Source organism: Narcine bancroftii, chromosome 7, assembly GCF_036971445.1.
Source record: "Narcine bancroftii isolate sNarBan1 chromosome 7, sNarBan1.hap1, whole genome shotgun sequence".
Taxonomy (NCBI): Eukaryota; Metazoa; Chordata; class Chondrichthyes; order Torpediniformes; family Narcinidae; genus Narcine; species Narcine bancroftii.
In genome coordinates this window covers 185433691-185577869 of record NC_091475.1, presented here as the reverse complement: position 1 = coordinate 185577869, position 144179 = coordinate 185433691, and the positions used below count along the sequence as shown (strand labels likewise).

Genomic DNA, 144179 nt, shown 5'->3' with positions numbered 1-144179 from the left:
TGTCTAAATCAATGAAAAAACGTATTATAATTATAGTAATTCTGACTTCTTATGCACTACCTAAGTTGTGATGAATGCTGTATTTTCTTCATGATTTTTGTTCTTATTTTATTTTCCATATTTTTACTTCAAGATCTAGAATTCTAGATCCTGCTGTGTTTTCCAGGGCCAGTTTAAAGCTAAAGGGTCCCTAAATTGTGCCAACTAGCTCATGGGTGGTCCAAAATAGTGCCAGCTGGCATATGCATGGTCCTACAGTGCGGACTGGCTCATGCACGGTTGGGGGGGGGGGGGGGGGGGAAGTGTGATGGCAACGCACAAAGTGCTGGCTGGTGGATGCGCAATGAGGGGAAGTTTAACTGCTGCGCCCCTCCACTCCACTGAGTGACTTTCTGACCCTGGCCCTGCATGTCCTCCATTTTGATACGTTTGAAATAGTCTTAATTATTCTTAACAAAACAATGCTATCTTACTCAATTCACTATATATTCAATGATTACATCCCAGATGAAAGGTTATAAAAATTTTTGCTACCACCCCTTTAAGCTTTCATATTTCTCACCATTCCCCCCTCCACCAAACCCAAACAGCCATTATATAACACTGATAGTATTAGTTATTTGCTGGTATCAGTTTCATATGTCAAAAGTATTCGCTGTAGAAGTGTGCCCCAATACTTTTGTTTAGTCTTTATTTCTTGGGAAATCGACAAATTGTGTAGTGGCTGTGAGATGCCACACTCCCATAGTTTGTGTTATAATAACTGCAATTAAAGGTGATAATTGGCTAAAATCGCTAACTTTGTGGCTATGAGATACCACACTCCCATGGTCTATGTTAATAACCCCACTTAGAGGTGATAATTGACTAAAATCAATTTTAGCCATTTATCACCTTTAATTGGGGTTATTAACACAGACTGTGGGAGTGTGGTATCTCATAGCCACAAAGTTAGCGATTTTAGCCATCTATCACCTTTAATTGGGGTTATTAACACAGACTGTGGGAGTGTGGTATCTCATAGCCACAAAGTTAGCGATTTTAGCCATTTATCACCTTTAATTGGGGTTATTAACACAGACTGTGGGAGTGTGGTATCTCATAGCCACAAAGTTAGCGATTTTAGCCATTTATCACCTGTAATCGGGGTTATTAACACAGACTGTGGGAGTGTGGTATCTCATAGCCACAAAGTTAGCGATTTTAGCCATTTATCACCTTTAATTGGGGTTATTAACACAGACTGTGGGAGTGTGGTATCTCATAGCCACAAAGTTAGCGATTTTAGCCATTTATCACCTGTAATCGGGGTTATTAACACAGACTGTGGGAATGTGGTATCTCATAGCCACAAAGTTAGCGATTTTAGCCATTTATCACCTTTAATTGGGGTTATTAACACAGACTGTGGGAGTGTGGTATCTCATAGCCACAAAGTTAGCGATTTTAGCCATTTATCACCTGTAATCGGGGTTATTAACACAGACTGTGGGAGTGTGGTATCATAGCCACAAAGTTAGAGATTTTAGCCATTTATCACCTTTAATTGGGGTTATTAACACAGACTGTGGGAGTGTGGTATCTCATAGCCACAAAGTTAGCGATTTTAGCCATTTATCACCTTTAATTGGGGTTATTAACACAGACTGTGGGAGTGTGGTATCTCATAGCCACAAAGTTAGCGATTTTAGCCATTTATCACCTGTAATCGGGGTTATTAACACAGTTAAGCACCCAGTCAGTCATTCATAGTACATAAAGTAATAGAGCAAGTCAGCAAGAATTTGGCACAGGGCCCTTGAAAATGTGGGCCCCATAGCAAATGCTACTTTTGCTACTATGTTAATCCAGCACTGGTGTTTACTATGCCATTAAATAAGATCATGGGAGAAACAATCTGATCAATACTATCTCAGCAAATAACTCTCAATTTCCACATAGAATATGGCTCACTGGAATTCCAAAGATTCATGGCCCAATGAAAGAAGTTTTATCTTATCTCAATTCTAAGTGGGCAAACTTTTATTCTGGTATGAAAATGTACCCCAAAATTGGTTCATCCCTTTGAAGGAAGCATCCACCCTGTCACCCTCTCAGTTCTTGTCATTTCAAAAAGCGCATCTTTCATTTTTATACATCTAGTGAACCTTCTCTGCACTGCTTCCAATGCAAGTTTATGCTTACTTACATTTAGAGATGAAAACTGTCAATACATTTCTATCTGGTGTTACCTGCACATAAAAGCTATTTTTGCATTTCCTTTTCTATTCCACTCACCTTGCAATAAAGGCCAAAATTACATTAGCCTTTCAAATTATTGGTTTTACCTGCTTACCAATCATTTATGTTTCAAGTGCCAGACCCCAACATCCCTTTGTAGAGAATCACTTTATATTCTAAATCATTTAAATAATCATTGAAATTGAAATAATCATTAAATTAAAATTTGACCTTTGAATAATTTTTTTTCCCCTACTTTTTCCTTCTAAGGTAAGGGGGATGGAAATCAATTCAGAAAGACAGTTGGAAGTAATGCGGAACAGAGTAAAAGTTGGAAGAGAGAAAGATTAAATAAAAATTGGAGGACAGAAAAGTGCAACTTGCAAAAGGTTACAAGACTAAAAGGACAATGAGTGTACGGCCACTTTATCTGAATGTTCATAGCATTTGGAATGAGGGCAATGAGCTTATGGCACAAATCAGTACAAAGGAGTGTAATTTAGTGGCCATTATAGAAATGTAGTTGCAGGATGAGATGATTGAAAATAAAATATCCTGGTCTATCTAGTAATTGGGCCGCACAGATATAATAGCGGTAAGCACAATGCTGTTACTGCGCCAGCAATTGGGGTTGGGGTTCAAATCCCATGCTGTCTGTAAGGAGTTTGTACATACTTCTTGTGTCTGCACTGGGTTTTCCCTGGGGGCTTCAGTTTCCTCTCACCCTTCAAAAAATGTACCGGGGTGTAGGTTAATTGTGTGTAATTGGGTAGCACAGGCCTGTTACTGTGCTATATGGGTTTTTTTTTTAATTGGAAGGATAGCAGGCAGGTAAGGAAGGTGAGGTAGCACTCTCAACTAAAGATGAGATCAAGGCAATAGTGAGATATGACATAGGCTCTCAGGAACAGTATATCTGAATTGAGATGAGGAATGGGTAAGTCAAATAATAACATTACATTACAGTGGGACATGCAATTAAACCAAGAAATATTTGATGCATTGAAGAATGAAATGCCAGTTGTCATGGGAACTTTAAATTCCCCATTGATTGGGCAAATCTATTTGGTAGAGTAGTCTTGGGGAGGCGTTCATAGAATGCATCTGGGTCAGCTTTCTTGAACAGCATCTTATGAATCCTACAAGTCAATGTACCATTTTTGATCCTGTCCTGTGAATGAAAAAAATAAAATTAATGATCTCATGTTTGGGATCCTCGCAAAAAGAATGAAAATAGTATAATTGAATTTCTCATACAGACATTGACTACAGCTCATCTTTCAACACCATCATACCCTCAGTAATGGTCAGCAAGCTCCAGCACCTGGTCATCTGCAGCCCCTGCAACTGGATCCTTGGTTCCCTCTTTGGAAGACCACAGTAAGTGTGGATCAGTAACAACGTCTCCTCCTCACTGAGAATCAACACAAGTGCATCTCAAAGATGTGTGCTTAGCCCACTGCTCTATTCCCTCTACATCCATGACTGAATGGCTAGGCAAAATTACAAATTTGTGATGACATCACATTTGTTGTCAGAAACACAGATGGCAATGAGGAAACGTACAGGAGTGAGATAGATCAGCTTGTTGAGTGCCGTCAGAACAACAACCTTGCACACTCACATTGCCAAAACTAAGAAACTGGATTTAGTAGGGGAAAGCAAGAAAACATGATCCATCCCTCATTGGAGAAGGTAAAGAACTTTAAATTCCTGCATGTCAACATCTCTAAAGATCTATCCTGGGGCTGCCATGCAATCATGAAGAAGACATGCCAGTAGCTATACATCATGAGGAATTTGAGGAGATTTGGTATGTCATCAAAGACTTGCAAATTTCTACAGGTGTATCATGCGGAGTGTTCTGATCGAATGTATCACTGGTATGGAGTTGCCAATGCATAGGATACAGAGAGTTGTGAACTCAGCCAATGCCATCATGGGCATCAGTCTTCACTCCATCAAAGACATCTAGAAGGAGCAGTGTCATAAGAAAGGAGCTTCTATACTCAGAGACCCCCCCCCCCCACCACCACCCAGCCCATGCCCTCTTCACACTGCTACCATCAGGAAGGAGGTACAGGAACCTGAAGACTAACACCCAAAAATACAAAAACAGATTCTTCCCCTTGCCATCAGATTTCTGAATGGACAATGAACCACAGACACATTTTCTATTCTTTTACACAAATTTATTTAATTTTGTAAAATGTAATTTATAGCAATATTTGCACTTGTAATGCTGCAATAAAACAATGAATTTCACAATATGTTTATGACAATAAATTCTGATTCAGATTCTGAAAAGATGGTGAAAAAGTAAGATCTAAAACAAGTGCCTTATGTCTGAAAAGGGAGCCTACAATAGGATAAAGGAAGTGTTGGCTAATGTAGACTGGGAGCATAGGCAATATAATGGGTCAGTAAAGGAACAGAGGAGGTTTTCCAAATCAATTTTTCACAGTGGTCAACTAAAGTACATTCCAGTTAAAAGCCAATGTGGACCATGGACTGACCTTTTGGACTGTGGACTGTCTCATAAAGTTTGGAATTCTGTTGGGAACTCTGTGTGACTTGTGATGCAGCTGGGTCGAGCTGTACAGACAGAGAGAATAGAACGATTAGAATGGAACATTCAGAACATCAATTGGAGCAGCAGAACTGCAGCTGGAGCAGCAGAGACCGACCTGCAGAGATGTGCAAAAGGAACATGTCTCATAAGTTAATGAAGGGTTGAAAACCACAATTTGAGAACCGAGGGAAGTCATCTAAGGAAGCTTTGATAAAGGATTCATAAGCTTACGGCAATGCAATATCAGTCATTTCTCTCTGCAACGTTCGATACGACGCTCCTTTGTTATTCTGTTAAATAACTGAAATTGGACAATGAGCTTGGAGATTGAATTCTGTGGACTGTGTTTTTGGCCTGACTTACTTGACTGACCTGGGCTTTTTGGGGGAACTTTTCTCTTTTTGAATATTGGGCACAGACTAATCTGGGGTTTTTATATACACGCTGTTTATAAAGATATTATATCTGTATATTTGTTATAGATATTTATAGTGGGGTTAATTGTGTTAAGACATTATATTGTTAATAGTCATTAAAAAATTTAAGTTAATCCTTTTGAATTGTGTATTCTGTTGTTGCTAGTTTCAGGTGTTATCCAGCCTTGGATAACTAAGGAAATAATGGAGGGCAACAAATTAAAAGTTCATGCATACAAAGTCACCAAGAGTTAGTTGGAAACTGGAAACACTAAAAACTTCTAAATCAGCAAAAAAGAAATTAAAGATAAATTTTGAAAGTAAACTATCACAGTATATAAAAATAGATTGGAAAAGCTTTTATAAATATATAAACGATGACTAAAGTAGAAGATGAGAAGGGCAAATTAATAAACTAATGTGGAAAAGTTGCGCCAGTGCACGTATTTTGTGTCAGTTTTCACAGACGAAGACATGGATATATGCTGAAGAGTGATGTTAAGGATTTGATGGGAGGTAAGGACCTCAATAGAATTGCTATCGGTAAAGTAGTAGGTAAGTCCTCGAGTCCTAATAGAAAGCAACCCAGGGTACAGAAACAAATTGGGATAGTTATAGTAAATTTACCATCATCCTATGAAAGCTGGGCAGGTGCCAGGGGATGGGAAGACAGCAAATGTTACACCACTATTTAATAAAAGGATGTAGATCCTGGGCAGGTTACTATAGCCCTGTTACTAGGGGTTTACAAATTGGATTATAACATGAGTTTAACCTGCTGATTTGGTAGGTTATCTATCACTGTACAGGCTAATTGGTGGGTAGAATTTTTAAAAACCTCCACGGGTAGGCAAACCATCTCGGAGGTGGATTGCCAATCCATGTAGCCTGCTGCTGTTCAATTTGTAAGTGATCATGGATGTCTGGGTAGAAAATAACATCAGTGTTTGCATGCAATGGCTGTCTTCCTTACCCATAATCCCCCACACCACTGGAACACCAGAGTGGTTCCAGCAGCGTGTGGGATTATGGGTAAAGAAGGATAGTCATTACTCCTGCCCCAACTCCACTCCCCTGATAGCCCACTCCGCTCCCTACCGGCCCTGACAACGTTCCTCTCCTGGCCCCAACAGCATTCCAAATCTGCGTTTGCCCCGTCCCCAGTGATGCCCTGTCCCCAACAGTGCCTCCCCACCCCAATTCCGTGCCCACCCCAGCTGCTTACATTTTAGAGGCCAACACAGGGAAATGGGGAATCCCTGCAGGGCCTCCAGTGATGTGATGAGTGAGAGACACGTCACTCGCTGTGTCACCAAAGGGGCGGGAGTGCCCTTAAGTTGCCCAGTTGCCGTTCGACCAGGCAATTTAGGGAGGAGTGTGTAAGGCCTGCTACTCAGGTAGGATACATAGGTCCCGAGCATTCCTCCCCTGGCCCCAACAGCATTCCAAATCCATGCTCCCCCCAGTTATATTTATAGTCAGGAAAATGTTTGAAGCTACCACAAAGGAAGAAATTGCAAGATAGGAACTTTTGTAAGGACATACTTTTGGAGAGCTAGAATGAGACATAACAAGGTCTTGGCAAATAGGAATAAAGAAAACCTAAGATATTCTACATGTGATGAATGGAAGGATGACTAGAGTGAGGGTAGATCTGATTAAAAGTAAAGGGGAATGTGCTTGGAGGCAGTAGAGGTAGAGGAGGTTTGAAATGAATATTTTGCTGAAGTGTACCAGGGAGAAGGACTGTGGTGCATGTGAAGTCAGTGCAGAACAGGCTAATGTGCTGGAGCATGTTGAGGTGAAGAGAGAGAAAGTGCCGGATCTTCTTAAAAATATTCTGATTGATAAATCCCCAAGACCAGATACTATACAAATCAGATTACAATAGGAAGTGAGGGAAGAAATTGTTGGAGTGTTAGTGATGATCTTTCCATCCTCCTTAGCCACAGGAGGAGGTATTATAGGTTTGAAGAACAGCAAATGAACTCCCCTTGTTTAAGAAAGGTATCAGGGATAAATCTGGGAATTAAAGACCAGTGAGTCTTATGTCAGTGGTGGACAAAGTATTATGAAGGATTCTTGGGCCCAGAATTTATGAGTATTTATAGAAGCATAGTCTTTTGAAGGATCATTAACATGGCTTTGTGAGAGACAGGTCATGCATCATGAGCCTTGAAATTTTCATGGAGGTGAAAAAAATTAATTGAGGAAGGTAAAGTAGTAGATTTGGTGTTTATGGATTTTAATAAAGCATTTGACAAGGTCCTATATGATAAGCTCATTTAGAAGGTCATGAGACATGGGGGGTCCATGGAACTTTGAGTGTTGGGATTCTAAACTGGCTTGCCTGTGGAAGGCAGAGGACAAATGTAATGTATCCTGCAATGGAGAACGGCCAGTGGAGTTCTGCGAAGAACTGTCCTAGATGATTTTTGTGAATGACGTGGGCAAAGAAATGGACCGGTGGGCAAGAAAGGATGCAGATGATAGAGAGGTTGGCAATGTGGATAGTGTAGAAAGTTGTTCCAGATTACAACAGGGTTAAAGAGGAGGCAGAGTTGGGCAGAGAAGTGGCTACTGATGTTCAATCTGGATAAATCTGAAATGATGCACTTTGGAAGGTCGAACTTGAAGTCAGAGTATATGGTTAATGCAGGATTCTTAACAGTGTGACAGATCAGAGGGATCTTGGGGTCCAGGTCCATAAATCCCTCACAGTTGCTGTGCAAGCTGATAGGATGATTAAGGAGAAATATGATGTGTTGCCATAGTTGGGAAGCAGATTTAAAGAGCCCTGAGGTAATGTTACAGAACTATAAAACTTTGGTTGAATCACATTAGAGTATTGTGTTCAGTTCTGGTCACCTCATTACAGGATGGATATAGATGCTTTAGAGAGGTTACAAAGGAGGTTAACCAGGATGTGTCCTGGATTGAAGAACATGTCTATGAAGCAAGGTTGACAGAGCTAGGGTTTTCCCCTTTAGAACAACAACGGATGAGAAGTGACTTAATAGAGGTCAGTAAGATTATGAAGGGCATAAATAGGGTGGACACCCATTAGCATTTTCCCAGTGTGGCAATAGCATATACCAATAGATCTGTTTAAAGTGAGTGGAGGAATGTTTAGGGAGATGTCAGAGGAAAGTTTATTTAAGACAACATACTGAAAGACCTATCTCTTCCCAGACATACTCTCTTCTCTCTCCTTTCATGAGAGAGAAGACTTAAGAGTGAGAAAGTATGTTCCAGGTTTCAAGGTAGTTTCTTTCCTGTGGTTATCAGGCTCCTGAATGAATCCCAAAAGAGTGCTCTCATGCTGCCCTCGCTTGGTAATAATTGACCTTCCTTTTATTGAAATACTTATTCTTTAAATTGTGCTCTTAATATAGTTATATGAATGTTAGAGATGGCCTGTAGAGCAAGGAGCTTTTTCACTGTGTTAGGTATTTTATGACAAATAAACATGAAAATATTTGATGCATTTATGTAAAATGTAATAAACTGAAATATAAATGTCCATGCATTAATGAATGTAGCATCTAATAAACTGGATAGAATTTATGTATAAAATACAATCTATTCAAGGATGACATGGCTTTGTGAGGGAAAAGTCATTCCTCACGAGTCTAATTGAGTTTTTTGAGGAGGTAACAAAAGAATTTGAAGAGTAAGGGTGGTAGATATGATGTATATGGATTTTAGTAAGGCATTTAATAAGGTTCCCCAATGAGAGACTTGTTGAGAAAGTAATGAGGAATGGGATCCATGGAACCTTGGCTGTGTGGATGAAAAATTGGCTTGCATGGAGAAAGCAGAGAAAGTCGTAGTGGATGGAAAGTATTCTGCCTGGAGGTCAGTGACTAGTGGAATTCCACAGAGATCTGTTCTGGGACCCTTGCTCTTTGTGATTTTTATAAATTACCTAATTGAATAAGCAGAAGGATGGGTCAGCAAGTATGCAAATTATGCGAAGATTGGAGGAGTTGCAGATGGTGCTGAAGCTTGTTGTAGGTAACAAAAGGACATAGACAGGATGCAGAGTTGGGTGGAAGACTGGCAGATGGAGTTCAATCCAGACAAGTGTGAGGTAATGCATTTTGGAAGTCCAAACCAGAAGGCTGTGTACAGGATTAATGGTCAGATAATGTTATGGGCCCAGAGGACCCCAAAACCCAGCAGCAATAGAAATTCACCAAGGCAAATGGCTACTTAAACAAAGTCATTTTTAATTTTCTTTAAACATAAAAACAGGATCAAACTTTAACTTATTACTATTATTTTAACTTAATCTAACTTAACCCCCCCCCCCTTTCTGGTTCTAAGCACACATGTATGTAATCTGTATAAGTTCAGAAAAGTTATTTGTTTCACAGTCCAATCTCACTTCTCGCTCCTCCAAATTCACCACTATCAGGCAATTCTTATACTGTGCATAGAATTTAACATTTATGAATTTTCACCAAGCGCAAGTGTTTAAAAGCAGTTGGTTACTGCTCAGGAAGGTTCTTGTTGGTTTCAGAGAGAGATTTGTTGCTCATTGGACACACACAAGCTGATTCCTTCCTATCAACCACTTCAGTGTATTGCCAAAAAAATTTACCCCATCAGGGTTTTCCAAATGATAACCTCTTCTTCTGCCGATCACCACAGAGTTCCTTTTTGTTTCCCTTATTTCAGGTGAAACACTCTAGCCAATCATTTCCTCTTGTATGGACCACATCAGGCTGAACCCAGAACTCACAACCTGTCTACAAAATGGGGTTTTAAACAAGCTGCCAGCTTCCCATGTTGCAGAAACCAGTTCTCTCTCTCTCTCTCTCTCTCTCTTTCCCTCTATCTCTCTCTCTCTCTTTTCCTTCGCCGCCCCCCCCCCCTGTTGTTAGAGAAAGCCTATCTCTGCTTGCAAAACCACATGACCTTCTTAGAACAGCAAACTGCATACAGCCAGATAGCAACACTAGAACCAATCTTTTGAGTCCATTCATCTTTTGCTTTCAAAACAATAATCCATTACTCCACAGCATGTCCAAATTAACACCTACTTGTGAAGTTTCTATAGGAATTCTTCAAAGTTTTTGCAAAGACACCCGGAGCCTGAACCATGTGGCTTGAGCAGAGCTCTGGCATTTTAAATTAGATCTGTTTTGTGAAGTGTTTATATTTGTATGTAATCTACACTACTCCCACAATCCACCTCCTTTAAAAACATCAGGATATACAATATAAAATATGATTAAAATCCATCATAATACTTAATAGTGTGGGGAAATAAAGAGATCTTGATGTTCCATTTCATACATCTCTCAAGGTTGTTGAACAGGTTGATAGGATAGTTAAGAGGCCTCTCAGATGCTGGGCTTCATTAATTGGGAGAATGAGTTGAAGAGTTGAGAGGTCATGTTGCAATCCTACAAATATATGGTGAGACCACTCAGCGTATAATGTTCAGTTCTGGTCACCTCATTATAGAAAGGATGTGAAAGCTATGGAGAGGGTGCAGAGGAGATTTACCAAGACGTTAACTGGAATGGAAAATAAGTCTTATGAGGCAAGGTTAGTAGAGCTGGGACTTTTCTCTTTGGAGCATAGATGGATGAGAGAAGGCTTATTAGAGGTGTACAAGATTATGAGAGGCATAGATAGAGTGGACAGCCAGTGCCTGTTTCCCAGGAAAAGAATAGCAAACACCAGAGGACATATGTACAGGTACACGATCCTTTATCCAGACATCTAAAATCCGGAAAGCTCCAAAATCCGGCAAGTGGGGAGAGAGGCGGCAGCGCAAGTCAGGCGGCTGAGCGACCAGCAGGAAGAGACTAGCAGCACGAGTTGGGTGGGTGAGTGGGGGAGACCAGCAGGTGAGTCAGGCAGCCGAAAGACCGGCAGCGCGAGTTGGGCAGGCGAGAGACCGGCAGCGCGAGTCGGGCAGGCGAGGGGGGGTGGTTGGGGAGACGGTAGGGAGACTGGAAGGGGGTAGGGGTGGATGAACAGCACAATTTGGGTGGGCTTTCCGAAATTTGGAATGCACTGTCCCCCAAGGGTTCTGGATAAAGGATTGTGTATCTGTACAAAGTGAATGGAGGAAAATTTTGGGGAGGCATCAGGGGGAATTTTTTTTTTACAGAGTTGTGGGTGCCTGGAATGCCTTAACAGGGATGGTGGTGGAGGCTGAAACATTAGGGGCATTTAAGAGAACAGGCACATGGATAAAAGGAAAATAGAGGGTTACGAGGTACAAAGAATTTAGTTTTTTTTGTAGGAATATATAGGTTAGCACAACATCGAGAGCTGAGGGCCTGCATTGTGCTGTAATGTTCTATATTCTATATATAAATGAGGTACAGGAGCCTAAAGACGAGCACTCAGCATCACAAGGACAGCTTCTTCCCCGTTGTCATCAGATTCCTGAATGATCAATGAACCAAAGACACTGCCTTACTTTTCGTTCACTATGCTTTTTATTTTTTTATTTTGTAAATTATTGTTGTAAGACGGTTCATAACATGAACGTTTTCACTCCTGATTCTGATGCAACCCATCGAATTTCGAGACTTGTTCATGACTAGATTCTGATTCTGAAAATATCCTGAGTCAGAGTGCAATGAATGTAAATAAACACTGGATGGCAGTAAAGTAACATTACAATGAAAAGTAGGCTCCATGATATATTTTAAAACATGCAAATTTATAAGGATGTACAATGTCCTTTGTGGTGCAATTGTGCAGCCTCTGTGACAGGATTTCTGGTAGTTGTACAGGAATATAAAATCCTGCATTAAGAGCTTATCACTTTATTAAATTAAATGAATGAGAAGCACCAATGTAGTCTTTCTCTATAGGAAAACAAAAGATCTACAGATTCAGGTGTCTAGTGCTTCCAGGACTCCCTCATCACTCATCCCTCCCCACCAAACGCACATTTGATGCCTACCCCTGTGACTTTAAGAAGTGCTAGACTTGCACCTACACCTCCTCCCTTGCCAACATTGGAGCCCCAAACACTTCACCTGTGATTCTGTAAGCGTCACCTACTGCATCCGGTGCTCCCGATGCAGCCTCTGTACATTGAAGAGACTAGATGCTGTTTGAGGGATCACTTTGTAGAATACCTTTACTCTGTCCACTACAACATCAAGGAGGTTCCAGTAGCCAAAGACTTCAATTCCACACCCCATTCCCGCAGGTACATGTCTGCCATGACCTCACGTACTGCCAAACCGAGAGTACTCATAATTTGGAGGAGTAACACCTTATATTCCATCTCAGCAATCTCCAAACAGATAGCATCAATATCAACTTTTCCAACTTCCATTATTCCCCTCCTCTGTCTCTCTGCCTCCAGCTCCTCAGCCCCTTTCCTTCTATCACAGAGTTAACTGCCTCTTCCCCTTCTACTACCACCTCCTAGTTTTGTTCTCTTTCCCCCCCTCCCATGTAATCACCTTAGCCTTTGCACTACTTCAACCTTCTTACTTGAGCCTAATTTTTGGCACTCTTGAAGAAAGGCCCATGTTAACAGCGTCAACCACCTTTTACTTTATATGGATGCTGCATGACCTGCTGAGTTACTCCAGAACTTTTGTGCGCTACAATCTTCTTCTGTTTACTCTTTTATCAAAATGTTAACAATAGAAACCATTGAAATAGAAGAGCCAAGCATGTTTTATATTTAACCGAGTAACTCAAAATTATGGATACATCGTTATGAATTTCTAAATGGAAGTAATTATTAATAATAATGCATTTTGAATAACATGGTTTTATTTTTCAGTTAGAGCTTTGAGTTTCATTTTTCTTAAATAAAATGTGAGATTGTTTTATCTTTATAATCAGCAACTAATATTATTTAGCATTGAAAAGTTATTGTGGTGAACCACATTTTCTTAAAGTAAAAACTGAAAAGTTTAATTGTCATTTGGAAGTGCTATTAAAAAAAACATTATCCCAACCTCAATCTGCCTTGAGGCCTTGTGAAATCCATCAGTCTATGTGGTACCAGAATATCTTTGACTCGCTGTACCTGACAGAAGTAAAAGTTTGTTTTCCTTTGTACTTTTTCTTATCTTTGGATACAGACTATAAAGCAAGAAAAATATCAATTCTAGAATATGTATCAAACCTGCTAGAATGAAAAGAATAATCCCTATCTTTAGGATGCATCCTTCCCCATATATCAATTAAATTAAAATCTTTCATTAAGGATAACAATATTTTAGCCACTCTTGATTTAATTATGGTTCTCCATGATTTAACTAACAAAGGTTCCAAGCAAAAATTTAAATTGCCACTTAATAAAATATTTTCATGTACAGCTACTAAATTCAAAAAAGTATCTTGTATAACTTTCTGATCATTTGTAGTAGGTGCATATATGTTTAACAAAGTCCACTCCTCAGAAAATATCTGACAATTTACCATTATGTATCTTCTTGCTGATCTGTAATTACATTTTGAATTTTAAGTGATAACTTTTTCTTAAATAAAATTGTTACTAATCGAGTTTTAGAATTAAGTGTAGAAAGAACTACCTGACCTACCCAATCTCTTTTCAATTTAAAATGTTCATTTTGTTAAAAGAATCTCTTGTAAAAAGGCAATATCTACTCCCAATTTCTTAATATAAGATAAAATATTCTTTCTTTTTATGGTCTCATTAATATTAAAACTCAAAATATTAACTGCTTTATTCATTATCTTTATCTATACATTTTTTTAAATTTCTATCGATCTTTCCTATCCAAGAAGGATTCACACAAATTCATTTGGACCTAACTGTCAATGTCTGCAATCCAAAAACATGAAAAATATTCAAAATAAACACATTATAAAAAGTAACTATTAAAAAATGAAAGAAAAAAAGATCCCCCCCCCCCCCCCCCACCGCCATGCTAAAGATCCAACTAGCTTTACCACCTTCCATTTCAAGGGTTGTGGTCAAACCATGAAAACACATGTAGCCATTAGAAATCAACAGACTCATCCCCAACCCCCAGGGGAAAAAACTTTCTTGTGAAACACCAATACTTCCCCTTACAAAGTCACTTCATCCATCTATAGAAAGAAAAAAAAGAGTGAATACACCCCCCTTTTTACACATCAGCAATTTATTTCTGTTGTTACTTGAGTTTTAGGCAAACCATTCACATATTCTTCAGCTTGAACATGATTTGTAGAAAACACATTCTGCTGATCAGGAAAAATATTTTCACCATAACTGTATAACGAAGAACAAATCTATATCTGTTATCATATAAAACCTTCTTAACCGGGTTAAACTCTTATATTCAAAAAGGTTTGACTCAGATATAGATAAAAAAATCTTATCTAGATAAAAAAAATTCAAAGGTTCATTATCTTTAGCTCTTTTCATCACTAAACCAAACATCTTCTCTCTATGTTGATAGTTTAAAAATCTGATCAAAATAGTATGAGGTCTCTGATTAGGACTTGGATTTGGTCTAAGAGCTCTATGAGTTCTCTTAATTAGAATTTTATCTTCAAAATTATCTTCTCCAAACATTTACAGAATCCATTGAAAAAATAAGCTCACATCTTGACCTTCTTTACCTCCAAACATCCCCACAATTTTAAGATTATTCCTTCTACTGTAGTTTTCCAAGATGTCAATTTTCTAAGACAATTTTTCATTCATAGAAATCAAAGCAGTCATTGAATCTTCATTAACATTTGTCCTTTCTTCAATACATTGTACTTCTCCACACACATCTTGAATTTTCTCTTCCACTTTATCAACTCTTTGTGAAACATTATTTATCAATTTAGTCATCAGTTCTAACTTGCTTTAAATCTGCAGTTAAAAATTTTAAAATACTTTTCAATGCATAAGAAAGTTTATCAATTTTAGTTTCAATTTTATCCATTTTCTTATTAAATGTCTTTTCCTTGCCTTTAGATCTTCCTTCTTCTGAACTCGCCTCTTCTCCACTTCAAGAGTTATCAGAATCTTCTTCCACATTAGAAGTGTACCCCTCTTGCTCAGAGGTAGAGACACCAGAGTGGCCCTTTAAAAGTTGTGAAGATTTTTTCAGAACTTTTTTCTTCTGCAGAGTGCAAGCGTGACTCCTCATGCATGCTCAATGCAGTTTTCATTTTTCCATTGGCGCCATCTTTGCAGGGAGCCGCCGAGAAGGTGGATGTTCCTTCACCAGGGCCCTCTCCAGGTGATCCGGATCCAACTTCAGCAGCCTGCTTGGATGACAAAGTAGGCTCGAGTTCTCTCTCCTTTCTCTCTTCCTGTTTTTCTTTTGGCGTAGTCTTTGCAGCTTTTCTTCTTCAGTGACATCCTTTTTCTTTCTGATAAACACTTTAAAGTAACTTTAAAATAATTTTAACATTTTAATTTTTCCTAAATGTACACTTTTTTTTAGTAAATTCTTTGGGATTTGGTAGGGTGCATGGTGTTCCTCATGACATCAAGTGACGTGTTTCCCCCCCCCCCCCCCCCCACCGATTAGCATGGTTGACGTCACCACCAGAAATCATACAACTATATGGGTCCATTGTATGGTGGAAAGCTTGGTCATGGATGCTTTGAAAATCATTCAGTCTCAAAGTGCCTATTCAGGATAGCCTTGTGCTGCTATGGGGAAAATGACAGAAGGACTCAAAGTTCCTGGAGGAAGTGGTTTCCATTCAAGATAATAGTTCCCATTTGGTTAGGAGTTAAAGTATGGTCTATCTGAAGAGGCGGATGATGACCATATATTTAAGTCTGTAATATTGATTCAGGAAGGAACAATCAGTATAATAACTTTAAACTAAAACATAGTCCTAAAATCATAGTCTCGCAGACAGAAACAGGCCTGAAGGCCCAACTTGTCCATACAGAGCTACATCCCCTCCTGCTTTAGTTCCTCTTGCCCACATTAGGCTCATACTCCTCCAATCCCCTTCCATCCATGTAGTTATCCAAGTGTTTCTTAAAAGAAGCTAATATACTTGCCTTACCACGTTGTTCAGCAGCTTGTTGCACATACCAGCCACACTATCAGTAAATAACTATGCTCTCACATCCTTCTACTTCCTACCTCTTTCATTTTATAGTTATGTCCTCTCATCCTTGGTTCTCCAACTCAAGAAAATAGACTGTTTTGATTCACTTTATCTATGCTTCTCATGATTTTATAGTCCTCAATCTTCCCCTCTCAGCCTCTGACATTTCAGGTAAACAGGCCTAGATAACTAAGCTTCTCTAATCTTGGCAACAACTTTGTAAACCTCTCCTATGCCTTTTCCAGTCTTATAATATTCTTCTTTCAGCTAAGTGACCAGGTAAAGGTTCCATTATTGTCACATAAATACTACATTTACAATGTAACAATACAAAATATTCCAAGTGTGGCCTCATCAACATCTTGTGTAACTTTAAGATGACATCCTGACACATATATTCAATGCTCCAATTAATGAAGACCAACATCCTAAAAGCTCTCATTTCTGTTCTGTCATTGGTACCAACATGGATCGTGACAGTTAGCTGCTCACCTTCCTGCTTGAGAATGTTGTGGATTTGATCAGAGACATACCTGACCCTGGCACCTGGGAGGCAACATACCCTCCAGAAGCCTTGATCTTGTTTGCAGAACCTCCAATCTGTTCATCTAACTAGCGAATCCCTAATCTTCTCCCCTCTTCCCTTCTGAGATGAAAACCCAGAATCTGTGCCAAAGATATAATCACTGCAACTTGTCCCTTGTAGATCTTCCCCTCCCCCAACAGTATCCCTCCTCACCCACTTGCTCGAGAGCCCTCCTTTCCTTATCCACCTATGTTGTGATCCTGTGGGTGAGCTAAATATTCAACTAATTTCTTTCTAAAGTAATCCATCATGAATTTGATGTTGATCGCAACTTTGAATTGTTTTTTGTAACATTCATATTCTTCTTCAATTTTGATGTCTCAATATCAAATGTTTTTTTTTGACAAAAATGAATAATCTCCAATTCAGCATTCGCCAACTCATCAACTGTCAGGAAACGGCTCTTTCGAGACTTTAGATTTTCTTTCTGATACAATTTAAAAGCCTAGTTTTTCATCTAAGTATCCATGCTTCAGTTTTTCTCAAACAAAACGATGAAGAATTATAGCAAATTAATTGATGATTGGATCATTCCCATTAGGTACTTGAATAGTATTCACATTAGTGTTTTGGATTCCAGGATCCTCCATTGAAAATTATTTTATATATTCTAGATTTTGAGGCCATTCTTCTTGAGATTGTGAAAGGAATTTAGGTCTGGACACCGAAGTGTTGGCTCTTTTCAGAAATGATTGTGAAGCCATATCACCTGGATTATCCACTGTTTTAACATATCCCCATTGATTAGTATGTAAAACCTTCTCAATTTCATTAATTCTGTTAGTCACAAGGGTACGAAACCTCATGGTTTTGTTATTAATGTATTTAAGTACTGATGGTACTATCAGTCCAAAGCTTACAGTCGATTAACTGCATCTGTTGTTCTCTTCTTAACACAGTGCCTATTTTGCTCGCCAGAGTAGCAACAGTCAATTCCATTTGAGGTATGGTGACTGGCTTTAATGGAGCCACTCTGGCTTTTCCCATTAGAAATCCACAATGTACATCCTCTTGGTTATTTTGCAGTCCAGTACTAAATAACTGACAATACCAAAACCACATCAAAGTGGTGTAACTGAGCAAATGTGGCAATTCCAAAGTCTGAAGGTTTAAAACATCTGTTGACTTCAAAACTTTCTAATATTTTAAGACCCTCAATCCAATTCATCCAATCTGTGTGACAGAATCTGGTTTAGTTTCATCCCATCTACATTTTCTTCTGGATTCTTGCAGAATTTTCTTCACTATTAATACAACTGGTGCCAATATTCCAAAAGGACCATATATTGAGCTTATGATCGAAATAATTCATCTTCTTGTCAAAGGCCATTCTTTTGAAACAATTTTGAATTTGCAAACATCAGATTGAACACTCTTTTGCACCCCTAGAATTCATTCAACAGGTAGAATGTCAAAATCCAAATCAAGATGTTTTATCTCCTTTGCTCTTTCTGCCTCAGGAATAACAGCCAATACATCTCGCCTGTTGCTAATCCATTTTGTAAGGCAGAAACCTCCTTTATTACAGATCTCTTTTAATTTGTGATAAAGATCTATTGCTTCTTTTTCTGAAACCACTGAAATAAGTCAATGATCAACATAGAAATTATTTTCTGATGATGCTTATAGCTTGAGAACTAAATTACTCTTCATTATCTTCAGCACATTTTCTGAGAGCAAAATTTGCACAACTTGGTGCCAAAGTTGCTCCAAATAAATGAACTGTCATTCTGTATTCAATCATATCTTTACTATAATTGCCATTAGGCCACTATAACAATTGTAGAAAATCACAATCTTCTGATGGTACTTTGATGAAATATCACTTCAGTATCTGCAGTCATTACAATAGGCTCTTAACAAAATCTTGTCAAAACACCTATAAAAGTACTGGTTAGTCTGGACCTTGTAAAAGTTGAGAATTCAATGAAACTCCTTGAAATAATCTTCTTAATCCAATACTACATGTAATTTCTTCTTTTGTGGATGTATAACTCCATGATGAGGTAAATAACATTTTCTACCATCTTTACATTCCAAGATATCTTCTGATACCTTTTCTACATAACCCTTGGTTATCATGTCCAACATGACGTTGGTATTTTCCAAATGAAAGGAAGAATTTTTCTTCAATTTTTTCTTCCAATTTAGCATACACTATTCTGCAATTATTTTATTATCTGGCCTACAAATTTCTCTTTTCTTCGAAGGTAATGCTATACTGTAAAGACCATCAACATGTTTCACAGAATTTGAAACTAAATCCAGAAAATGCTTGTCTTCCTTTGAAGGTTCTTGAATATCTGTGAGACACTCAGGGAAATCAATTTTAAACTGTTGTTCCCACAGATCATTAAGTTTGACATTTGAGATTCAGTTGACATTTACATTCGATGACTCCTGGTCATTATTAATTTTTCCTCCTAATGGTCCATTAATCATCCATCCAAGGAATGATCTCACAGGATAAGGCCTGTCATTTTGACTCCTTATTACTTCTAGAGGTTCGAGAGCCTTTGGTACATCTAATCCAATTAACATCTCAATTTTGGCATTAATCTTGGGTAACAAAATGTATTTTAGATGATCCCACTGTTTGATATCATCCTGATAGGGAATATTCTCCTTGTTCACAACCGTAGTCTTCTGAATATATACACTTTGAAGATCACAAAATTCACTGCTATTCAATCCAGCAATCTGTAAACCTGAAACTATATTAGTTTGAATGTTCTTTTCATCATTCATTGACTTCAACAAGATCTGTGATCTTTTACCATGAAGATTAAATTTATTCATTAATTCAACAGTACAAAATGATGTGGTATTTTCTGGATCAAGAAATGCGTAAGTCTTCAGTATGAAGCTCCCCTTTTTAGCTTTAACCAGGAACTATTGAGAGACCTTTGTCACTGGCCCCAGTAAGACTATTTGTCTGAACCAAACGTGAAGCATTCTCTTTGACTGTCATTTTAGTCTTGGATTCAGATTGTTTGACATCCTTTTCAACTTTACTTTGTTGAGTATGCAGTAACTTGAAATGTTTTAAACTGCATATATCACAACTGAGTTGTTTATTACAAGTTTTGCTGATGTGTCCTTTACACAAGCAGCCAAAACATATTCCATTCCCCTTTAAAAAGGTTAATTTCTCATCATGCAACTTTTTCTCCAATCATGAACATCTTTCTAAAGCATGTTTATCTTTGCAATATAAACAGCTTTCTTGAACAGTTTGATCTTCCTCTTCCTTTGATTCCTTGTTTTTTTCCTGTGGTTGTATCTGATAAAGCAGTAACCAAAGTACTTCCCTTTGGTTTCTGTTGAAACGATGATTCAGACTTCTTTAGATCTTTAGGAACTTTTGAAGTATCCTTAATATTTCCAAATACTAGTATGGTGTAAACATGTACATGCCATTCCAAAAATTGTACAATGTCCTTTCCAGGAAGCATCTTAATCTCTGCAATTTTGGTTCTCCATAAATCCTTCAGCTTATAAGGTAATTTATTTACAATAATCGACAAATAAGCAAGCAAAATCAGCTCTTGCAAATGTACACTACTTCCCATTGCGTTCAAACATCCTCTCAAAAAGAGTGTATATGCTTGTAAAGCCTTTGCATCCTCTGATTTTATTGCTGACCAAGAAAGAATCTTGTCTTTATGGGCCTTTGCGATTTGATGTTCATCTCCATAATGATGAAGCAATAATTATGTTGACCTCCTGTCTTAGAGCAAATCTAGATTAAAAGCGGACCCTTCTATCGACCCCAAAAGCTTCTTTTGCCTTCAAACATGCAGACCATAAAATAGATGCTCAAGTGATCAGAGCAGTCAGAAAGTGTCCTGATCTGGATAGTGGCTGAAGAATGGTTACAGGACGCTTCAACTCAATGGACTGAGCTGAGTTCCAGACCTCAGCTAAGGATCTGATTAATTACACTAGGATCATTAGAGTCTTTATCAAAACAGCTGTGGACAAGTGTGTCCCCAGAAAATTGTTCAATGTTTTCCCTAACCAGAAGCCCTGGTTGAACAATTAAATCTGGAACCTCCTAAGAGCCAAATCATAGGCATCTAAGTTCACAGATTCAGATCACTACATGAAGAGGCAGGGGCAGAAAGCCATCTTCTGGTCAAAGTGGAGATTCTGGACGAGAATTGAAACCATGAAGGATGCACAACATCCTGCTACAAAACCAAATCCGGTGCAGAAGCAGACAGCAAAAATGAACTCAGTGCCTCCTATGCCTGATTTAACCACCAGAACAAGGAAGAGACACTGTGCACCTCCGCATCCCCTGATGATCCTCTACTGTGAGTATCCAAGTATGACATGGAAGCTGGCTTCAGAAGAATGAATCCAAGGAAAGCATCCAGTCCAGAAGGAGTACCTGGCTGAGTACTGAAAACTGTTGCTGACCAACTTGCCAATAAATTCACGGATAGCTTCAACAACTGTCAAATAGGTCTCAATTGTACCTGTACCCAGAAAGAGTGTGGTAACCTGCATAAATGACTACTGACCAGTGGCACTCATATCCAGAGTGATGAAGTGCTTTGAGAAGCTGGTGTAATAGCGTATCTGTCCTATCTGACTGGTGATATGGATTCCTTCCAATTTGAGTACTGCAGCAAAAGGTCTATAGCCGATGCCATCTCACTAGCTCTACACAAAGCTCTGGAACACCCAAGTCATCAAAGACACGTATATCAGGATGTTCTATATCAACTATTCTTCTTTTCTTTGGCTTGGCTTCGCGGACGAAGATTTATGGAGGGGGTAAAAGTCCACATCAGCTGCAGGCTCGTTTGTGGCTGACAAGTCCGATGCGGGACAGGCAGACACGGTTGCAGCGGCTGCAGGGGAAAATTGGTTGGTTGGGGTTGAGTGTTGGGTTTTTCCTCCTTTGCCTTTTGTCAGTGAGGTGGGCTCTGCGGTCTTCTTCAAAGGAGGTTGCTGTCCGCCAAACTGTGAGGTGCCAAGATGCACGGTTTGAGGCGATATCAGCCCACTGGCGGTGGTCAATGTGGCAAGCACCAAGAGATTTCTTTAGGCAGTCCTTGTACCTTTTCTTTGGTGCACCTCTGTCACGGTGGCCAGTGGAGAGCTCGCCATATAACACGATCTTGGGAAGGCAATGGTCCTCCATTCTGGAGACGTGACCCACCCAGCGCAGCTGGATCTTCAGCAGCGTGGACTCGATGCTGTCGACCTCTGCCATCTCGAGTACTTCAACGTTAGGGATGAAAGCGCTCCAATGGATGTTGAGGATGGAGCGGAGACAACGCTGGTGGAAGCGTTCTAGGAGCCGTAGGTGATGCCGGTAAAGGACCCATGATACGGAGCCGAACAGGAGTGTGGGTATGACAACGGCTCTGTATACGCTTATCTTTGTGAGATTTTTCAGTTGGTTGTTTTTCCAGACTCTTTTGTGAAGTCTTCCAAAGGCGCTATTTGCCTTGGCGAGTCTGTTGTCTATCTCATTGTCGATCCTTGCATCTGATGAAATGGTGCAGCCGAGATAGGTAAACTGGTTGACCGTTTTGAGTTTTGTGTGCCCGATGGAGATGTGGGGGGCTGGCTGATGGAGGACCTCAGTTTTCTTCAGGCTGACTTCCAGGCCAAACATTTTGGCAGTTTCCGCAAAGCAGGACGTCAAGCGCTGAAGAGCTGGCTCTGAATGGGCAACTAAAGTGGCATCAGCATTAAACACTATCATCCCCTCAAAACTGATAAGCAAATTCCAAGACCTGGGCTTTAACATCCCACTGTGTAAATGGATCTTGGATTTCCTCATCTCCAGACCACAATCAGTGAGGATTGTTAAGAACATCTCCTCCACAATCTCCATCAGTACCAAGCATCTAAGGGCGATCTTCTTAGCCCCCTGCTCTCCTCACTTTACACCCATGACTGTGTGGCTCAGTAGAACAATAACACCATATACAAATTTTCTAATTGTACCGCAGTAGTGCATTGAATAAAAAGGGAGTGATGAGTCATCACACAGGAAGGAGATTAAAAACTTTCCTGAATGGTGCACCACCAACAACTGTTACCAAGATCAAGGAGCTTATTGTGGACTTTAGGAAGGGAAATCCATAGGTGTAAGAATCAGAAGTGGAGACAGTGAGCTATTAAATTCCTAGAAGTCACCATCTGAGAGGACCTTTCCTGAACCCAATGCATGAATGTAATAATGAAGAAAGCATGTCAGTGCCTCTACTTTCATAAGACTTTGCGGAGGTTTGGATCACAATCTGATATTGGGACACCTATACCTCTCAGCAGAAAAGGTAATGGGCACATTTCAGTACATCATAACCAAAACTCTCCCCACCATTGAGAAAATCTACATAGAACACTGCTGTTAGAGCAGCAGCAGCAATCATCATGGATCCATGCCACCCAGGTCATGCTCTGTTATCTCTGTTGGCCATCAGGAAAGAGGTATAGGTGCCATAAGACTTGTACCACCAGGTTCAGGAGTAGTTGTTACCCCTCCACCATCAGACTCCCAAATGATAAACTCAATCAGAGACTCATTTAAGACCTCTTACTTTGAACTTTGATTATTATTAATATTTATTTTCTGGATTGCACAGTCAGTTGGTTTGCACTCTTCTTTGATTACATTTCTCTCTTTTGTATGATTATGTTTTCTTGTGTTCAGTTTTGGCAGTACCGCCAAGTAGAAATTCTGCCTGGCCCACAGGAAAAAGAATCTCAGGGTTGCATATGATGTCATGTATGTACTCTGACAATAAATCTGATCTTTGAACCCAGTTCTCCATTCAACCTAGATCCTGTTCTAAACACAGGTAATCTTCATTATCCATCATAGCACATATTTTCATGTCAAGGCATTACTTTGCCACAAATATCTTTGTCCAAGTAATTTCAGTACATTACAAAGAGAGTCTCAGTACTGAACCCTAAAGCACTTCACTGGTCATGGTCCTCCAGAGTGAAAAACTGTCCTCAATAACCACTCTCTGACTTCTATCATTGAGTTTATTTATATATATATATATATATATATATATCCTTTCATGGCCAAAAATGTGTCTTTAGAACTCCACAACCATTTTGTATTGTGCACACATGAAGAAAGATCATGATGGAGGCAACATATTGGGTTGCCAATAGGGACAAATGGGTATTGTTACTGATGATAGTTATGGGAATAGATGAATTGAGTTCATTAAGATTGACGTACAGAACTTTAAAAGAGATCCAGGAGCAACTCGCATTTCAGACTGTACTCAAATGGGCCGGATGCCTCTCAGCAGCTCTTTCCCTGACCACAGCTGTAGTGATCAAGGAACCAGTTACAGTGCTCAGGAACTTTTGCAGATAGAATTTGATGGCAGACAATCTGACAAGAAACTTGAAGCTGAGCTGAACATTAAACATGAGGCCTCCCTGCAAAGCAAGCAGATTTGCCTAGTGTGAAGATATCATATCATAAAGTCATATGGTGTGGAAACAGGCCCTTCCACTCAACTCGCCCACACCAACCAAACTGGCCCACCCACACTAGACACACCTGCCTGCATCCAGCCCATATCTCTTTAAACCTATCCTATCCATGTATCCATTCTTTTTTTTTCTTAAACCTTGCAGTAGCACCTGCCACAATCACCTCCTCCAGCACCCATTTCTGTACACTCACCACCCGCTGTGTTAAAATGTTATTCCTCAATTCCTGTTAAATCTCTCCCCACTCACTTTAAAGCTATATTCTCTGATTGCTGATTACCTGCTCTGGGCAAAAGACTACCTTTTTTACCCAATGTATTCCTGTCATGATTTTGTATATCTCTATGATATTACCCCCTCAATTCGATTGCACTCCATGGAATAAAGCTCTAGCCTGCTCATCCTCTCCATATAAGCTCAGGTCCCTAGATCCTGGCCACAATAGAAAGCAATGATTAATTTCATCATTGATATTTGCCTTCACTGAAGGCCATAAAAAGCCTCACAAGAAAAGAGGGAAAGCGCAAGCAGAGCAGCCCTGTAAAGTAGTGGGACTTTGAGGATTTGGCTCACGAGGCTTTGGCAAGCAGAAGCTGAGAAGGTGCAGGAGTTGAAACAGGTGAGAGAAGGTTTTTCTAACATTTTTTTCTATTTCCTAGATAGTGAGAATGGCAGCCAGGGAAGGTACATGCACCTCTTGCAGGATATGGATTGTTAAGTAAGCTAACAGCATCCTTGCCAACTTCATGGAGAAGTATACTGATATATTCTATGCAGCTGAGCAGAATATGGCTTCTTTGGAACTACCCTGATTAGATGACATTAGTTCAAATTTGAACTTTTCTAGGCTTGGTCATTATTTTACATCAATAATGGGCTTACGGACACTTTATTTAAATGCTCGTAGCATCAGAAACAAAGTAGATTCAACTAAAAAGGTATGACAGTGTGGCCATTTCCTGAAATATGACTCAATGAAGCGTGTGATTGGGAGCTCAATATCCAAGGATACACAGGAAAGATATGCAGGAGGGTAGAGGTGGAGGGGAGGCTCTGATTATAAATAATGACATTAAATCAATAGAAAGAAGGGACATAGGATCTAAAGTGGTAGAATCAGTATGGGTTAAATTATTAAATACCAAGGATAAAAAGATTATACTGGCAAGCCCCCAAACATCAGCCAGGAAGTGGACTACGAGATACAGACAGAAATACAAAGGGCATGTTGCAAAGATAATATCAAAATAGTTGTGGGAGATTTTAACATTACAGGGGATTGGGAAGGACAGGAATTTACTGGATCACAGGAGAGTGAGTTTTTTGAAAACTTAAGAGATTAATTTTTGAACAGTTTGTTGAGAAGCCCACCAGGGGATCTGAAGTTCTGGATTGGGTCATATGTGGTTAGGGAGTTAAAGGTCTTAGAAACTCTCAGAAGCAGTGACTCAATTTCAAATTTGAAAAGGAAAAATTGCTATTGGATGTATGAATTTTTCAGTGGAATAAAGGAAACGATGGTGGTATGAGGAAAGAATTGCCTCAGGCTGACTGAAAAAGCAAACTAGTCGGAGGAACAGAGCCTGATTGGAAGATATTTTTGCAAATAATGGAAGGCATGAGGATAGATATATTCCAAGGAAAAGGAAATTAGTCAAATGAAAGATGGTACCAATTTGGCTAACAAAAGAAGTGAAGACCAAGATAAAAGCAAAGGGGAGGGCATACAAGGAAGCTAAAACTAGTGGGAAATCAGAGGACTGGGATTCCTTTAGGAGGTACACCTGTGGGTTTTGAAAGAAGTGGCTTCAGAGATTGTAGATCCATTGGTGACAATCTTCCAGAAATCAATAGTCTCTGCCATGGTTCCAGGTAATTGGAAGGTTGCAAATGTGGTACCATTGTACAAGAAAGGTTGGAAACAGAAAAAAGAAAACTATAGACCTATAAGTCTAACCTTGGTGGTTGGGAAGATATTAGAGTCAATCCTCAAGGATGAAGTTATGAAATACCTGGAAATGCATGACAGGATAGGTCCTAGTCAGCATGGTTTTTTAAAGGGTAGATCATGCCTGACTACCCTATTAAAGTTTTTTAAAGAAATCTCAGTTAGGATAGACAAAGGGGAGGCTGCGGATGTAATATATTTGGATTTACAAAAGGCTTTTGATAAGGTGCCGCATGTTAGGCTGCTAAATAAGATGAAGGTCCATGGAATTACAGGGACACTATTAGACTGGATAGAAAATTGGCTGATAGGCAGAAAGCAAAGGGTTAAAATTAAGGGATCCCATTCAGGTTGGCTGTCTGTAATAAGCAGTGCTCCACAGGGGTTGGTCTTGTAGCCGCTGCTGTTTACAATTTATATTAACTATTTGGATTGCAGAATGAATGGCTTTGTGGCCAAATTTGTAGATGATCCATGATAGGTGGTGGAGCAGGAAATGTTGAAGAAACTGTAAAATTGAAGAAGGATATAGACAGATTAGGAGACTGGGCAAAAATAAGGCAGATAAAGTACAATGTGGAGAAGTATTCGGTTATACATTTTGACAGTGGAAATAAACAGGCAGAGAACTATCTGGATGGGGAGAATATACAATCCTTGGAGGTGCAAAGAGACCTGGGCATCCTTGTGCAGAGTAATCTACGTTAATGCCCAGGTGGGATTGGTAGTGAAGAAGGCTAATGCTATGCTAACATTCATTTCAGGAGGAATAGTGTATAAGAGTACAGAGGTGTTGATGAGGCTCTATGGGGCAATGGTGAGACCCCATTTAGAGTATTGTGTAAAGTTAGAAAAGATATGACGTTGCTGGAGAGGCTGCAGAGGAGATTTACTAGTATGATTCCTGAAATGCAGGGCTTGGCATATGGGGAGCGTTTGACAGCTCTTGGGTTGTATTCGTTGGAGTATAGGAGAGCGGTGGTGGGGGGGGGGGGGGGGGAGGTACCTCATAGAGACATTCTTAATATTGAAAGGTTTTGACAGAGTGAATGTGGATAAGATGTTTCCTTTGCTGGATGAATCAAGGACAAGGGGGGGTCATAGTCTTAACATTAGAAGTTATCCAATTAAAACAGAGATGAGGAAGAACTTCTTTTGTCAGAAGGTTGCAGATCTGTGGAACTTACCGCTGCACAAAAAAGTGGAGGCCAGATCACTGGGATTATTTAAACAGGAAATAGATAAGCATCTCATTAGTAAGAATATCAAGAGATATGGGGAAAAGGCTGGAAATTGGAACTAGGTGTGAGAATAGTTCAGCTTAGTGTAGTCACAGAACAAACTTGATGGGCCTAGTGGCCTGCTTCTGTTCCTTTATCTTTTGATCTGTAATGAATTATTTATGTGTAACTCATGAGCCTGAGAGTGTTTATTTAAGAGTCAGCCAAGAAAATTGATGAGGACAGGGCTTTTGCAAGGCATTTGAAAAGTCACCACATGGCAGGCTAGCCTGGAAAGTTAGAATACATGGGATCCAAAGTGAGCTGGCCATTCAAATTCAAAACAGGCTTGGAAGAAATCAAAGGAATGGTGGAGGGTTGCTTTCTGATTGGAGGCCTGTAACTCGTGGTGTGCTGCAGGAGTAAGTGTGGGGTCCACTGTTGTTTGTGATCCAAATGGACAATTTGGATGACAATGTAGTTAACATGAAAAGTAAATTTGCAAGTCAAATCAAAATTGCTGGTATAGTGGAAAGTGACAAAGGATACCCAAGTTTACAACTATATCAAGATCAGTTAGGTAGGTGGGCCAAGGAGTGGCAAATAGAATTTACCTGACTAGTGTGAGATGTTGCTCTTTGGTTACTCAATCTAGGGCAGACTAGCACAGTAAAAGGTAGAGTGCTGAGAGTATTGTACCAGAGGGAGGACCAGGAATATAGATGTAGAATTCCCTGAATACAGGATACAAGATCAGGAATAAACTATTTGGCATGCTTGACTTTTTTGCATGCAGTACTGAGTACAGACAGGGACAGTATATACTGGTATACAAGGCATTGGTGAGATCAAATTTGAAGTATTGGGTGCATTTCTATTCACTAGCTATGCCAGTGGTTTTCAAACCATCCCCCTAAACTCACATTCCACCTAAAGCAATCCCTATGCCATAGGTGCTCTGTGATTAGAAAGGGATTGCTAATGGTGGTATGTGGGTGGAATGAAAAAGTTTGAAAACCACTGTTTTAATTATATCTAATTGACTTGTATGTGCTTCGTTTCAGAACTCCAAAGGAAATGGACCAATGCCAATTTTTCTCAACCAAATTATTTCAGTAACAGTTGGGTCTAGAGCAGTGGTTCACAACCTTCCCTTCCCACTCACATACCACCTTAAGCAATCCTTTACTAATAATAGAGCACTTATGGTATAGGGATTGCTTATGGTGGAATGTGAGTTTAGGGGGGTAGTTTGAAAGCCACTGAGCTATAGGAAGGATATCAATAAGCTGGAAAGGGTGCAGAAGAGAATCACCAGCTTGAGTAAAAGGGAGAGGCTGGCTAGGCTGGGTCTTTATAAAGTCAACCTCAGCCATGTACGCTCCAGTAAGTAAAGGCCCAAGTTTATAAAATCCAGTGAGTAAAGACCCAAGTTTGTTAAAATCATGACGTGCATGGATAAAGTGAATGCTCGAAATATTTTTTGCAGGATAGACAACTCTAAAGTTAGAAGGCATAGATTTAAGGTAAGAGATTTAAGAAGACCTGAAGGGAAACATTTTCACTTAAATGGTACTTCATGTCTGGAATGAACTGCCAGAAGAAGCTATTTAAGTGCAGAAAATTATTATATTCAAAAGCCATTTGGATGAATATATGGATAGAAAGGGTTTAGAAGATATGGATCAAATGCAGGAAAATGGGATTAGCCCATAAACGAGTCTTGACCTTGAATGGCCTGGTATTTGCTGTTTGACTCCATGGCCTTTTTTTTTCCTTTTTCTTCTCTTCACGCACTTTTGCAATGTACAATTACAAAAGCAAGCTGGGAAGGCAGAATGTCAAGGATTAGGTTATGGAGTACCTGAAGGTGCATGAAATTCAGCAGCATTTCCGGAAGAGAAAATATTCCCTGACAAAACTACTGCAATTTATTGATGCTAGACAAAGGGGATGCAATGGATATTGTATATTTGGACTGTCAAAAGGCCTTTGACAAGGGGCAGCGCACGAGGCTGCTTCACAAAATGAGAGCCCATGGAATTACAGGAAATAAACTAGCTTGGGTAGAGCATTGGCTGATGGGCAGGAAACAGAAAGTGGGAATGAAAGGATCCTATTCTGGTTGGTTACCAGTTATCAGTGGTGTACTGCAGGGGTCATTGGTTGAGGCCTCTGTTTTCTGGGTTGTATGTTAATGATTTGGATTGCAGAAAAAATAGCTTTGTGGCTAAGATTTCAGATGATATAAATATAGGTGGAGGGGCAGATAGTGAGGAGGAGATGGAGAGTCTGCAGAGAGACAGATAGATTAGAAGAATGGTCAAAGAGGTGGCAAATGAAATACAAAGTTGGATAGGACCATGCACTTTGGTAGAAGAAATAAAAGGGCATATGGGGAGGAAATTTCAAAATATGGAGGGGCAAAAGGACTTGGGAGACCTCATGCTGAATGCCCAAAAGGTTAAGTCAACCAAAAGGTTGAGTCGGTGATGAAGAAAATGAATGCAATGTTGGCATTTATATCTAGAGGAATTGGATGCACGAACACAGATGTGATGTTGAGGCTTAGTAAGGCACTGGTGAGGCCTTGCTTAGAGTACAGGGTACAGAGTTGGGCTCCTTATTTTAGAAAGGATGTGCTAGCTTTGGAGAGGGTACAGAGAAGATTCACAAGAATAATTCCTGGAATGAAGGGTTTAGCATATGAAGAATGTTTGACAGCTCTTGGACTGTAGTCCTTGGAGTTCAGAAGAATGAGGGGGGACCTCATAGAAACATTTTGAATGTTGAAAATCCTGGACAAAGTAGATGTAGCAAAGTTGTTCCCCATGGATGGGAAGTCAAGGACAAGATCAGGATTGAAGAGTGTCCATTTAAAACAGAGATGCAGAAGAATTTCTTTAGCCAGAAAGTTGAGAATCCGTGGAATTTGCTGCCATGAGTGACTGCAGAGGCCAGGTCATTGGGTGTATTTAAGGCAGAGATTAATAGCTCCCTGAATAGTCAAAGGTTATGTGGAGAAGGCAATGGAGTGAGACTGAGTGGGAGAATGGATCAGTTCATGATGGAATAGCATAGCGGACTTGATGGGCCAGATGGCTCCTATATCTTATGGTCTTATAACAATTTTCCTTTTTAATATTTCTATTGATTTCACTCAAATAAACATATATGTACAAAACAATAATAATGACAAATTGCATAACTCAATAAAATATAAAAGAACATATAGTGTATCAAAAGTACTAAAGTACATAAAAAATAAAATTGGTCCCTTAGAAAATCAGAGCGGAAAACTGTGTGTGGAGCCTAGAGAAATGGGGGAGATATTGAACAGTTTCTTTTCTTCGGTATTCACTAAGGAGAAGGATATTGGGAGATGTGAGATAAAAAAAGCAAATTGGGTAAATATGGGGAATATAGAGATTACAAAAGATGTAGTTTTAGGGCTTTTGAAGAATATAAAGGTGGATAAGTCTCCGGGACCAGACAGGATCTTCCCCAGGACATTGAGAGAAGTGAAGGAGGAAATAGCAGAGGCTCTGGCGGTAATTTTCCAAATGTCATTAGATATGGGGATAGTGCCAGAGGATTGGCGCATTGCGCATGTGGTTCCGTTATTTAAAAAGGGTTCAAGGTGGAAGCCTGGCAACTATCGGCCTGTAAGTTTGACATCTGTGGTAGGTAAATTAATGGAGAAAATTCTTAGAGATAGTACTTATAAACATCTGGATAGACAGGGTCTGATCAGGAGCACTCAACATGGATTTGTGGGAGGAAGGTCATGTTTGACCAATCTGATTGAATTTTTTGAAGAGGTGACTAGGAATGTGGATGAGGGTAGCGCAGTGGATGTTGTCTATATGGACTTCAGTAAGGCCTTCGATAAGGTACCACATGGAAGGTTAGTTAGGAAGGTGCAGTCTTTAGGTATAAATTTTGAGATAGTCAAATGGATTGAACATTGGCTGAAAGGGAGAGGCCAGAGAGTGGTAGTGGATAATTGTCTGTCAGGTTGGAGGCCGGTGACCAGTGGTGTGCCTCAAGGATCTGTATTGGGCCCATTGTTGTTCGTTATATACATTTATGATCTAGATGATGGGGTGGTGAATTGGATTAGTAAATATGCAGACGATACTAAGATAGGTGGAATAGTGGATAATGAAGAAGGTTTTCAAGAATTGCAGAGGGATTTGGGCTGCTTAAAAAAGTGGGCTGAAAAATGGCAGATGGAATTTAATGCTGATAAGTGTGAGGTGCTTCATTTTGGTAAGAAGAATCAGAACAGGACATATGTGGTAAATGGGAGAGCATTGATGAATACAGAAGAGCAGAAAGATTTAGGAGTAACGGTACATCGTTCCCTGAAGGTAGAAACTCACGTGAATAGGGTGGTGAAGAAGGTTTTTAGTATGCTGGCCTTTAACAATCATTGCATGGAATATAGGAGTTGGGAGGTGATGTTGAGATTGTATAAGACATTGGTGCGGCCTAATTTGGAGTTCTGTGTGCAGTTCTGGTCGCCTAATTATAGGAAGGATATAAACAGAGTGGAGAGAGTGCAGAGAAGGTTTACCAGAATGTTACCTGGGTTTAAGCATCTAGAGTATAGGGAGAGATTGGACAGATTAGGTCTTTATTCTTTGGAGCGTAGAAGGTTGAGAGGGGATTTGATAGAAGTATTTAAGATTATGAAAGGGATAGGCAGAGTGGATGTGGATAGACTATTTCCGTTAAGAGGAGGAAAGATTAAAACAAGAGGACATGAGTTAAGAATTAAGGGGCAGAGGTTTAGAGGTAACATGAGGGGGAACTTCTTTACTCAGAGAGTGGTAGCCATGTGGAATGAGCTTCCGGGAGAAATAGTGGTGGCGGAGTCAATGGTATTATTTAAGAAAAGGTTGGACAGGTATATGGATGAGAAGAAGATGGAGGGTTATGGGCATTGTGCAGGGAGGTGGGACTAGAGAGGGGTGTTTGGTTCGGTGCAGACTAGAAGGGCCTAATGGCCTGTTTCCGTGCTGTAATTGTTATGTTATGTTATTATGTTATGTTATCATGTATAGTCATGCCTCTAAACCTCATCCCTAAACCAATGATGTATGACTAAAGAAAAAATATACTTTTCTCCTCAAATAAAATGGCAAAGTACTGAAATTTGGGATAATATTATGCCTAGAGGTTATGGAAATAATTCAAGAATGGTCCCCACAACATTTGAAACCTTATATTTGAGTTATTAATTGAGTAATGGATCTTTTCTAAATTTAAACAAGACATAAAGTCCCTCAACCACTGAGCATGAGTGGGCAGGGCTGCATCCTTCCATCTAAGCAGTATCGCATGTCTGGCCAAAAGAGAAGCAATAAACAGAGAGTACGACATCTCCATCTCCTCCTCACTATCTCCCCCTCCAGTTGTACCAAAAAGAGCAACTACAGGCTCTAGATTTACATTAAGGATTAAAGATAACATTTGAAACACATCCCTTCAGTATTTTTGAAGGCTCGGACATGTCCAGAACATATGAATTAAAGAAGCTTCTCCTCTTACATTAATTACAACAGTTTACATCTGAATAGATACAATTTTAAATTTGTTTTCTTTCTTAATGAATCTAAGTTATGGAGCACAGAGTAACCCAGATTATAAATTATACTGAAATCACACCTTTCCCCCACATTGTATATATCATATGGTTTACCCAAAAAGATTTACATAACTATTAATGAAAGAGAATAAACACAAAACCCCATAAAAAGAGAGGAAATCCGGGTGAATGAAAATTCACCCTCCACTATTAAAAACATATGCAATTTTGCAATCACTGCTGGAAATATTTTCCAAAGAATGTGTGAACATGCATTTTATTTTTGGTGTAAAACAGAAGGAAATGAAGAAATTTCTCATAAAACACTTTTATGCAACCATTAAAGAAACTAAGACGCCTATTATGCTTTCCTTTAATGTTAGATTGTGTGATTGTTGACTAGACTACATATTTCTAATATCAAAGGTCAGGAATGGAGTATTTCTCTACATTTATTTCAATAAAAGCATTGTCATCACTCAAAAAATGGATTTAAATATTATTATGTGGCAGACTGCCACTGTGGCGATTGAGCCGGCTCTCCGGACGACAAGCTCATCCAAAGGCCCATGCAGTGACATTGGCCCCAACAAGTGAACCAGTAAGGGCAGCTTAAAGGTCAGTGACCCCAAAATTGTGCTGGCCTTGCTGCGCAGCCAACAGACAGGGACAGCGCACGGGGAAGAAGGGCATTGTTATGTAGGAAAGTACCCGGGCATGGGAAACCCGCTTTTGTTCTGCATGTTGTGATGTCAGCCGGTGGGGGGGGGGGTGGCATGACGGGAACAGTATAAATGTCGGGCCTGAGCCTTAATAAAGCTCGGAGCTTAACCTGACTACCCAACCTTTGTGTGTTTGTGTGTGTGTGTGTGTGTGTGTGTGTGTGTGTGTGTGTGTGTGTGTGTGTGTGTGTGTGTGTGTGTGTGTGTGTGTGTGTGTGTGTGCGTGCATGCACACGGCTACAATTAAAATATTTACAACCAGTTATTAAATGATAACATCATTAATATTGTTAATTGAAACATGTTGAAATCTGAAATAAATTTAGAAAATGGTGGACATTCTCCACTGATCTAACAGCATTTATGAAGATGAAAACAGACTTACTGTTTACAAGCCCAAAGGACCCCAAAACCCAGCAGCACTAGAAATTCACCAAGACAAATGGTTACTTCAACAAAAGTTGCTTTTAATTATCTTTAAAAGTTGCTTTTAACTTATTACTATTAACTTAACCTAGCTTAACCCTCTTTTAATTCTAAGCACATGTGTATATAATGTGTGTGTTTAAGTTCAGAAAAATCCTTTGTTTCACAGTCCAATCTCACTTCTCTCTCCTTCAAGTTCATCAGGCAATTCTTATGCTGTGCACAGAATTTAACATTTATTAATCTTCACCAGGCTTTGGTGCTTGAAAGGTTCTTGTTGGTTTTCAAAGAGAGATTTGTTGCTCATTGGACACAAACTGATTCCTTCTGATCAGCCACTTCAGTGCTGAGGAAATTTTCCCCATCAGGGTTTTCCAGATGATAAACTCTTTCTTTCAGGTCACCACAGAGTTCCTTTTATGTTTCTCCTATTTCAAGTGAAACATTATACAGCCAGTGCTCTCCTCTTGTATGGACCACAAGGGCTTTGAACAGCTGAATTAAGCACTCACAACCCATCTTCAAAATGGGGTTTTTCCACAAGCTTGCCAGCTTGTCGTGTTCCAGTCCCAGCTACTGCTGCTTAACTGTAGAACTGAATTCTCTCTCTCTCTCTCTCTCACTCACAGAGAAAACTATATTACCCTCTTAGAACAGCACTCTGCACTCAGACAGACTGCAGCACCAGAACTAATCTTCTGAGTTCGTTCATCTGTTGGTTTCCAAAACAATAATCCATTACTCCACAGCATGTCCAATTAACACGTACTTGTGAAGTCCTTATAAGCATTCTTCAAAGTTTTTTCAAAGGCACTCGGAGCCAGGACTGTCTGGCTTGAGCAGAGCTCTGGCATTTTAAATGAGATCTGTGTTGAAGTGTTTGTATCTGTGTGTAACCTAACTAAAAACCTCACAATATATCATCCAAAAGCATATCTATATACAATATAAAATATAATATAATCTGTCACATGATGATGTTGAGTTTATTGGCAATGTATATATGCACCAAAATTCTTATTTACTGCAGCTGAACATGTCAGGAAAAGTTATAATAGTAAACTAATTTAATTAAATTAATTCTCATTTTAATCCTAGTGCAATAAGTGTCATACAATAGTGCAAAAAGCCCTTACGTGATGTCTGGGCAGCCTATGATTAGTGAACCAATCTGATAGCTGTTAGAAAGAAACTGTTCTTGAACCTAAAGGTTTTGGTTTTCAGGCTTTGTACTTTATGCCTGAAGGTAATAATGAGACAAGGTTATGACCAGGGTGAAGGAAGGCCTTCATGATGTTGACTGCCTTCTTGAGGTAGCACCTCACATAGATGTCTGCAATGTCAGAGCTTGTGATGGACCTGCCTATGTTCATTATCTTCAGGAGTGCTGTGCATTCCTCGGTAGTCGAATTTCCAAACCAGGCTGTTATGCAACACGTATCTATAGAAGCTTAGTAGTGTATCCCAATGATATGCCAAATCTTTTCAGACTCATGAGGAAGCATTGGTATGCCTTTTCTCATGATTGTCTTGATATGCTGGTGTCAGGAAAGCCTTCAGAACTATGGACTCCCAGGGACTTGAAGATTCTGACTCTCTCCTCCTCCTTCGCATCAATGCAGACATGTGTGCGATCCCTCGACCTCTCCTTCCTGGGATCAACAATCAGCTCCTTGGTCTTAGTGAAAGGAAGTTTGAAATTATTTACCTGAAATTTTTAAATTCTGACTAGTTGCATCAGTGTCTGGTATGGAGGCACCAAATCTCAGTACAAGAAAAAAACTTCAGAGGGTTGTTAACTCAACCTATGACATCACAGGCACCAGGCTCCACTCCATCGATGACATCAACATGAGGCTGGGTCTTAAAAAAGTAGCCTTTATCCTCAAAGACCCACACTACCCAGGTCATGCCCTCTTCTCTCTGCTACCATAGGGGAAAAGGTGCAGGAGCCTAAAGACAAGCACTCAGCGGCACAAGTGCTTTCCCCCACTGCCATCAGATTCCTGAATAATCAATGAACCAAAGGCACTGCCTTATTTTTCATGTATTATTTTTATATTTTTTACATATAATATATATCAAAAATAATATGAATGCACTGTGATGTTGCTGGAAAACACCGAATTTCATGACTTGTTCATGACAATAAATTCTGATTTGGGTTCTTATTCCTTTTCTCTCCAGAGATGCTATCTGGATTGTACTTCCAACATTTCCTGCTTTTATTTAACTTCATATATTCCAACTGGACTTTAGATACATTATAATCCATAGAAGTATTTAATCTGAAATCTTTGAAGAATTGTCTGTAAAATGAGTCACTTAAAATAGGTGCAAAGTAAAGCAACAAAGTAGCCTATTTGGTTTGCTTTTTTTAATTGATGGCTGCATTTTGAAGTTTATTAGTATTTTCCATTCTTATATACTTGGCAGTGATGGACCTCTTCCACTGTGATTAATAAGTGTAACATTTGAGCCAATGTGCTGGAAGGCCAGTACAGAAATACCAGATATAAGAAACACTACTAGAAATGTGATGCTCATTTATTTAAAAAAAAACTTGGGTGTGGAACATCACCATTCAGATGGCTTCTCAATGTTGTTAAAGATTTGAATAATTTAGGTTAGATTCTGCTTATATTTTTCAGTAAGCTTGCAGGAAAAAGCTGTTTGGCAGAGAGAAGACCAGAAAACCACACACCACTACATGTTGTGAAATTATAACCTATTTTATTTTGCCATATGTCCACCCTGAGAATTTTTTTTATTTAAACTAAGATCAGAGATAAGTGTCTCACAAATTTTAGTTGGAGACAAATGTAGTTTTTTTTTGAGCAAACTAGATTTATAATCACAAAATGTATTGCTACCTAGGAGATAGTTTTGGCTGTGACTTCAGCCAGCAGAGGGTGGAAGATTCTAGCTTTTGAAGATGGAGCAGAAGGGTCCGAGAGTTGTAAACAAAATTTTGACTAAAAGAAAGCAAAAATGTACCTGTAACCCACTTAAATAATTATTGTAATAATATTTGAAGACACGATTTTAATATTGCATTGAAATAAAGCTCCCATTGTGTTTGCAGATCTGATTCTTTGAAAAATGCATTTCAAAAATGTTAGACATATTGTAATATTTGTACATTGAACAAAAGGGCATAAATCATACTTATCACACTATATCTGTTATTTCTATATTCCTAAATATCGTTATCTCGACAACAAGATAGACAACAGACTCGCCAAGGCAAATAGCGCCTTTGGAAGACTACACAAAAGAGTCTGGAAAAACAACCACCTGAAGAAACACACAAAGATCAGCATGTACAGAACCGTTGTCATACCCACACTCCTGTTCGGCTCCGAATCATGGGTCCTCTACCGGCATCACCTACGGCTCCTAGAACGCTTCCATCAGCGCTGTCTCCGCTTCATCCTCAACATTCATTGGAATGACTTCATCACCAACATCAAAGTACTCGAGATGGCAGAGTCCGCAAGCATCGAATCCATGCTGCTGAAGATCCAACTGCGCTGGGTGGGTCACGTCTCCAGAATGGAGGACCATCGCCTTCCCAAGATCGTGTTATATGGCGAGCTCTCCACTGACCACCAAGACAGAGGTGCACCAAAGAAGAGGTACAAGGACTGCTTAAAGAAATCTCTTGGTGCCTGTCACATTGACCAGTGGGCTAATATCACCTCCAACCGTGCATCTTGGCGCCTCACAGTTCGGCGAGCAGCAACCTCCTTTGAAGAAGACCGCAGAGCCCACCTCACTGACAAAAGACAAAGGAGGAAAAACCCAACAGCCAACCCCAACCCACCAAATTTCCCTTGCAACCGCTGCAACCGTGCCTGCCTGTCCCGCAACAGACTTGTCAGTCACCAACGAGCCTGCAGCAGACGTGGACATACCCCTCCATAAATCTTCGTCCGCGAAGCCAAGCCAAAGAATATTCCTAAAGTAAAAAAGTGGCACTTATTGAAAAATGTTTCGAACATTCTTTGCATCATCTGTGTCACTGTTAACTTTCATTTACATTCACCATTTGTTTCACATTGAATTGGTTTGGTCAGAAAAGAAGCAGTGAAATAAATAAATCAACTTTTCAATGAATTGTAAATAGCTCGAAAATGGTTTCCAATTCAAGAAGAAGGCGGAGGGCTCAAGCCCTAAACGTTGGGTAATGTATCCTTTGCTACATAAAGTTCTCCAGCTTTGTGTTCTTACTTCAACCACAGTGTCTGCAGACTTTCGTGTTTTACACAAGAAGGTGTGCCTATTGAGGAAAAATGCAAGCACACAATGGTACATAAATAAATCGGGGGTGGGGTCTATTTTATGCTACCGTTACTACACATCAATATTCTTGTGGGAGTGGACCAACTGATAGTTCAGCAGACGGACTGAGGTTAATTGGGGGCAGTGGATTTAGAGGCTCAGAAGTGAAGGACAATCTGGCTGCACTTTGACTGGGTGTTGGGTTGTGTCTGTCAAGGCTGGTCCTCCTCCGAGCTCAGCTGTTCCATAAAAGCTCCTCGCTTCGTCCAACTTCAGTGTTGCGAAGGTGCCACCGCAGTCAGCGATGAAGGTTTTGTTTTTTGGCTTCTTCGGCCTCATTGCTTTCACAGCTTTTGACCAAACTGACTCATCGTACTATGACAAAATAGTGACACACAGTCGCATCAGGGCAAAGGATAAGGGGTAAGAAACAATGACATTTCCTTTGCAAACTATGTTGGAAAAGCAGAACTCGTCTAGTTTACTCGGCTCCTTGTAGCAAAAAGTTAAACAGTGTGAAATAAAGTTTCGGAGGTCTTCTGCACATTTTTGAGTGATTTTTTTAAAAATCCCATTCATTCTCTGTTGCTCTGAATCATTCCTTCGCTTATCTTTTCCAATGTTCTCTTTGCAGACCTAATGTGTGTGCCCTTCAGCAAGTGGTCGGGACAAAAAAGAAATACTTCAGTACTTGTAGAAACTGGTATCGAAAGTCCATTTGCGGCAAGAAGGCGTAAGTGTACTGCAAATAATTCACAGCCAGAAGGGTGTCTCACTACAACCTTCATAAAATAGAGCGGCAGTTCGAACTAAACCAGCCAGATGGGGGTCTTGTCAGAACTGAACCCATTCTGCCAAAACTTAGCCCCATAAACGATTTACAAAAAAAACCACTTTATTTTCTTAATTGCAGAACTGCCCCCTCTCATCTTTCAGAGAGAGCGCCGAGTTCTATGTGAAATTTCAAGATTTGGTTAACCATTTAAAGTGCAAACAACAATTTGGGAAAGGGTATGAGCGAGTTACTGGGACAAATATGAATTGAAAGGTTTGAATTTTACTGTTCTTCAAGAGTTAGTCATTATTCAACCATCAACTCGTTTTAGACGTGGGTACAAAGCTTTCCTTCTTAGTTGTGTTACAAGAGTCCCGCTGGGACGAGGTGAATGATTGGGAAAACGAGGAGAGTTCGACGGATCTCACGCCTGAAGCGAAGCAGATCAGTGCTTGCCATTAAGATTTAATATAGCTTTAATTCAGACGAGTTTGAGCAGTGTTGGTGCCACCCCCCCAAAAAATATATGGGTGCAAGCAAATTAAAGTTTGGAAGAGTCACTGGGGACTTGGTCAACGAGAAAAAGTCTGAAAAAGATGAAACTGCCCCCAACACTGGGATAGAAGTCGTTCATCTTACTTTCTCACTTTGAGATAGATAATCAAATTCAATGGAAATGAAAGAACTACTGGCAGATTAGCTTTGTTCGATTGCTCTACCTCAGGTAGAGGCATGGATCCCAAATCAAAATAATTGCACAAGAGCAAATGGGAAAGATTATATAACTGTCACCTTTTGAGAATCTTAGGTATCCAGTGAAAAATCAGTCAGTGACCTAATGGTGGCAGATGTGAAAAGAAATGTAATGGACACACATTTGATACATTTGTTATGTAATCACGTGTTTGAACCATAGGGAATGGATTCCATTCAAGATTGCATCTTTAAAAATTTATAGCTAACAAGTATAATTTAAGTCAACTATAATTTTCTGTGGAACAGTGGTTTTAATTTTTTTTATTTCCACTCACGTTTTCTTTCTTTCTTTGGCTTGGCTTCGCGGACGAAGATTTATGGAGGGGGTAAAAAGTCCACGTCAGCTGCAGGCTCGTTTGTGGCTGACAAGTCCGATGCGGGACAGGCAGACATGGTTGCAGCGGTTGCAGGGGAAAATTGGTTGGTTGGGGTTGGGTGTTGGGTTTTTCCTCCTTTGCCTTTTGTCAGTGAGGTGGGCTCTGCGGACTTCTTCAAAGGAGGTTGCTGCCCGCCAAACTGTGAGGCGCCAAGATGCACGGTTTGAGGCGTTATCAGCCCACTGGCGGTGGTCAATGTGGCAGGCACCAAGAGATTTCTTTAGGCAGTCCTTGTACCTTTTCTTTGGTGCACCTCTGTCACGGTGGCCAGTGGAGAGCTCGCCATATAACACGATCTTGGGAAGGCGATGGTCCTCCATTCTGGAGACGTGACCCATCCAGCGCAGCTGGATCTTCAGCAGCGTGGACTCGATGCTGTCGACCTCTGCCATCTCGAGTACTTCGACGTTAGGGATGAAAGCGCTCCAATGGATGTTGAGGATGGAGCGGAGACAACGCTGGTGGAAGCGTTCTAGGAGCCGTACTACTTTAAGTAATCCCTATACCATAGGTGCTCTGTGATTAGCAAGGGATTACTTAAAATGGTATGCGAGGGTGAAGGGAAGATTGCGAACCACTGCTCTAGACCCAATTGTTACTGAAATATTTTGCTTGAGAAAAATTGTCATTCATGGTTTTTAGACTGCAATGTCGGGAAAATCACGGGAAAAAAAATTAACATAATTACTGAACGTGTGGCCGTTCAGACTGGGCGCGTTTTTAGACTGTGAGTACCTGAGTGTAATAGTCCCAGTGGTTGGACTTGCAGTAGAGTAGATTACCGTCAATGAATTTTTCTGGTACCATTTACACTGCAAGCTTCCTCCAAAAAGTGGTCGGCATTCTGCAGGATAAATCGCTGTGCAGGAGTTGACTCAAATTTCTGCACATTCCTTTTTAGTCTGCTGATGTAGTGGCAAAATTCCTTGATTGTGTCATTTACATGCCTGCAGTCTAAAGACCATAATTGGCCCATTTACTTTGGAGTTATGAAACTGTGCACATAACGAGTCAATGAGGTACAATTAAAACAGTGGTTTTCAAACTTTTTCTTTCCACTCATATACCACCCTAAGTAATTCCTTACTAATTACAGAGCACCTATGGGAAAACACTGTTTTAAATGATTTGGAATTTATTGAAAGAGGAAGGTAGTATCCTTTAATACCAGAAGGGTATTAAAATCGTGAGTCTGGAAGAAATAATGGTATGGATGGTCTTTATGTTACTGATGTCAGATAAAAGGAGAGCTTCAGCTCTCTGGGTTCAATCCTGGTCTGAGTGGAGTTTATACATCTTACTATGGAGTACTATGGTACTCCAGTTATATAGGAACATAGGAAGTAGGAACAGGAGTAGGGCAAAAATGGCCCATCGAGCCTGCTCCGCCATTCAATACAATCATGGCTGATCTAATTTATGACCTAACTCCACCTACCTGCCTTCTCCCCAAATCCCCTAATTCCTCTATCATGTATAAATTTATCTAACCGAATTTTAAATATGTTTAATGAAGCAGCCTCAACCACTTCCCTGGTTAGAGAATTCCAAAGATTCACTACTCTCTGGGAAAAACTTTTTCCTCATCTCTGTCCTAAATCTACTCCCCCAAATCTTGAGACTGTGTCCTCTCATTTTAGTTTCCCCAGCCAGCTCAAAAAACCTTCCTACATCTATCCTTCCATACCCTTCATAATCCTATATGTTTCTATAAGATCTCCTCTCATTCTTCTGAACTCGAGCGAATTCAATCCTAGACGATTTAATCTTTCATCATAAGTCAACCCCTTCATCCCAGGGATCAACCTAGTAAACCTCCTCTGGACTGTCTCCAAAGCCAGAATATCCTTCCTCAAATATGGAGACCAGAACTGGACACAGTACTCCAGGTACGGTCTCACCAGTACCTTATACAGTTGCAACATTACCTCCCTACTCCTGAATTCAATTCCTCTAGCGATGAAGGCCAACATTCCATTTGCCTTCTTAATGACCTGCAGCACCTGCAACCTAACGGTTTGCGATTCATGCACAAGCACTCCCAAATCCCTCTGCACAACAGCATGCTGTAGTTTTTCACCCTTTAAATAATATTCAGCTCTTTTATTTTTCTTGCCAAAGTGGATAACCTCACACTTACTAACATTGTACTCCATCTGCCAGACCTTTGCCCACTCATCCAGCTTAACTATATCCCTCTGCAGACTCTCCACATTCTCATTACAATTTGCTCTTCCACTCAATTTGGTGTCATCCGCAAACTTGGCTACACCACATTTTGTCCCCTCCTCCAAGTCATCAATGTAAATGATGAACAGTTGTGGGCCTAACACTGACCCCTGCGGCACCCCATTTACCACTCTCTGCCAACCTGAAAAACTCCCATTTATCCCGACTCTCTGCCTCCTGTCAGACAACCAATTTTCAATCCAGGCCAATATACTTCCCCAGACTCCACTTTCCTGTAACTTACTGATAAGTCTCTTGTGCGGCACCTTATCAAACGCTTTCTGGAAATCCAAATATACATTAACCTGTTCCCTCTATCCACCGCACCCATTATATCCTCAAAGAATCCTAACAAGTTTGTCAAACAAGATCTTCCCTTTCTAAAACCATGCTGCGTCTGCCTGATTGAACCCTTATGTTCCAAAAGTTTCACTATTTCATCTTTAATGACGGCTTCAAGCAATTTTCCAACTACAGACGTCAAGCTAATTGGCCAATAATTTCCAGTCTTCTGCCTACATCCCTTCTTAAAAAGTGGCGTGACATTTGCTGCCTTGCAGTCTGCCGGGACCTGCCCAGAATCCAAGGAATTTTGGTCTATGACCACCAATGCATCAACTATAACTTCTTCCATTTCCTTCAGAACCCTTGGATGCATATCATCAGGACCAGGTGATTTGTCTGGCTTTAGTCCCATTCGTTTCTCCATCACTACTTCCTTTGTAACAACTATTTTATCAAGGCCCTCCCCAACATTCGCAACCTTAACTCCACACTTGGGCATGCTGGACATGTCTTCCACCATGAAGACTGACACAAAATATTTGTTTAATGCCTCGGCCATTTCCTCATTTTTGCTACCAGTTTTCCTTTCTCATCCTCCAAGGGTCCTATGTTAACTCTGGCTACCCTCTTCCGTTTTATATATTTATAAAATTTTTTGCTTTCTGTTTTTATATTTTGTGCCAATTTACTTTCATAATCCTTTTTCCCATTTCTTATTACCCGCTTTGTAACCCCTTGTTCTCTCAAAGTTTTCCCAATCTTCCAGTTTCCCACTGCTCTTTGCAGCTTTGTACACCCACGCCTTCAATTTTATACTCTCCTTTATTTCCTTTGTTAAACACGGTTGATTTTTCCCTCTCTTGCTACCCTTTTTCCTGACCGGAATATATTTTTGTTGAGCATTACAAAATATTTCTTTGAAAATCTTCCACTGTTCCTCAACTGTTTCATCAATTAGCCTGTGCTCCCAGTCCACTCTGCCCAATTCCTCCCTCAACCTATGGTAGTCACCCCTGTTTAAGCATAATCTATTAGTTTTAGATCTAACTATTTCCCCTTCCATCTGAATGAGAAACTATGATCGCTATTTCCCAGATGGTCTCTGACTATTACATCATTTACTCTACCTATCTCATTGCACAACACTAGATCCAGGAGAGCATTTTCTCTTGTGGGATCCTTAACATGCTGCTCAAGAAAGCTATCGCGGATGCATTCTATGAAGTCCTCTTCCAGACTCCCACGACCAACTTGATTTTCCCAATCTATGTGGAAGTTAAAGTCCCCCATGACTACTGCCGTATCATTATTACATGACTCACTTATCTCTCTATTTATTTCCTGTGCCATTAAACTATTGTTATTTGATGGGTGATAGATAACACCAACCAATAATTTTTTCCCTTTGTTATTCTTTATCTCTACCCAAATGGACTCAACATTATGCTCTTTAGATCTTGTATCATTCCTCACTACTGCCTGGAGCTCATCTTTGATTAAGAGTGCAACTCCACCTCCCTTACCATCCTGTCTATCTCTTTGCACCACCTGATACCCTTCAAAGTTTAATTCCCATTTAGGGTCACCTTGTAGCCATGTTTCCGTGGTGGCTACCAAATCATAGGCATGGGTACCGATTTGCACCTCAAGTTCACTAACCTTATTTCTAATACTGAGGGCATTCAGATAAAGTGCCCTTATGCTCTTTGTCCTTTTAATATCTAGTGACTTCTGTAACCTTTTGATTTTTCTGCCCACTATTTTTCTTTGTAATTTTCTTAAGACTATCATTGACCCGAAAACTCACTGCACTATCTGATTTTTTACTTTCTCCTCCCAACATTACTTTTCCTATTTTACTTTTCCTGGCCATTATTTTACCTTCCCTACCCTTTTCCCTATCATTCTGGTTCCCATACCACTGCCAAATTAATTTAAACCTTGCCCCACTGCTGTACCACACATACTTGCCAAAATGTTGACACCTTTTGGATTTAGGTGCAACCCGTCCCTCTTGTAAAGATCATGCCTTCCCCAAAAGAGATCCCAATGATCCAAGAAGCCAAATCCTTGCCTTGTACACCAGCACCTCAGCCACACGTTCATTTTCCTTATCCTTACATTCTTTTCATCACTTGCATTTGGAACAGGTAGTAATCCCGAGATCACCACCCTAGCGTTCCTGTCTTTCAGCTTTCGTCCCAGCTCACTGTAATCCCTTTTCATTACCTTCTCCCTTTTCTTGTCAATGTCGTTTGTACCCACATGTACCAAGACATCAGGCTGCTCTCCCTCTCCTCTCAGAATATTTTGGACCCGATTTGTGATATCTCGTACCCTTGCACCAGGGAGGCAGCACACCATGCGGGTATACTTATCTGGCTCACAGAACCTCCTGTCTGTACCCCTGACAATGGAGTCCCCAATAACCACTCAGCTAGGCTCATTGCCATTGACCTGGTGCCTGTGGTCATCTTCTGTCTGGTCATCTCCCTCAACAGAATCCAACACAACATAACTGTTGCTGAGTGGGATAGTTACTGGTGTGTTCTCCATTTTTCTCACTTTTTTCTTTCCCCCCCCCCCCCCCCTGACGGTTTCCCACAGACCTGACATGGGTTCTGGAGTATTTATCGGCCTGAAAGTTGAGTTGATTAACTCCTCACTCTCCCTTACAAGCCGCAGGTCATCAATCTGCAACTCCATATCCATAATTCGCTCCCTTAGTAACTGCATCTCGGTACACCTGGTGCAGATGTGGCCATTTGGGAGGGTGGAGGTCACCCATTGTTCCCACATCTGACACCCAGTACAGAGCACTAACCCTACTGGCATGACTCTGAATACGAAGGCAAATAACTCAGCTTATCTTGTCTCCTTGCCTGCTTTCGCCGAAGCCTGATAAGCCAAAGCCAGGAAGTCTCACTCCTTCACTGCTTCACTCACTCGCTGGCTGCTCCCTCCCCTTTCACAACTTTTATTGGCCCCTTGACCAATTAACCCTGTCACTTTCAGCAAGCTCCTCCTCCTCTGACTCACAGCCCGACTCTCTCCAAGCTCCTCCTCCGACTCCCAGCCGAATCAAGTAGGCCCAAGCCCCAGTAAGCCCCCGACTTTAATAGCCTACCTTCTCTTCACTTTCAGCAAGCTCCTCCTCCTCTGACTCACAGCCCGACTCTCTTCAAGCTCCTCCTCCGACTCACAGCCGAACTAAGTAGGCCTAAGCCCCGGTAAGTTCCCGACTTTAATAGCTTATCTTCTCCTCACTTTCAGCAAGCTGCTCCTCCTCTGATGCACAGCCTGACTCTCTCCAAGCTCCTCCTCTGACTCCCGGCCGAACCATATTCAAAGGACATAGGTGTTGGCAGATAATTGGCTATTAAAAATTACTTAATATAGAACACTACAGCACAGTATAGGCCCTTTGTCCCTCGATGTTGTGCCAACCCTTTATTTTTCTTTTATCTATATGTTTGTATAAGAGTCTCTTAAATGCCCACAACGTTTCAGCTTCCCTACCAAGGTATTCCAGGCACCCACAATTCTCTGTGTGTATAAAAAAAACTTATCCCTGATATCTTCCCTAAACTTCCCTCCCTTAACTTTTTACACATGTCCTCTGTTGTTTGCTGATCCTGTCCTGGGAAACAGGTGCTGGCTGTTCACCCTCTCTATGCCTCTCATAATTTTGTAGACCTCTATCAAGTCTCCAAAGAGAAAATTCCCAGCTCTGCTAACCTTGTCTCATAAGATTTGTTTTCCAATCCAGGCAATATCCCGGTAAGTTTCCTCTGCACCCTCTCCATAGCTTCCACATCCTTCCTATAATGAGGTGACCAGAACTGAACACAATATTCTAAGTGTGGTCTTAACTAAGATTTGTGGAGTTGTAATAATGCCCTCTCTACTCCTGAATTCAGTCCCCCTATTAATGAATCCCAGCAACCATAGACCTTTTTAACTATCCTATCAACCTGTGCAGCAACCTTGAGGGATGTATGGATTTGTACTCCAAGGGAGGTCCTTCTGTTCATCCACACTGTGTGTGGTAGAATCTGGGGGAAGTGATAGAAATGTGGAGAGATGATACAATGGAGGAAGTTAATGGATTATGGACTGGTACGAGAGCCAGCAAAGACTAAATCAGCCAAAATGGCCTCCTTCAAAGTCACACGAAAATATTAAATGTGAAAAAATGAGGAACGTGAATGACAACTGTAGAAAATCTACGTAAAATCAAAAATTCAAAAAGTTGAAATTAGACCCTTAAAGTGGTCAAGTGTTTGGAAGTCCAAATAATAGCAATTATGATATAAATGGGTCTAGAATAAATTTAGAAAGGAATTAAGAAAAATCAGTGATGATAAATCCTACGAAAATCAGTGATGATAAATCTTCCCTATGAAAGAGAGCTAAATTTAGCATTTTAATTTTGGACTGGATCTAACATCGGTGGACTGGAAACAAAGACTGGTCACAAAAAAGTTCAAACGAGCAATGGCAAAGTTTCAAGGTGAAACCAGCCATATTTTCATAAGGTAGAAAAATTGAGCGCAAACCCAGTGCTTTCATGCAACAAAGATAATGAAAATTTATGATAAAATGAGATTTCTGAGAAATATCAGCTACAGAATATAGTGGGAAATCAGCCTGATTAAAGAGTAAAGAGAAAGCAGAGAAGAAAATATATGAAAGGCTGTGGAAATGAGAGAAAAAAAATTAGGAACTATAATGGATAGGAAATTGTGATCATGTTTTTATAAACATTAATTTTATAAGATGCCCTGAATGCTAGCCTCCCCTCCCATCCCTTACCTTAATTCTCTGGCCAGGGAATTAGGGAAATTGTATTAACAATCTAACATAAGCTATACTGGACAATGAACATTTGGGTGTATTTTATGGATTTTCGACTGCTGATTACAAAAATCAGCTTAAAAAATGGTTCCTATGATGTACTTTTTTAGATATAAAATATTATGTGATTTCCTGTCATATTTTAAGTCAACTAGTATATTGCCCACAAAGCAAGCTGTTTTGATCAGTCGAAGCAGATTTGCCATGCAAATGTTGTCTTAGGCTGGACATGCTTAGTCAGGATAGTTAGTCAGGCTATAAAAGCAGCTCACATATACAGATGCTGTGTATTACATGATGTAGATTGAACACATGTTGATGCATATGTTCGCTGGGCAATACCATAGTGAGTGTACTTAACAATAGCATTTATGGTATGAAACGTATGTGGGTTTGTCATGGCACAGTGGCCAATTGACTTTACCTGGTTAGGATAGGACAGAACCCCCTCACCCTCCCCCAACCAATTGAGGAGTAAACAGGGAAGGTAGAGTGGTGAGGCATGACGAATCACACTATAGTCATGCTCCTATGAAATTTCAGTATGGTTGCCAAATATTTTTTAAAGTGTCATACTTTTTTCTTAAGTTGTAAGTAATGTCATCCAGATGAACACAACTTTACATTTCCGTGTTCCAACGCGCAATGCTCAGGCAGGACTAAGACTTCCAGGTAACCGCTATGCACTTCCTGGTCATTGCCAGTGCAATAGTTATGAATTATATTTTGAATTTGGACAACTCGGGATCCGGAGGGAATTCTTTGCCTATAATTTTTCTAAGGTTTTATCTAGTTCCAACCAAAAGGACCTCACCTTGGTACATGTCCAGATTCCTGTCTCAATGCTACATCTGAAGCATTGATCTGATAATTCTGGTTTAGATCTTTTCAATTGTTGTGGCGTCAGGTGCAGCTGGTGCAGAAAATTGTATTGCTCCAGTTTGTACCACTCATTAACGAATGAAGTCATGCTAGTCCAGTACAGGTCGGACCAGCACCACTCATCAATCGCTATTCCCAAGTCTGGCTCCCATCTCTGCCTTGATTTGTGAAGGCCTGGTTTGGGTCCTTCCACTTGGAGAAAGAAATACATTGCTGAGATGTGTTCCCCCTTTGAATCATGGCCTCTGTCACTGTATTCTGGTAGGGCCATAGTTGGACCTTTGTTGTCCTGGAGAAAAGAGCTTATTTGGAGGTAGCAATGGAATGTCTTATTTCATAAATTATACTTATGCCTGAGTTGTTCAAATGACATTAGTTTCCTCTGCTCATAATGGTCCTCTATGTGCCTGATGCCATTACAATGCCAGGCATCTGGAACCTTGTTACCTACCATCAATGGTATTATTCTATTTGGAGTCAGGTTGGTTTTGTGGTCAGCCCTACTTTGATACCTAAATAGTGGTTGATTTTATTCCAAATAAGAATAATTTATTTTAGTATAGGGCTGCCTGGTTTCCCAGATAACAATTTGACATCCCATTTATAAATAAAGTACTCTGCTACCTTTTCACCACCACATGCAGGTCAATTTGTGCCCAAGATGGTACACCTCCTCCTTCAAAGAGTGAGGCGATGTACTTTGACTGGCTGACCAATAGTATTTTTTTGAAGTCCAGCATTTGTAATCTGCCCAGACTGTAATCCCAGGTCAATTTTTCCATAGAGACCTTGGCTACCTTTCCATTCCATAGAAATGTTCTTACTCGTGAGAACAAATTTTTGAAGAATCCCCAGGGGAATGCAACAGGCAGTGTCTGGAAGAGGTACTGGTGTCTCGATAACACATTCATTTTAATAAAGTTGACCCTTCCCACTAAGGTTATGAATAGGGACATCCACCTATTTAAATCCTCGTCATTTCTCTCAAGCAAGGGGGCATAATTTAGTTTCCATAAATTATTCAAGTTATTGTCTTTTCTAACTCCCAGATATTTGATCCCACTTTGTGGCCACTGTAAATAACTGTTTTCTTGGCATTGACTGTAATTCCCTCTTAGTGAGTGGCTCTTGGTCAATTAACCTTGTAGCCGGAGATCTCCCTATAGTCCTCCAGAGTAGAGCACAGTTTGGACAACGAGTTTGCTGGGTCTGACAGATATATCAGTATGTCATCAGCTTATAATTTAATTTTATGTTCTTCCTGGCCTGCTCTAAAACCCTTAATGTCAGGGTCCTGGTGAATGGCTTTGACCAGTGGCTCCATGGCGAGTATGAACAGCACTGGAGATAGCAGGCACTCTTGTCTGCTTGATCTTGCCAGTAGGAAAGCTGGAGAAATTTGTCCGTTGGTCACAACTTTGGCCTTGGGTGCATGATACAGTGTCCTTATCCAATTTATAAAAGTTGGCCCTAACCCCAATTTTTCCAGCATTTTAAATAGAAAATTCCACTCCAATCTGTCAAATGTTTTTTCTGCATCCAGGGCCACAGCTAAACCTCTCTCATTTCTGGTTTGTGCCAGATGCTTTACACTCAACAGTCTGCCAATGTTAGCCACTGCTTGTCTTTTTTGCATAAAGTCTGCTTGATCTTTATTTATTAGTTTTGCTGGGTCTTTGGTGAGTGTCTTATAATCTGTATTTAACAGTGTAATGTATCTATAGGAAGACAGTATTGGCAGATATTTGTCTTGTTTATGTATTGTCATAATGATTCCTATTTAAAAAGATTTTGGGATGGTTTGGGTCTCCATTTCCTAGTCCACCACCTCAATTTAAAAAGGCATCAATAAATCATTAAATTCCTTATAAAATTCAGGTGGAAATCCATCCTTCCCTGGAGATTTGTTAGCCTGTAGTGAGTTCAATACTTTCCCTATGTCTTTCTCCATAAAGGGAAGATCTATACCTTCCTGTTCTTCTGGGTCTAAATTTGGTAACTCTAATTTAGACACGATCCTGCTGGCCATATTCTGGTAGGGCCATAGTTGAACCTTTGTTGTCCTGGAGAAAAGAGCGTATTTGGAGGTAGCAATGGAATGTCTTATTTGATAAATCATACTTGTGTCTGAGTTGTTCAAATGAAATTAGTTTCCTCTGCTCATAATAGTCCTCTACACCCACCCACCCACCCCTGTTTGCTCTAATTTATATTAACCCTCATAGAATTCACTGAAGGTCTCTTTTAGTTTATTTGTGATCCTGCCATTCCCAGTTTGTATCGCATTGATCATCTTCAACTGTGAAGATAGATCTTTATGGGATCACTCTCTCCCAGTTCATAGTATTTTTATTTAGACTGCATTATGGCCTTTTCCATACTCTATGTTTGTTGCATATTGTATTTCAGTTATTTGTTAGAGCCCTATATTGGTCCTCTGAACCTGATTTTTGGAAATGCTTTTCTAGACGAGTAATTTCCTGCATCAATTTCTTTTTTAACTGTTTTGGTATATACAATTATTTGACCTCTCAAACATGCTTTAAGGGGGTCCCATAGGAGGAATTTATCTGGAATAGAGATAAAGTTGGCCTCACAGAACATGTCTATTTGCGTTCTTATAAAAGTAAAAAAACTCCAGCTTATTAAGACGCCATCTGTATGCCGTAACTTGTTTACCTGGCGTTCCTACTGTTAATGTCAGGGGTGAATGAACTTAGAGAAGTCTCGCTGTTTACTCAGTCTCCATGATCCTACCCTCGGTATGTGCTGAAGCCAAGTAAAAGTCTATTCTAGAGTAGGAGTCATGTTGTTTTGAGTAGAGGAAATAATCCCTCTCCCTCAGATGTTTCTGCCTCCACACGTCTATCAAATATAGTTTCTTCATACAGTCAGTTGTAGCCCTTCCTGCCTTTGTTTTAGTTCTTTTCTTTGTTGACTTATCTAAGACAGGATCCAGACAAAAAATAAAATCTCTCCAAATCAGGATGTTCTCTTTTCCCTTTGTTAAACTTAGGAAAATGTCCTGTATTAACTTTTTGTAATCAAAGTTAGGGCCGTACACATTTTCTAAGGTGCAGGACTCTGAATATATCTGACAGTGCACCATTACAAATTTTCCTGTTCTGTCTATGGTCACATTCTGCACTCTCACTGCAGCACTTCCCTATCAGAATTGCCAGCCCCCTTGCATTTGTGCTAAACAAGGAGGCTATTACCTGGCCCACCCATCCCTAAACTCTCAGGCCTCTTTGACCTTCAACAGGAACTTTCTCTTTCCCCCTGGCATTACGAATTTTAGAATTGCTGGATATTAAAGGACACTTTTGTATTCTTTCTGCTTGGCCATTCTTTTTATTGGCTTGAATTATTCTCTTTGTTTTAGAAGGGTCACACATATCTGGGTAAAAAAAGACCTTATTTCCCTCCAGCTCCATCACACCCCCACTCCCCCCCCCCCACCCCACTTTCCCCCTGACAGCTGCTGCCCTGACAATTTTCTTTCAGTCCTGGTAACACAGGAGCTTCACCAGCACCGAGCTTGGCATTTGACTGGGACTCAGGCACAGGAAGGGGGACTGATGGGCCCACTCTACTTCCTCTAATTTTTTTCCCCCAGTTTCTCCCTTCCCAAGACCCCTGGCAGCCTATGGGATCCCTCCCTTCTTTACCTTCTGGCAGTCCCACAATTATTTTGGTATTCCTCCAGCCATAGTTCTCCAGACTGTCTATTCTCTGCCAGTGGCGTTCCCTTTCTGTCTCCCATGTGGTGGCCTCCCTTTCCAATCTACTTACTCTATCTTCATTGTCTCCAGTCTTTTCTTCCACTTCAGACACCCATCCTGTTAGTCCAATTAGGACATTTTCCCACCTATCCATTTTTATTGTACAATTCATCTGTTTTTTCCTTTAATTCTCTGGCCAGTCTCCCCTCCATTATTTCCATGGCCTTTAAAATATCTTGTAGTGAGGGCTCCATGCCCCCTCTCCCTCTTCCTGATGTCATCCTGCTCCCTTTGTGGGTCCCGAGTCTTCCCTGTAGTTTTCTCCCAATGCTGCCTCCAGCCTCGCTGAGATTGTCATTGGAGCCATTTGCCAATGCAGGGCTGACATTTACCATGCCTTACCATAAGTCGCTCTTGTCATCTGTCATGTTCTGCTCCCGGGCAGTCTTCTCTTGTTGTCCTCGGGAGGGAGGGACACAGGGCATTCCCTTCCCGAAGGCTCGGACCACTCCGCAGGCCCCTTGCCAATTGATCAAGGACCATGTCGCCTCTCCTCCCTGGGTCAGTCTCTCTTCCCGCTGCCCTCCCAGGCGAGCTTCAACCATGCTCGGCAAGTCATGCCTCCATTGACGGGAACTCCCGGGCTTCAGGCCTGGACTCGGCGTCACCATCTTGGGTTCCACTAGATGGGTTGGATCGGGTGTCGACCATTCCTTCAACCTCGCTAGCTGCCTTTACCTGGATGACGCTTTTCTTCCCCATGATTTCCAGGTTGGAATCCTTGTTTGATCGTTTTTATTATTTTTGACATTTATTTTTTTCTTTTTAAACTGTTTTTGAATCTCCTGGTCCAGGAGCTCTAGGGGTCAGTGACCTGCTACTCGCTCCTCATCGCATGACCCTTTATATGTTAAACTTGATAAAAATATTTAAAATAGAAAAGGTGCACTATTTCCACTAATGATACATCAATGTTTTGCATAAATTAATTTATTTAACTGGTATGAATCATGAAAAAAAATGGGTAAACCAGTTGTGGATAATGATTGGCCAAAAAAAAAAACAGGACAACTGAATAGAACCAATGTACAGGTATAGAAGGAAATTGTGGGATATTGAAAAGAACCTTTACAAAGACAACACAGACATGATGTGTGAACTGGGGCAGAGTTCTGTTGAAGGATCTTCAACCTGACCCGCTGTGTGTTTCTGGTATTTTCTAATTTAATTTCATGTTTCCAGTAGTTTTTTTTTTAGTTTGTATCAACCTACTGGATAGAGGAAAGAATGACACGTGTCCCTTTTGACTACAAAAACATTGGCATCACATTGTTGATGGGTTCCGTTAAATGCCACAAATATGTGATATAGCACGGCTCAAAGGATGAAATGATCAGTAGCCAATTTTCCTGCAGAGGGTTTATTCTATCCTCAGTTTTCAGTAGTAAAACTTAACCCTTTATTAGTAATAAAGCACCTGTCAAGAGATAAGAAAATTAGTGAATATAATCTCCATAAAATGGATATGGGAACAAGAAGAGACTGCAATCCCAGTTCACTGTCCATATTTATTAAGACATAAATTATGGTGCTTTGCGGAGGTTTAATTGCTTCACACTGTGAAGATGGTGTGCTGGCTGCTGTGCATTGGTCATCTGAGGTTAACCAAATTCAACATGACATCTTCTACTCTTGAGGACTCGAGCAGAATCCAGTCATCCTCAATCCCAAGAAACTATCTAGGCAGAAGAATATCTTCAGTACCATTGAAGAAATGGATTCATGTGAAAGACGGACTTTTTTGAACTTTTGATCATTGAATATTACTATAAAAAGACATTATCTTCCACACAGATCCTGTTTTTGTACACAATACATCTAGTTAAATGTAAATTGCAACAGATAATAGAAATGTGAATAAATAAAAATGGAGATTGGGGGAATATGTCAACAGATGAGCTTTATCATTTGAAGTGTAAATTTCAACAGCTTTTGCCACCTCGCTGTATATTTTTTTAAACTGTAAAATATGTTTTCCTGTGAGCTAATCAGGAAGATAAGCAGCCCTGAAAATAATCTTGGATAGTTTATTCTTTTTAAATAGGCTCTTGGTAACTTTCACTCTTGGTTTGATTAGCCAACTCCTGTCCCAAAAGATGCAAGATATCTGCATTGCAACAAATCATATAATCCAATTGAATGCATTACTTCACATACTTTTCTCCAACCATTGACTTTGGTTTTGTCCAATGTTTTCTTCAGAATTTGGTGCAGACACAAAGTCTGTATTGATATCTACTGAGATAATTATCTGGTTGCAGCCATTTAGTCAGATATTTGGATCTAGTCTTACAGACCATAATCCTGTGATTCTTTCTCTGTTTTTACTAAATGGAAATGTGGAACTCATTGAATGGATTATCATATCCCAAGTGTCCTGCTATCTTGTAAAACTGGTTGGAAACTCTGCTTGCTATCTTGAGAGCTTCTTTCCAAAAGAGCAAAGGCAGCTTTCAAATGTTTCAAAGCAGCAAAGGGCCATACCTGCTGGAAAGAGGTGGCTTACAAAGTTCTTAACTGCATTTTTAGTTGTAACCTGATTATTACAGTTATTGCAAAGGCCTATTAATCAAAACATGTCATCTATATTATGCACCAAGATACTAATGTTCCACTTTCTTCATAAATTCAAGGTCCCACATTAAGTGCATATCATGCATATGTTTTATGAACATTCATCAATTTTATATTTATAAAACAAGCTGTCATTTCTGCCAGTATTCGTGTTGTTCCTTTTAACTTGTATATGGCAAGAACACTACTGCTTTGTCCTAAGTGCGCAGTGATGTTGCAATTTAGTGACAGATTCATGCATTACATAATGAACTATCTTCCCAATGAACTGATTCTAATAGCCTCATGGAACCTGCAATTTAAAATCATTAATTATGAATAATGGAACTCTGTATTTTAATAATTTTCTGTTTAATTATCATAAAAGTCTATTTTGGGAAAGGGAATCAGCACCCTGGTGTGTTTGCAGATGGCTTTATTTCCACAATGCCATTTTTTAATCATATAAGTTCCCAATAGTAATTCTCTTGAGGATAGCATATTATGGAATAAGTGGGCATGTCTGATGTGGAATTATATTACCCCACTCAAAGTTGAAGAAATAAAATAAATTATTTTGCTTATTCTTGGATGTTGCTCTTGTGATCAAGTGTGTTTTCCCCCAGTGTTCTGGTGTCCTCCCACATCTGGAAGTGTGCAGCGTGGCCATTAATAAATTGCCTATTATGTAGATGGTGGACAGGAGAATTTGGCTGGTGGTGGTGCTGATGGGGGAGGGGAGGTGCTAATGAACTTGTAGGAGAACATTTGTTGCAGGGAAATTGACTGAGAAAATGGGGATGCTCGAGAGCCAGCATAGACTTCTTGACCTTCCAATATGCCTTAAGCATTATTCTTAATGCTTTTAGAGCTTGCGAGTTAAGGGAGTATATTTAGATTACATGTGGAACTGAACAAAAAAAACTATTCATCTTGATACAATTTCGATTTCATAATATAATTATCTACAGGTATTTTGCACCTGTACCTGTTCGTTTCAAACTACTGGATTGGATGCATTTGATTATTTTGAGCTGGAAATTGGTGGGGGTGTTTCCACAGATCAGGATGATTGCCCAGAAAGGGCTTTGGATGTTTTTCCAGATGCAAGTGAGATTTTGTATAAGTTTAATATCCTTTGCAAAATCAAGTTGAACTTTGCAGTGTGTGCCTACATGCAGTGGTTAACTTATTCCAGAGGGTATAGTATTCAGCAGTCCTTAAAGGATGATTGTAGGCTGTTACTGAAAGGGTAAGTTTGAATTCAGGACATCAACCTGTGAATTCAGACTCATCCCTTTGCAGCCACTGAGTTCCTCCAGTGATTTGTTTTTTTCTCTCTCGAAGATTGAGTTCTGACCCTTTTTATGGAAATGAAAGAATGCCTCCTCCATCTTGTATTGAATCCAGTGATTCTGCTCACTGCAGTTTCCACCAAATGTCTGAACTGCCCCTCTACTTTCCAGTACCCTCTTCCTGACCTCACTTGACATTTTAACGCAGCCTTACTCCTTATCCATGAGTCTTCAGGGCTCATTGGTACTTATAAACCTGCTGCACTAATGACATATAGCCAGAATGAAAGAGGAGAATGTTATTTTTATGGCCTCCACTAACTGGAACACGCAATGTTTCCTACCTCAATCCCTGTGTTCTAATGTTCTTCACACAAAGGTCAGATGCGTCCTATTTACTTCCAGAACTTTTCAAAGTACCAGGTGAAAAATGAAGTTTGGAAAGCAGCATATTACCTCCACTTTCTCCTAATAGCATTGAGTTGTCTGGAGAGTAACGTGTCAGTGAACTTGATCAATGTTTAGCATTTTTTTAAAAGTTCAAAAGAAAATCATTTATTTGCACATCTTAGCACTGGTATTTTTTCATGTTTCTTGACTTCATAGTAATGTATTTGTTTCCCAGCCTAGTTATTTTGCAGCTGCCCTTTTCCCATCAGGTACCATAGGCAGCTGTTCTGAATTAGGTGTGTCATGAATAATTGGAATTTGTTGTGCAAAGCAAGCTCCCACCTGCAGGATACGAGTTTAAGTTGCTTTGTCGCAACGTAATATGATTCATGGACATATGCAAACAGCCCCATGTGCAATTAAAATTGACCTGTGAACCCTGTGCTTGACTTAAATTTCCCATTGTTGTAACCAGACATGTATGATCTATAGATGAGTTATCTAATGAAATCCTGTCTGGCATTTTGCTGTAGACATAACACACAATATTTGCTATATGACTTAAGGGGTTTAATAGAATGACTTTGGAATTGCTAATGCAGTGTTGGTTTTAGTACTTGTACGAAAAACAGTCTGAAAGCAGTTGTGCTGAATATTATCTCGATATTGATGGATTAGATCCCATTTGTTTTTAGAATTCTTTTCCTTGGTGGGAGCATAAACCGGATATACTGTTATATTTATGATTTGGATAACATTTAACATCTAGTTAAATCATCCTGTTTTCAGATTATTTCTACTGTTAATCTCAGGCAAAGTCTTTTGAAGATAACTTTAGTAATATTTCAAGGCAAGGCAGCCAAGATGACGGAAACTGATATGTTACACTTTAATTCCAAGTTTCAAATGAGCTATACTGAGTGGCTTTACAGAAGATCCACTGTTATTAAGTTCTATTGTGCAATATGAATAATTGAGAGTAAGCCTGGGATTGTAACTTCAAAGATCTAAATTAAAGATTTGGAAACAAGCAATTAGATCTCAACACATCACCTGGGGAATTTTAATTCAAGTAATCAATAGATCAGGACTAAAAAGAAAATATCAGTAAATTTTTATTAAAAAAATTATTTAGACATACAGCACAGTAACAGTCCCTTTCGGCCAATGCTGCCAAATTAACCGCAACCCCTGGTATATTTTTGAAGGATGGGAGGAAACCAGAGCATCTGGAGGAAACCCACGCAGACATGGGGAAGAACCCTGGTCCCAATCGCTGTCACTGTAACAGCATTACGCTAACCACTACACTAAATGTACAGCACTAAATATCACCACATACAGCACAGAACAGGCCAGTTTGGCCCTACGAGTCCATGCCAGAACAAATCCCATCCTCCTTGTGCCACTGACCAGCACCTGGTCCAATCCTAGCCCCTCCGTGTAATTATCCAGTCCTTCCTTAAATGTAAATAACATCCTTGCTTCAACCATCTCTGCTGGAAGCTTATTCCACATCCCAACCACCCTTTGCGTGAAGAAATTTCCCCTCATAATTTTCCCCCTGCAATCTCAAACCATGGCCTCTGGTTTGAATATCCCCACTCTTAATTAAAAAAGCCTATCCACATTGGCTCTCTCAGTCCCTTTTAAAATCTTGAATAATATTTATTTCAGTGTCCAACACTTCGGCATTCATCAATCAATATTAATAATTAAATCAATCAGAACTTAATCCCAAGCAAATTGTTCAATTTCAGTGATGCTTTTTTAATAGTATCTGTAGCCAATTTCTAGAAATTTTGGAGGTTGTTTACATTCATGTTTTGATTTACTTTTAACTGCAGGATTGTCTTGTATGAATGTTGCCCAGGTTACATGAAGCTCGATGGAGGGCGTGGATGTCCAGCAGGTAATAAAAATGTCACAATGCTAAATATTTAATTCATTTTGGATGAGACTGGAGCTAGCCACCTGCGCAATGAGTTGATATCTTGCACGAGGATATTTTTCTACAAAGTTCTTCTGCATTATTAGGAAGACTCACCATTTGAGATAGTAGAAGGTAATGCATTTCTATTGACAGAATCAGGAGTACTGTAGAATAGAACATAATAACAAAATACAGGCCCTTTGGCTCACAATGACAACTTGTATAAACCTACTCAATAAACCAAGCCTTCCTTACATCACACCCATAACCCTCTATTTCTCTTGCATCCATGTGCCTGTCTAAGAGTCTTTTCAATTACCCTATTGTACCAGAACCCACCAGCACCCTTGGCAATGCATTCCAGGCACCCATAACTCTGTGTTTTTTAAAAAAACCTCATGTCTTCCCTAAACTTTCCTCCCCTCACCTTGTACAGATGTCCTCTGATGTTTGCTAATCTCACCCTGGGGAAAAAGGTGCTGGCTGTCTATCCTATCTATGCCTCTCATAATCTTGTAGACCTTTATTAAGTCACCTCTCATTCGTCTTCACTCCAAAGAGAAAACCCCAGTACAGTTAACTTATGTGCCTCATAAGACACATTCTCCAATCCAGGCAATAAACAGAGTTATATAGAGTTGCAACATTACCTCATTTCTTTTGAATGCCATCCCCTAACTAATGAAAGGCATTATATCATAAACCATCCATCTATCATCCTGCACAGCCATCTAGAAAGATCTAGGGATTTGGACCCCAAGGTCCCTCTGTTCGTCCACACTGTTAAGAATCCTGCCATTAACTTCAGGTTTGACCCTCCAAAATGGATCAGTTTACACTTATTCAACATTGAACTCTGCTGCTACTTTTCCATATAGCTTTGCATCCTGTCTATATCCTGTTGTAACATAGGCCAACATTCTACTATTCACAATCCTATCATCCTTCATTCATCTGCAAACTTACTGAACCATCCCAGTCCTTCTTTGACAAGGCCTTTTCTAAAAATCACAAAGAGCATGGATCCTAGAACAGATCGTGAGAATCTCCTCTAGTCACTGACCTTCAGGCAGAAGACATGCCATCTACTACTACCCTTGCTTTCTGTAGGGAAACCAATTCTGATTCCACACAGACAAATTCCACAGATCCAATGACTCATGACTTTCTAAATGAGTCTACCATGGGGGACCTTGTCAAATGCCTTTGTAAAATCCATATACCCCACATCTACCACCCTACCTTCATCAATTTGTTTTGTTATTTTCACAAAAAACTCAATTAGACTCACAAGGAATAAGCCATGCTGACTACCCCCAAGAAGATTATACTTCTCTAAATGCTTATAAATTCTGTCCTTAAGAATCCGCTCCAATAGTTTTCCCACCACTGAAATATGGCTCACTGATCCATAGTTTCAGCTGTTCTAACTCCTGTTCCCTCACACAATCTGCAAGGACTGCAGCTGAATGCACCTTCTTGCAGGTGTAATCCTCAGTGACAATTGTGCTGTCCATATTGCCCACCTCCTGCTAGTGGAGCGTATCACTGCCCAAACTGCTATCTCCATTGCCTACTCTGGATTACTCCAGAGTAGGCAATGATCTTGTCTGATCTAACCTGTAGTATGACCTCACCCTTTGCTCACTGAAGCTTCTTGAGTCAAAGTCCCAATCTTAGACTGGTCACTCCACTTAAGCTCTCTTTCCCTTTACTTATTACAGCTTAATTAAACAATGGAGAGATTTTAACAATCCCAGAGCTTATTAAATGATTCTCTTCTCATTCCAACTCCTGCTTTCACAGCTCCCAAAGAGAAGCTAACAAGCACCTCCACCATTCAAGATTACTTTGAATTGCATACTTCAGAAACCCTATGCAAATTGGAGCAATTCAAAACTACATTATAGACTCCCAAATTTTGCTATCACATGAAAATTATAATATTAATATAACTTCACAAATATTCTGGTTCTTTACGTCCTAATATTTTACCATTAATAGCTAGAAAATGTGTAGCAGTATCTTGGAAATCAGATGTGTATTTGGGAATAGGTAAACAGCATACTGAAATAGGTAGTTGTATACCACTTGAAAAAAATTACATATATTTTACATAACAAATGTGAAATTTTTGAAAAAAATTAGGAGTCATATTTACAAATTGTAGGGTCATATTTACAAATTAAGTTGTAATCGCCCAGCTTGAATCTTCTGACTTATAAAAATCAAGAAAATTAAGATATGTAAGGTTTTATTTGATAGTTTTAGTAAGTTTCTATAAATACTAGACAGATGTTTTCTTTTCTCTTTTACTTTCTTTTATTTTTGTTCTTTTCTATTGGGTGGTTGGGGGCAGGGGGAGGATGGGAGGGGGAACATTTTTTAAAAATCACTATGTATTACATTTTTTATTATTTTCAAATAAGAAATTTATGTAAAAGTTTTTTAATGCATATGTGAAATTAAATTAAATTTTCAAAAAAATTACCATTCAATTGACCTTTGACTACAATTTCCTGAGAACATTATCAAATTCATAAAATAAACAGCAAACTTTAAGTTTCAGAAACAGATAAAAGTAGATTTGAGCTTTATTCTCCTGCATAAATGTTTGTAACCAGTTCACATGTTAACTAAAAACATCTTGAAACTTAATGCAATTCAAGATAAAGGAGTGATTCATGTTAATTTTTTTACAGTTCTAAAGATTTTTAACTTTAAAAGTTCTTACAGTAGATGGAGGAAGCTTAGTCTCTCGCATTCAAACAAGTTGTTTCCCCAATGGGTACCCTTGATCCAATATAAATGGAGCAATGTAAATTAATTGCAGTACTTACTTTTCATATATTAGTGACTAAATGTAGAACATTTCAATCAATTTTTTTTAAAAGCATCATTTGACAAGATTTAAATAAAGCAGTTCACATTTAACCAAGCTTGTAAAAAGGCCAGAATGCTAAATATAATCACTTAAATGCAAGCTAACTGTCTGTTACTAAGGTTGAATATTAATTTCTATTAAGTTTTAAAAAGCCAAAGTTAAACCAAGAAATCCTAAGTCCACAGCCTTGGAAAATATAACTTCAAATTCTGGTAACCTACCCCCTAGCTTTCTCCATCAACCCCACCGTTTGTTTTCCCCTATCTCTGTGGCCCCTTTCCTGTTTTCTTTCTTTTTCCATTCTCCTGTCCTCTCTACCTGCCCATCACCCATACCCTTCCTATAGCTCCCCACCCTTTCCCTTCCTTCCTCAGCTCTCTAACCCATTCTTACTATCACCTACCTTCCTACTTATTTCCATTTCTTCCCCTCCTACCTATATTTACCTATCGCCAGCCACCCTGTGCTCCTTCCCCTCCCACCCCACCCTTTTATTTGAGCATCTGGCCATTTCTCACTAATGCTGATGAAGGGTTTGGACCCAAAACCTTGACTATCTATTGCCTTCCATGGATGCTGCCTGACTCGTTGAGTTACTCCAGCTTTTGTGTGTTTCACAAGATCCACGGGGCATGATTAACTTGTGGAACTGATGATAGTCTACTTTCACATTGCCAGCTCCTTTTAATGCTAACCACACAGTTTATTGAGCTTTAGTAGGAAGATATTATGACCAATTAGCACTTGTTTAGGTAAGCCTACACCATGTAATAGAAAGTGGCATTACAGCTGGAACAAGGGGCGCCAAGTATTTTATACAGGAGTTTGATGTGCAGTTAAAGCCACTTCAAATTGTGTTTTCTGGATCCTATTCTTAAAATAATTAGTTTGGTTAAAAATGTTTATTTTTCATTTATTTTTATAGTTGCCCCTATTGATCATGTCTATGGTACTTTGGGCATTGTCGGTGCCAGGAACACACAGAATTATGCAGATAGATGTAACCTAAGGCAAGAAATTGAAGGAGTTGGTACTTACACATTCTTTGCACCAAGTGACGAAGCCTGGATGTTGCTGGACTATGTAAGTTTTGTGCAAATTATATTGAACAGGCAGCAGCTTCAAAAGACAATCATATTAGTGTTCTTGTGTAAAGATGGCAAAACAGGAGTGCCAATTTGAACAGTTGGAGGGTATGGTTTGAAATCCACTACTGACTGATAGAACTAACTGGGGGTGCACAGCCTCGAGAAATCTCTCCCGATATTAAAAGTGCATTTTTTAATCTTTCATTAAAAATCTGCTAGGCTAACAAAATTAAAATAGCTTGATCAGATTGTGCATCATTTAGCTGCTAGTTCAGTTTGGGAAATGAAGAAAGATGACGGTGTCCGCTGGGGTGTGGAATAAAAATAATCAAAGGTGGACGGAACTCCGAGAATGGAGATGATGCTAAACAAAAACTGAAATCTTGCACAAAAACTTGACTGTGGAGTGGCCTGTGGCCCACTCCGTGGGCTGACACAGGAACCAGCTGTCAAACGCAGTGATCGAGCAAGCAGCATGCGGGATGAGAGACCTGCTCCGATATGCCACAGTAATAGTGTTTGAATCGGCCAATCACCGTCAGTGGATCACAGGGGGTCTGATCCAGGCCTGCGGGTCTGAGATAGCCCCAGTTAAGTCCAGAGCCAATGGTCAAGCCAGCACCTTTGTTCCAAAGAACTTTGCAGACTGTCACTATGTATTTGTCTGACACAGGGCTCACTGGACCTCACTGAAGGGCCTCAGATACAACGGCTCCACCTACATTTTGGACATTGGCGGCAGGGAAGAGACCTTCACGGTTGACTGGCTGAAACTGGCCCACTTGGACTTTAACCAACCGGTCACTCACCTGACCCACAGCACAGAGGCCAGCCTCCAAAAGACAACATTCCACTTGCCGGTCTGGGGGTGGGGGTGTTGTGCAGCAGCCAACATGGAAAATGGCCATTGAACATGGCGATTGAGCAAGCAACACGTGGGATGAAACACCCACTCCCATAGACCGCAATAACCCCATTATACCTCAAGCTATAACCATACTGACCTGTTACAACTGAAACATAAGATTGTCCATGATTGCCTCCTATGTCAAAGTTATGTGATGTTGTCAATAGCAATTTATAGAATCTTTTGAATATTTTTATGGCAGTCTTGGATATTAATTCAATAATTTCAGCAAAAATAATATTATTTAAGATGATATAAAATTAGATTTGAAAAGGAAATAAAGATTCTAGATACAAAGGTTTAGTTGAGTAACTTCCATTTATATTTGCTCACTTACAGGAGATTCGCGAGGCACTGCTAAGCAATGTGAATATTGAACTCCTCAATTCTTTACATTACCACATGGTAAATTTCCGCTTACTAACAAAGGATATGAAGGATGGAATGACTGTTCCTTCAATGTACAATGACCTCCATATTCTCATCAATCATTATCCAAATGGGGTAAGTTTGTGGTCATTACTGTTTCATACCCTTTTAGTTGCATGCAAGTATGCAGTAGATGGTTAGAATAGAGTAAAACCTCTGGTATCCGGCACCTATGGGGATTAGTAGATGCCAGATAACCAAATTTTACAGTTGCTTGATAATGCATGTTGCATGACTGATGGAACTAACAGCGAGGCACTCAAATTTTAAACTTCTGTATTTTTAATCGACTATATACGATGTCATATAGGACAACTCGTGTAAAGGCCGACTGCTAGAATTTCCACCTAAAATGTATGTTTTGAGCAATACCCTTTGTATGAGACCACCCCAAATCTGGCACTTACCACTGGACAGTGGATGCTGTTAAAAGCAACTCACAATATTTTAATAAGAAATTGCCATGTAAAGGTTTCAATTGTGTATGGATATTTTAAAATAAACCACTGTCAGCTCCTATAAAGTCAGACTGGACGGGTGGACCCTGTGGAGGATCGCTGAGACTTTGCAAATAACCAACAGGGCATGTGTGGGAGTGAGTCAGAGCCAGCAGGAAGATGGCAGTGGTGTTGAGACTTCGTCAAGGTATGGATTTTAGACCCTTTGTATCTGAGGACCCTGATTTTAAGGTGAAATTTTTAAGTTTTGGATCATCCTATACATCGGCATCTATGGTATTTATGTTCTGCATTTTTTTGCCAGTTGCCTGAGGTTACCAGTGGTTGAATTCCAGATAACAGGGGTTTTGCTGTATCTTCTTTCCTGAAGTTACTGATTCTGTTTAATAGGTTTTTACAAACCGAGTTGGCAACTGTCAGCCTGGGAATACTACCTTCTGCTTCAATTAATGTTCACGTATCTCTGAAACTGAGATGCTTATCTTGTCAAATCTGAATGTCATGACCAATCGGGACATTCTCTCTCATTTCCATCATGAATCAAAGAAGTCAATGAAAGTTCTGGGCTGCTTATGGAATCTTGATTGCTTAGTTTCATTTCGATCAAAATTCAAGTATCTCTTCTTTGTCTTTGGCTTGGCTTCGCGGACGAAGATTTATGGAGGGGTAATGTCCACGTCAGCTGCAGGCTCGTTTGTGGCTGACAAGTCCGATGCGGGACAGGCAGACACGGTTGCAGCGGTTGCAGGGGAAAATTGGTTGGTTGGGGTTGCGTGTTGGGTTTTTCCTCCTTTGCCTTTTGTCAGTGAGGTGGGCTCTGCGGTCTTCTTCAAAGGAGGTTGCTGCCCGCCAAACTGTGAGGCGCCAAGATGCACGGTTTGAGGCGTTATCAGCCCACTGGCGGTGGTCAATGTGGCAGGCACCAAGAGATTTCTTTAGGCAGTCCTTGTACCTCTTCTTTGGTGCACCTCTGTCATACTGCATATATAAAAGCTAGATTTTTATTTTGAAGGTACAGTAATATTTGGTTTTGAATTTTTCTATTTTCAGTTCCATGAAGTTCTTGTGGAAGTTTTTTTTGCCTAGAAATTCATCCTTTGTTTATAGTACTAAATGTGCTATTCTTGTGCAGTCTTCCTGACTGCAAATATTTACTAAATATGACTGGGATGTATATCAAGGAACCTTAATTTTCCATGAATTATAAACATGGCTATAAAGAGAAGGTTAATGACATAATTGAAGGAAACTGATACTCTTTCAACTTAATACTGGTTACATTGGCATGCCTACTGCACATCAGATGCATAGATAGATTTTACCATTCAGCAAACCTGGTGCCAACCTTTGAATACTGTGAGTTCATATCAAAAAAAACAGTTCGAGATGGCAGAGTGGTCCATACAATTTTTCCCTGCATTAGGATTAATGTGCTTTAAACCCTGAGTCTTTGTTATGCTGTCTTGCCACAAAAGATGTGTAAAATAGCCCTTCTGATATATACTATAGCACAAACTGCTACTTTTCAATTATTTTTGAAGAAATTTTTAAGTTATACACTATAATAGAGGCTAAGTGTTCAGAATAGGATGAATGTGGTGATGTATGCTTAGAAGTTGACGTTGCTTCAAGAAATAACATACCAAAAAATCCAGAGATCTTTCTTCTAAGTAATATAAGAAGTAAAGAACTTGGCCTCGATTTGGATGAAGCACAAAAAAGATTTATTATGATAGCCCTAGCTGTAGCAAAAAAATGTATAATGTCAACCTGGAAATCAGAAGATAGCCTGAGAATACAGCAATGGTACGTAGAAATGGATAAATGTATTCCATTGGAAAAAATAACATATAATTTAAGAAATAACATCACAGTATTCGAACAAATTTGGGAACCGTATATGGAACACAACAGAGAAGTCCTACCACGGACCTCCACCACCTAAAATGATAGAATGAGAAGACGACGAAATGAACTGACCCAGTGTGTAAAAGTAGATGACACCATTTTCTTGTTTATTTTCATTGTTTAATGTATCGTATATGTTGAACGTTTAGTGGGTGGGGAGGGGAGTGGGAAGGAGGAAGGGAAGGGAGGGGGGAGAAAATGACACTGTGTATATTCAAGAGGGAAATGTTTGTGTATTTTGGTTAATATGGTTCATAGTGTGAAAAATAAAAAAATTTTTAAAAAGGAGTAGGAGCCGGTAGGAAATAATGAGGCCACAGAGGAGAGCCATGAAAGATGACTAAAGTTTTATCTGGGGAATTGTTTTGCATTTGTATATAATCATAAATGAAAATACAAAAAAACTGCAGATCCTGGAAACCTGAAATGAAAACCTAAACTGCTGGAAACTCTCAACGGTTCAGGCATTATCAGTAGAAAGATGAACAGGTTAACATTTTTTGTTTAATAGTCTTCTGATGAAAGGTTAAGGTTAAAAAAAGAATCTTGGACCTGAAACATTAGTGTTTTTCTTTCCATAAAAATTGCCTAACCGGTGAGTGTTTTCTGTTTTTGTACATCCTGAGAAATATGGAAGTATCTGAATACTGTAAGTAAAAAAAAAAACTATCAATAATATTATTTTCATTTTCAGATTGTTACAGTAAACTGTGCAAGAGTAATTTATGCCAATCAAATTGCCACTAATGGTATCGTACATGTAATTGATCGAGTCATTACAGCAGTTGGTAATACGATAGAGGAATTCATTGAAGGTACTGATGAACTTTCATCTTTCAGGGTAAGTTGATGTATGGCAGATGATCCATATTAAATATGACCATAATACTTCAAAATCATAGATCAATGATCTTTGATAGTCAGCATTTTAAATAATGACGTGAATTATATTAACTATATCAAATTAAAGAGATGTTTGCAAAAGTGCATAGGTATTTCATGCAAATGAATTTGAATGTTTCTACAATAAGTGAACACTTTCCTACATAAAATCCTCATGGATTATTTGGATAAAATGCTTAAAGTTTGAGAAATGTAAAAATGTAAATGAATGTATTGGAGATAAAAATCTCACAATAATCAGATTCCTTCAAGAGTAAAGATACATTTGATGCTTGTGTTTACTGGGAGCATAATTAACATAATTAGAGCAAAGCAGGAAAGCTCTAAACTTGGCTTAGCCTTAAGCATGCAGGTCAGCAAGTCCTCAGTGAAACCTTCAAAGACAAGATATGAAGAGGACTGGTTGTCACGAGATGATTTGTTTTCATTTGGCCTTTTAATTGTACAGTTTGATGCTTTCATCTAGCACCACTTTCATGAACTTTTTTCTCCAACAGAGAAAATTAGACATACAACATAGTATGACGCAGCTTATTTTTTTCTGTTTTTAAGGCCATTAAGCAGTGTTTGAACTGGTATTTTGAGAAGCAGCCAGTAGAAGAATGCCATGTAAGATAACATAACAAGTAGAACAAGGTTCCACTATTTTGCAGAGTGTCATATGTTGTTGTTGACCTACCATTCAGTCGATCCAGCAAACCCTTCTGGTGATAGTGTAATAAGATGAGCCTCCTATAAAACTCAACATCAAAAAATTATTTGAAAGCCTCTCAGTCATGAATTACGTAGTATTTTTGTGAATGCAGCCAGACCAGAGTTATCCATAATTGGCAGAAACTGTCATGACATCAAATGCTCAAGTTCAACAGTGATTCTGCAGGACTCCTACAATTATTCAACAGGGAATGTTGAAGAATTGTGATGTTGGATCCCCGCTCTTCTCAGTGAATATTGTAAATGCCTCTTAATGCATGAAATATCTGCCTGATCCTTAATAAAGAAATAAATAGAGAGCTTCGATTGCAAAAACTGGAAGTTTTTTTGTTGGAAACCTTCAGTTAAAATAGTTTATTGTTGCTGCAGCCATTGTAGTTCACTGCAATTAAGTACCAGGAGGTACTCTTGTCCATATAACCAATGGTTTTAGTTGCACATGGGATAAACAGCATGCAACATGATGTACAGACATGCAACACCCATATCTCCTCATTGAGCAAGAACATTTAATTGAAAATTAGAGCTAACATATTTGAGGTGATATTTTGAAAATGTGATTGAATAATTACTTATTTTTAGAACATAGACTTGTACAATACAGTATTGGCATTTCAGCCCACGATGTTGTGCAGACCTATTCCACAACAATCACACACTCAAAACATCTTTTTTCCATCGATGTGTTGATGTAAGAGTCCTTTGAATGCCCCTATGGTACAACACTCCACCACCCCCCCAACAATGCCCCAAACTTGCCTCTAACATCTCCCCTGAACTTTACTCCATTCACCAAAGACAGATGTCTTCTAGTGTTCACTATTGTCAGCACAGGAGAAAGATTTTGGATTCCACCCTATCTGAGCCTCTCATAATCTTGTCTACCTCTAAGTCACCTCTTTGAGTTGTATTTTTCAATAGGTTTTAACATTTATGGGAACTAGACACCTCATTTTTTTGTGTTTTTAACATCTCTAATTGTCTTAAATATGAAAGTTAATGACCCTTGTTTTTGGATTCACTTAATTTTGCATTTGTTTTGCATAATTGATCAGATAAAATCAATTAGAAAAAGTAGATGATATAAAGAAATTAAAGAGATCAACTAATGTTAAATTGATAAACTTCAATGATTCTTTTGTGATTTTTCTCAACCAATTGATGGTCTGTTCTTGTCAAAAATGGAGATTTAGGGTTGTGGTGCACATCTCTATTTGCATTTAGATAACTGAAGCATAGATACATGTTGATACATAAGATGGAAGAAGACTGATGCAAGTTATTCTAAATTGCAATGTACAGTATCCAATTTATTCCTTCTCCTATAGGCTGCTATTGCTGCCGCGGGGTTATTTGAAATCCTGGGCAAAGGGGGCCACTACACGGTCTTTGCTCCAAGCAATGAAGCTTTTGATAAGCTTCCACAAGAGGTTCTGGAACGGATCCTGAGTGACCCTGTGGCACTAAAAGGTAATTTTACAATTGTTGTGCAGAGTATTAAGTGATGGAGCATATCAACCTGTGCTCAAAACAAATCTTTGGATTACCCCATGTATATCTGACATTATGCCTGCATTACAGTTAGCCTCAAGTTGTCTTAGTGTTTGCATTTCAGGCATGTCAAAATAGTTTGCTGATCTAAGTAACACATGATCACAGATCGGGATATGCTATAAAATGGCTGACGGGTATTAATTGAAGTTAATGGGCAAAAAAGATTGTTATTATCTGGATGGTAAGGTTAGAGCAATACCATTACAATGCCAGCGACCCAGGTCTGGAAGGAATTAGTGCATTCTCCCTGTATTTGAGTCAGTTTCTTCCGGCTGCTCTGGTTTTCTCCCACCCTTCAAAATATACAAGGGTTGTAGGTTTGTTAGGGTGATTGGGCAGCAAGGGCTTGTGGGGAGAAAGGCCTGTTACTATGTTGTATGTCTAATTTTTAAAAAAAATTTAACCTCTCCTGTTATACTTAACCCCATGTGTTCTTTAGCAGTCATTGTTCAACTTGATGATTAACTCTCCAATGCAAAGTAGGAATGAATTTGGTTGCAGTAATAGAAAATGTAGCAATCAATGCAACTACCTAAATATACATCTTACCTGATTTCATCAATTGATTTTACCTTTCAATTCACTTTCTACATTTTTTGGCTTTCAAACATTTTTTTTTTGGCCTTATTCTGCTTGATATCACACATTTGTTGCCAGATTTTAGTAAAATTAAAAATAGAATCTATCATAAACATGTTTCAGAAGTCACATTCATGATTGATTTGTATAAATTATTTTAATTGACACGAGTTGAAGTATTGCGTCCACTAAAGTGACAAATTTCCTGGCCCTTTTATTCCAAATGAGATGTGTGCCAGTGTTTGAATATGATCCATTCAGCCTATGTTCTGTCATTTTCTTGCAGCCCTGCTGAATTACCACATTCTTAACTCTGTCCAGTGTTCTGAAGCCATCATGTCTGGTTCAAAATACTCTACCTTGGAAGGAACAAATATAGAGATTGGATGTGACGGTGATAGTCTCACCGTGAATGGGCAGAAGATGGTAAATCGTAAAGACATTGTAGCGAGCAATGGTGTGATACACCTAATTAATGAAGTTCTGATCCCGGATGCAGGTAATTGATTATAGCCTACAGAAATATTTATTGATGTGTACCTCTTCCCTTTAACTTATGCTTTCCAATTTAACTGTGGATTTTCTAGTTTTGGCAAATAAAATGGAAGCACAATACTGTTTTTTTTTTTCATTTAGTTTAAAATGAAATCAAGTTTTGAGTTTTATCTTTACAGAAGTTCATGAACCATATAACCATTTACAGAGCGGAAACAGGCCATGTTGGCCTTTCGCGTCCGCACCGGTTCACTGATTGTTATATAAACTTGTATATTAATGGAAAATAAAATTGTAGGCACTCACAGGACAAATTTGCAGGAAGGGATCTTTTTGAAGAGTTCTATCCGGCAGACATTGACTACCTTTCTGTCCTTGATGAGTTCATCCCCATACCTGACTTTCAGCAGGTTGAGTCTTGTATGCTTGGACTATACAATGGATTTTTAATAGAGATTCAAGATTCAATTTATTATCATGGTAATAAAATAGTGTCCTATTGCATAAAATTCCCTTTGCCTGCTGCAAGACAGACAGATTCACTACCAGCAGTAGTGTTGTCATCTCTTTCATTTCTTAGTTAGAGAAAGAGAAACAAAAGAGTCACTGAGTGTCTGTGGATTTGCCTCCAGTGGACCTGCAGCCTCCTAGAGTCCAGGCCAGACCATTGATAACCCAAGCTCCAGATCTGAACCTCTGACACAGTCAGGGACCCTTCAGCGCCCTCGGCATCTCCTTGCATCCCAGTTCCAAATACCTGGTACCCCTCCGGCTAGTTCGAGTGAGTCTCCAGCAGTCCACAGCCCAACATGAGTGTCTCGACCTCAGTCTTCAGCTTCCATGAGTTCCTCGCCTCGAGACACCAGCAGGCTACCGCAGAGCCCCTTCACTTGATCCAAATCTGTGGTCACAGTCCCATGGGTCGCCTCTCTTCTCCTTCTCAGATGGTGCGTGATCTTCCTGTCCTCTGGTGCCTGCTCCAGTACTCCGCTTCCCCCCGAGTCTGCAGCCCCTCGTGGCTCCTGTTGATTAATAGGCATCACCATCTTGGGTGCAGACCCCAAGATCGCAGGATCTCAAATAAAAATCACTGTCAGCTCCCTCGACAGGCCGTTCAAAGCCTGTGCAGAGCCAACGGCAGTCAACTGGGTGTCTGGACCCCGCAGGAGCACTGCATCTCTGCTCCTTCACTCCTCGCTGGTCCACACCAGTGGATAAAAGTCCAGCTGAAACAATGCAAGGGCAACATTTTTTTTCCATGAAAGGTTATTCTGAGTTTGATTACAACAGGAAAGGATCTGGAGCTTTGTGTTTTCAAGCACTTGTTTCTTTTACCTGATGTAAGTGTGGAAAATGAGATTGTCCAGGATGTGTTAGGTCCTTTATTATGTTGGCAACTTTCCCAGGACATCAAGAGGAATGGCTGAGTAGGTGGAAGGGAGGCTGACTTGTGTGATGTCCTGATCTGCATTCACAACTCTCTGCAGTGCTCATACCAATCTGGCTGCCACTGAATTTAAGCCTGGAGTGTTTGTCTCTCTCAACTGGCTGTTCTTGGGGACCTCTGCCTTCAGTCACCTGTCAAGTTGTTTATTTTTCAATGAGTAAAGGTGGTTCTTCCAATATAGAAACTTCTTAAATATATGGCTGATTAGTTCATTGAACTCATTGTTATTATCAGCAAACCATTCTTCGTGGTCCTTGGTAGAAGAACAGAATCTTTTCACAGTCTGAAATTTTTGTCAGACTATTTGGCAGACTTGAGATGGCCCATTCACTCCTCCTGTAGGTTAAGAGCTGACAGGCCTTCTGTAAGGGGGGCTGTCTGAGATGAGCAGCCTTTGTTGTATCTTTGAGTGCTCCAACATTGATCTTGTTGACACTAATGTATCCAAGTTAGGGTGATGGACATAATAGATCAGATTAAGCAACAGTCAGCCCTGTGGTCATTAATGCCTATTATGGCAGGGTTACCATGTATACCTTGATGAACCATTGCTCAGTTGAAGATGTACTGGACTGGAAAATTGGATAAGTAAATGTGCCAATAACACTAATATTGGGGGTGTAGTAGACATCCTTGCAACAGGATCTGGACCAGTTGGAAAAATGGGATGCAAAATGACAGATGGAATTTAATGCAGACAAGTATGAGGAGTTCATTTTGGGAGGATAAAGCAGGGTAAGTCTTGCACGGTAATGGAAGGATACTGCAGTGTGCAGTAAACCAAGGGATCTGGGAATACAGGGACATACATGGCTTCACAAGTAGATAGAGTCATAAACAGAGTTTGGACACATTGGCCTTCATAAATCAAGGAAGTGAGTTCAGGAGCTCAGATGTAATGTTGAAGTTGTATTACAAATTGTGGCCAAATTTGGAGTGTTGTGTGCAGTGTTGTCACTGAGCTACAGGTAAGATCTCAATAAGATTGAAAGTGTGCATAAAAATGTTTTAAAGGATGTTGCTGGGACTAGAGGAGTTAGAGAGAAAGGTTGAATAGGTTAGGACTTTATTCTCTGGAATATCAGAGAATAAGGGAAGATTTGATAGAAGTATACAAAATTGTGAGGGGCATATGTAGAGTAAATGCAAGCAGGAATTTTCACTCAGAGGGCGGTGAGAGCGTGGAATGAGTTTCCAGCAGAGGTGGTGGATGCAAGTTTGATTTCAAAATTAATTCATGTTGCCATTGAGTGTTTAGAATCCCTGGTATCCAACACCTATGAGGATTGGTAGATGCCGAATAAGTGTATTTTCTGGTTTCTGTAGACTTCCTCTTATAAAGTCTAATTAATACACCTGCATTAAGAATAAGCAGATTAAAGAGAAAAAATACTATACTGTACTTGCACGGAACAAATTTCACTCACATGAATATAAAAACCTTAAAGCATTTTATTTTATTTTCATTTGCATTCTTTGAAAACATTCGACTATCGCTGCATCTTCAGTTTCCTGCCCTTCCACGGATCTACCCAGAAGACAAACAATAACATTATAGATAATAAACAGAATCAGAATTTATTGTCATGAACATATCACAAAATTTGTTGCTTTGTGGCAGCATCACAGTGTAAACATTCGTATAAACCACCTTACAAAATATTTTTTTAAATAGTGCACAAAAAGTTAAAGTCAGGCAGTGTCTTTGGTTCATTGATCATTCAGGAATCTGATGGCAGTGGGGAAAAAGCTGTCCTTGTGTCGCAGAGTGCTCGACATCAGGCTCCTATATCTTTTTCCTGATGGTAGGAGAGTGAAAAGGGCATGGGGCCCAAGTGGTGGGTGTCCTTGAGGATAGAGGATGATTTCTTAAGACATCGCCTCTTGCAGATGTCTTTGATGGAGTGAAGTCTGGTGCACATGATGTCACAGGCCAAATTAACAAAGCTATGGAGTTTTTTCTTGTTCTGAGTGTTGGCACCTCTGTAGCAGTCAGTGATGCAAGTAGCCAGAATGCTCTCCACAGTACACCTGTAGAAGTTTATGAGATTCTTCGGTGACATACCAAATCTCCTCAAACACCTCACCAAGTATAGCTACAGGAGAGCCTTCTTCGTGATTGCATCAACATGGAAGCTCCAGGACAGATCCTCGGAGATGTTAACATCCAGGAATTTGAAGTTCTTGACCCTCTCTACTCTTTATCCCTTGATGAGGACTGGGTCATGTTCCCCTGACTTACTCCTGAAATTCACAATCATCTCCTTGGCTTTGCTTACATTGAGTGCAGGGTTGTTGGTGTGATACCACTCAACAAGCTGATCTATCCAGTATGCTTCATCATTGCCGTTTTGTGATTCTGCCGACAACCGTGGTGTCATTGGCAAATTTGTAGATAACATTGAAATTGTTCCTGTCCACACAGTCAACTCTGCACGCGTCCTTGAGATGCACGTGTGTTGATAGTCAGTGAGGAGGAGACATTGTTTCCAATTTATACTGACTGTGGTCTTCCAATGAGGAAGTCAATTATCCAGTTGCAAAGGGGGTTGCAGAGGCCCAGGATTTGGAGCTTTTTGACTAGCAGAGAGGGAAAGCTGTAATCTATGAAGAGCAGCCGTATATTTGAGTTGTTGTTTTTAAGATGATCCAGAGCTGAGTGGAGAGCCAGTGATATTGTGTCCGCTGTGGAGAGATTGTGGTGATAGACACAATTATAGTGAGTCCAGAGGTCTGCTTAGGTACATGTTGATTCCGGCCGTGACCAAGCTCTCAAAGTATTTCATCACAGTTTTGGGTGATAGTCATTGAGGCAGCTCCCACTACTCTTCTTTGGCACCCGGATGATTGATGCCTTTTTAAAGTAGGTGGGAACCTCTGACGGCAACAATGAAATGTTGAAAATGTCTGTGAACACTCTGGCGATTTGGTTGGCACAGATTTTTAGTACCCTGCCAGTAAATCCCCCTTCCCCAAGTTTACAGATAAAACCTTTGACAGGGGTGACTCTTACTAAGCAGGGATAAGGAGACCCTTTGAGAGAGTCACCCCAATGGTGAGCAGCATCAACCAGCTCTTCAACCTGGGTGATACCATTGCTGTTTCACACAACTTTATTTAAATAGCTACTACAAGCAAAGCATGACCAAGGCCCTCCACTAACAGAATATTTGCTCCAATTTTCACCAAGCGTTTGTGTTAATTCAGAGAACACTTACAATTTTAAACATACATATTTTACCTATTATTTTAATTTTTAATTTTTTTTTTTGCCAGTTGCTTGAGGCTGCTGGTTGCTTGAATTACAGATCCTATGCCATAAGTGCTCTGTGATTAGTAAGGGATTACTTAAGGTGGTATGTGAGTGGAAAAAAAGTTGAGAACCACTGGACTAGACCATACCTGAGCTATCACTCTCAACAACTAATATTTAAATTGGAGCAATTGTGTGGACTAATTTGTCTTTTATTGCAACATTTTTCATTAGAATAATATTAATGTGATATTTACAGAAGGATCAAATGAAATGCAGAATTTAATCTTGATGTGGTGCCAAGGTTTTGTGAATTCAGAAATACATAACATTTTATCTTTGAACATGTGGCTTATATCTAGAAAAAAACCATGCTGATTAGGACAGAGATGAAAGATGGAAACAGCTTCCAAAGATAAAATATTAGTACTGAACTTGTATTAATGGCAATTAGATGTCTTGCAGTGATCTGAATTTTGAAGATGAATTACAGTTGTTTAAAAAGATGTATTGTACAATTCAAGATGATCTTTACACTTCTGATAAATCCTTTTTGATAACTTTTTTTTCTTATTGTATTTAAAGCCATGCAGATCTTGGATTTGACAGGTACCAAGCAATCGGTATTTTCTGATTTAGTGAAGGAAACAGGATTGTCTGCAGCTTTTACTGATGAAGATTACACCATACTAGCTCCTATAAATGATGCCTTCAATGGTAAACCATTACATCAAATCTATTATATAGTTTGGTGCATAATTTTCTTCCATGAATTTGTTGAAAATTATCTGATATATTATGTGCAAGTATTTAACATGTAATCTCTGACCTTGAAAGTAAAACCGATTGAACTGGTTATTTCAAACTATCTAAAGTCCTATTTAAAGTAGCAAACAAGACTTTTTAATGGTAGCACATTAATTATCTATGTATTAGTACTGCAACATTTTATTTTCTGGTGATAGTCATGTCACTAACTTTAATGCTTGGTTAGAATGGATTACAAATGAAACTTTTAGGATAATTCTTGTTTTCAATCTGATAAAATTAATTACCTTTGAATTTTAGATAAAGTAACATTCTGAATATAGTAATTTTATCATTTTCCATAGACAGAAAGTAGTAGCAACTATTCTTGCTACTAATTACTTTTGAATTGGCATAGCAGTACTCTCTTGCAGCTTCTTATCTCGCAACATGCAATGAAATGACATAATGTTTGTGAGTTCAGTCTATGTTGTTTGCTGCTTGTTAATCTCAGTGGATCTACATTAATCATCTTTTCTTGTAAACCTTGTCATAAAATTGTAGGAAAGAGTGATTATTAGAACATGTATAGCAATATAATGTATATACTGTACATGCAACATTACAATCGATACCAATCTCTTCATTGCTAGTCAGGCTTTTCAGATTAACATTTGGTATCATTTTCCTTTTCTTTCCAGAGGACATTTTGCAATTTGATCGGCGAATTTTGAAACTAATCCTCCAAAATCATATCCTAAAATTGAAGGTGGTCCTGAATGAGTTGTACAATGGGCAAAAGCTGAAGACACTAGCAGGAGATTTCCTCAGAGTTTTTATCTACCGCACGGTAAGTATGGAAGAACAACATTTTCAATGTAATTTCCTAGGGATTACTCATTATAATGATAACTCAGCCTTGATTTCTTAATTTTAAAGTAGACACATTTCTGTGAAAGCATCAAACAATTGATAGGTGTTAATGAATTGGCTGTTGTGTACGGGGAATTTCTGATGATAAAAGTGGTAGTAGATGGAACACATGGTACTCTGTCTGTGACATTTCACAGGGATCTCTTCTAGATCCCTGATCTTTGTAATTTTTATTATCAATTTGGACAAAGAATTAGAAGGGTTGGTCAATAAATTTTCAGATGACATGAAGTTTGGAGGTGTTGTGGATAGTGTAGAAGGTTGTCATAGGACACATTAGGATAGAGGTAGGATGCAGAGTTGGGCAGAGAGATGGCAGATGGAGTTCAATCCAGATAAGTGTAAAGTGATGCACTTTGGAAGGTCAAACTTCGGGACAAAGAAAGTTGTTCATAGCAGGATGGTTATCAGTGTAGAGGGACAAAGGGATCTTGGGTTCAAGTCCATAGATCCTTCAAGGTTGCTGCAAAAGTTGATAGGGTTTTTAAGAAGGCATATGGTGTGCTGGCCTTCATTCAACAGGGGATTGACTTCAGGTGCCATGACATAATGTGGCAGATCCATACAACTGTTAGTCCACATTCAAAGTATTTCATGTGGTTCTGGTTGTCTCATTATTGGAATTATATAGAAGTTTTCGAGATGCTGCGGAGGAGATTTATTAGGATATTGTCGGGAATGGAGAACTTGTTTTCTAAAGTAAGATTGGCAAGCTAGGGCTTTTCTCTTTGGAGTGACGGAGGATGAGAGGTGTCCTGATAGAGTTATGTAAGGTTATGGGAGCCATGGGTGGGGATGAATAGCCAGAATATTTTTCTCATGGTGAAAATAGCAAGTATCAGAGGACATCCATTTAAGACGGGCAACCTTTTACTATGTGTGGGTCAGATGATGTGGGATGGATGATGCCAGTTGAACAGCAGGGCACCCTGACGCTACCATAAATGAAATAAATACTGAAACACAGACATTATGTAATTAAGTTTTCGACTGTCCTTGCTTGAAGTACGTAATGTACAATGTATGAACAGAACTGACGATAACTTATCAAAAAACAATCCACAGAAAAAGTTCAAGCAACAAGATCAACCATATTCCTTCCAAAAAAATTACAATTATGTATTTCAGGTCAGGGAAGGCATCTTCATATCTGGAAATGCACCAAAAATCACGTTAGTCATTACAATTACACAATAAAAATCAAAAAGTATAAAAATTAGTCACTTTAAAAACAAAATAACTAACCCAAAAACAGACAGCATCTCAATCAGTGGGAAACTTGGTTTTGTTTGTTGTTTGAAAGCATTTTGATATTGGGTGACATAGTTGTTGATGCTAGTTACATCATCTCAAGGAATTGTACTATCAATCTTAGCACCCCTTGCTGCATATAAATACTTCAGAAAAGTGGAGTGTTGAAAATTGTCATTTAAACTTGGTTGCTTTTAAATAATTCTTCAAATAATTCAGGAGTTTTAAAAATGATCAGTAACAATTATTTTTGTTGCAAAATTGCAGACATGAATACATTTGCTAAATACAGTACCTTGAATTTATCTCAGCAGAAGCTATTGTGTATTCCTCTCAACTTCTGCCTTTGATCCAGATCTCTCGCTTTTATTTAATTTCTCTGCACTCTCAGGTGCATTTTGAACTACGAGTATGTGAGGTGATTCCTATTTCTGAGTGAAAGAAATTTGCTTTGTGCTAAATGAGGTTTGGTTGCAGCTGGAGTCGGATGAAGGAACATTGCAGTGTCTCACACACAGAAATCTGGCTTTGAGTCTTTTTTCAGGGGAGTGGGTATAGGGGGAAGTGGGGGGAGCGGGGAGAGGTGCACTCAGGGGAGCAGGGGGAGGGGCAGCTGGGAAAAGGGGGTGACTCGGAAGCGGGGAAATGGGGGAGAAAAGATGGCTTGGGGAAGCATAGATCGGGAGTTGCTCAGGGGAGCAGGGAGAGAGAGCAGAAAGAGGGGCAACCCAAGGGATCAGGGAGAGGGGGCGGCTCAGGGGAGCAGGCAGAGAGTGCGGCTCGGGAATGGAGAGAGAGAGCTGGGTGGGGGCACGAGTGAGGGGAGTGGATGCTTTGGGGTGACTCTGAAAGGTTGTAGAGCGCGTCAAAAGAATCAAAGGCTTGTTGATCCAAACTAAGGCTTTGATTAACTAGAAGACTGGAGCATATCACATGTAGGTCGACCAGTCCAGAATGACCTGGTCTGGCTAGGAGCAACCCTTTAAGACCTGCCAGTAGGTGTGGCTACGTTCTCAGCCAATCACAGTCATCCTACACTACTGTACACATTGGTGATAGAATCTGTACTATCACAAAGGTTCTCCCCATTGTTCGCCTGCCTCCACATTTACCAGTGAGTGGTCTGGGACCAAAAGCAGGACAGCTGGCCACTAATGCACACTTTGTCTCAGGCCCATCTTGAGGGCGAAGTATGCTCCTGGGAGCACCAGAGTAAGTTATTTTTCCAGTGGCAGAAAGTGATGTAGTTGATGATCAATTCCTGGTTATAACAATGTGAAGAGACTTCAGTGAACACTCTGTGTGAATGCAGTCATTTCACTGCCTGGTTCACAACCTCAAAGGAACAGGCATCATTTATATATCCACAAAGTATTTCCTTTGCTGAGGGATGTTTAATCCTTGCGCACACTTCCCGGGGCCACTGATGTCAAAGGCTGACAGTTTATTGCAGTGAATGGTGTATGTTGGAGCAGCTGAGGGTGATTGGACAAATGCATTGTGTTGTGGGCTGAATAAATTTGGATCTAGCCCACGGGCCGTATGTTTCCCACTCAAGGTTTAAGGTGAGTGAAGGAAAGTTTAGGGAAGTTATCAGAGGTAAGTCTTTTTTACACAGATTGTGGTAGGTCCCTGGAATGCATTGCCAGGAGTGGTGGTAAAGGTAGTACAATTAGGAGATTCAAAATACTCTTAGATAGGATAGACACATGGATGTAAAAAAAAAACAGGGAATGGGTTGTGGTTGGGAAGGGTTAGATTCTGGTGCAGTAGATCAGCACAACACCATGGGCTGAAGGGCCTGTGCTGTAATGTTCTATGTTTTATTCAACATCTTTAAATGATAGAAATTAACTAAAAAAAACCTCTTAAGTTAAGATCGGTGACTCCATTCAAATGCCTTGGCTCATGTTACAAATGCTAGCCATCTCTGGCATGAAAGCTAGATGCAAAGTATATCTGTTTGCTCATCTCAATATCTGTGCTGGGTTCAGTAACAAACAGGAGATCAAATGCACTGGTACACCTGACTTCCAGCCCGTTCCACATTTTGGCATTGCTGTACTCAACAGAAGTGTGGAACAGGTTGAGGTGCTAACTAAATTAACTAAAAATTACTGTGTTCCATCCCAATAATTCTCAAAGTGTTTATGGCCTGTGATCAGAATTTTAGTAAAATATTTGATTAACTTTAATTGTCAATTTTATATATATTAAAAAAAAAAGAGACCAAGAATGAAATAAAATGATTTGATTAAGAAAACTGCAATGTTTTTCAGATACAACTTTTCAAATGATATGACATTAGGGGGCAGAAGGGCTCTTAATGTACTGAAAGGCTGCAGTCACTTCTAGGCAGAAAACTCTGCCAAATGGAAATTTTTAAGAAAACAGTTCTTTCAGTTCTAATGGTGCATTTTAGGAATTGATATTTTTCTTCTTCAGATGAATTGTTAAGAATTGGTGGGAATTTATTGAATGGTAAGCATCTGAATCATATGAATTGGTTGATTACAGCTTTAATTCTCCAGTCAATTACCATATTTGACAGCATATAGGACCCCCTTTTTTTCCCAAAAATTTGCCTCAAAAACCACTCCGGGTCTTGTATGCGAATATGATATTTTGGAGCTGCCATTTTGGACACTGTATAGAAGCTTTCATCCTCAAGATGGTCACTGGAGGAAAGTGCTCAAGTGACACAATTGCATACAAACTAAAAGTTGTAATGTATGCTAAGGAGCATGTATGTAACAGAGCAGCAGCTAAAGTTCTTGGAGCACCATGGTTCATGAATGGAGAAGGCAAGAAAAACGGTTAGAGGCTGCTAAAATGGGTAAATGTAACCTTCGTTGTCCAGCCCCCTGTTAGCCACAACTTGAGGAGGAGTTTAAAAAAACTGGACACTAAATGAAAGAGAAGTAGGGAAATTCATTTCTACCAAGATGATAATACATAAACCCAGGAGCTTAGGAGAAGAATAAAAGCATTCGGATTTTACTGGAACAGAAGGTTGGTGTTACCAGTTCATGAAATGGCAGGGTTTATCAATGTGCACAGAAACTGCCAGCAGATTATGAAGACTAAATAGTAGAGTTTCACAAGTTTGTAATATATGCGCTGTTCGCCAGAATCAGGGTTTAATCCACAAAGACATCCACAGAGCCAGGCTGGCTGTCGCTGCAGTAACTCTGAGTGAGCTTTGGGAGGCTGGCGCAGGCTTATAATCCCGGAGAGTGATTGACACCTGACTGGGTGGGGCTTGATCCCTTCAGGCCCACTGATTGACAGCCGGCCAGGTGTTTTCCTGTCCCCTTACACTCCTGCAGGTACAGCAGTTGCCCCCTGCAGTAGGCCGGTGGTGTACCACCGCATTCACAAAAAATAATTTGTTTTGAACTGAGCCAAATAGGGAACATGGATGAAGTTCCAGTAACATTTGATGTACCATCCAACAAAACGGTGAGTGTTAAAGGAGCTAAAATCATCGTAGTAAAAAACCACTGGTCATGAAAAGACGCAGTACTCAGTCGTTCTGGCCTGTTGTACTGATGGCACAAAACTGCCAACATTTGTAATATTTAAAAGAAAGACTCACCCCAAAGAAAAAAATAGCACGCAGTGTGTTTGCTCATGTTCATCCAGAAGCCTGGATGCACAAAGCTGGAATCAAATTATGGTTGCAGAAAATATGGCGAAAGCGTCCCAGTGGACTCTTACAAAAACCTGCACTTCTGGTCTGGAATCAGTTTAGAGCACTCAGAACTGAAAACCTTAAACAAAAAAGGCTGGAGAACTGAAAACCCTGTTATTCCAGGTGGTCTGACGAGCCATCTGCAGCTTTTAGGTGTGTATATAAACAAGCCATTTAAAAATAGCACTAGAGATCACTGGAACAAATGGATGGGAGAAGAGGACCATGCACTAACACAAGTAGGAAGAGTGAAACATCCCACCATTACACAGGTGTGTAAGTGGGTGAAGACTTCTTGGGACATTGCAAGAGCTGAAATTATTGTTAAGACTTTTAGGAAGTGTGGAATTTGTAATGCCTTTGATGGCACTGAGGACAGTGACACCAGCGGTAGTGATGCTGAGTTTTTGGGCTTTGACGGTAAGGATGTTGATGAATGTTCAGGCAGTGAAGACGATGCAGAACATTGATGTTTTATTGTGTTTTTGTTTACTTATATTATCTTTAATAAGAGAACATTAAAACAAGTTTTCTCTTCTTAATTACTGCAGTATTATGATTAAAACGTTTTACTGATGACCTAGTTGCATGTTCTGTCCAAGTTTTACCTGTAAATACACTAAAACTAATTTTTCCTAAACTTTCATGTAAAAAATGGGTGGGGGAGGGGCATTCTTATGTGCCAGTGGGTCCTATACGTCATCAAATACACCAGATTTCAATGCATAAAATGATTCATCTTCAGATTTTCATACATTCACTGTAGATTTGATGCAAAATTTTTAAAAAAGATAGCAGTGTTATTTCCATAACATTAAGATAGCAATAATATACTTGATAAATAATGTTATGGAAATAACACTGCTTTTACCCTTTGAGATTGGTATCACTAACACTTCTATGTTTCTGGAAATAAATGACTTGCTTAAAGTCATGTGTAACTTTGTTGAACTTCTCAAGACATTACTGTTACTTTACATATTTCTTTATTTAATTATATCTCATTTAAAACAGTTTAATACATAGTTCTAGCTCTCTGTGGCAATGAATGAAAGGAAATAGTGAATAAGCACACATATTTGAAAGGAATTACAAGCAAAGTGCTTCTTTTTTGAATAAGACAATGTTACAAAATGCAAGACAGAATGAGTTTGTATTTGCTTTCTGGCAGGCAATTTGCATTGAGAATTCCTGCTTGATCAGAGGCAGTAGGGAGGGAAGAAATGGTGTGATCCACACAATAAGAAAGGTCATCTTGCCTGCCGAGAAGTCGATGATACAAATTCTGAGAGAGGATCCGCGCTTTAGGTAACTATTCAACTGTTCATGCAGAGAAAATACTTTGTTATTTCAGCCATTTCATGGAAACCTGTCTGCCGACTGCTTCAGTTGTTTCTTTATTTTGCAACATAAATCAGTGTAACATAAACACTCTTCCTCAGACCCAGCAATAGATTGTAACCTTTCATCGGTTGGCTGGCAAGGCATTGTTCCTCAGTTCTAAAGGGAAAGATGTAGACTTTTTGGGACCTGCGCATCATTAAGATGAACCAGATAATGGTAGTGAATGATATTCATCTTTGAGCAGCGGGTAATATTTGAGGCCTCGAGACAGCCTTACTCCAAGCAGGTAAAGTCCAAAAGCTCTCCTCAATGGATCTAAGGGAAATACGATAGCTAACCTTACAAATTAGTCAAGTTTAGAACCACACTGTGCAGACGGCAGATTAATTAATCTCCTCTTTAGATATTAAATTCTGATTAGATTAATTTAGCAGGAAGCAAAAAAAAACAAAAGCCTTGGTAATGCAAAGGAACGTGAAACTGAGTTGTTTGGGTCAGTCGTATGATATTTTTTTCTGGTCTTGCTTTTGTTTTTCTGCTGGCAATGAATTTTACCTAAAGTTCTGTTTACCTTCTCCTCATCAGCATTTTCCTGGATCTCATAGAATCTGCTGGGTTGACTGAAATACTCACTGAAGCAGGAGATTGGACGTTATTTGTTCCAACCAATGACGTCTTTGAAGGCCTTACTCAAAATGAGCTAAAAGAGTTGACACGTATGTGATTGAATATTTCATTATATATTTAAGCGACTCGATTTTGTATTTAAAACTGTGGACTCTAACTTTGCAAACAAGATTTTTCAGGGAAAGTTGGTTCATTTTGAATAGAATTGTGAACTTTCCCAATACGAGTACCAGCATGTTCCAGATTTCCTCGTAGATGGGTGTGAGCACTGAAAATCCAAATAACCAGACAGCAGTTCATAAGGATTTTTCCTAATTTGTGCCTCACTGCTAGTTTTCTCCAGCAGTGGAGTGCAAAGTTATGGCAACTCCTCTTTAATTACCGCAAGGTAATTAATCTGAACCAAGTTAGATCTGGCTCAGGAATGGCATCTCCATTTGTTTAACTAGAGAGGAATAAGAACACAGACCATAAAAGGAGCAAGAGTAGTCTAACCAGCCCATTGAACTTGCTCTGTCATTCAATGGCTGAAATGATTACAGGCTCAGCTCCACCTATCTGCCTTTTCCCCATATCCCTTCAAAACTTTGTAAAAATCTATTTAATCTTGTCTTAAATATATTCACCGAATTTATTTTATCACAGAATACAATTATTGTAAATATTGGTCACTTTCATTTTTACCAAATTGTTTATAACAAATGATTTTAGTTGTTTTTAACATTTTAAGTGTTTTAATTTATTTTGTATTGCTTCTTTATGTTTCAACTAATTATATTTAAACATTGAATGATTTTCAATATTGTTTTCCTATTTATGAGAATCTGGTCATCAGGATCTGGTGTGGTTTACTGGCTCCATAAACTATTTGTAAGCCACTACCACGATTCTCTCACTCACTTCTTCATTCCTGCACCCAAACAGTGTGAAATTCTGCTTGCCACCTACAGCTTGCCTGATCCATTGTGGCATGTTTTACGTGGGTGATCTGGAATCATACCAAGTTGGGCCATCCAAGAACATGCATCTTATTTTTCTACACCTGCTAAAATAGCAGATGAATAACTATTTCCAGAGACTTTGTGGATAGCTGTTAATTTTGGGGTTAGTTGAAGGCTGATCTTTTGTGTTAAAATACTTTGAAATCAATCCTCTATAGATGTGCGGAAGTAGATCTACATTCTTCGAGAGATGCTACATTACACTCTATCCAACTGCTTGTCTGCTTTGATATTAAAGAACCCCAGAAAATACTTCAGAGAAGATCGTAAGCAGCAATGTCTGTCAGCATTCAGTCTTTTACAAACTCTGGTTAAATGTTGCGAAAAACAAATGGTTGGAGGAATCCACTGGATCAGGGCAGCACCTGTGGAGCAAGGGATAGCAATATTTTGGATTCAGATGCTATAACTGAATTGGCAGTGTGAAGAGGAGATGGCCAGTGTGAAGAGGGGTGAGGCAGAGATTGACAGGTAGAATGAGGTAGGGAGGAGATGATGAGCAGATAGAGCCAACAAGTGGAGTGATGGAGTTGGGAGAAGTGGCTGATGGATGATAAGTCGTCATTATTGTGGCTGCCCCTCAAGGTTGAGAATGATGGCCTTTGTTCCATTGATCTATCGGGTGAAGATGCCTGTGCGTGTATATGTTTAACGTGTACTTAATGTTACACTCCAAGAAGCACATGATACTTCACAAATCAACCAATTACTTTCAATGGCATGGAAACCACAACGGTTGGAGCTGATAGATTTGTTGCAGCCCTCGTCCATAGCCATTGCGTTCAGAGTAACTTCGTCCACCTGTTCCATTGGTTGGATTGTTCTTTGTTAGGGACCTCATCCTCGACCTTATCACCATGGGTGACTCTACCAGGAGCGAAGCTCCATACAGCATCACTCTCAGGATCACAGGACCACACAAGCTTCTCCACCATGACAAGGTGACAATCCACAGATGAGGAATGATAAGTAACGAAAAATAAAGGGGGAGATGGAGGGAGTGGGTGATGCAGAGGCTGGAAGAAGATAAGTGAAAACACAAGGCTGCATATTGCCAGAGTCTGATAAGGAAGGCAATAAGTGGGACTGAATGAAAGACCTGTTCCCTATTTCCCCATCCTTGTCTGACTCTACCTGTCACCCCTGACTCCCTACTCCATCCCTCCCCTCCCCCCTTGCCTCACTCATCCCTCTCTATGCTTTTGCCTCCATTAATGTTGGCTGACTTGCTCAGTTCCACCACCATTTTTTTTACCCATGATTACTGCATCTGCAGTCTATTGTGTCTCTGAGATTGCATGTCAAGTTATTAATTTAACAACTTGGTCAGCATTCCTTCAAAGGATCTCTGAACACAATCAAGAAATGTGATCATTGTGTTTAGAAATATTTTGAATTACAGTGTGGATTCCATCTACCTGGAGGCACAATGGACATGATTGAAACTGTGCGCCAACTCTCAAAGAAAAAGCAGCATTATTAAAGTGGAGAATAGACACAGTTAATTAAAAGCACATTTAATATCCAGGTCTTGTCTTCTAATTGGTGCAATCTGTACACCCTGACCATATATGTACTTAAACACTGCTCTAATGAGGCACTTTTCAAGTATGCTCTGAGGGAAAATTAGATTGAAGTTTGTTATTAATTTTGCAGGAGATAAAAATGCTCTGAGGCACATACTGCTGTATCATCTTCTCAAGGGAGTTTACATTGGAGGTGGCATTGAATATGGAGTCACCAATGTGCTGAAGAGCTTCCAGGGCAGCAGAGTTATGATAAAACTGGTGAGGTTCACTTTGGAGTCTTGAACAGATGTACATGCCAACTCAGTTTATGAAAACTAAAATTCTCCACAATATATGTGTTCTATTCCCAGTTGCATCTTTGAAGAAGGATTTACCCAAATTTACACTCAAGTAGCCTCTTAATGCAAAGCCTCTGGTTTTTTAATGATGCATAAAATTACTGGCAAACCAAAATCAGACTTGGTACAATGTTTGATCAAATTTTGTGGCACAAAAATTCAAAGAACATTTCTCAATGAAAATTAACTGAAATATTATTGGAATAAACCGTAACATTGCACAGTACGTATTTTTAACACATATAACGGCCATATTTGTTAGAGGAATGATGACATATTGAACTCTTTTGAAAGTTGACTTTTCACTGTTACTGGTCCTAATGATCCAGAAAACAATCGGCATTTGATCTAAGTGGCCATTTTCAATGTGATCTTTTCAAGAATATGATACAAGGTCACGTATTCCATTGGGAAAAAATACATATAGGTACATTGGGTGGAAATAGGTGGCACAGGCTCATGAGACAAAATATATATAACATATATAAAAAGAATTAGTTTTTATCACCATGTGTATAAAAGGAATGCTGAGAATTTATAACCATATAACCACTTACAGCACAGAACAGGCCAGTTCGGCCCTACTAGTCCATGCCGTAGCAAATCCCCACCCTCCTAGTCCCACTGACCAGCACCCGGTCCATACCCCTCTAGTCCCCTCCTATCCATGTAATGATCCAATCTTTCCTTAAATGTAACCAATGATCCCGCCTCGACCACATCTGCCGGAAGCTCATTCCACATCCCCACCACCCTCTGCGTAAAGAAATTTCCCCTCATGTTCCCCTTATAATTTTCCCCCTTCAATCTTAAACCATGTCCTCTAGTTTGAATCTCCCCCTTTCTTAATTGAAAAAGCCTATCCACGTTTACTCTGTCTGTCCCTTTTAAAATCTTAAACACCTCGATCAAGTCCCCTCTCAATCTTCTACGCTCCAGGGAAAAAAGCCCCAGTCTGCACAACCTTTCCCTGGAACTCAGACCCTGAAATCCTGTCAACATTCTCGTGAACCTTCTCTGCACTCTCTCTATTTTGTTTATATCTTTATATATAGCTATGAAACATCCCTTCTCACCCCCAACCACCATCTTTTGTCCATCTGTGGAATGCTCTGCCACAGAGGGTGGTAGAGGCAGATTCGCTGATTATGTTCAAAAGAGAGTTAGATAAGACTCTAGTGGGCAAAGGAGTTAAGGGTTATGGGGATAAGGCTGGAAAGGGGTACTGATGGTAGTGATCAGCCATGATCTGTAAAATGGCGGTGCTGGCTCGACGGGCCGAAGGGCCTACTCCAGCTCCTATTGTCTATTGTCTTTTCTCCTATATTTGTGTTGAGGATTGCTGAATAACACTCGTTTATATTAAAAAAAAATGTGGGCTTTTATCCTCCATTACCATGAGATGATGTAGACAATTTTATAGGATTGGCTAATTTCCAAGGAGAAAATTTGACCTCAACATATAAGATCACTGAACGGCAAAGGCAGGTTTACTTCAAAAAACTGAAACCAAAAGAAATCATGATTCACAAATTAAAAGTACTTGTTCATCTATTACAAAGGAAGCAAAGCACCGATTAAGGATGTTAATCCTCTTGGTCTTTAGGTGAACAACACAATTTTGGTGAATAATGTGAAGTCCAAGGAATCTGATCTTATGGCCAACAATGGAGTTATTCATGTAGTCAACTCTTTACTCTTTCCAAAAGGTAAGTTTTCTGTTTGGTGATCAATAGAAAATGGAAGTAATTCTAATTAGTAAAGCCTGCAAGGATGTCATTTCAAACGGAAATCAGTGTACTTCCCTATCTGTTCATGTGAGTTTCAGAAGAATGTTGGTGAAGATCTTAAAATCCTTTAAATGGCTAAAGTCACTTACTAGTGATGGTTGTTTCATCTTGTATTCATATGTGTGAGTTCTTAGACAACACATGGATGAAGGAAAAGGTTCAGCACCATGAGGCTGAAAGCCTCCATTACCGATCTGCATATTGTGTGTCAGCCCCCTGGTGGCAGCCAAATCTAATCAATCAGTAACTATAATCAAGGCCTTGCTAGTGGCCATGCAAACCTGATCACTATCATTACATCTCCCTTTGTTAAAACAAAAGTAGTTCCTTTTAACTAACATGTTTTCTTTGTATATCTCTGCATTTTCATTATTATCAACATTGTTTAAACTTGATTTGTGTGTTCACATTTACATACACTAAAACTTGAAGAGCGAATAAGATAGCACTACATTCTATAACAGGAGTCTTTAAATTTGCTCAATGAGTCTCTTAGGAGGATTCACATGTCTCGACGATCTCCTGCTTGATTGTCCTTGAATCTGAGTTATTGCCTCAGATCATGACTTCTCAGATGTGCATTCAGGTTGTTCAACAGTATCCGTCTTTCCATCTACTGTGGCTGGTCCCATTTGAAGGTCTCGATGATTTCTTTGCAGAACAGCCCCTTCATATGTCTGAATGGTGTATGATCTTGGTTGGTCTTCACGAAGGACAGTTCCCTTCTGCGTCCATAAGATTGCCACTTTAATTCTCCATCCTACTCCCTCTCTGAACTTCCTGTATAGTTTTTCTTCCACTGTTACAACAAGGCCACAGATAGGGTGGAGTGGGATGGAGAATGAAAGTGAACTGAACAATTTTACTGTAAGACATCCATCTGTGAAATTCGGTCAGTGTTTTTCTTTTTACTAGTACAGATTGACATGCTGGGAATTTCCAACAGCCCTGCTCTGAACAAGACATAGCACAAACAAATTTCAGATTTCTTGCCAGAGTACATGCATGACATCTCATACAACCCGGAGATTCTTTATCCTGCAGGCCAGGCAGAATTACCACTTATTGGTATTGCAAAAAAAAAGCTGTACTCGTAAACAAATAGACAAATGTAAACAGCTGACTGCAATACAGAAAAAAAAATGAACAATAAAGTGCAAAAGTAAGAGTCTTTAAATGAGTCCCTGATGGAATTTGTTGTTGAGGAGCCTGATGGTAGAGGCGTAGCAGCTGTTCCGGAATCTGGTGGTGTGAATCTTGTGGTGCCTATACCCCTTTCCTGAAGGCAGCAGTGAGAACAAAGTAAGTGCTGGGTGGTGTGGATCCCTGATGATTGCTGCTGCTCTCCTATGGCAGTATTCCCTGTAGATGTTCTTGATGGTGGGAAGGGGTTTGCCTGCGATATTCCGGGCTGTGTCCACTACAATTTGCAGGGCTTTAGGCTCAAAAGTATTGGTGTTCCCATACCAGACCATGATGCAGCTGGTTAGCACGTGTTCCACCACACATCTGTAGAAATTTGCCAGGGTTTTCAATGTCATACCAAACCTCCGCAAACTCCTGAGGAAGTAGAAGCGTTGACGTGCTTTCTTCATTAGTGCATTGGGTCCAGGAAAGATCCTCTGAGAGTGACTCTCAAGAACTTAAATGTAATTGCTAACTGTCAATCTTCTAAAATGACCTGGCCATGCCACAAATATGCCCATGGCCCTGTTGATCTCTTCTGCCAACTTCTTTACAATTAAAACAACCATTTTATTTCCTCTCTTTTCCTTTTCTGATGATGGATCTCTCACCTGAAATATTAACTGTTTCTTCAACAGGTGCAGTCCAACCTGTTGAATGTTTCCAGCATCTTCTGATTTTATTTTGGATTTCCAGCGAATGCAGTGGTTTTGATTTTCATTCACTATATATTGTCCCATGTTCTTCACCTGCTTAACAACAGGCACAAATCAAAAGTCTGAAGAGTTGAGAGTTTTCAATGGCATTTTTCACAATACATACTTCATAACTTCAGCCAGAGGATGAAAAGAGAATTTGTTCCTTAGTCATTCCAACTTTCTCAGCACCAGGGAATGAACCTGATAGTCTCTGTGTGCTCTTGTTCACTGGATGAGTTTTTCTATGTAGTGCTCTACTTTCTGCACTGCAAACATGTACATGAATGAATATAATGATTGCATCATGTCAAACAATAACATTAACATTAATTTCAGGATAATGTTTGTCCACATTTATGAATTAAAATAATGATTTTACATTTATCTGCCTCACTAGATCTCCCTGTTGGAAGTGACTATTTGCAAAGAATTCTCACAAAAATAATCAAGTATATCGAGATAAAGGTAAGAAATTTCAATTTTAAATATGAATATCAAAAGATTGGAGCCTAAATGTTTCAATGAATAATAATTAAATCTGTTTAAATGATACTTTTGACAGAATTATTAAGTTTTGGCTTGGGATCCAATGTTTTCAATTAAAAAATAATTCTGCTTGGGGAGGTGAAGCATAAAGTTAACACACAAAACAAATCTTGACATAAGAGCAGAATTATAAACCAATGAGTCACTAAATAGTAGGAGACCATTTGACCCATGCAGTCTGTGCTGATTCTTTCCAAAAATATTCACTTAGTCTCACCCTACCACCCCCTCTCTGTGCTCCTAAATTATTTTCTGATGTTGAAAATCCTAAGCAACTGCTGCATTTTTTAAAAAAAAGGTTTTCCAAATGTCGACTTGTTCTTTTAATCTCTTTAAGTAAGAGGTCACTGCTCATTAGTTTTTGGATCATGGGAAACAGTTTTATTTTATCTAAATTGTTCATGACTTCAAACGTCTTCATCAATTCTCCTCTGAGGAGAATAGCTCGCACTCATCACTGGATGCATTTTGAAAAGTCTCTTCCAGACCCTTTGCCTTATTAGTCTGCCTAAGTGAAACATCATCATCTTCATGTTTTGAAATTGTCCCTTGTGCCCCAAGAACAAATCATTCACATATGTCAAATTCAGCCTGATTAGTTTCAACAAAAGTGACACATTTTCTTTTACCTTTTAATATATCTTATTGAGTTTATAAGCATGCATAATAAATGATGATGATTGGATTAATTAATTGTATACAAGCAAATACATACCAAAGGGAGAGAGAAAAAAAATGAGTAGGTAATAAAATGAGACATTGTTACAAGTCCAGAGGACCCCAAAACCCAGCAGCAATAGAAATTCACCAAGACAAATGGTTACTTAAACAAAAGTTGCTTTTAATTTTCTTTAAACATAAAAACAGGATCAAACTTTAACTTATTACTATTAACTTAACCCCCTTCTAATTCTAAGCACATGTGTATGTAATGTGTATATGTTCAGGAAAGTTAGTTGCTTTAATAGTCCAGTCACTCACTTCTCACTTCTCCAAGTTCACTGGTATCAGGCAATTCTTATACTGTGCACAGAATTTAACATTTATGAATTTTCACTAGGCTCTGGTGCTTAAAGGTAATTGGTTACCATTTAGGAAGGTTCTTGTTGCTTTCAGAGAGATTTGTTGCTCGTTGGCCACACACAAACTGATTCCCTATGATCAGCCACTTCAGTGTCTTGCTGAAGAAACTTGCCCCATCATGGGTTTTCCAAAGATAAACTCTTCTTCTGCAGGTCACCACAGAGTTCCTCTTGTTTCCCCTATGACTCTAGCCAGTCATTTCCTCTTGTAAGGATTACAACGGTTTTGAACAGGCTGAACTCAGAACTCACAACCCATCTCCAGAGTGGGGTTTCAACAGGCTGCCAGTTTGCCATGTTTCTGCCTCCAAAAGCCACTGCAAAACTCAGTTCTCTCTCACACACACACACACACACACACACACACACACACACACACACACACACACACACACACACACACACACACACACACACACACACACACACACACACACACACACGCACTCTCTCTTCCCCCCCTTGCAAAACCACATGACCCCTCTTGCCAGCACCAGGATCAGTTTCCTGGGCATCTGTTGCTTTCAAAATAATAGTCCGCTTACTCCACAACATCAGTCCAATTGACACCTACATGTGAAGTTTCCATAGACATTCTTCAAGGTTTCCGTAAAGTCACTGTGGTCATGAAATCTCTCTTTCAGCAAAGCTTTTGCATTTAAATGAGATCTCCTTTGTTAAGTGTTACCATCTGTTTTTGGTGATCTCCACTAAATCCCCACAATTTATCTCTTTTAAAGACATTTATATATAATATAAAAGATAATAGAACCTGTCACAATATCTACATTGATAGTTACTTGTAATAACTCCATCTGGTAATACCAGGTCAGACCCATTATTAGTCTGTTATATTAAAATAATAAGTTTTAAAAAAAAAAAGAAAAAAACTTGAGGACAAATTTTCTAATCTAGGTGCAATTTTTTTAAACATCATTTATCCCTATGCAAATTACAGGTGGATTAATCTGTAAAATCCAAAGTCCTATCCATTATTTGACTTCACTTGTTCAAATGAGTACAACTGGAATTCAATTTGATTTTACAAAAGATCATAATTTTGCAAAGTGCAATTGAGCAAACAAACCTTGCTTATTCAATCCTGAAATGTGGTAAAGTCAACTGATAAATTAGGTAACAAAGCTTGTGTTACTTCAGAGAGTAAATTGATGAGTCATATATCTGTGATCAAGCTGATCAACATGGTTCTCAGTTAGTTTATTGTATACAGTTCTAGGTGTTATTCTTCAGAAAAGAAAAAGCTTTAGAAAGGATGCAGAGGAGAGGAGCCAGAAAGTTGTAAGGAATGAGGGACCTTGATAATGAGAATCTACATTGAAAGAAAAGGATTGCACATATATGACCTTTTCAACATGTCTCTCAGGTTCTCCCAAAGTACTTTACAACAAACAAATTGTACTTTAATTGTGCTTGTAATTGCCTTTTATTGATGTTCCATTCATCTGCAATTCCAGAGTCCTAAACCAAGTACAGGGACCCTAATACAAGGACCAGCTGGTTAGTGTAGCGGTTGGTACAATGCTGTTACAATCGGGAGTGGGTTTCAAATCCCGTGTTGTCTGTAAGGAGTCTATACATTCTCTCCATGTTTGGATGTTCTGGTTTCCTCCCATTTATCAAAACATAAATAAAGCAATACAGCACAAGAACATACCATGTGGACAAACTGTGATGCCAATCCATACTAATCCCCTCTGTTCAATCACTGTCCCTATTCCTCTATTCCTTATCTCTTTGAGTGTTTGTCTACGATTACTTTAATGAGTTTAATGTCATATATATTGAACAATGTACATTTCTACTGAAATTCTTACTGGCTGCAGCCGGTCAGGTACTCAATGCCATGATAGCTGAAGGCAAACATGTTTTACACCATGTTGACCACCCTATCTATATGTGTTGCCACTTTTGGGAGCTAGGGACTTGGACCCCAAGATCTCTCTGTAAACCAATTCTTATAAGGGTCCTGACACTTGCTGTGTACTCTGCTCTTGCATTAGGCTTGCCAAAGAACATGGAATTGGACATTTTGGCACCCAAATTTTAGTGCCGGGCATTTTGGAGCTCACCTTTTTGGCAAAAGGCATTTGGCTCTGGACATTTTGGTGAAAAAAAAATGACTTTAGTAGCCTTTGGATATTTTGGCACCCACAGTTTGTCCAGAAATCCCCAAACATTGCAGCGTTTCAGAAACATTTTGGGTTTACTGTTATATTTAGGTTCAAGTTTGCCACTGGCATGGCTCCCAATGGCGTTTCAACACTGCCTAAACCTCTGGCATTTCAGAACCCCTACCTGAACCCCAGTAGAAACTCCCTGCCCCCAGGGAACGACTTCACCTGGCAAACATTTTCGATTTGTTGTTATACATTAAATAATCATACAAATAAATGCAGGGAGTTCAGGAAATACTGCAGCACCAGGGTTTCAGGCAGTGCTGCAGGACGGGGTCAGCCAGCAGCCAGTCAGTGGTGCAGCGGGCCTAAATGTCCCACACCAAATTGTAGGTGCCAAAATGTCTGGCATCAAACTGTGAGAGCCAAAATGTCCTAGACCCCAAAGAGCAACACCCTACAATTGCCTGGATTAAATTCCATCTGCCATTTCTCCAGCTAATGAAGATATAATAGGCATGGTTTGTTTCAATTCATTAACAAGATCAATCAGTTGGGATTTTAGACCTTTAAGTGTGTCTCAATTAAATGGGGAGTACAACATGCTGAAAGTAGTGAATTATGCCTGAATCTTGGATGAATCCAATGCTTTTTTTTCCATACATTTTATTTTAAAATCAAATGATCTGGGAATTGTTCACTGCATTTGAAGCATTTTGATCTATGGTGAGAATCTTTGGCTTGGCTTCGCGGACGAAGATTTATGGAGGGGGTAAAAGTCCACGTCAGCTGCAGGCGAATAGTGTCACCCCATATCATTGGACCTACTTTATAGTGACTGGTGCCTTCCTTGAGTGATCCATGAGCAATTATCCACCTCATTTTTTCCCCTTCCCCACACCACCCCTCCTCCCCAATTTCAATTTCCAATCCCCTTATTATTAGGCCATCGCGGAGTAGAGGTCTTTAAAATCAGGGACCCATTTACGATAGCTTAGCATGCAAATGAAATGGTGGTTGCCTGTCTAGAAAGCAGCTCTACTCCATAAAATCGGTGGGTCAGTTTTTAATACTCTTAAAGCAAGAGCGTCCCCATTGTACAATTTTGTTTGTGTGACTTTGGGCTTGGGATTGGTACTGTAGAAAGTACAGCAAAACACCGTGCACAATTTTATGAAATTCCTTTCCCAAACTGGGAGCTTCAGTTTGTTTAATGCTGGCTATCAGCAGAGATGTTCCAAGGAAATATACTCTCTTAGGTAACACAAAATGTGGTTATTTTTATCGACTTGTTGGGCCACATTTCAGAATTATTTAAAATCAACTTCAGAAAAATGTATGCTCTATAATTGTTCAATTGGAAGTTATTCTTCTTTGGCTTGGCTTCGCGGACAAAGATTTATGGAGGGGGTAAAAAGTCCACGTCAGCTGCAGGCTCGTTTGTGGCTGACAAGTCCGATGTGGGACAGGCAGACACGGTTGCAGCGGTTGCAGGGGAAAATTGGTTGGTTGGGGTTGGGTGTTGGGTTTTTCCTCCTTTGTCTTTTGTCAGTGAGGTGGGCTCTGCGGTCTTGGAAGTTATTAACATGTAGCAAAATTACCTAAAGTCTCCTTTTGTTTCTTTTGTTTTTTCATTGAATTTAGTTTAAACCAGGCTATACCTACACGGAAATCAAACTGCCCATCATCAGTAAGTCCTTTAAGTATTACCCTTCACTCTGAAAGTTTGAAATGTTATTGATTCCTTTTTTCTTTGTTATGTTTTTCTTGAAATTAATGGTTATTATTTAGAAAACAAAAATAATGGTTTATAACAAAGTAAAATGCAGCAAATAATACTAAGCATGAGAGGATGAAGTTAGCAATTGACCATTCTATTTTTTATGTTTCTTAAGCCTTCAAGGCTTTGTGAGTTAAAACCAAAGTATTTGAATTCCAATGAATCTGAGAATAAAAATGCCACATTTAGATCTTGTCAATTTCTCAGAGTTGCCGAGGTAAAGGTTCTGGTGCACGATGGCAGTCATAATTGGGAAGGACTATCAAAATGAATGAAGGAAAATATTGTTATTGAGGCCTGCCACTTCGCTTCACTGCACTCCCACAGGAATTGCTAATCCCCTCCCCTTTGTTCAATGATGAAAATGGCAGTTTGGCAATGTGTGTGGTGGATATTCTGAGGATCAGAGATCAAGCCGGCACATGGCGCCGCGCACCATAGTGAACAACAGCATAACGCACTATAACATGTCCCTTAACACAGCGAACCGGCGCGGTTGAAAGCTGGAGCAGTACAAGACTAGCAGCCCTAAAATGACCCTGGCCAAGCTGCCCAGCTAACAGATCAGTTACAGGCTGGGGAAGAAGGGTATACACATGCAATAATGTTCCCGCCCTCTATTGTTATTCATGCAGCTGATGCCAGCCAATCAAACAAACGGCGGGAATTCCAACTGTATAAAAGGAGCCTTTCCAGACTCTATAAATCTCAGAGCTTAACCTCCCACACTGCCAGTGTGTGTTATTTTTTTGTAGCAGTCGACTACAATATAATATATAGTAACCTATGACCATGTCTTCTTTTGGAATGACCACCCTAGCAGAGGGAAGGTAGTAATATGTTCCAAGAACCAGTGGTAATAATCCTGGGTTCTCTCCATGGCAGCAAAGGATGCTACAGCAGTTCCTTTCTCTTTCCTATTGAACCCAGTTATTTTATTACCCGGTTTCTTGGGTCTAATAGTAGCTTCTAACTTTTTCCTGTTTTGGAGTGTTGGTAGTTACTGCAGGTGTCCAGTCAAGCATGTGAGTGTAACCTGGACTACAGATGTCATTTTAACACCATTATGTTTTTCCATGGCTTTACATGCCTGTCATAGAAATGGAATAAAGAGATTAGCAATAACACTTATCCTTGGGTTTAACCGTGGACAAAATCATCTCCTGGAAGAAGACCAAAGCAAATGTACTTGTGGAATCCATAAACTCCTGAACTGACAATTTATCTTTTGCATTATTGCTGGCATTTAATTCAAGAGGAATCAAAGGTAGGATCAGGGATGTGATGTTGAAGCTTTATAAGGCACTGATGAAACCTCACTTGGAATATTGTGAGCAATTTTGGGCTCCTCATTTACGAAAGGATGTGCTGACGTTAGAGAGGGTTCAGAGGAGGTTTACAGGGATGATTCCAGGAATGAAAGGGTTATCATATTAGGAACATTTAATGGCTCTTGGGCTCTACTCATTGGAATTTAGGAGAATGAAGGAGGAAATCATTGAAATATTTTGATTGTTAAAAGGCATGAAAGGTTGTTTTCCATGGCGGGAGTGTCTTGGACAAGAGGGCACAATATCAGGATTGAAGAGTGACCCTGAGAACAGAGAAGCAGAAACATTTATTAAGTCAGAGGGTGGTGAATCTATGGAATTTGTTGCCACAGGCAGTTGTGGAGGCCAATTCCTTGGGCATATTTAAGGTAGATATTGATAGGTTCTTGATTAGCTAGGACATCAACGTTCTGGGCAGAAGGCCAATGACTAGGGCACAGCGGGAGAATGGATCAGCTCATGTCTGAATGGTAAGGCACTGGTTCTATCCTCAAAGAACTCCAGTAAGTCACTTGAGCTTGACCTGCCCTTCCTGAATCCATTGATGGAATAATTTCTATCTAAATGCCTTGCTATTTTTTCCTTAATAATTGCTTAAAGTTTGCCATTTACAGACATTAAGCTATAGTTACCTGCCTTTTATCTACCCCTTTAAATAACAGAGTTGGGTTTCGGGCATTCCAATCTCCCAGGACCTGCCCAGAGTCTACAGAAGTTTATGTCTGCTATAACTTCTGTCATTTAGTACCCTGGGATGCATTCCATCAGGACCGAGGGCTTTTCTGATCATAGGTTGAGCAAACAAGATGTGGAAGTGACATAAATGGTAGATAAAATTGGTAAAAGGTTAAGTTGAAAAGTAGTTTAACTAAAAGAGCAAAATCTTAGAAGATGAAAGAAATTTCACTTCTGATTACGTGGAGTGAATGCACAAATTAGCAGCTTATTAATATTGTACTTTGCTTCCAAAATTTGGTTCTGATTGGAACTAAATTCCAAAGGGCGCCACAATTCTATTATCTTACTTGTTTTGTTCAGGGAATAGTTCTGCCTCTTACTGTGAGCAACCATAAACCATAAATAGGTAAAAAGGTGCAATTGAGATTGAGAAGCTCTTTGATGGTAAGATCAGTGGAAAGATAACTTTTCGCTTTTTAACTCTGATTGAATTTTCTTCCTGTCAAATAGTTGCATCTTCTGTTAGAAGAAGGTAGTAACACCTGTTGCTGATTAGAAAATGAATGGCATTGTGCCAAAAAAGAAAAAAGTGTTCCATTCCAAAACTGAAAGGATTAGCAAGAGATATTAAGTGGAAATAAACTGACTGCAATTATACAAGATTAAATAGGAATAATGTAATGTCTCCAGAAACATCTGTTCGGAATGCAGGGAAACTACTTGTTCAATTCATCTGAAGAGAACCTAAACTTCAGATTTAAAAATGAGTGCAAGTTAGAGATCACTGAGGTTAAGTTAGATAAAATCTAAGGATGAAAGAGGAAAAGTTTAAAGGGCACATGCAGAGAGTGGTGGGAATGTGCAATGAGCTGCCAGCTGAATTGTTAAATGCAGCCTCAATTTGGACAGGTAGATAAATGGGAGGGGTATAGAGGGATATGGTCTGGGTGTAGGTCAGTGGAACAAGGCAGAATAATTGTTTGGCACAATTGTTTGTGCTATAGTGTTCGATGTTGTCATGCTAAGTAGATCTGGACAGTTAAGTCAGAAATGATTGGACAATCAGTGTGTACAAATCTAGATAATTTGATTGTTGGAAATAATTTGATATTCAAAAGTGTATTAACTTCCCTGAGAATTGAATTATGTGACCACCCATTAACAGATTACAGTATGCAGGATGAAAGGCGAACCGTGTGAGTTTACAATGTTTAATGCTTGGTTCTGTCAAAAGTAGTTTTGAAAAAAGATTGTTATCAACTAATAAGAACTTCATGTATTATGGTGACTGAGCCCCAACGTACTAATACGTCAAGAAACAAGTTGTTCTCAGAGCCTGTCTATATGCCAAAGGCTGATCTTGAGGATAAAAGAAAGAGGAAAGGAAACCTATAGAGACATAGTAGGTGAGTTGCACAAGACCAGATTAAGGGATTGATGATGGGAGATGATTAAGAAGATGATGTCACCAGAATTTATGGTAAGTGTTTCACAAAAATCTATGATGAATCAGCATGTATTCAGTAAATCGCCGAGCTAATAAGACATGGTGAAATTGTGTGTGAGGAACATTCTACATAATAAATCATTTCTTAATGGATTTCTGTATAGCAATGAAACAGATCCTTAGGTTCAATTTTGTCATTGAGTTATATCTGTGTTATTACAAAATACCTGAATTGTGTCAAAATCATATCCCTACTTCAATTATGTAAATAATAGCTTTTTGTTAAACTGGAGTAAATAATGATCGATTAATGTATTATTGCTTGAGGGTGTTTGCCTTTAAATCGTATTATCCTTGCATTTTCAGCTCATATTTTCAAGTTCATTTCTCAACCAAATATTACCAGAGAAGTTGGAACCATTACTCGAGTGATTCCGTATGGTAGATACACTCTCACGTGCATTATATTTGCAGCATCTTTTCTTTTCTAACAGTTTCTTCACTAATCTTTTCCCTGTTTTACCCTTGAAGCCAATGGGGCACAGGCTTTGTGGATGTGCAAGAAAGTGAATTATTTTTTTTTAAATGCTTAGGGAGCACTAGATGTTCATTGTGGTTCAACTGGATACCAAATAATGGACTTGACTTACTACTGGATCTACTCTAGATCTCAAGCCTTGGCAGGAATTTGACTTTTTATTAAACACAAGGGATAATTTTATAATTGTTTATCCTTTGCCTGCCAGGGATGGAGTAATGAATATTTGGAAAACAGAAGTGTTTCCTCTTTGTGAATGTTCCTTAATGGAGCAATCCAAAATTGATTTCTTCTTTCTGCACTATTCCATAACCCTGTATCGACCTCAGCTTCAAACACTTGTCCACTTTCATATTTGAAAGATGCCATGCACCCTGTGCTATGGCATCTCATTCTCCAATAACAACAAAGTAAACAAATATACTCTACCCTTTATTCTTACTCGCAATACTCATTTTACAATAATGATCCCACTTATTCCTACCTGCAAGAACCTAGCTCCCAAAATCATTGGCCTCCCAAGCATATGGAATGATTAATAGATCTGAAGTCATGAGAAGCATGCACATGAATTCCTAATATTTGCACGTAGCATTAGTAATTTGCGACGGGAATGGGAATGTAAAATTGTTTGTGCAACATTAACCCGAAGGTAAAGGTGACTTTTCAACGAAATGGCCTCTTCTGAATATCAAAACGAATCTTCTGTTTAAAGTTCAAATTTATTCAAGTTCAACTGAATGAAGTTGGAAACTCAAATTGGTTTGTTGCCAGAATCGTGGCTGACATCACTGGGACAAAAGAATTGGGAAAACATATCAACCACTTCACTTTGGCGCTGATCCTGAAGTATTTCCTTGTTGTCATCATAATTTTTTGACAGCCATCCAACAGGATTATTGGTTTATGACAGGAAATTGACACCTGTGGCAGCTTTGAGAGACGGGTTGATTGCAAAATGATTCATTATCTCTTCCGCTGAAATGCCATCTGGCAAAAGAGGCAATCCTAAATTGTAAATGATGGAGCCATAATTGTAGTTGCCCTCTCAGGTAAAATCAACACATCAGCTTGTATCAGAAGACAGAAAAAAGTTGGAGGGACTCAGCAGGTCAGGCAGAAATAAATCAATATCTGGGTTGGGATCCTTTTTCAAGACCAAGGTGGAAAGAGAAAGCATTAAAAGGAGGTGGGGGGGGGGGAAGGTGGAATGACAAAGAGGGGCAAAGAGGTAATAGGATACTGGACACACGAAGGCGGAGACAGATAGAGGTGGAAATCCTGGGAGAGGGTGGAGGTGGGGTTAGGCAAATAAGTGAATATTGTAATGGATTAGGAGAGATGAATAGGAGGAAATAGATGGGGGGGGGGCTAACAGAAATTGGAAAATTCAATGTTCATGCGGTTGGGCTGAAGGATCTACAGGTGAAAAATGATGTCTGGTTTTCAGGCTGGAGCTTGGCTTTACCCTGGCACTGGATGAGGCCAAAAACAAACATCTGTGTGGAAATGTGAGGTGGAATTAAAAGCTGGATATCACAGCAGGGGTTCCTCATTCAATTAGCTTTCGATGTTATGTCCAGCCCAACAAAGTATTTCCTTTTCATTGTGAAGATGTGCCATGTTTGCTAGACTTAAATGTGAAGACGTGGATTTAGTAAAATAACAGTACAAATATCTTTGCTTCTCAGAAACTAAGGTCACAGAATTTACAAGAATTGTTACAACTAAACCAGAAATAAAAGTAATTAGTGCAAAGGTCGTTCAAAGCGGTGAGTTAACTATCTTTTAAAAATTTTGCTCATGGGATATGGGGTTTGCTGGCAAAGCTAGCTTTTAATGCCCATCCTAATGAGTAAGTTGTGTGAGCCACTATTTTTTTGAATCACTGCAGTCCGTGTAATAAAGATACTGTCCAGATGATTTTAATAGGGAACCCCAGGATATTCACTCAATGTCAATGCAAGAATGACAGGCTAGCATGCTTCTTCTTGCCATTTGTAAATGGTGGCATTCTTCTGCCAGCCTAGTTGGTAGAGGGTGCAGTTGAAGCAGTCTTGGTAGGTTTCTTCAGTACTTTTTATAAATGGTACAATCTACGCTTGATGCTCAATTGGTGGGTGAAAGTTGAGAATAACAGATGAGCTCCCAACCAAGTAGATGACTTTGTTCTGGGCAGTGAGTCTTTATTGGATCCTTGCTCACCAACAGCCCTGTAGATCACAGAAAGGCTTGGGAGTGTGCGGTGATCCATCCTTCCTTGCATAATGCCTGGCCTGTCACCCATTTCTGTAACCACAGGATTTAAATGGCTATCAAGTTAAATTGTTGACTTACTAGACATTCTTGCTGGAAGATCTGGGATGACGATCCTGTAGTAATCAAACTCCCTCTTGTTAAAGATGGCCATTGCCTAGCCCTCATAGAGTGCACATTTGGGATCTCATGCTGTCTCACATCTGAATCTTATCCATGTCTTTCTCCATGAGGCCACGGGCTGCTTCATCTTCTGAGGAATTGTGAATGGATTTGAACACGGTGCCATCATCACTTAACATCCCAACTTGTACTTTATGAAGGAAAGAGGCTTCACTGAGGAAGCGGTTGAAAGTGATTGGGGCTCCTGAGGAATATCTGAAACGTTGTCCTGAGGTTAAGCATCAACCTGCGCAACTACCTTCGTCAGGCTGTACATGACCCCAATCTGTGAGACAAGCTTTCTGGATTCCCATTATACACAGGCTCTTTTAGTGTTACTTTCAAATTCAACCTTCATTGAACTGTCACTGATATCTTTCATCGCTTTGCTTCAGAAGAAGAAGGATATATTGGGTAATAATAGGCTGGATTAAATTTGATCATTTTTTTTATGATCAGAACAGACATGAGCAATTTTCTACAATAGTCAGATAAATGTAGAAGTTGCAGTTGTCCAAGCAGAGCTAGTTCTGTGCTTGATAACTGCATCTGGGATCTGTGTTCTCGGTTGTATTCAAGTGGCCTAAGCCATTTTCTGTGAAGTCATTTATCTGAAGACTTCCTTCAGTGAAGACAGAAACATGAATCAGATCCTCTGTCTGTCTCAAAGTAATTGCAGACTTTTATTTTTTGCACAGTTGCTCGCCTTCACCATCTATGTCGGTGCTTCAAGCTTTTCATTTGTGGTCTGTGGCATTTCATTGCTGAACAGTTCAGGACTTAACTGATGGTGAATGAGATGGTTTAGGTTTGTCTATAACATTCAGCAGCTCCTACTTAGTTTGTATTCATGTTTTTGTAGGAACTTCATTAGTTTTTAGGTACAGGAGTTAATGCTTCTGCTCCCTCATTGAATTAGGTTGGTTCCACACACACACACACACACACACACACACACACACACACACACACACACACACACACACACACACACACACACACACACACACACACACACACACACACACACACACACACACACACACACACACACACACACACACACACACACACATATAAGCACACACTGGTGAGAATGAGAAAGTTTACTCATTTTGGTTCTCACCCCCTATCTCCGCTATTCCAGCACCAAGAAACAGGACCAAGTCAGCTTGGTGACTTAGCCAACTTGGTGTTGGACATTTCTTACCGTGAATCTGTTCTGTGCCCTTGCTACTTTTTGCTTTCTAGTAGTGTGCATGGAAGTCCACCAATTCATTAACTGAAGGATGACAGGACATCATGATCAGTAAATGTTCTTCCCTTTGTTAGATCTGTTGATATGAAATTTTGTAGGATTTGGAATTGTATTACGAATTGCCAAATGATTTTCTCCCAAGGCATTACATTGCACCTTGTGATAAGTCTGTCCTCTCTGTGAAACAGAAAACATCGAGATTTTAATGCTGGAATCTGGGACTCATGAACAGTACAGCTCAGAGTTTAACTATGTAATGCTAATAATAATGAATTTTTTGTTCAATGTACATCTGCACAAAGGTTCTTACTTGCTGCAGTCAAATGTTAAAAAGAACTCTAATTGCATTCTTAAATGAATTAGAAAGAAAAACATACTAAAAGATAGATAGATAGCAAATATTTAAAGTTATTCTAGTGTGAAAAATGTCCTTGCAATAGTGCACACACATAGTCCTTCTGTGGTGTTCGAGCCATCTCTGATTGGGGTAACAAAAAGAGGTTCAAGAGCCTTATTGCTGTTGGAAAGAAACCATTCTAGAAGCTAGAGGTGCTGTTCTTCAGGATTCTGTACCTTCGGCCTGAAAGTATTAGTGAGAAGAGGTTGTGATCAGGGTGATGTTGACAGCCTTCTTGGGGCAGTGCTTCACATAGATGAGTTTAATAGTTGGGGGTCTTGGCCTGTGAAGACCTGGCAAAATTTATTGCTTTGTGGAGCCTTCTGTGTTCCTGGGCATTCGAATTCCCAAAGCAAGCTGTGATTCAACCTGTCAGGATACTTTGCACAGTACACCTGTAGAAGTTTTGGAGAGGATTTGATAAGATGCCAAATCCTGTCAGACATCTTAGAAAGTAGAGGTGTTCGTGTGCCTTTTTCACAATTGCCTCGATGAGCTGGCTCTTCAAGAGATTGTCTGAAATATTGGCTTCCTGGAATGTGAAGGCCTTAACCCTCTCCACCTCCATCCCCTCAATGCAGACTGGTTTTGGTCCCCTGGGCTCTCCTTCAAAAATTCAACAATAAACTTCTTGTTCTTTATCGTGCCAGTTCTAGCCAATGCCAAGGTTTCTCTCCAGTTTTAGTGTTTTGTGGTTTCATCGTGCAGATTTTTCACGACTGAGTGGCTAATGGAACCATTACAGAGGCAAGAGGAAAGTGTGATGGCCTGGAATCTGAATAGGCCACTCTGGTGAATTTCCATCATGAGAAATTTTAGAATTTTACAACCGTCGAATGTTATTGCTGATATTGTTATTTAAACTGCTTTATTTAGTTCCAGACTTCATAACAAACTACAGTATTACTTCTCCGTGTGATATAGTAAGACGTGAACTCATGTTTCAAGAGAGTTTTCCCACACCTATGGAATAATTGTTTTACTTTCCCGTTGTGTTAAAGTGTATGAGATTTTTATTAATGATTAGAATGAATAATTATAATAGGAAATCAGGCAGAATCTTTTTACCAGGATGAAAAGTATCATATACTTTAATTACTGAATGCCATGGGTTTAAAATGGAGGGGATGGGGAGGGGAGTAGGTTTAACAAAGTACGGAGCAAGTTTTTATTTAACAGGTTGCACTCATACAATCAGATGATAAATGAACTTGAATAAGCAGGGAATAAAAGGATATGTATCATGTACAAGCAGCAGAGTTTTGATTTAATTTGGGTATCATATTCAGTGTAAATATATGGGCTGAACTCTTTTTCATAATCTAATTATTTAATATTTAATTATTTGCGCATATTTGATAGGATACATACTGATTTTAACCTTAACGAAGAATATCATGCATTGGTAAAACCACTATTGCTACCAAATATAGAGGAAAACAGTTGAAGATTATATAGGTGGTTATTTGAGGACCGAGGATTGAGCAAAATGGACCCAGAATGGAATAGCAATTACACTCCATTGTTTGTGCACCATAAGTGCCATTGACAAAGATAGGGAGAGTGAATGAGGGATCAAGTTCTGAGAGATGTTATGAGATTTCAAATGAGCCTATGGGCAATGAAAAAGCAGATGGAAGTAAGACGAGAATGATAACTCCAAAGGAGAGGCTGAGAAATCAGTCCAGTGAGAGCAGAGGCAGGACCCAATAACGAAGAAAAAAGAATGGAGGTATTTTGTTAGAGACTAATAAAATAATAGGATGTTAAGAGGAGAGAAAGCTTGAGTAATACTGTGATAAAGTAGGTAGATGCCACAGGAACTGAATCAAGGAAGGTATTTTTAAACTGCAAGAGCAGAGAAGAGGAAGCATAATGACATCATGGGCTTTGGAACAGTAATATTTTTTTTTTAAATCCGTGGGATAAATGATAGATATGTCCAGACGGAAACTGCATTTCATATCATTAAAATTAGTTTGGCAAGCTATTGACATTTGTTGCATGTCCTGTAGAAACAATTGAGTCATTCCAGCTGTTGACTGCAGATAGGTCTTGGGGAATGAGGAGAGCCAACCACCTTCAGGCCCACTGAGCATTGATATTGTTTTGACAGAGACTTTATGTAATATCATTGTTTTCTGTCTCTCCCCTCGGTGGTAAATTCAGGAGTGAATGATGCTGATGCTGAGGCCCTCTCCAAACTTATTGAAGGAGGTCTGTAGTTTACTTTAAAAATACCTAAGTTATTTTTCAATTTTTTGTTTTACGGTAAGACTAATTTCAACTGTCTTATGGGTTTTTGATAAGAATTTCCTTCCTCCCTGCTGCCACACCCAACATTCTATCCAAAAAGGCCTGGATATTTTTGCCTAAATGTAGAGGTGCCCTCCCTCCATATTGAACAAAAAAAAATACTGATATTTAGATGTATTTAACTGCTGGGAATAACTGATGCCTTTCTTGTGATAGTTTTTTTTTAAGAGGTTTATATCTATTGACATTTTAGATAGAGAATGAGTCCATACTTTAAACTATTTTCTGGGCATCCACTTAAAAGTCTTGCTTTATTTCCTTATAAATCTCAAGGAATGTTACAAAACAATAAATAACTAAGACGATAGTCTTGGATAATTTTAATTGGATTGAATAAATGGAATTTATATCATAGCTCCATCTTGGAATTTTACTTTTGAAATGACCAACATAAAACAAAAATAAGTGAATATGTGAATGTTGGCTTGCCAACACTTTTATGGGGTTTTCGTTATCAATTATATTAACCCTCAGCAGTCTCTGACAATGGAAAACTGATTCTGCTCTTGGCCCTGCCAACCTAATTTCCCACTATAAATAAAATGGCTGGAGTCTCTTCATTTTCAGCCATCAAAGGTGAAAATTTACTCAAATTCTACTTAAGTACATATACGAGGTATTATTATTTTCTTGTTACTATTGTTTGTTCAGCGACTGTGTCGCTGAATTCCATGGAATTCTACTATTTACATCACTGCCTTGTTATTGAAATAATGGGGAAAAGGCACATTATTGTGAAGGATCATATTACTGGACTTGTTCATCGAGGAACAAAAAAGATTGTGCCTTTCAAAGTGAGATTGGAAATGAGGAAAGTGATTATGGCGCGCAGTTCAAAGCAGAATGATCATGGATGAATCCCTTTTTTGTTCTGGGAGCAATTAAGATTCTAAATTAAGTAATTTTATTGGAATCTGAATTAAATTTGAAAGACAAATCCAAATCTACTCCCTTAACACTGTAGCCCTGTTAGGACGGTCTACTTTTATCAGTTCATCAGATTGATGGTTAGATAAATGTCACAGGAAGAACAAGTATTTTAGCAATTATTTTGTTTGCTCAAATTATTCTGATATTATCACATGTATATGTTGTATATTTTTTCAAACTCCTCTACCAATTGCTTAGATGAAAATAAGTAACTTTTAATGTATCTGTTCAAGTATGCTGTATGAATATAACATTTGTGTCCCTTCCTGTGGTAGAAGTAGTGAAAATGATAAAGGTTCACCATTGACATGTATCTTGTCAGGCACACAATACACCAAGGTTACCAGGATTATAGAGGGTGATCCAAAATTACTTGAGGATGAAGATATCCAAAAACTCCTTCATGGAGGTTAGTGAGCTGGTGGCTCTGACGTTTGCATCCTGAAGCATGGAATGATAGGATTTCCATTTCCTAGTTGCAAATACAGATGACTAATTGCCTGTTTGCATTCCTATATGTAGAGTTAACATTAGCATTTTGTGTTTCCTATCAAAGTTATTTTTCTCTGGATGTTCAATACCTAGACGCAGCATTTGAAGATCCTTCTTAAAACTATTTTAGTGAATTGCTTGTGTAAATCTTTAATTTTTGGATGTCAAAAAAGTAGCCTAGCAGAAGTTCTGCTTAACCTTTATTAACAATCCAAGGTTTTATTTCTTCATATTTACCATACTTGTTTTCATTGGAAACCTTCTTTTGTTCAGTTAATTTGTAATGCATGGGAATGAATTTTTTCTTTTTGTTATCAAGGTTATTTTATGTTGGATACTGATAAACCCAAACATAACTGGCTGAAGCTAATAAATATTTATATTGAAGAGCTCGAAGAAATGAACAAATCATTTCTGCCCATTAATCAAAGGGTATTGCAACAAAAACTGGATATGCATTGCAAACGTAGCTTGGATATGCATGTCAAATGTAGCTTGGGATGTTTTGATAATATGACTAGACAGCCATTTGTGTTAATAATTGTAGTTGTTTACAGTGGACATCTGGATGCTCATACATGACCATTGGAAACCTCCTTCCTGCATTCCTACTCCTCATTAACAATTACTGTAAAAGTCAAAACTATTGCATTCTGAACAGTGAATAATCATTTTCATTCATTGATGTTTGAAGGAGACTCTTAATTGTGCTGAACATATTGTGATGCAAACATGATCAACCAAAAATATAAACATCTAAAACAGTAGTATCTGATTTTATAACACAATATGTTAGTTAAAATCATCAAATTCAGATTGTTTAGCAAGTAATTTACTGCAACTCAACAAAAGAAAAATGTTGCTGAAGGTTGTGAGCAATTTCAATATATACATTATACCATGTTAACAGCAATCGTGAATGTTGTAATGTATTACTAATTTTTTTAAGGCAATCACTGACATTTCAATATATTTACAGAATCTAAATGTAAATGACCATCGTTTGCTTGGCATAAACACAATTAATGTATGACTCAAATGCATATGATCAAATTAATTTTGTAAGGAAAGTCCATTTTACATATTTATACTTGTTAAACATATTTGATTAAAGGAAATTACAAGTTTTCCTGAAGAGCTGGGATCAGAACCTGTACAATTTAGTGTTTTTAATAATTGTAAGACTGCCTTAAATAACTGCATATGCCCCATGTTTAGCCGAGCATTGTTTAGTTGACCGCCTTTCAAAAGGAAGTGATGTCTTCCGACATTAGATCGCATTATGTTCCAGTTGATAATCCTGTGCCAATAATTGCAACTTCTGTAGGCTCATCTTCCAAATTAACTACAGTTACAATTGAGGGTCAACCACTGCGTGAACATGAAAGAGAAGTCACCAGAATTATTCATGAAGGTAAGGACATCTCTGACAATTTGTGAGGTACAGTCATTATGATACTAATAACTGGGGTCTATCCACATGGTGATTTGATCTCTTTTGTTTCTTCACTGATCTTATAAACTTTCAAGAAAGCTGCACGTAGAATTGGCATAATTCAAAAATGGCGCAGAAGCTTTTCACTGTACTGTTATCTTAATCAATCCAAACATTTTTTGTAAGAAAGAATGAATATATAAAGTAACATATTTATAGCCTCAAACTACTTAGGTTTATCCATATTAAGTATATGAAAGAAATATCTGATGATAGAGGCACACAATTTGTCTTTTCTCTTTACTGATCCCAACGGATCAGTCAGACTTTTTTTTGTTTATGTCAATTTAAATTTATATTTGAATGTATTTTGTTAAAGAATCTCCAAGAAGAATTGGTCATGTTAACAGAAGAATATCAGGTATGCTAAACTTGATTATTTATCCTAAGCGTGATAGGATTGACTATTGCAACTGAAGGATTAAGGCAATGTGGCAAATGCTGTTAAATAATGTAGGTGGCAGTTGACAGCAGCCTATGTATGGAAATGTAAGGTCAATAAATCATGGAAATATTTACATTCTAGAAAAGTAATTTATAGTAGTGGCATCTAAAGAGTATATTTTTCTGCAAATATTTTCGCATCCTTAACCCCTTATCCACTCTAAAAGCCTTATGAAGTATAAATTCATCTTGGCAAGAGCACAAAGAGGTTGGTATCCCAATGGTGACTTGTTATTTGTCCTCAGAATATTTAGGTCCACGAAATTGATACTGAAGCCTGCGCTCTTATAGAATGGTTGACGTAAAGTGAATAGATGCCTTTAAGAGGATGCAAGATAAACTTGTGAAGCAGAAAGGAATAGAAGGGTATGCTGAGTAGATTTTTTTAAAATAATGATGAGAGACCTGCCAGAGAAGAAACAATGGCCTGTTTCAATGCTTCGAATAATATAAAAGATCACATTTTTTTTAGAAATCTGTTGGGGGATGGACAGAAATTTGATGCTTAAAAATGCATCCCCTTTCTTTGCACTTTGTAGTGTGTGGATCTGAATTTTAGAAGTTGAATACTGCCATTATCAATGAGTCCCTTTAGCACATCGACTGCTAATTTATTTCAGTATGTGCCCAGAATCCACCAGTACATGCCTCAGATAATCAATCACAATTGAAATAGAAATGCTGGTGTGGAATAGAACATTTGGCTCCTAATGTCTGCTTTGCCATTCGATAAACTGATGATTTACATCAACATCACTTTCCTAAACTAATCCTATATCTATTGATTCCATTAACATCCCAAAAACTATCAATCTCTGACATGAAGACAATTAAACACTGCGCCTTCATAGCCTCATTGGGTGAGAATTCTAAAATTCCTTACCCTACCCTCCAGGTGAAGAAATTTCTTCTTGCCTCAGACTTCAATGGCTGCTCCATTTTAGACTGTAATTCCTGGTTGAATGGCTCCCACTCGAGAAGAAACATCATTTTTGCACTACCCTGTTAAGCTGATAAAATATTAATTAATTCAATAAAAACGTTTCCTTCTTCTAAACTCAGGACATAAATCCAATCTGTTTAATCACTCCTCATAGGATAAACATTAATCCCAGGAGCAAGTCTAATGAACCTTTATTGCACAACTCCTATCGCAAGTATATTGGTTAGGTAGGGATATCAGACATGAACAATAGTCCAGGTGCAGTCTCCCCAGCACCTTATATAATTGCAGTATGATGTCTTTACTCTTGAATTCAAATCCTCTTGCAATAGAGGACGATGTGCTGATGTTTTTTCCTCATTGCTTATGCACATAACAATAGAAAATCTTTTAGTTTTAGAAAAGTTAATTTTAAAATTAAATAGATTTCATAATGAGCTAGAGATTACCTTTTTCTCACAGCAGTATGCATTTTGATTACATTTCCAAATTGTTGCCTGCAACAGTGCTGTGTGATGCATTTGTAAAATCCAGAGTAAATAGCATTTCCAGATAAGATAGTCATTTCCAGTCAAACTCCATGGGAGCATCCATAATATTTTATGGAGAATGATGAACTCTAATTGACATATTTATTTGCAAATTGCCCACTTCCCTCTCCATGTAAACGTAAATTGGAGTTGAAAGCTTCACACTGCAACCGATGTGGTCCGATCTCATTCAAACTAAGTGTTTACTAACCGGCATCTTGTCATGCCCACCAGCAGTTCGTGAGCCCAGAGGAAATCCACTCTGAGTAGTGTCTGGCCCACAGCTGCGATGTCTGCAACATGGATGGTAACCAGGCGGGTCCTGTAGCTGGGAATGAAGGACTTGTTGGTCACTTGCAGGGGAAAGCCTTTGGTGTTGTGCCTCACCTCAAAGTACGTGGGCAGGATGAGGCTAATCTCCACACCTGTCTTGACGAGGAAGTCCTTCTTGGTCCTCTGGTCTCTAAGGTACAGTAGGCCTTTCTGTGTGCCAACCACCAAAACCTCTATCAGCAGCCGGCCTGCCTATTTCCCATCACCGTGTTGGTTTTGGCGGTGAGAGGATGCTCCATCAGGAATGGTAGAAACAATACTCGCTGTTCTTCTCCACATGCCCTTTGAATTGCTGCTGTGCCACAGGTGCCGCTGGTGGGCTGGACGAGGTGGTGGTGCTGATTACGTAGACTGGTTGCATGTGGAGGGAGCTCTGCTGTGGTGTGCGGAACAGCCTGTCTGCCTCCTTGGCTACGAGGTGTGGGGCGCTGAAATCCATGCCCGAAACTGCCAAGTATACGTGTACTGGTAGTTTTGAGAGGAATGGGGCTTCGAACAGGAAACAGTCTATGTGCCCATCTGCCAGGGCCACCATCTTGTACATTAGCTTGGAGGAGTTTCTGTCGCCCACGCCCTGCATGTTGAAGATTCTGATGGCACACTCATGCTGGCTGACCTCTAGGGTGTCGAGAAGGAAATGTCAGAACTGCTCGTACTTGCGTTCCATCGGTGGGTTTTCTATGAAGGAGCTTACTCTGACAGCTATGGCAACGTCCAGGGTGCTGATGACGTACCAGAACTTGATGTCCTCTGAAACAATTCCCCTGATGTGGAACTGTGACTCAGCCAGCTGTAGCCAGTTCCTGGGCTGGCTTGCCTAGAATGGCGAGAGATGTACGCCCAATGCGTTAGTCGCAGGCACCACGATTATGAATTTAGCTGGTTGCTGCATTGTCATGTGATCAATGCTGGTTCCAAAACGCTGGAACCATTGGGGTCACCACTCTTGCGACTGCTGCAGCAGCACTACCAAGTAAAGAGGCACCCACACTGCATGAGGGTGAACCAAAGAATGATTTTTATTGGTTTGAATTCGCCACATCTCCTTGCTGGCCCACCCACTTCTGGTGACACATCTGCCGCTTCTGGAAGTGACATCATCACGTCACAGTGTCACTCTCCAGCCTGCAGGCCACTACACGGAAGACGAGGGCTCCTTAGCCCGCACGTGGTGCTGGCACGGGCTCTTTCTCAGCAGTGAAGGGGAGCCTGCACCATCTTGGACCAGCCACAGGTTGTGGCGAGTTGGCCCGTTTACTTGTGTAGTCGCTCGGCCTGCTACATCACCTCTAACAGTTCTCCATTATTGGAAACATTGAATTATTGTTTTGATAATGGTGGGTGGTTCAGGGCCCTCAGGACAAGAAGAAAGAAGGCCATCTGTGATGATTCAACATCTTTAGAGACCATCACATCCCACCTGGACCTTTCTGCTGAACTGCGTTTGTATGTTCAGGTTTTCCAAATCTGTCTTCCCAGAATTATGTGACTTTCTGAAAACCATTGGCTATGCTCTCATGTTTGGACTGCACTATCCATGGATGTTAAGGTCATGTTAATTCTTGCCATTGATCATTCAAAGCAGCCATAGCAGATGTCTTCCATTAACACCCATTCAGTGCTACATTTATTATCCTTTTTGAGCATTATCCCCACTCAAAATGATTTTATCAACTTTTATTTTACTGAGGAGAAAGTGGCATCTCATGCACTAAGATTTACCTATTAGTTTGGCTCTTGACAAATACAGGCACCTCTGATTCCTCTTAGGAGCTCATAGAGACTGCCTCAAATAACTGGAAAGGTTTCCTGCCACTTCATGTAGTTTGTTGTGGAGAATGAGAACTTCCTGATTATGAATGCCATGACAAAAGCCAAGTAATAAGGAAGCGTAGAATCCAAAAGCCATGAAGCAGAGTCTGGAAAACATCAGAAGCAAGGGACAGCTATCAGGGGAATATCCCTGCTCTATAACCAAACCTCATCTAACAACTCAGTGGAAGAGACAAGCATTTTCTGCATAGGCTACATAAACTCCTTGACACAGAAATGCTTTTTGCAAGGAGCTTCCAAACTCAGTCCTGAATATGAATGTGATTATCTCCTCATTTCCATCATTATCGCTGCTAATGTTCTACATCAGTACCTTTGAAGGGAGCATCTTTTCCTCTATCCCACAGCATAGAAAATCTTGCTGCCATCCCTCACAAATTAAAGTGAATCAAAAATTCTTTGGGAGCTTATCATATCGCCAAAGAAGTTTTAAAACTTGTAGAGAGTGACTTCAATCACAAATCCATCTCCCAAAGCAGGTTCACAACTCTATATGCCAGAGTCTGTGATGATGCAAACTTTGTATCCTCTTCAAGAAAGAAGGCAAATCCCATTGTAGCCTTTACAGGTAGGTCACTCTGGAAAGGCAATGTTGGTGGTTGAAAAAGCTGCCCTTGAATTACAGGGTGAATCTAAAGCCACAATAGACATGAACTTTGCCAAAGTTTCAACACCAAAAGTAATGCAGGGAGCAGTACCAAGTACCATATGTGACTACTATATATCTATGGCATCCAGTGCTCCCTTTGTGGCCTTCTCTACATCACAGAGACTGGATGTAGACTGGGAAATTGCTTCAGTGAGCATCTTCGCTCTATCTGTATCAGTGATGGGGACCTCCCAGATGCCAACCATTTCAATTTTGCATTCCATTCCCATATTCGCATGTCCATCCATGTCTCATGTATGATCCCACCAAGGCCACCCATAAATTGGAGGAATAACACTTGATTTTACATCTGGGCACTCTCCAACCAGTTGGTATTAACATTGACCTTAATTTTCTACTAACTTGCTCTCCATTCTCCCTCCCTCCTCCTTACCCTTGTCTTCTTTTCCCTCAGCTCTCCATCCCCTTCCCTCTCTATTCACAGATCCATCCCTCCTCCTTCTGCTTGCTGGAGGGCACTCCCTCCCTTATCCCTTTATTACTCCTGTCATTGGGACTGTGCTCCTCTCCCTACCCCTCCCCATTTTGTTCCAATGCCTGCTGACATTTTCCATACTTTGATGAAGGGCTCAAGCCTGAAACATTGGTTATGTACCTTTATCTTTGCACTCTAAAGTACACTGTTTGACCTGCTGAGTTTCTCCAGCTTTGTGCTTTATTCTATTTGACCTTTATCGACCTTTTACAAGTCTTTGTGTCAATAGAGATACTGGAGCCATTCTTCTGTAATTTTGCTGCTAGTAGAAAATCATTTCCCGCTGTGTGATGGTACACAAACCACAATCATGGGAATGAATTACCTGCAGTTCTCAATGCACATTCCAAGAGGCTGACCTCCAATTCATTGCTGAAGCATGCAAGAGGATGGGCCTTCCATATAAACTTCTCACAACACAGGTGCTACCTAGCTGCCCCTTCGTACACCACCGTCTGTCAATAAGGATCCATGTAGGGGCTCTGGGAAATAAGACCACATATATTTTGATGACCACCTCTCAGTGAATGCAGACATTAAATGTGAAGCTCAGCTTTATTTTCACTGTACTAGTTCAGCTTTTAGGTTGTCTTAGGAAAAGTGTTTGAAGATCAGGGTCCAGAGCGATCAGATCACAAAAGATAAATGTCAATAATCAGGTGGAAAAGCTATGATGACACTGAACAATCCCTCACATTCTGCTGTGCAGATCCACCTGTACCGATCCAATTGGCTTCAAGCCTCTTACATGGCTTGAAGCAACATCTTGTATTTCCTGATGAATGGAACCTTTATTTAAAAAAAAATCTTTAAACTCCACACAACAAATTTCCTTTGGGGATCTCTGCTCTCCTGTGGTCAAGAAACCTTTGCTCTGCTGTGCAACTCCACAGATAGTGTCTATTTAACATTGTAACTAATGCTTTGATCAACTCACACGTGGTGAGTGAGAGGTTAACATTTCAATAAGTCAAGTCTACAAAGTCTGTATTAATTCAATGATGATAAATTGTTCATGGATCTGAAAGTGAAATATTAAGATATGGTACTAATTGGCATTGTTTGGCATAATGGAAAATCTTTGATTAAATCTCACATGTGGAACCATCATGATCCCCCAACCCCCCCCCCCCCCCCCCGCCCCTCCTCTCCACCCCCTCCCTCCAGTTCTAAATGATTGGACTGTGGTCACTATAATGTTATCCTTACCTACCCTACCAATCAGTTTTAACTAATGGTCTCTTGGCAATTCCTAATACATTTTATCCCATGCATAATATTGGGTTCCTAGAAGACCAGCAATGTTAATGTGAATGATCGTGTGAGATTGTGTTTACAATGTTAAAACTATTTATTTAGCTATTTAAATAGCCTGATGCCAAGGCTTTTCCACACTTGTAAATAGCTTTTAAACTAGTTGCCTGGATTGTAGTCTGCATTTGTCCTTGAAGGATCAGCACTGAATGACCAATAGAGCTTCATGTATCTCTCAACTGCCTTGAATGTTGTAAGCATCTCTCTTCTGGCAAGTAGTGCATTTATGCCCCACTATCCAGCGTGGATGCTTATGCCTGAAAAATAAGAGTGGTGCTATTGAATTTCTATTCAGCAGATATCTGCTCAAGCATAAAATGTTGGGATTAGAATTTACAAACATTTCTACCTTTAAATCATTTCAGTTTTGATTCTTACTGATATAGGTGTATGACCATTAGGATCTTTGATAGAGAAGGTGGGATACAATCACTCAAAGAAATACTGGAGTGGAGTCATACTTTAATACACTTTTCACTATTCCCCAGTCATTTATTGACCTTTTTAAAAGTTAAAAAATTTAGACAAACTGCACAGTAATAGGCTATTACGGCCCATAGTCCATGCCATCCAATTTACTCCTACTTAACCTACACCCCTGGTATATTTTGAATGGTGGGATAAAGCGAGCCCCTGAGGAAAAGCCACGCAGACTCTGAGAGAACATCCAAACTCCTTACAGGCAATGCTGGATTTGAAGCCTGGTCCTGATCACTGACGCTGTAAAGGCATTGGGCTAACCATTATGCCAACTTATGCCCAATAAGGAGTGTTGATTTCAGTCCCAACTCTCCTGGGTGGAGTGGGGGGGGGGGGGGGGGGGTGGAATTAGCAAAAGTAGTTATTTGTAGAAATATAGATAAATAGTTCCTGGTTTCAATAAGTATATATGGCAATGGTCTATGCATTATTAATTTTCACTTTGTATGGCTGATTGTCCCAGCTTTAGCTGAATTAGACTTTCACTTTAATCAGTCACTTCAAAAATGAAGCAGATTGGTGCTGTGTGAAGCCTCCAATCATTAGTCAAAGAATGTATTAGAAGGAAACTTTAATTTAAAAGCAGCTTTCCCTTTGACTTTTAGATTAGAGAATAATTCCAATATTACTGTCTCTAACAAAGTAATAAAGCAGTTTTAGTGCATAGTCATTTTGTAATTGTGCTGGAATTCATCCTTGTACCTTTGAACTTAAGTTTACAAAAGGACTTATTTTTATAATTTCCATATTCAGCTGCACCAAGAAAGACAAGGCAGGCAAGGAAGAAAATCTCACGAAGAAAAAATACAGTTCAAGATTAAAGGAAATGTGAAATTTTTGCTATCTGAAAATGGAGGACATCCAACCAAAGAAGACTTTAACTTAAATTGAGGCCAGGCCTCCAGCAAACGTGGATGATAAAGGATGTCAGTTTTGCATGCATCACAAAATTCCATTCAGTTCACATGAAAATTGAATAAAACGCTTGTACCTTTGTTTTTTAGTGATTTTTATGGTACATTTTAGAAACAAAATCGGTTCGATTCTGGAGCTTTTTCATTGATACTATAAGAAAATTAAATCAGGGATATTATAAAAGGTAAATGCGTAATTTACAGCAATTTTGTTTTTTTTTTCTCTGAAGTTTAAAAATGTTTGCTATCCGGAGAAAAAAAACCATATCTTCCAGTTTTCAGTGGTAGGATATTCATGAAGCATAGCAGGAATCTGTTGAAAACCTATCAATTTGCCTAAAAAGATTAAAGTTAGTTTATCTTTTTGTATTTCTGGGCTTAAGTGCAGGTGGGGAACTGGCTAATGCATTGTGAAACATATCATGCAACGTTAAAATTCAAAGTTAGTGTCATTGCTTGCTCTTGTGAATCTAGGGTTGTTTCTGACATACATTTTGTATTAAGATTTAAAAAGCTTTGCAGTTCACAAACACAGATTCTGGTTGTTTATATTAACATTTTCCAAACTTTTCTATAAATGTTTTGTATCAATGTTCTTTGTTCCTGCTTTTTGCAGTGTGAATCCTGCCTTGATGCAATTTATAAGGAATCATCTTTAATCGTGCCTAAAAAGTTTATGAAAAATATACTGAATGTGGTGCCTTCTTTTAGATTTCCTTTGAAAAACAATTATTCCATTAAAGAATATTTCCTCACGTCTTGTTTAGCACTTCCTGTCTCACATGTATCTATTTGATTGTCAGATTGAAGGTTTGGCTAAGTTCTACCATGAGCATCAACTTATAATGCTGCCTGCGATGAATGCCGGACGGGCAGCAAAGCAGATTCACTGCAGATCAGCAGTGCCTCCCTCTGGCAAAACTTGGGCTGCACTAGTCTCACCTGTAGGAATGAGCAATCATGCTTGGATCTCACATGCGCCAGCGTTAAAGGCACAACTTCCAACTATTAAGCAACGTGAGAATAGAATTGTACCACTGAAGATATTATGAACCTTAATCAAAAAGAATGGGTGTCCATACACTGAGCAGGTCAGACAACATCTGTGAAAGGAGAAAGAGGCAAAGGGTCCTTCATCAGAAGGGTGAGAAGACAATAGACAATAGGAGCTGGAGTAGGCCCTTCAGCCCATTGAGCCAGCACCACCATTTTACAGATCATGGCTAATCACTACCATCAGTACCCCTTTCCAGCCTTATCCCCATAACCCTTAACTCCTTTGCCTGTATTAAACCTGATTCCTGTTTTGACCATAGCAAGATGCCTCAAAATTAATACTTTTATCATGTTTAAATACAATTTTGCTTCAACAAGGTTTTCAATTGTGAACCCTATGTTGATATCATTAATCGATTCATTCTTTCATTAAACATATCAATCCTAATTTCTGTCCAGAAACTGCCAAGTGAATATTTTGATGAGGACTATTATTAAATCTGCAAATTTAAGATTCCCAGAAGCTATTAAATCTCATGTACAAACCACATGCCATTGCGAGAGAAACAGAAAGAGCGAAGCACCCCACTACCAAAGTGATGAGGTGTGAAGTGCAACAAGCCAAATTTTTTCACCTGCACATCACTCCCTTTGGAGAAACACTGGATACACACTGAAGCCCTTTCATAAAAGAGCCTGCATGCAAGTACTTCTCTCTTTGCCTTTTGGAGAGATTGGATCATGAAAGTCAGAAGGAAGCAGCATAAAATCTTTGCTTTTTCTTTAATATTTCAAGCTATGCCTTTTATTGTTTGGTTCTCTATGATACCAAGCCTTGCAGCATTGTCCTTTAACAATCACCTTCCAACCTTTGCTCTCTCTCTCCATCCCCTGCCCACCCAACATCTCTTCCCATTCCTGAATTAATACAAATGACAGGTATTATTGTCAGTCAGGATCAAAAAGTGAGAAATAAACAATAAATTTACAAATGCCATGATCCACAAAAGTGTTGGAGAAACTCAGCAGGTCACATAGCATTATAGAAGGCAAAGGATAGGCCAATGTTACGAGTCTGAACCCTTTGTCAAAGTACAAGCTCTTGGCCTTTTCCCTACATCTGATGTGCAAGGTACCCCAGACCGTATCAAAAATATTAAAACAAGGATTAAGAAAGCAAATATTAAGTACAGTAACACTGGGCCACCAAACCCCACCTAAATCCCAGATTAATCCCATTTTCCCACTCAGTATGACTTCTCTTGCCTCTGAGCAATCCCGGAGAGCTGACAAATTTTGATTGATCAAGGTCCATCGCCATAGGTGGTCTCCCGTAAAGCAGAGGTCAGTAGGTTCTTCAATGTTAAGAGTTCCAAGCTAAGTGATCTTCCTTTCGTCGTTGGAAGAACTGAAGTGGGGCTGTTCACTAATGATTGCATGATGTTCAGTTCCATTTACATCTCCTTAAACTTGTTACCAAAAGGTACTGAGAAATCATTATTGATTTAATTAAGGTTTTGAGCCTGATAGTAACAACTGGTTAATAAGGCATACACAATTCCACAGAGACATAGAATATAAAACAGGGAAGTTATGCTGGAGTATTGTGTTCAGCACTGGTTGTCTCATTGCAGGAAGGACTTGGAGACACTGGAAAGGATCCAAAGAGATCTGTGAGTGTAATTCCTGGAAGGAAGGAAGGACTAAAGTTTCAAGGATAGATTAGAAAGGCTGATTATATTTTCTTTAAGAAGGATGGAAGTCTGTGAAATGAAGAGGGATCTGGACAGAGTTGATAGTGGGAGCCTGTTCACGTAGAAGAGGCCTAATGGATTAGTCTTTGGTATAAAATAAGAGTGCCATGATGTAAAGCAATGCACAAACATGCTGGAGAAACTTCAAAGTACAGCATCTGCAGACATTCCTTTTCAACGACAAGATGCAAAACATTTAGTTGGAATCTGGAACACATTGCCTGCAGATGTAATGGAGGCATATTTCATTGCAGCCTTCAAGAAGAAACTGGAGGAATATGTGCTGTAGAAAAATTTACAAGGCTATGGAGAAGGTGCTGGAAAGAAATTAATGAGTTGATTTGGTAGAGAGCCAGCAGAGCCACAATGGACCAAATAACCTCCTTCTGAGTTGTGATCATTGTATCATTCAATGAGGTGAGGAGGAAATTATGAGGCACTCCAATGAGCCCAGGAAATGGTGCCTATGGGAATCTTGAAAAAATCATAGCCTACCCCAGTTTTGAGCAGCAGCCAAAATTTGTAGCAGAAATGTAGGAAACACTTGGGAAGTGTCCAAGGCAAGGAATTATCTGGTTGTGACCAAAGAGGTCCAAGGGGGCAAACATGATATCAGAGGTGTAAAGGTGGGGGAAATGGGGCATCATCTAGATTGGTCATAAAATTAAGGTGAATTTTTGGAAATATATTAATTTTCAACATCTGGGCATCGTCTGCAGGGCCATCCCTAATTTTTTTTAAATTTAAACATACAGCATGGTAACAAGCCCTTTCGGCCCATTTGCTCGTGCCACCCAATTACACGCAATTACTTACACCTGTGGTACTTTTTGAATGGTAGAGGAAACCGGAGCACCCAGAGGAAACCCTCACAGACATAGGGAGAACGTGCAAACTCCTTATAAACAGCACTGGATTCAAACACCAGTTTCTGGCTCTGTAACATCATTGTGCTTGCCCTTGGGAAGATGGTCATGAGCCACGTTCTTCATTTGGAGCAGTCCTTCTAGTGAAAGAACTCCTGCAGTGCTGTGATACAGAGAGCTCCAGGACTTAGATCCAGGATCAGTGCATGGTTTGGAAGGGTTCTCCTATGTTCCTTCCTTTCTGACAAGGAAAGTGTCTCTTAGTGAGAGACATTGTGAATTTTGGGGGAGCCATGACAGTATCTTGGATAAGTAACTGCAGTCCATTTCACAGACGGTACACACCAATTAATGCTTAAAGAGTTTGGTGGAGTGCAAGTCAAGTGAGTTGCTTTGTCCTCTATGAGAGGTTGGCATTGCACTCATTCAGTCAAATGGAGGTTATTCCATTGCTCTCCTTGTAGATGGTGGTAAGTCTTCAGGACTTAATTCACTGCCAAACACCCAACTTCTGACAAGTAGCCAAAGTGTTTACATGGCAGGTCCTGTTGAGTTTCTGGAATGTCAAGAATGACATCAGCATTGAGGGATTCAGAGATGCTAATCCCATTGAATGTGAAGGCTAGGTGGTTAAATTCTCCCTTGTGAAATGATAATTGTCTGGAACTTCTGTAGAGTGAATGTTACTTGCTACCTTAAGTCCATGTCTGAATGTTTTCTGGGTCTTGCTGAATGCAAGGAGATGTAAATGGAATTGAATGTCATGCAATTGTTAATTAACCCCCCCCCCCCCACCCTCAGACACTATGATGAAAGGAAGGTCACTTATGAAGCATTTGAAGATGGCTGGACCTAAGGAATTTATGCAGAGTTGCTCTAGGGCTGGAATGATGAACTTTGACAACAATAATCACTTTGTATTAAATATGATTCCAACCACTGGAATGTTGTTCCTTTGATATCCATTCAGTTCAGTTTTACCCAGGCACTTTGATGTCACACCAGTTCAAATGGTCCCTTTTCAAATAATAATGTATTATGTCAACCTGGAAATTAGAAGATAGCCTGAGAATACAGCAATGGTACATAGAAATGAATAAATGTATTCCATTGGAAAAAATAACATAATTTAAGAAATAGCATCACAGTATTCGAACAAATTTGGAAACCGTACATGCAACACAACAGAGAAGTCCTACCGCAGACCTCCACCGCCTAAAATGACAGAAGGAGAAGACGAAATGAACTGACCCAGTGTGTAAAAGTAGATGACACAAATTTCTTGTTTATTTTCATTGTGTGATGACATTGTTTAATGGGTTTAATGTATCATATAGGTTGAATGTTAAGTGGGTGGGGAGGGGGGGGGTGAAGGAGGGAGGGAAGGGAGGGAGGAAAAAGGGGAGAAAATGACACTGTGTATATTCAAGAGGGAAATGTTTATGTGTATTTTGGTCAATATGGTTCATAGTGTGAAAAATTTTTAAAAATTTAAAAATAATAATGAAACAGAATAAATTGTTTTTGACCACTGTCAAATTCTATTTAATATTAAATTTCACCTACCAATTTACAGTTCATTTTTCCAGCTGGTTCAAATCCTGCTGCAAGCTTTGAGAGTCTTCCTTGCTGTCCACTCCACCTTCAATATTCATGTCATCTGCAAACTTGCTGATCCAATTCACTATATAAAAAACAATGGATCCAGACTGATCCCTGAGGCTCAGCCCTCTTGTCAGAGAGACAATCCTTTACCACCATTCTCACCTTCTCTCCTTATCACATTCCAGCACTGACAACCATTAGCTCATCACCCACTCTGCCCTGACATTGCCAGTCTTTTGCCTCTGTCCATCATGATTTGTCTCTCCATGGTCCACCAAACCCACATGGGCCCTGGCCTGCTCCACCCATCCTGACCTCTTCACACCAGCTTCTCCTCTCCTCATTCTCAGTCTTGAAATGTCGACCATTCTTTCTCTCCCATTGATGTTGCTTGACCCACTGAGTTCCTCCATCACATTGTGTTTAGCTATAAATAATTGTTAACTTTAGTATGTTCCTCTTCTGGAAGTAATTTTGCCTTAATGTCAAATGAGATGCAAAGATTTGACATGGATTTCCTGCTTTCCCTTACATTTATGTTTAAACTGCATAATTTACTTGATTGATTTCTTTCCTCGAATGACTCTCTTTTATTTTCCCTTCTTGGAGCTATGGGATTAATTAGTTCCTTCTTCTCACAGCCCTTGTCAGGTCATTGGGAAAGGATTCCTCCTCCAGGCCCAGAAAAAAAATCAGATTTAAAGATTTTCCCCAGTGAAAGTTAATTAAATTTTATGGTTTCATTAAAGTTTAATCTATGTGAAAACAGAAGCTAAACATTGACTTCTCACAGTATTATCACTGAATGTGAATATAGAATTTATAACATTTATCTCCAACATAAATAGCAGCTTTCAATGAACAGGGGTTGAAAAATATCAAAGACTCCCCATTACCAGTTGACTGTGGTGTAATCCCTGCCACCAAATACAGATGACCAGAAACTGTCATCCATCAGAGGTGGTTGAGGTCTGTCATGTTAGACTCTTAACAGTTAGAGAGTGCTTTCAAATATCTCTGATTCCCCGAGCAGTGCACATGGTGGTTTTTTTTCTTAGAGCTTCTTATAAAGGGCCTTTGTCAGATATCTGATTTAATAATATCAAAATGTCTGAATTAACATTGCTGAGAAATTTAGGTTTCGGGTGTCCCAAAATACTTAAGCTATGGCATCATAGGAAGACCTTTAACCTCTATTGGAGACATTATCTAAATGAAGGGTTCATGATGAATTACTATTTGTGTTTTCATTTAATTTTATGTTGCTATTTCATCACAGAAATTGTGGTTTTAAAACATTTCTCACGGGAAGAGGAATTTATGCATTCATCCTGAATAAAATCCATGTCACTACCATGGTTCCCACTGATCATTATTTGGCGAAGACCAATTTAATTTTGGACAGCGATTCAGAAAATAACCCCACCTGCAATGTCCTTCTCACAGGTCAGCAAGGATACTATGCATGAGCTGGAGGTCAGATGCAGGGTGCACTGATCTTGCAGTGATTCAGGGGACAGTTCCAAATTTTCCTGAGCTATCTGCCAGGGACGTTATGACATTTAAAATAATTTTCATTATTACACTTTATTATATCAAAAATTTCATTAATTTACTGTTCAAAATATTTCTAATTGAATGTATTTTTATTTGTAATTATTCTTAATTTTTTAAATTAAAATAACTGATAGTCTTTCAGTGAAGGTGTTTAGCAATAGTGAAAAGATCTTCAGATAGCAAGAGCTGTCAGGAAGACTTCAGGGTAACCTGGAGCCAAGATCTCAGGATGTGCCACTAAAGGCCAGAGGGAAAAGGAAGTATAATCAAAAGCAATGGTTTTCAGACTGCACCCTCCCCCACCTAAACTCACATTCCACCCTAAGCAATCTCTGTGCCCTAGGCGCTCTGTGATTAGTAAGGGATTGCTTAAGGTGGTATGTGGGTGGAAAGAAAAAGTTTGAAAACCACCGTTTTAATCGTACCTCATTGACTCGTTATGTGCATGGTTTCAGAACTCCAAAGGAAATGGGCCAATGACAATTTTTCTCTTGCAAAATATTTCAGTAACAATTGGGTCGAGAGCAGTGATTCTCAACCTTCCTTTCCTACCCACATCCCACCTTAAACAATCCCTTACTAATCACGGAGCACTGATGGCGTACTATCCATTGGCCAACCCATTGACATTATTATGACAACTGCTTAAAATATGATAGGAGTCCAAAGCAGCAGTAAAAAGGCACATTTTATTCCAAAAATTTTCATTTGGTTATTGATTTAACCTCAAGGAAACTAAGGAAAGCTGTCTTATTCATGATGGTTTGGAGATTATCCTGTATAATTGTTCTGATTGGGACAGGTGTGATGCATTGTGGTGCAGCAAGCAACACAAAACATAAGACTTTAATTGACTTAAAGTCTGTACACACCAGTTGTCATATCTTGATGGCTCCACGTGTGCCTCTAAATATCCGACTGACCCCGGGAGGGGTCAGCACGAGTCTACATACACGTTGACGATTGACAGCCAACCAGGAGGGGCCAGCCTCCCAGATTGCCTACTGGCAGATACAGTGGTTTCCCCCTTCAGTAGGCTGGTGGGGGTGTGGCCAGTGTTGTGGTTTTATTGCCACATTCACCCTCTTCTTAAAATGAGTCTGGGGGGTGTCTCGGCACTGGGTAGTATTTACAAGTTCAGGAGGTCTGGTGGCCATCTGTGCTTCTGAGACCATCGCAGGTCAATATTTGGTGAGGACATGGTTGCCTGAGGGTCGGCTGGGACCGGGATGGCCGGTGGTTTAGGCAGGGTGGTGTCTGGCAGAGAGGGGGTGTATGTGTGGGATGGGTCTGTGAGGGGTGGGGCCCTTTAGAGAGGTGGGGGGAGGGGGTCAGCTCTGGGGAATACTAGGTGGGCCAAGGGTACCCATGGTGGGAACATTGGGCAGGGTATCCATGGTGGGAAAGTTGGGCCCCTCCTGGTGCCAGATCCCTGGTCGAGACAGTGTCCTCACAAACACTGGTGTACCTGATGAAGGTATAGTTCAGGTTTGAATTGGGAAGGAGCACCTCAGTACTACCACTATCTAACAGGCATTTTGTTACCTTCCCTTTCACAGCGATGTCCATCATTGAGCGCCCGAGTCCATGGGGAATGTCCTTCGTCAACGTGGTGGATGCTAGTACCATCTCGGGGTCTGAGTCACTACTCCCCAATGGTTGTGGTGAATATCAGCCAGCAGTTTCCCTCTGCGGCATGGGGTGTGGTGGGTGCATGATTGACCATGTTGTGTCTTCGGCAGGTCGAGCAAGTTGAGGTGGTTGGGGACTGGTTGGCCCATGATGGCAGTGCCCAATGGATGCACATGGCGTTGGTGCAATTGGGTGACCCAACTGGAAGAGAATCTGGAGGTAGTGTCATCAGTGAGGATGGAAGTTGGGTGAGGGAAGATGGCGGCAGCTGTGATGAGAACACAGCGGTGGTGTGGGTGGGTGGCTGGGCCAGAAGTGATGTCGGCGGTGCCTGTGGAAGTGGTGGGCCGAGTAATGGCACTGCCCGGGAGAGGGCTCCTGGTCAATTGTAGAGGGCTGCAATGCTCCCGGTGAGTCTAGAGAAGCGTACCTTAGCAAAGTGGCCTTTCTTACTTCAACGGGAGCAATGCAAGTTCCTTGCCAAGCAGTCTTGTCAGGAGCTCCTGTCCGACCCACACTGGGACCTGCAGTATTTACAGCGGTGGACTGTGTCGGTGGCAGTGATTGTCTCTTCCATGTGGGGCTCCTCAGTGACTGCAGCCATTGGCATTACCAGGCTGGAGGTTGGGGAAGTTGAGCATCAAAGGCTTGTACGTGGTGGGCTGCAGCTTCCAGAGAGTGGACCGTCTCTGTGATTCTGGTAAGGGAGGTAGTATTTTCTTCAAGTAGTCTCTGCCAGATCGCCGTTGACTGCTACCCTTGCATGCAGGCATCTCGGACAAGTCGCTCCACCTCCTCTTTGGTCACCACAATCTCGGTTGTGCATGGGCAAGCTAGCTCCCGCAGAGCCCCCAGATAGGCATCTGCTGTCTCTCCTGGCTGCTGCACCCTGATGCTGAGCAGATACTGGGCATAGGGCATATTTGTTGGGGGCCTGTACATGCCCTCCAGGATGGCCATTGCAGGTTCAAAGTCTGTGCAGTCTCAGATAGCCTGGAAAGCGCGGGGGCCCAGTTTGGTGTGAAATACCATGAGTCTCTTTTGGTTTGAGTTGATAATTTTAGCCTGCATTTGAATGATCGCCTCATGCTTCCAAATCTCGAAGTGGGCCAGGATGTCTGGGTGTTGAGGGTCAATATCTAGCCTCTCAATGCTGAGGAACTTCTCCATGGTCTTTAAATTTTAAGTTGATTAAATTGTGGTGAACTGTGGTGCAGCAAGCAATCACAAAACACGAGAAAAGACTGTACTACAAGCTTTAATTGACTTAAACTCGGTACACACTAGCTGTCATAGCTTGATGGCTCCACGTGTGCAGCCTCCCAGGTTGCCTACCTGCAGGTACAGTGGATGCCCCCTGCAGTAGGCTGGTGGGAGCATGGCCGGTGTAGTGGTTGTAGGAAATTAGAGACTAACTTTGAAAAAGCCTCGTGTTGCCATGTGTTGCCAAAATGAGAAATGGCAGGGAGGGGAGCTGCAGTTAAAAAGAGTTTGACTTATTGAGTTCATTATAGTAGTTGCTTTGGATGTCTTAAGTGTGAATTTGTCCACCATCCCGGGGAGTATTTAAATGCAGCTGAAAAAAGGGTATAGAAACATTACTGTACAGAGAAACATGAAGCCTCAAATGCACAGTGAGATCAATCTCCAAAATCTTGCTGAAAAGAGTTAGGAACAAGACACTGCTGAATATCCTTAGGGAAGAACTGCAGAAATATCACAGGAAGGGAGGAATTACAGACACAGGAATACAAAGATGAGAAAGGAAGATATGCTTGCACTGCAGTTTATTTGAATCTGCAATGACAAATGAAGTCAAGTCAAATCAAGTTTATTGTCATCCGATTTCACAAGTACAACGTGACATATAAAGTTCTCTGTTCCTTGGTGCAAATCACGCAGAAACACAACCAGACATAACAATTGTACAGACAAGCAATACATATGCAGGACAAGTAGTCATATAAATAAATAAAATTTGCTTCATAAATATGAACGTCTTGAATGGTTAGTGTGAACAGTTCCTTTGGCAATTCAGCCTTCTCTCTGTCAGCAGGTGTGGTGATACACCACTAGCCGACTGCAGGGGACGACCTGTGTACCTGCAGAAGAGCACTGGAGGACAAGGCAACACCTGGCTGGCTGTCAATCAGTCGACCTGAATGGACCAAGCTCCCACCTGGTCAGCTGTCAATCACCCTCCGGAATGTAAGGTAGATCCGGCCCCTTGAGGTCAGTCTCAGAGCCAGCACAGCTACTCTCACAGCCAGCTCTGTGGAAATTGGTTGAATAAAGCCCGTTGAACAGACTTTTATGTTTTGTTTCTGCTTTCTGCTCGATCGCGCATCACAGCGGGAAGAAGCTGTTCTTCAGCCTGTTGGTGCTGTCTCTGATACTCCAGTATCTCCTTCTCAATGGGAGTGGCTGAAAGATGCTGTGTGTGAGGTGTAAGGAGTCCTCAATGATTTTGCATTCAATTTTGAATTCAATGTAGGAGTTGCAAACTCTTCCACAGATATACAAGATGTGGCTGATGGGGCAGGCAGGTGGGCACTCTGTGAGATGGTCCATTTCTACTGATAGCCTCCTCAATCTTTCTGTAAGGTTGATCTGAGGTTCTCAAATGCTCCCTCTCCACTTTGGGTGGTCATGGGCCAGAAATTCCAAAGAGGCGATTGAGATGGCCCAGCCGTCAGTGGGCCGGCATGGTTGGCATAGCGGTTAGCTTTACAGCACCAACAATCGGCACCGTGGGTTTGAATCCTGCACCATCTATAGGGAGTTTGTGCGTTCTCCCCGTGTCTGCGGCTCAGCTCCCTCCCTCCATTCGAAACGTACCAAGGCTATAGGTTAATGGGGGGTAAATTGGGCGGCACGGACTCGTGGGCCAAAATAGCCTGCTGCAATGCTAAAATGTGAAACTTTGAGCATATCCTTGAATATTTTTTCTCTGTCCATTTCACAATTTCCTCTCACACAGAGATCAGAATAGAATTTCTGCTTCAGGAGTCTGATGTTGGGCTCACCAACAATGTGACAGAGGATAACTGGGGCCTCATTATTATGGATACTGGCCAAGGAGAGGATACTGAATTTGGTTCACTTATCCTTCCAGTGGATCTGAAGGACTTAGTGAAATCAGTGGTATTTTATCCAATGCCTTGAAATACCTGCTGTACATAGTCTAGGTCTCAGAAGCAGACAGGTTGCCCAGGGTCAATGTTGCCTATTGTCCAACATGTATTCAGAATCAGAATTTACAGTTATCAACATGTCAAAAAATTTGTTGTTTTGTGGCAGAATCACAGTACAAACATTCATATAAACCACCTTACAAAATAAATTTCAATATACTGCAAGAAAAAGTCAAAGTAAGGCTGTGTGCACGCATATGCATGCGTGTGCACGCGCGCCCTTCATCGTTTATTCAGGAATCTGATGGCTGCAGGAGAGAAGCTGTCCTTGTGTTGCTGAGTGCTTGTCTTCAGGCTCCTGTTACCCAATAGCAGCAAAATGAAGAGAGCATGGCCTGGGTGGTGGGGTCCTTGAGGATAGAGGTTGCTTTCTTGTCCTCGATGGAGTGAAGACTGACTTCTATGATGTCTCAGGCCAAGTTAACAAGCCTCTGGAGTTTTTTCCTCTCTTGTGCTTTGGCACCTCCATGCCAGACACTGATGCAACCAGCAAGAATGCTCTCCACGGTAGAAGTTTCCAACAGTCTTCGATGACATACCGAATCTCTTCAAACTCCTCACATAGTAGAGCTGATGATTCTCTGAGGGCTTAGTCTTTGAATATCCTTTTCTTCTTTTGTCCAAAGACTGGATTAAAGTTTTAAGGTGTTGCTGAAGTTTATCATCCATTCGTGAAGAGGAGGCTGCTGAGGAATGTAAAGTGGTTCATGTTTTCCGGAGTTTCCCTGTGGATCTTTGTCAGATGGAAATGTGGTAGAGGACCTCTATCCTGCAAATTGGAAGTGGAGGGCACTTTCTCTTGTGTGCTTTTGGGAATAGGTTGACAAGGTCTTGGAGCTTGTTCTGTGATTGTGTGCAAATGGAAGCACTGTCCATATTGTTGAAGTGAAAGACTGAGGTGCACCCGACCTTGATTCTGGAATGTAGTTCACATTATAATAACACTCAGCTGTGTGAGTTCCTACATTCAACTTGACTCTTGTCCAGAGTATAATTTCCCTCCCCTACCCCAGTCCATTTATGTATTTTTTGATTGGTGTTAAAACCACCACCCTTTCAGTCTAAGACTCATCAGATTGGTGGATGAGTGCTTGTAATTGAATCAGAAATATCATGCTCTCATTGATTATTAAAATATCTATACTCAATTTCAGTTTTTTTGCAGTAGAAACAAATTCATTATTACTGTGATACGGGAAAACCAAGACATATAATTTGTCCTCCAAATAATGAATGATTTTTAAAATACTTGGTGCCAAATTTTTTGCATAAAATCTATATATGATGGAAGTGTTTGCTACACTTCCATATGACTTTTCAATTGCTTTGCTATATGTTCAGAGCAAAGTAATGGTGTTAATAATGTAACTCCAATAAATCATGATCTGAGATACCTTGATACTTTCGTCGGTGGTAAGCAGGAAGTGAATCTCATCGCCATGGTATCAGCCAGCGTGATTGCACCAAAACTAATTTATCTTCCTTTTTAATAATCTACTAAGATCATTATTTTTCTCCATTGATGAGAGTGAATCCATAGTCTTGAAATGCATCCATGATCTTATTAACTAAAGAATATTTATTTTGTATTGGTGCTGCTAATTAGACCATGGCATGTTGGAGTTTCAAGCTGTATTGTGATTTTTAAAATTTGAAGTGAATAAGAGGTTGTAGGTAGTATAATAATTGTAGGTAGCCCAATAATGCACTGCTGTACTTTCTGAACCATAAAGAATGAAATAGGGAAGTGGCAGTTGGGTCTGCAAAACCAGCTCCTTTGTAAAATCCATTTGTTTAAGAAGGGAAGTTTTGATGAGTGCATCTTGATTCTTGTGATAGTACAGATTCTATCACCAATGTGTATATATACATATGTACAGATGGCCGCGAAGCCAAGCCAAAGAAAGAAAGAAAGAGTGTAGGATGACTGTGATTGGCTGAGAGTGTAACCACACCTACTGGCAGGTCTTAAAGGCTTGCTCCTAGCCAGACCAGGTCATTCTGGACTGGTCGACCTACTTGTGATACGCTCCAGTCTTCTAGTTAATAAAAGCCTTGGTTTGGATCAACAAGTCTTTGGTTCTTTCGACGCACGTTACAATCCTGAAGATCATAAATCAAAATGTTTAACCACTTTTACATTATGACTGTTCAACTATTGTTCTCTTCAACAACTTTACATACATTAGATCTTTCTTTTAAAAGAGCTTTCAGGAGCTACGCTAAGAGAGAGAGAGAAAAAAAAAAGCAAGGCAAAAGGAAACAAGCTGCGGCTTGAAAGGCAAAGGGAACAGTAAGGGCAAGGGTAGCGTTTGGATGGAGAGAAGGTTTTGAAAGGTAGAGTGAGAGAGATGTAAAGGCACAAGTTTTATGGAGAGCATTTCAGGAAGTGGAGCAGATAAAGAATTTGTTTCTTGTTCCTTCCTGGGATGTGTATGCAGCTGGCAACCTGATGATTATAGTTCATTTTTATTTGAAGTGAATGACTTGGTAGGAAATTTCAAAGGGTCAAGGAGTCAACCGTACCGCATGTAATCCAGGGCAGATAAAGGTGGCAGGCTTCATTCCCTCAAGGATATTGTGAGGCAAGTAGTTTTGAACAGCAATTTGGTCATGTCATGGCTTCATACTGATGCTTACTTTGTAATAAAGATGAACTTAATTCTCTAAATTGCATCTTGCAATAAGAACTCTCATCACCAGAACAGAGGACAAGCCGCATTACCATGACCAGAAACACACCCACGACTAAATAGAAGTCAAAGCATTCTACAGCACATATATGGGCCCTTTGGTAAAATCTGTTCATGCTGACCATTTGCTGACGTTCAGCCCATATCACTCTGAACCTTTCCTATCCATGTAGCTCTCCAAATGTCTTTTGAATATTACAATTGTCTCTATTTCTACCACTTCCTCTGGCAGCTCAATCTGTGTGAAGAAGGGATTTCTCTGCTTCCTTTTAAGTATTTCCTCTCTCACCTTAAATCTAAGCCTGGTAACTTTTTTGATATCTCTAATCACGTGAAAAACCCAGGAGTATTTACCTTAATCATACCCCACAATGAAGTTTCTTTATCAATGGTGGATGACAGTGAAGGATGCACCAAAGTTCATAATTTGAAAGTATCAGCAGGTCAATTATGCAAAATACCACATCTAATTGTTCTATGGGTAAAGGGGAGCAGGCTAATTACATGGAGTATTTGAGGCTTTGGATCACTCCTTTATTCACCAGATTTGACAATGAGAGAAAGAAAGTAGAGCCCTTCCAGCCCTCTATCTTGGAGGATCTTTCCTGGACTAAACACACAAATGGCATCATGAAGAAAGCATATCAGCACCTCTACTTCCTCAGGAGTTGATATGACACCAGAAACCCTGGCAAATTTCTACAAAAGTCTGGTAGAAAATATGCTGACCAGCTGCAACATGGTCTGGTATGGGAACACCAATACCCCAAGCGTAAAACCCTCAAAAAGAAATCACAGGTAAAACCCTTCCCACTATCGAGAACATCTACAGGGAAGGCTGCCATTGGAGAGCAGCAGCAGCAATTACCAAGGATCCACCCCATCCAGCACATGCTCTGTTCTCCCTGCTGCCATCAGGAAAGACGCCACAAGACTCATAGCATCAGGTTCAGGAATAGCAACCCCTCCAACATCAGACTCCTCAACAGCAAAATTAGAGACTTATTTAAGGACTCTTGCTTTTGCACTTTATTGATTTTTGTCTTTCTGTATTGCACAGTCAGTTTGTTTACATTTCTTTACTTGTTTACATGTGAACATTGAGTCCCTTTTTTGCACTACCAATAAGTGGTAATTCAGGAAAAAGAATCTCAGGGTTGCATGTGATGCTATGTCTGTACTCTGACAATAAATCTGAACTCTGATTTAAATAGGGAAGATACAGAAGGATGTGATCCTAATACAGCCATAAATGTCCCCTTTTCTGTAGACTGCAGATGCTGGAATCTGGAGCAACAAACAACTTGTTGGAGACACAGTCTTGAAGAAGGGGTTCAGCTCAAAACATCGCCCATTCTTTTTATTCACTGATGTTGTTCGAGCTGCTGAGTTCACCCTCCCGATTGTTTGTTGAGCCTGTTTCTGTGCTCTATAATTCCTGACAGTGTAGAATTATACAGCTTAGAAATAGGCCCAATGCCCAATAACTTTAGAATCATTTTTTCAATACAATTAATAGATTTTAAATGATTGCATTTGTCAGTTTTCCCTTTGTAATTCTGTGATCATATTGCATTTTAATTTTGTCTGCTGAAGTATCTGGAATACCCATCAGCTGCTTGATGACACCCCCCCGATAGGTATTCCTGATTTCACTTTTCCTTCCAATAACTCTGCTGACTCTGCTCTCTCGATGTTGAGTGCATGATCCACTTTACTCTGTAACTGCCAATATTCTGAACCGCCTCAAGAAACATTTACAGGACCCTGGAGAACTGAAATACTCCTCTGAACAATGAACCTTAGTTTCCATCCAAAACTATCTCCTTCATCATGCAATTTAAACCACTTGAAAGTTCATAGTTCTTTCCATTGTTACCTTTTCTACATCTGCTGGGTTACTCATAGGAACGTAGGAAGTAGGAACAGGAGTAGGCCAAAAATGGCCCATCGAGCCTGCTCCGCCATTCAATGCGATCATGGCTGATCTAATTTATACTCAACTCATACACTATTCCTACATTATCTTTCCTTTCCTTATATCTTGCAGGTCAAAGGATGATTCTAATGATGCAATAAAATGCAAATCAAACTTTACTACATGTAGTAGTTGGTTAACTCCTTTGAGTGGAGTAAGCAAGAGGTTGTGGCCACTGGAATCGCAGTGGGCACGACAAAATAATCACACGAGGTGTTTCTAGAGTGAATCGAACGGATTTACCCATGCAACCTTTTAAAAGCCAGAATCACATGCTCGACACATGCTGATGTCTTCACGCACTGACGTCACATGGCTGGTTCGATGCCTTCTGGGAGTTGCAGTGCCACCATAGCACTGCTACAAGGTATTAAAATCATAACATGTTATTAGCATATAAACAAAGTCTTAGCAAGAGGGACAATGATGTTAAGGAGGTAAAAGGGGAGCTCTATCTTAGTTCAGTGGCTGAATATGTGCAAGGGACTGAATGGTTGATTGGTTCTACATTACATTTTTATTATGTTGCTTCTTGGACACTGAAAAGATGTATTTATCTTTTTTTGTAGTCAGTGACCAGCCTGAAAAGTAATTCAGCTCAAATGATCTGTTCATAAGGTGTAGAGCTGATAGAGGCCTAGAAATTTCAAGGAACAGGAGGAGGATACTTAGTCCATTATTTCTGAGCCAGTTGAAAAAGGCATACATGTGAAACACGAAAGTCCGCTGCTACTGCGATTGTAGTGAAAAAGCAGAAATGCTGGAGGAACTCAGCCTGTCTCCTAGCATCCATAGGAGGTAAAGGTACATTACCGACATTTCAGGCCTCAGGCCTTCCTTAAGGAAAATGAAAAGAACAGGATGGCACAATAATAAATACTGAAGTCTGGCTGGGGGAGGAGTCCAGACCAACAAAAGGTGCAAATTGGATATGATAGGAGGAGACGTGAGAATTGAAAAGATATACCTCCACTTTCCAGCACAAACCTCAAAACATAGGTGACAGGATTGGTCGATGAATTAGTCACTAACTTACCTCCAGTGTAAGTGGTTGGGAACCTAGAGTGCTGTATGGGCATATGGGAGAGGATACTTTGTATGGGAGAGTGAAGGGATTGCATTGGGGGTTAGCCAAATGGCCTCCTTCTGCATCATAAGGAAATATAAAAAGAATATATGTACACTTGTTTGGCCTACCAGAGCAAAGCAGACCATTTAACTTTTGAACCAACTCATTTAGTAAACAAATACCCACAAGTTTTTAAACAATATTTCCTGTTTAGATCATGAATTTCATCCTCTTTATATGATACACAAATATTTTGCACAGATATGCTTGAGAAACTCAGCAAGTCACATCGAGTTCTTTACGTGGCAAAGATAAAGATGCATAACCAATGTTTTGGGCTGAGTCCTTCATTAAAGCTACGAGGAAAAAGCAGGCGGGTGCAACAAAAATGTATAAAATGAAAAAGGTAAAGGGTGAGATAAGCAAAATATTGCCACTTGTGCATTGTTCTGCATTTATTTCTGTGCTAAATTTGCAATAGATTGACAAACCAAATATAAATTTTGGGTGAGAGTTAGCTGATGAAATTGGTTGGATGTAATAAGTTCATCATAGTCTGGGTCTACGGAATCTGGAATGCTAGGCAGATTTTAAATTCATAGGCCCTTTCATGCCAGGCCTCCACCTGGAGGCCGGCTATAAACACGGAGGGAAAACATAAACTTACCTTTCACAGAGCAGCCCTGAAAGGCTGCTCCTACGCCACATTCATGTTGAGCGGTGCCTCGTTGTGCCCTCAGGAGCCAATGGAGGCGGGTGACTGGTGCCATGGTATCACCCGTCATAAATACGTGCCAGAGCAATGGCCGCCTTCCCTACCCAAAATCCCCCACACAGGTGGAACTGCTCTGTGTTTCCCAGAACATTTCCAGCTGTTTGGGGGACTATGGATAGGGAAGACAGCTATTGCTCTGCCATGTTTTGTTCCGCTGATGAGTGGCCCCAAAGACCAAAGCGGCCTGGTGAGGTGCCAGAGTGGCCAGCGGGGCTGTCACAGTCTACACTGGCTGCCTCCTGAAGGCATCCACCCTGATGGCCCTCACTGGCCACCCTGTCCTGATGGCCCCCGCCAACCATCCTTGCCCTGACAGCCCAATCGGCCACCCTGACCTGATGACCCCCACTGACTGCACCTGTCCTGAAGGCCCCCGTTGCCTTGACAGCCCCTGCCAACTGCCCCACCTTGAGAAGGTCACGGAGGGTGAGGGGTGAGTGGGGAGATGGGTCGCGGACTGTCATTGGCCTGCCCCTAACCAGATGCTTGCAGCGGGTGTACATTCACGTGGGGCAGCAGAGTGCTGTGCTCCACCGATTATCCTTCCCCAAAAGGGATTGTAGTCAGCACCTTGGAGCTGGCTACAGTGCATTCAAGAAGGTAAGTCTCTCGACGTAAGGGCAGGGAACCTCCCCCTTTACACCCGGGCTTTTTGTCTGTATGAAAGAAAAAGATAATAAAGTTTTAGAAATAGGGCGATGGAACTAAAGTTCATCTGGTAGATCAGTTAAAGCAAGATATTTTTCAGGCATATTTTGAGCTACGGTTTATTTATTTCATTTCTGAGACTACTATTTTTACATTTTGAGCTGTGATAACTCAAAAGAAATTTTCCTGGGCTTATCAATATTCAATTACTTTTAAACTGATTGTGAGATCCCAGTATTAATTTGAATCAAGTGCTCACAGCTCAGAGAGTAGAAAGAAGATATTTCCTTTGCAGAAGAACAAGGGTGCAATACTGGATCTCCTATCAGGGAACGAGACTGGACAGGTGACAAAAGTGTGTGGAGGGGAACATTTGGGGGCCAGTGATCAAAATGCTATTAATTTCAAGTTAATTGTGGAGAAGAATAGGTTTGGTCTTCAGGTTGAGCTTCTAAATTGAAAAAAGGCCAATTTTTTAGGAAATGAGAAAGGATCTATAAAATGTGGATTGGGATAAGTTGTTTTTCTGGCAAGATGTGTTTGGTAAGTGGAAGATAACATTTTTAAGAGTGCAGAGTTTGTCTGTTCCTGTCAGGATTAAAGGAAAAGTTAGCAGGCATAGGGAACCTTGGTTTTCAAGGGATATTGGGGATCTGATTAAGATGAAGAGAGAGGTTTATAGCAGGTATCGGCAACAAGGAGCAAATGTTGTATTTGTGGAGTTTAAAATGTGCAAAAAAACAAGAAAGAAATAAGGAGGGCTAAAAGAAAACATGATGTTGCTTTTGTAGACAATGTGAAGGAAAATCCTAAGGGTTTCTACATGTATATTAAGAGCAAATGGATAGTAAGGGACAAATTTAGTCCCCTTCAAGATCAGAGATGTGAGAGACCTTAAATGGGTTTGTTGTATCAATATTTACTTAGGAAACTGACAAGAGCCCGGAGATGTAAGGAAAATCAGCAGTGAGATCATGGAACCTTTACAGATTGAAGAGGAGGAAGTGCTTGCTGAGTTAAAACAAATAAGGGTGGATAATTTCCTAGGGCCTAACAAGATATTCCCTCAGATCACGAGGGAGGCTAATGTATAAATTGCAGGGGCCCTGGCTGAAATATTTAAAATATGCTCGGCCACAGGTGAGGTGCCGGCGGATTGGAGTTTAGCTCATATTTTACTGTTGTTTAAAAAAGGCTCTAAAAATAACCCAGGAAAGTACAGGCAGGTAAGCCTGATGTCAATAGTAAGTTATTGGAAGGTGCTCTAGGAGATCAGATATACAATTATTTGCATAGCCAGGGACTGATTAGGGGATAATCAACATGACTTTGTGCATGGTAAGTTGTGTTGAACCAATCTTATAGAGATTTTTGAGATGGTTATCTGTAAAGTTGATGAAGGAAAGGTTGTGGATCTTGCGTACATGGACTTTCACAAGGTCCCACATGGGAGGTTAGTCAGGAAGGTTGAGGAGGTCGGTATTCATGGTGAGGCCGTGAGCTGGATTTGACATCGGCTGTACAGGAGAAAACAGAGAGTGTTAGTGGATGATCGCTTCTCAGTCTGAAGGGCTGTGACTAGTGGTGGGCCTCAGCGATCAATGTTATTGATTCTGATGATAATGTGGTAAATTGGATCAGAAGTTTACAGATGACACAAAGATTGGAGGTCTTGTGGACAGCGAGGAAGTCTTTCAAAGCTTGCAGGGGACTCTGGACCAGCTGGAAATATGGGCTGAGAAGTAGCAAATGGAATTTAATGCAGACAAGTGTGAGGTGTTGTATTTTGGAAGGACAAACCAAGGTAGGACATACACGGTAAACGATAGGGCACTGAGGAGTGCGGTTGAATAGAGGGATCTGAGGTAAGCAAAAATCAATATTAAATCCATTGGCCCACTCACTCATTTTGGAGTTCTAGGAAAATGAGGGATCTGGGGATTGAATACAAAAATAGAGTTGATCACCCATGATCTTGTAAAAGGATGGGTAGGGTTGAGGCATGCATGCCTACTGATTTCTTATGTTTGTTTTAATTTGAGCATCTTGCAGATTAGTTGTATTTATTCACTTTAATTCTATGCATGGAAATTGCTTTAGACTCTTCCCATCTCAAACAAGTAGTTGACTATTACATATTTTCTCCACGAAGAGAGTGCAGTAATTAACCCAACCAACATAGTCCTGAACTCTCTATCAACTACAGTTCATCATTCTACACACTTGTGCCCACACCTCCTCTCTCACCACCATTCAGAACCCCAAACAGTCCTTTCAAGTGAAGCCACACTTCACTTATGAATCTGGTGACGTCACTGACTGCATCCCATTGCTCCCGATATGGCCTTCTCTACATCAGAGAGACTGGATGCAGACTGGAGATTGCTTCACTGAGCAATTTTGCTCTGTCCATATCAACAACAGAGATCTCTCAGTGGCCAACTATTTCAATTCTGTGCCCTATTCCTGCACTGACCTGTCTACCCAAGGCCTCATGCACTTCCAAACGAGGGCCACACCTAATATTCTGTCTAGGCACTCTTCAACTGAATAGCATTAACACTGACTTCTCCAGTTTCTGCTGGACCATTTTCTGTTTTCCCTCTCTTCCCTATTACTCGGCTTTCTTTCCTCCAGCTCTCCACTCCCTTCCCTCTACATTCACAGCTATACGTCCCTCCTTCTGTTTTCTCTTGTGCCTTCTCTTCATTATTACCTCTTGCCTGTGAGCTTGTGCTCCTTCCCCTACCCCACCCCCTGCCATTTTATTCAGGCACCTGCCTACATTTATTCAGACCCTAATGAAGAGCTCAAACTCAAAATCTTGGTTATTAAATGCTGTTTGATCTGCCGAGTTTCTTCAGCATTGTGTTTTTACATCATTCCCTCAAAATTGATCACCAAACTCCAATACCTGGGTTACAATACCCCACTGTGTAATTGGATCCTGGATTTAGTCACCTCTAGACTACAATCAGTGAGGTTTAGTAAGAACATCTCCTCCACAATCTCCAGCAGTACTGGACCACCATGGAGCTGTGCTCTTAGCCCCCTACTCTACTCATTTACAACTATGAATGTAGGGCTTGGTTTGACAAATACGATGAGTTAGCATACAGAAGGGAGATTGAAAATTTAGCTGAATGGTGTACCAACAACAACCTCAATGTCATTGTGCCATGATCATATTGAATGGCGGAGCAGGCTCGATGGGCCATTTTTGGCCTACTCCTGTTCCTACTTCCTACTTCCTATGTTCCTATGTTCCTATATTATTATTAATCCTTAGTTATAAAGTATATTATTCCTTAGTAAAGGAATTGTGGGCTGAACAGGGGCACACATACAGGCACCACAGACCCTTATTCACAGAAACCATTTTGAAAGCCAAAATGGCTTCTAAACTATTGTTTGGCTGAAGTTGTATAAACAGCCATAAAGTCTGAAGTGATTGTCCATTCAATTTCTGGAACAATAGTGTTTGCTAAGGATCTTTGCTCGTGATTAATACTTTCGAAGTGGTTTGAAGAAACCTCAAAGACAACAATGAAATCATGTCATGTCACGTGATTAAAGACATTTGAAAAGCTGCATTTTAATATTGCACCAAGAAACATCTGAGGACAGAAACACAGAAACATAGAGAGGTACGGTCCTTTGTGTATTCTCTTTACCATGGGAGTTAGAAAAGGGAAGGATGAGCCACTTCAGCATTCTCTTTGAAAAGAGGACAGTTTCACCATGTCCATTTCTACATGGCCACTTTTTGTAACCCTTGCCGGGGTTTGTGAAATCATTGTGGAAGAAAACATAAGTTCTGAAACCTCCATGCAAGAGAGGTAAATCATTCATATGAAGAAACTATTCTCTGAAAATACAAGAATTTTGTGAGTTTTGAGAAGTCTAAGGCCTCATCCATGCTCCATAAATACTTTTGAGCAACAATTTAAAGAAACTGAGTTTCTGCACAAAACTGACTGAACTTTAAAAATGGATTCATTTTACAATCATTCCTAAACTGGTTTTGGGACCCCCCACCACACACACACACACACACACACACACACACACACACACACACACACACACACACACACACACACACACACACACACTCACACACATACATTGGCACATAGTGGGGTTAGGTTAGAGTTATAAAAATAATTGTTTTGAAAATACTATTGTCTTGGTTAATTTCTATTGCTGCTGGTCTGGTATGTAACAGTCACTAAAACCAAGGAGCTGAATGTGGACTTTAGGAGGGGAAAACCAGAGGTGTACAATCCAGTGATCATTGGGGGATAAGAGGTGGATCAGAGGTTGAACAAATTTAAATCCCTTGGAGTCACTATTTTGGAGGACTTTTCCATGACCCAACACACAAATGTCATTGTAAAGAAAGAACGTCAGTGCCTCTACTTCCTCAGGAGTTTGCAGAGTTTTGGTATGATATCAAAAACCTTGGCAAGCTTCTACAGTGGAAAGTGTGATGACCAGCTGCATCATGGCCTGGTGTGGGGGCACCAATATTTATGAGCAGAAAGCCCTGAAAAAGGGAGTGAACTCTACACAGTACATCACAGGCAAAACTCTCCCCATCGTTGAGAACATCTTCTGAGTTCAACAGCAATCATCAAGAATCCATACCACCTAGGGCATGCTCTGTTCTCACTGCACCCATCAGGAAAGAGGGATAACTTTGAGATGCATCTGCCACAGCTTCATCACTGGTGGTTTAAATCTGTAAATTGTCTCTAATGTGTAGAAGAGTGGCAGAATTTTGAGGCAATTGATGGGAATGTGTGGAGAATTTTAAAAAAAAACAAGGATTGATGGTTATGATGAATGGTGGGCAGAAGGGCCTGTTTGATGTTTGATAGCCCAGTGAAGAACAAGGTCAAATAAATTAATCTCTCATGTTTTCTGCCACAGATCCAATCTTCCAGCTATTTCCTTAAGTACTCCTTCAACATTAATGGTGCTACCACCCATTCTTGGGATGGCTATTGAAATCCTACACAGGACATATTCTATGTCCTTGCTACTTTCACTGCTTTTCCCAAGAAGTTTTCAGTATGCAGTAATATTGACTCATCAACTGAGAGAGGAGAGTAGATGGTGTACAGGCGAAGATTTCCTTACGCGTGTCTGGCTCATTGGGTCTAGGCTTATTGGGATCTTCCATCACAGTCTGACAGGAGATGATGGTAAGCAGGGTATCTGCTTATCTGCTCTAGATTGTCAGCACATGGAGCAGGTACTGCCAGTCCCCAGCAGTATGGCTGACCTGTGTCAACCAGCTAAGCCCCAAGCTCCACATCTCAGCATCGAGCAGTCATGTCACACATCTCATTTCCCCACAACCCTGGGGAAGGCAGTTTCCTCACACATTAGTGCTGTCAGTAGCACATTAGTTTATATGTATTGATATAATAAGCCCTATTAATGTTAATCCCATTAGCTCTTTCATCGATGGAAATTCATCCTTTATGTTAAATGAGGTATGAGGGTAAGGCATTAATGTGATATTTTCAAAGCATGCTCGAAGCAGTGTTTATGTGTTGTGTAATGTTAAGTGAAGTCAAGAACCCAGAATAAAGTGGTATGATCTTAATGAACATTTAGTCCATGATGAAAATTATACTAGAATGTATGGAAAGAAGCATTTATTAATAATGATCAGGAATTTATGCTATTCCAATTGGTTCTTAATTAATGATTTTTAACACATTTTTTGCTATCGTTAATACCACATTTAAGTGTGAACTTAATTTAAAACAATATTAGAAATTTGGCGATGTGGGAAGAATATTGTTTCACTTTGTTTCTGCTTATGTGGCCACCAGGCAGAACAGAATTATTGTTTTCTTCGAGGAAAAGTTCATATAATAAACAGGTGCAGAACAAATCTGTAAAATCCATAAGGATTAGAAGCAGGCCATTTATTTTCATCTAATCCTGAGATTATTGTTCATTTTATATATCTTTGGTATAGAGAGATTATTTCAAATAATTGTGTTCACCATAGGCCGCTAATGTGATATTTGCTGTTTCCAATGCACCATCTTTTGAATATCCTTTTACTATGTTCTCTGCGAACATCTAGCAATACAGTCTGAGTGGAAGGACGTTGCTTTGTGATCCAGTATCCAGCTTCACCTTTAGGTTAAATATCGTAGGCTTGTTCTAGATTGTCCTCTGTATATACATCCTTGTGTGTAACTCACTTCCTTCTTTCTTCTCATGAAGGTGTATGGATTCTATGTGGTTGATCTTCTCCTTGTCTTTTTTCTTCACTTGTATTACTGTTTTCTTCATACCAGACTTGCACATCTTCGTCCAGTGGTTTGCTTTACCATAGGCTCTACATTCAGAACAGTATGCTTTCGTTCATCGAAGGGATGCTGTCTGCCACACTTCCTGCAGGTCTTTGGGGTTTGCATTTCTCTGATTGTGTGATTTGTAGCATCAACCCTTCCTTCTCTTTGCTGTGGGTCGATCTGCATAGATCTACATTTGTGCCCTCATGGCTTTGAAGGCTCTGGTTATGTCTATAGCTTCGACCAGCTTCAAACTATCCTTCCCTATAAGATACTTTTGGCACTTCGGGATGGGCATTCCTCCATATTAGTTGATCAATTAATCTTTCCTCTATATTCTTAAATCTGCATTTTGCAGCAACAATTTTTAGTCTCGTGAGGAAATTATCAACAATTTCATCAGTTTCTCGCATTAAGCCTTGAAATTCATAGTGTTTAATTCTATGATTAGCCTTGGGTTCAAGGTGAGAAGCAAACTTTGCGAATATCTGTTCTGGATCATTTTGATTTACCTCTGTAAGTTCCCAGCTATTAAATAAGTCAAGGCCTTGCTCCCCTGTCCAGAGAAGTATATAACTGACCTCCTCTGCTGTTGCATTTTTAAAATAGCTCTTGAATGCTAAATTGCACTCCTGCTGAAACATCTTAAACGATTCAACAATGTCTTCACCCTCCCAGTCCACCACTGGGTGAACTGTTATTGCTCCAGCCATTTTTTTCAGTAATGTTTTTTTCTCATCTTCCCCTTCGTATTTCAGTGACTTACAATCAATTATATGGCTTTATTCTTGTTTCCTTATACCGCTGCCACCATGTTATTTCTTTGGGTTACTTAAATAACTTAGAGATGTGAGATTCAAATACAAAAGAGATTTTACTTTCTGATGCCTTCCACCATCTCAGGAAACTTCACACACACTCATACGCTCCACAGTGGTGGACTACAGTTATTACAGTGAGAAGGGTGTATTCTTACATGGTTACAAAACGGTTCACATTATCCTGACTATATAACGGAAGGGTGGAATGAACTCAGTAAGGCAATGACCACAGAAGTTCCTACTGAAGATTGGGCTGTGGAGGAGGTTGGGGTGGGGTGATATAAGGGAGGAGCTAAGACTCATTGGTAAGACTTCCCTTGATGAACCAGAAGACTGAGGCTTCAATAGCACACCAGACTTGAGTACAAACCTCCGAATTAACGAACAAGCCCATGGTATCAGATGAGATGCTAAAACTTGGCTTCAGACAAGCACATATTGTCCTAGGATGGTCTCACCAAGGCCCTTTATAATTGCAGTTGAACCTCTTTACTTCATTATTTAAAATTGTCTTGTAATTAAAACAGTACATCACTCGTCCTCTCAATTGTTTGCTGCAATGTCATGTTTGCTTTCAGTGACAGATTTAAAAGTTTACCCAGGTTAATGTCTTTCAAAATTAACTGCGTCATCTCGCTCCAACTAAAATGTCCTCTGCGTTTCTGTTTTATGCACCAAAGTGGATAAATTACACTTTTCCACATGATGTTGTGTCTGCCATGATGATTGCCATTCACTCAGCTCATCTTTTTATGTATTCTCTTTCCTCGGGGTTTGTATCATCGTTTTCCAAAGTACATAACTGTTTTAACTCGATCAATAACCACACACAGACACAAAGTACATGGCCAAGGCTTTAATATCCTGAAACCTCCAGCATACAACTACATGCTTCCGTCCTGGACCCAAGGCTGAAATTGAAGGGAGAGACTAGGACTCTCAGCCTTTATTGGGAAACGACAAGGAGGAGTATTAAGGTCAGAGGTGGGCCAGCCTGAGCTGCCCAGTGAGGACCCCCACCTACATTACCATGTTCCACCACAGTTGTCAAATTGAGTCTACAGCAGGTAGTGAAATTCTCGAAGGGCAGCATGGAAGCACTGCAGTTAGCGCAATGCTGCT

The 144179-nt window shown here is 39.9% G+C and overlaps 1 protein-coding gene and 1 long non-coding RNA gene across 9 annotated transcripts; one reads left to right on the top strand and one right to left on the bottom strand.

Annotated features, from left to right (window-relative positions):
* Positions 1 to 38669: 38669 nt before the first annotated feature.
* Positions 38670 to 117901, top strand: LOC138739496 (periostin-like). Of its 8 annotated transcripts, XM_069891704.1 has the most exons (23): positions 38670 to 38917; positions 39129 to 39227; positions 58526 to 58590; positions 62421 to 62578; positions 63830 to 63994; positions 66980 to 67126; positions 69231 to 69372; positions 70322 to 70534; positions 75816 to 75947; positions 76679 to 76827; positions 83027 to 83163; positions 83785 to 83915; positions 86484 to 86614; positions 88301 to 88403; positions 90765 to 90832; positions 95775 to 95820; positions 99733 to 99807; positions 101596 to 101676; positions 106147 to 106194; positions 107546 to 107632; positions 109043 to 109129; positions 109530 to 109571; positions 116986 to 117901. In XM_069891704.1, the coding sequence occupies exons 1-23, from the start codon at positions 38799 to 38801 to the stop codon at positions 117051 to 117053; spliced, it is 2493 nt and encodes an 830-aa protein (XP_069747805.1). In that variant the 5' UTR covers positions 38670 to 38798; the 3' UTR covers positions 117054 to 117901. The 8 variants fall into 8 exon arrangements, with proteins under 8 accessions (XP_069747805.1, XP_069747807.1, XP_069747808.1 ...); XM_069891706.1 differs by lacking the exon at positions 99733 to 99807 and having other exon boundaries at positions 38671 to 38917; XM_069891707.1 differs by lacking the exon at positions 107546 to 107632 and having other exon boundaries at positions 38671 to 38917.
* Positions 103364 to 115039, bottom strand: LOC138739497 (uncharacterized). The gene is made up of 3 exons (XR_011342292.1): positions 114764 to 115039; positions 110538 to 110664; positions 103364 to 103757 (listed from the first exon to the last, which is right to left on the bottom strand). It is a non-coding gene; the product is annotated as an uncharacterized lncRNA (long non-coding RNA).
* Positions 117902 to 144179: the final 26278 nt, after the last annotated feature.

Excerpts from the sequence above, each read along its gene's own strand:
- LOC138739496 (XM_069891704.1), top strand. The coding sequence starts at position 38,799 with ATGAAGGTTTTGTTTTTTGGCTTCTTCGGCCTCATTGCTTTCACAGCT. Across the intron at positions 70,535-75,815 it reads AGTTCTGATCCCGGATGCAG|CCATGCAGATCTTGGATTTG; the intron begins GTAATTGATTAT and ends TTGTATTTAAAG. Across the intron at positions 83,164-83,784 it reads AGAGAGGATCCGCGCTTTAG|CATTTTCCTGGATCTCATAG; the intron begins GTAACTATTCAA and ends TCTCCTCATCAG.